A 144,179-nucleotide genomic window follows, 5' to 3' on the forward strand; every position below is an offset into this window, starting at 1 on the left:
TATCAATCAGTTTGTTCCTTCATAAGTCCAGAAATTGTCACACAGATGGATTGTTCTGTTCACCTGTCAAGTAACCACCAGGGGGCAAACACATAATGCAGACTGTATGCAATCCATTCTGCATGTAGCCTCAAATCACCTAAATTCTGCACAACTTCTTAAGTCATCACCTGAGAAATAATCCTAACCTTGGCCTTCATTATGAATAGGTCACAAATAGTTGCACTGATATCAGGGTCCTTATCTCTGATTCTGGTCAGTATCCACAAATCTAAATCAATGGGGAATAACCATTTAGACTTACATTACTTGGCATTTTCAACATGTTTCCCCAATCCAGGAGACAAATTAACTGGAATTTAATGTCATCTGGGAATAAGAGATAAATGTCCGGTGGAATGGGGGGTGTATTGGGAGGGCCATTTGTTGGGCGGTGGGAGCAAACACTAGTCTCTCTGAAGGGAGCCTCATCTGCTCTTCCTGTGGTACTGGAGGGGGTGGGCATAGTAGTTCTGCACCTTTGGCCAACGTCCCTGACCAGTGGTGTAACATAAAATAATGGGGTCCTCTTCAGAATGTGATGAGGGGCTACTGAGACTCCCATACACAGGTGTAGTTGACCACCCACTATACCAGCTTAAGCGGGGTTGCTACAGGAGCAGATTACATTTTTTTATGGCCCTTCTTAAATTATATCTTAGGCTTGCAGGTCAACACAACTCAGAAGGAAAAATGGTGATAAAGAGAAAAAAACCATATCATAATAGCCAAAAAAATAACATAGAGGCAAGTGAATTGAGTCAGTGAAAAGGAAAGAAAGTAAAATGCAAACAGTGAACAAAGGAAGCGAAAAGAAACATGAAGGAAAGAGGGTACAAATGGACACAAAAAATAAGGAAAAAAAAAGTAAAAAAAGAAAAAGGAAGCAACGAGGCAGACATCTAAAATGAGGGGTGGAAAGAATAAAAGGAAGAAGCAACGAAATAACTCAGAAAGAATGAAAGGAGAGAAAGAAGGAAAACAGTCAAATATATTGTTATAAAAAAGAAATTTGAGACAAAATGATGGCCTACTGACAGAAAGAAGAGAAAGAATAATTAATTAATGGAATTAATTCAAAAAAAGATGCAAAGAAGTTGTGACGGAATAACATGAGCATAATCAGAATAACGAAATATGATGAAGGCAAGCTAGAAAAAGCTGACATGGAATGAGAGAAAAATAGAAGGAAAGAAAGATAGAAAGAAAGAATGAAATACACATAAAAACAAAGAAAGGATGATGTAAAGAAGCAAGGAAAGAATTATAAAAGGGAAGAAAGAAGATAGAAATAAATGAAAGCTAAATAAAAGTAAATGTGTAGTATTTGGCTAAGCTTACGTATTTAAAATCTTTCTGTATGATTCGTAGTTTTGCACCAACTTCTGCAAATTTTCCCAAGGAGTACAATTTCCCCCCGTCCTGTCTCCTGCCAGAGGAACCCCTGTACACAGGTAAGCAGGTCCACCAACAGGGGAGGGGAGTGAGGGGTGGTGTCTGTGTGTGTGTGGGGGTGTGTGTGTATGCTTGTATGTGTGTTTATTCGGGTGTGTGTTGCATGTTGGATGCGAGTGTGCATGTATGAAGGTGTGAGTGTGTGTATGTTATGTTTTGTGAATGCCTGTGTGCGTGCATGTTTGAAAGTGTGTGCGGGTGTGTGTGAGTGGAAGTATGCATGCATGGATATTTGTGGGAATGTGTGTGTGTGTGTATGTGTGTTTGTGTGTGAAGGGGGTGTGAGTGTAGGGTGTGGGGGAGACATTGGAGAGGCAGGGGGCATGGGGGTAACTGGAGAGGGAGTGGGGGAGACCCCTATCAGTGAAAGGGAAGGAGTTCCCTGTCACTGATGGTGCCTAAAGCCATGGTTTTCGTGGCTTCCTTACCGCCACGAAAACCAGGGCGGTAGGCGGGGTCATAATACCACGGGTGGAACAGTGATGGCTGCCGGGCTGGAGATAGATATCTCCAGCCTGGCGGCTGTCACTGCCAAGGCGGTCGGAGTGGTACATTGGTGGGTTGGCTTCAGCCAACCCGCCAATGTCATAATATGGCAGTACGTACCACCAGCCTGTTGGCGGTACTTACCGTCATATTTCCACCAACCGACAGGGTCATAATGACCCCATCATTGTTCTCTGGCTAAATACCCCCAACAAAGGATGGGCGCACCCTGAAGGGTTGGAGGCCCTCTTATGCCTCAAGGGCTGCAGATGCTAGCATCACACCTCTGACCTTGATCCTCTTCTTCTGCAATTTCTATTAGATGAGGATCAGCACCTGGCAAAACTGGGTTCTGGTTTCCAGCACACGGTACTCCCAGGCGTGGGAATACTGGGCACTTGTTAATGACTGGAGCATTACCCAAACCAGAGATTGGGGGTGATTCTACCTTCGGCGGGCGGCGGAGGCCGCCCCCCAAAGTTCCCCCACCAAAATACCGCTCCGCGGTCGAAAGATCGCTGAGGGTATTTTGGGATTTGCCCTGGGCTGGCGGGCGGCCGCCAAAAGGCCGCCCGCCAGCCCAGGGCAAATCAACCTTCCCACGAGGACGCCGGCTCAGAATTGAGCCGGCGTAGTGGGAAGGTGCGACGGGTGCAGTGGCACCCGTCGCGTATTTCAGTGTCTGCATAGCAGACACTGAAATACTTTGTGGGGCCCTCTTACGGGGGCCCCTGCAGTGCCCATGCCATTGGCATGGGCACTGAAGGGGCCCCCAGGGGCCCCGCGGCACCCCCTACCGCCATCCTGTTCCTGGCGGGAGACCCGCCAGGAACAGGATGACGGTAGGGGGTGTCAGAATCCCCATTGCAGCGGAGAGCGCTCCGCCGCCATGGAGGATTCTGCAGGGCAGCGGGAAACCGGCGGGAGACCGCCGGTTTCCCGCATCTGACCGCGGCCCAACCGCCGCGGTCAGAATGCCCTGCGGGGCACCGCCGGTCTGTCGGCGGTGCTCCCGCCGACCCTGGCCCCGATGAGGATTGTAGGACCTTTATATGTTTTTGGTACTATATTATTATATTTTAAATGAATGTGATGGCTAAATCGCTTTAATTTACCATAAGTACCACTGAATGCATCTGGAAATATTTCCGGACTCCCATTACTAACGCTTTGCAGTCAGAAAGTCTGTTCCTCACTATTAGGTTCCAATCTTACTCCTAAATTATCTTGATTTAATGCTTAGCACCAGGGAGTTTCTTATGTCAATGAATTCAACTCTCTGAATTAAATGCGTTCACCTCTCTAAATTCAACTCCCGATGACCCAACATGGCAATAGACAGTCCAGTATGTCCATTGAGATGAATATTGTTAGGAATCAATCTTCCCCCTTTACTTTCCTTGAACACACCTTCCCATAACCTTTTGAATCAACAGTAGATGGGGATCCTTAATCTGAAACCATCACAATCTTCACCCCATTGAAATTCACATCAGAACCTGACACATTTTTCACCCCTACATTTAATGACAAATTCCCACCATCACTGTCCTCAGGTAAATATCCATCTATCATTTTTTCCATGCTACACTTTTCATACACTTCTCCTCCTCGCAGTGCTGTGCAATATGTGCTGACTTTTTACACATATGACATGGTATCTTGCTCGCAGACAGTGGCGGCTCACTAAGCGCAGAAGGGTCGGGGCGCGGGGTGGGGGAAAAAAAAAATAATTAATAGAAAAAGGAAAATAAACGTACCTTTGCCGCTGCGCGCCACTCCGCTTCTCTGCTTCATCGCTGGTTGCAAACAGGCACGGGCTCCCAGCATTCCCTGTGCCAAACCTGACGCTGCTCAGAGCAGCATCAGGATTGGCTGAGAGCCCCCAGCCAGGGTACTCCCAGGCAGACTGGGAGCCTGTGCAGGCACTCTCCAGCCCAGCAACTGTGTTGCTGGGCTGGAGAAAGCCCAGTGCACATGTATGTTTGGCCAGCCCAAGACAGCCGGCCAACCCTACATTCACAGTGAGGGGGAGTGCTGTGCACTCCTCCTCACTATTCGTCACCCCCGTGGCCCCGCCCCTTTTAATGAAAAACAATAATAAACGTGGTTTATCATTGTTTTTCAGTAAAAGGTTTGCAGCTACTGCTGATGGCGGGGGCAATGCTACTCCACCCAGATGGAGGAGCCGCCCCTGCTCGCAGAATGTCTTTGAACATTCACCACATGACCGACACTTGTACACCATTAACTGAATAACATGTCCTCCAACTTCTCCATACTTCTTGTTGCTCCTTCTATTTTCTTGTTACTCTTTTGATATATTCTCTTGGCAATAGAATCATTATCTATTCCTCCCTTCAACGCTTTAACGTACCTTGCTAAAATTCTCATCTGGGAACCATAGCAATGACTTCTTGTACTGAACATTCAATAACACCCATATTTTTTCTTTAAATCATTTGTCATTCGATTGCATCCGAACTGATCTCATATAAGTTCATCCTGCATAGCACCAAATGTCATAGACATCTGCCACACATTTATCAGTACAAGGGAGTAGCCAGAAAACTAAAATACCCCCACTTTGAACTAAAGCTCTTTTGCCACCAAACAAGTGAAATAATCATTCTGACCCTCCCAGAAGAGTTTGCTTGTCTCTTCCATCCAAGCATCTATCCATTTATCTTTTAATATTTTCATCTACCAGCTGATATTCACCATTTCACTTTTACATTGTGGCATCTATTCAATTTTTCATCCATCATTCAGTCTGTCACCATTCCGTCCGTCCACCCATCATAACTAAACTTATCAATCAGTCTTCAAACCTATCCATCAGTCCTATCCATCCATCCACCGTTTCACTCAGTGATCAATACTCTCACTTGTCCCGCTCCATCATCCACCTATTCGTCCACCCATGCATCCTTTCATTCATCTCTCCATCCATCCTTTTGCTCACCCCTCCACCCTTTCACTCTATCTATGTATCCTTTCACTCCATTCAGCCATCCTGTGTTTCACTCATTCACCCACATTTTGGCCCATCCATCCACTCATTCATCCATTCATTTAAACTTTCATGAATTCATTTTTAATCACTCATCCATCATCCTCATCACCCTTTTACTCATCGATCCGCTCACTCTTTCATCGAAACCATTCATCTACCCTCCCTTTCACTCATCCAGCCTTACATCATCTATCCTTTTGCTCATCCCTCCACTCACACCTTCACTCCATTCATCCACCCAGCCTTTCAGTCCATGCATTCATTCCATCCATCCACCAATGCATCCATCCACTACACTTTTACTTACCCATCCTTTCACTCACCCATCCATCCATCCTTTCATCCATCCATTCAACCTTTCACTCATCCATCCATCCTTACATTCATCCTTTCACTCATTCATTCATGCATCTATCCATCCACCCTTTCACTCACTCACCCTCTCATCCTTTCACGGCTTTTTGTTGGTCAAGCTGCAGCCACAAGAGGTCTATCAACAGCCCCACCCCTGTGGTGGCTGCTAAAGCAGGGGGTTGACAATGCCCATGTACTGGTACCACCCTCCACATGAAATACTTACGCCTGTCGTTCACTTACACTTTTGTAGTAACACGCATTTGTATTACGTTCAGCACTACAAATGGCCAACAACTGGTACTGCAACACTCTCCCAAAGAAAATCATGCAGGCAGGGACTAAAATTAAAACCCCATTAGTTAAAAATATAAATAAATATAATTTAGTGTTACAAAATATATAAAAATAGTACATATATCTTATTTAGTTATAACATATTAAAATGTTAAATTAAATAATAAATATGTATTAGTTTTATATTCATATTTCATAATTAAATAATCCATATTTAATATTTTTATATGCCTAGGCTCAGCACTCAACCCATTTACCTGTGACCAGTCCTCTGACCAGTCAAGGCCCTTCTGGACCCCACTCCATTTGCCTAGGGCTCCAGCCTTGCCCTTTTCTTCAGCTCCCTTTTCTCCTCTCTCTCTCTCCCATTCCTAGCCTCTGCCAAGCTCTTTTTCCTGCCGTCTGCTCCTTCTCTTCCATGTGACCTTGTGTAACTACTTATTATCTCTCACCTCTTTTCACTCATCCACTCTTGCTTTTGCCCCTACCGAGGATACCTGTTGTGTGTGAGACAGAGATACCCAGGGCATCCATAAATTAATGCCAAAACACCAACGTTAGTGGCGCCATGTCATAGTTGGACTCTTCCTCTAGGCAAGACTGCTAGTTTAGGGATGACAGCACTTTTGTTTGTAGGCGACTTGGACAATCCTACAACAAGTTGCAACTGTTGGCCCAACCCTCCCGGCTCACAAGCAGTACATCACCAAAAACCCAAATAGTAAAAAGTGATTTGTGGTAGCCTTTACACATGGACTCAAGAGTGCAACATCTCAGGGGAGTCGTGGGTCAAAGGAGATTACTCTTTTCTCACATGAGCAACAAGTCTCATTTACACACAGGCAATGAAGGAGATACAGTAACATTTTCAATAGATTTTATTAACAAGACTGCAATCTACTGTAAAATGCATGAGCTGCAATGATAAGGATAATGAACAATGCAAGAAGTAGAATTGTAAAAACGAGAGTCATTAAAATAAAGACACCCACCATCTTGCAACAACATGAGATGTGAAATAGGCCCTAATACCCTAGCATGATGAACCTAATCTCTACCCTAAAGAGAGCTAAGTGTGTTAAACCTAATCTGTCAGTACCATGACTATTAGAAGAGCCCCCCAACCCTCATTACCTTGGGATGAGGTCTCTTGTTCAGACTCTGTAGGGACATGAAGGGTGGGTCTGCATCAAGGTGGCGTGTAGCATAGATAGCGTAGATGGTATCTGGTAGGAATCCCTCTGATAATCTTGTCTGCATGAGATGTATCTATACAGATCTTGTAGGACACCTGATGAAGGAATGTTCTCAAACAATATATAAGAAGGCGTGCTTGGGGCGGCAATTACATAACCAATTCCCTCCAAAAGTACATTGTGCTACTGTCACCCGTAAGTGGGAAAGGGACATGATGTGAATACCCACGTCAATCACTTGACTTTGAAGCTGATAATGACGCCTTCACAGAGTGGCACTGATAATATGAAATCAAAAACATCTTCCCAACCATAAACATAGCAGCCATCTTGGAAGAAATGATTAAATAAATGAGCTAAAAGTAGGTTGAAGGTCACTTGGTGAGAGGGGCACAGGCCTGCAAGCCAGAAGGCTAAGCTTAACTCCTGATTCCCATTAAAACTAAATAGGATCCACTACAACTCTTTCCGTTCTTTCACTCTTCCTTCATCCGCTCCTTGCTCCCAGTTTAATCTGACCCTTATGAGCCTCTCCGCATTCTTTCACTCTTGTCTTCATCCACTCTTTGCTCCCATTTGTCTCTGCCCCTTCTGAGCCTCTCTATATTATTTCACTCCTCCCCTCATCTGCTCTTTGCTCCTGTTTTTCTCTGCCCTGCCAATCGTCTTTTCACTCTTGCCTTTCTCTGCTTTTTTACCTTTCAGGGCCTCTTCTCTCTCACCACTTTTTGTGTGTGTTCTGTCCATCTCTTAGCTTTGTGTTTTATTTCTGCTTGGGCCTCTCTCTCTCTCCAGCTCAGGCCTTCTTGTTGAGCTCCTTGCAGCTCCCCTTCTCCCATGCAGTTTCTTGCCTCCTGCCTACCCCGCTCATTACCTACTCCTCTAGTGTCACCTTTCACCTCTTTTTTTCCTGCACTTAGCAGCCCTGTCAACTGCCCCTCTGCATTCCTCCCCCCTCACAGGGGTTACATTATGATGGCTGCTGCACTTCTGCACTGTGGGCATGCACAGCAGGTGCATGCAGTACTTGCACACAGCAGACGTGCCAAAGGTAGGCACATCTGCATCTGTCCACACGTGGACCACACCAAGCACCAGGAACCCTGGTCTAATCACCCCCAGTGGTACTTTGCACTGCTCTTTAGATCTCTCAACGCGGGTCAGGGATCACTCAACTGCTGCCACGCCACACCGCACACCATGGTAGGCGCCTTCACCTCCACCCACTGCCGGTTCTTCTGCAGCCACCCACCTACTCACACCATTCGAGCAATAGCAATTCCAACAAAACCTTCAGCAGACGCCACATGCTGCAGCAAAATTGCTATTGAACACACAAACGTTCATCAAACAGGCTACCGAAGTATGAACAGAGACACACTGGACCTCCTCTTTGTCACAGAAACCTGGCTCAACCCCAAATCAGCTCCTGACATCACCATGGTGATCCCAGTTGGCTACAAGATTGCTCAACAGGACCACCTCCAGAAGCCAGGAGGTGGACTGGCAATCACCTACAAGGAATCCATCAAATGCTAAACATCCACGAAAAACACTACCACATTCATGGAACAGCTGTACTTCAAGCTGCAAATCTCAGCAAACTTCACCCACAATGTAACCCTTGCCTCCTGATCAATAGCACTACAAACCTCCTTCACCAACCTCATAGCCTACATTCTCCTTGGTGACCTCAACTTCCACCTGGAAGACAGCACTGACCCTTGCTCCATAGCTCTCCTTAAGAGACTGGGGAATGCCAGACTCACCCAGATCATGTCAGGACCAACACACATCACAGGACACACTCAGCAGCCCAGCTTCACCACCAGCGATAGAATCAAACACAACTCCACCTCGCTGTTCGTATGGACAGACCCTCCATCATACACTTCCAAATCAACATGCCACAAGTCAACACTCACACCAGTACCAGCCTACCAAGCTGCAGCTGAGTCGAAATATCAGAGGCAGACTTGCTGCGTGCCCTTAGCACTAGTCAGCGTAGCCCCACAGACAACCTTCACAAGGACATCACCAACTTGAACAACTGGATTAAGAATTGCACGGGCATCCTCACACCCATTAAACATATCAAGCAAACAAGATCAGACAAACAGGCTAGCTGGCACACACAGGACCTCCAAGACATAAAACAATACTGCAAAGAGAAAGGAAATGGAGAGCCATGTATGAACCCATTGACAGAAACATCAACAGAGTATACTCTGACCCTATCACCGGCAACTGAGAGACATCAAGAATAAAGCACTAGCTGAACACATTACGAGAAGCTCCAACAGCTGCAAGGAGATCTTCTTGATTGTCAAGCAGTTCACCTCATCAGCAGCTGCCATCCCCATCACTCCCTCCCAAGAACTCTGCCATGATCTGTCAAATGTCTTCCACAGCAAAATCACAAACATCTACAGCAACCTCAGACACCAACCTGACTTTAATAAGCTCATCGCCGATTCACCCACTGCCAACCAAGACGGCCACCTAACTGAATGAACAACCCTCACCGGAGGTGACACAGTGACAATCATCTGGACCATCCACTCAGGGGCCCCAACAGATCTATGCTCACACCACATATATAACCTGAGATCACTACAAATCAGTGCCACCCTTACCCACATCATCATCACTTCCATCACCTTCACCATACTTCTGGATGGCTGGAAACATGCACAAGTCAACTCCCTCCTCAATAAACCATCAGCAGACCAGAACTAACTCAGCAACTTCTGGCCCATATCCCAGCTCCCCTACTTAGCCAAAGTCATTGAAAAGGCCATGAACACACAACGCTCAACCCACCTCAAGCTTTCAGAAAGATCCACATCACCGAAACAGCACTCATTACGACCACCAATTACATCCATGCCATCCTGGGCCAAGGAGAAATAGCTGCCATCCTTCTTCACTGACTCGCCACAGATTTCAACACTATTTCCCACAAAACTCTCATCAGGAGACTCTACAAGATTGGAATAGAAGGATCCATGCTCAACGGGATCTGCTCTCTCCTCATGGGAAGAACCTTAAGGCTCAGACTGACAACCTTTACATCAGAGACCAAGAACCTGATCTGCAGAGCCCCCCACGGATCGCCCCACCCTGTTCAGCATCTACATGGCACTGCTCAACAACATCTTTCACTCCCAAGTCATCCCCATCATCTCCTACGCTGACGTCACCCAACTCATCTTCTCTCTGATGGACAAGAAAGCCCCCACTTGAATCAACTTCAATAACAGCATGACCATGGTAGCAGACTGGATGAGGATCAACTGCTTGAAGCTCAATTCAGACAAGACGGAAGTGCTGGTCTTCACAAACAGGACATCCCCATGGGGCTCCACCTGGTGGCCGTTGGAGCTAGGACTAACTCCAACTGACCATGCAAGAAACCTGGGGATCATCTTAGGCAACACGTTCAAAATAATGGCATAAGTCAATGCAGTGAGCTCCTCCTGCTTCCCCATTCTTCTCATGCTACAAAAGATAAGATCTTCAACTAGCTGCCACAGCACACCAGAAGGACTGTCACACAGGCATTTTTCACTAGGACGCTTGACTACAGCAACACTCTCTACAAAGGAATCTCTACACAATTCCTACACAGACTTCAGACCATTCAGAACACTACCACAAAACAAAACTCACACCCAACATTCAAGGCAGCACCCACATCACACCTCAAGGAGGTCTGCAGGCTCCCCATTCACAAGTGCAGCCAATTCAAAATCCTTGTGTACACATACAAAGCCTTACACATCACTGGACCCGCATTCTTAAACAGCTGCATTCACATTCACCATCCCACCAGACACCTGTGCTCTGCCTCATTCTCACTTGCACACATTCCTTGCAAACACAAAACCAGACCAGAAGGTTGCTCATTCTCCTAAATCACACCCAAGATCTCAAATAACCTCCCTCAACACATCAAAGCCTCCTCTTCACTTCTTGAGTTCTGCAAGAGTCTGAAGACCTGGCTCTTCTAATAACACCACTGGAGCACTCCCCCCATACCTGATAAAGTGCTTGGGTACCCTGATGGGTGATTAATGAGCTATGCCAATTAACATAACATATATTTTTAACAATATTTAAATTTTTTGTATTTGTAACTATTTTAAATGATTTAACTCAAGTAAACATTGCTTCATACGAGATTTTATTTTAAGTCCACTTTTCGGTTATTTTCCCAGAGAGGATGTTACAGTACTACAAAAGTGCAGTTTATGAATAAACAAATGTAGTAACCTTCCTCATAAGTGTAAACTTGCTCAAAAGTGTAAGCTACCTTTGTAAACCAAGCCCAAGCTATGTCCTTCTTTTCGATGGAAACATCTAAAGCTTGCACTTTCATGTATAACTCTTGCACAAGACCCTATGTCATTAACCTCCACATTGCATCGGACATTATGTAAAGACATGCGCCGGCCAAGTTCAACATCCCAGCAGGGGAGCTCTTGATGCAAGTAGAAGAATGCCATTACTGCAACACAGTGGTTCCCTTGACCATATGGAGCAGCTGCCGCTGCTGTGCCAACTCTTAGTACGAAAGCGAGACAAGGATAGAGCAGTTAATAAGGCAGTTGTGTCATGTATTCAACATAGAAGTAATCAGCACAGCAAGGGCTGAAGACCGCCATTAAGTGCTGAAGACCATCATTAAGTCCCTTCCTTTGTTGCAAACAACCCTCAGTTGACAAGCTTAGAAAATGGGGAAGAGATTATGTAACCTAAGTCAGAGTGTGGCATAAGGTCAGGGCCATTTCAGATGTTCTTTCTGCCTGTTCTCTGACTTCCACTGATGTAGGTAATCCTTTTATCCACCATCTTTTAGCTTTCTTTTACATATTCTCATGTATTAGAATTGTGTCATTTATGTCCAACAGTGACACTTGTATAACATAATCATGTTTCAAGTAGGCAGACTGACTGGCTCATTCTGAGTTTGAACTGACTTACTTTTGATTGCTGAGGGTTGTGGGTTGGCACTGCTCTGCAGACAAGGTTGCTCTTCGGTCCTTTGCTTCCAAGCTCTTACTCTGCGTTTCCTACTAGGGTATATTGTGGAGATGGTTGTGGTTAGGTATGGTCACAGGAGCCCCTTCTAAAAATATAAAGTTGTGCATTGTCCCCTGTGCATAACTAAATATTGGTGTGTGTTCCCTTGATCCCTTTCTGTAAAATTATAAGTGGTTGTGCACATATTAAATGCAGATACAGCAATGATTGACCTATGGTGTTATTTTTCTTTAAGGACGTGGGGGAGCTACTCCAGGACGCGGGGCAGTTCAAGGGGAATTTTTCTTTAAGGACTTGGAGCAGCTACTCCAGCTAAAAACAAGAGAAATCTCCTCACAGGCTTTAACATATCACAATATTTTTCAAACAAAAATAATCTTCAAAAGATGCATTTAGCAATAACATGCAGTGCTCAGTACACAAATGCTCATCGGTTGTAACAAAAAAAATTTACCTTTACAAATCTTGCTGTACATTATTTGGCCCACAATTCTGGCTCAGAAAAGCAATGTCTGTGATACGAGGCTTTATGTAAGAGGCACCTTTAAAAATAACTAACTTTCAAAGGATGTGGCATAACGGCCAGAGCCACCGACTTTGGAAATGGGGAATGTACAAAAGCATTTTTGCCATAGGAAACATCCCAATTTTCAGAATCAGGCCACAAATGACCACAAAAAAGCTTTCCATATTTACAGAGCACAAACTGCAATTGGGTAACATGTCGCTAAATCACTATTTGTGTTTAGCCCCTCGGTATGGGGAAGGGGTGTGTTTCGGGTGTCCCCTCCAAATATTGAATTGCAGTGCTATGTATGAATCTTTTGCGACCAAATTACAGGCGCAAAACATTCTTTATTTTACCGACACATCAAGGGTGGTGGTAATCATTTGCAAATGTGAAACAGTGCCGCTGGCCCTGTTTCCCATTCTGAATGTTGAAGTAAATACTTTTTGAGAGAGGCTCACTGCCCACCCTTGAAAAATTAAATGTAAAAGTTTCATTTTATTTTTTTGAAACACATCCCATTTTCCTTCAAGGAAAATGGGCACATTAAAAAAAAAAAAAAACTTTGCTTTATTAAAAAGCAATCAGAGACATGGTGGTCTGCTGATCCCAGCAAGACACCATCCCTGTGATGGCTGCAATGCATAACGAGCTGCAAATTGCGACCTACCTCATTAATATTAAGTAGGCAGGTCTATTGCAACCCGATTAGGAATCACAGTTTCCATCTTGTACAATTTCGTCCATTAGGAATTGTGATTTTCTAATTGTGAGTCCCAAAGAGGCGTAATTAGGAAATCACAATCCCTCAATTCTGTACATATGGCCCCAAGTTCGAGTCTCAGCATCAGCTCACCATCCTGTGATTCTGGGCAAATCAAAAAAATCTCCCAGTGTTGAAAAAGAAATGTACTTGTGTAATGTAACAGGCGCTAATGTAAAGCACTCCAATATCTCTGCGTGGAGTTCGCACTATACAAAAGTAAACAAAAAAATCTCAGTGCAGGACTACTAATGTTTAAACTTTTGTCATGTTTGAGAATCAAAAGCACGTTCTACATATCTATTACATTTTCTGAGCGTTTTCGTTCGCAGACTGTTTTTCATTTTGTGAACTCCTGTTAACTTTTAAAACAGGAGATACAAGAGAGCACTGCATGTCAGGAACAGCGGTCTGCATCTATAGGAGAGTGGCACACAAACAAATGAATGGATTGCAATTTCATTGATTTCACACACACAAGAAAAAAATTTTTTTATTGTGCTTTCACTGCTGTCACTTACTGTCATCTTCAGATGTAATTTCCTGTTTCAGTGGTTGGAGGTACTTCAGGGAGGGAGGACAAGGAATTTAAGGAAAATGCGGATAAAAAATACAAGTGAGAAAAATTGAACATTTTTAGGCCCAGATTTACAAGAATTTGGTGCATCAGTACTGATGTGCCAGCTTTGTTGCCCCTTCCTCCGCCCCCTAATGACACCATGGGTGCGTCGTAGTTACAATACATGCACCACGACGCGTGTTAGGCCAATAGTGTCAACATTTTTTACACTAGTGTGGTGGTTTGTGCCACTAGCGTCAAAAATGTTGACATTAGTGGAGCAAAGTGCAAGGAGTTCCATAGGGGTTGCACTTTGTAAAATGGTGCAACGATTTTTGCCACGTTGTGTCACATTAGTGGAAAAAAAAAGACGCTAATGTGGCATAAAGAGGCATTAGGGCCTTGTCAATCTGGCCCATAATTGGAAAATTCGCCATGTATATTTTCAATAATTAGGAGACATGTATGGGTCAACTTTAATTTGTATGTCTCATTATCACTCTCTCAACTTTCTTTTTCAGAATCTCAGAAGTCATATCTCCCACTAAAGCAAGTGCTTGTGTATTTGCTGACAGGACGAATTGTGTATTTTATTAAGGCCTTAGTTTAGAGCATGCTTGTATGTATCTCCATTATGGTTAGTGCCTCCATGAGAATACACTCTTGTCTGCAGGTGGTGAAGCAGTGAAAATAATCAGTGAATGATAGGATAACTGTCTGCATAATAAGATGCACAGCATCATTCATTTTTGAGTTTTCAGTCAACGTTATAATCATGGTTTATGGTTCTTTTCATACAAAAAAAGTCCCTAAACCCAATTCATACGTTAACTGTTCCGAAAACATATTGCAGTTTTTTTATCACTATGATAAAGAGTACACAGTACACATATCAGTTGTATACCCATAATAAAAACATCAAAGCAATGACGACCTAAAATTAGTATGCATATGATTATCCCAAACAATGGAAAATTAGGGAAACAAAATAATCCATCCGAATCAAGTTTAAGTTACCAGCAATATAATTTTAGAGCTGTCCACCACTGAATGGGACTGAAACTTCCATTAATAGTATTGCCCACAACATACAATGCTAATCAGAGCGCAGCCAGATACAGTAACGCAACATTGTGTATTTTCCATTGTACTTTTTGAACAAAACATCCTTATTAACGTCTTAGCTGCTGAAGTTGTTCCATCCCTAATGTTAGGCCTGTTTTTGATGTGTGGTGCACTTCACGCTTAGGCCTTCATAACTTTTTATGACAAAAGGTATCAATGCCAAACTGTGCATCCTTTTTTCCCTACATTTTGAAACTTGTAAAGGTACCCAGGATTCTCAAGGAGGGAACTGAGAAAATAGCCAAACTATAGCAATTTTCGAGCGGCTTTACAAAGACTTCATACAAAACAGGGCAGCATGTGAACTTGCATGGCTGTGTTGCGTGAGTGGGATAGAGCAGATTGTGCCATATCTTCATATAAATGGTGCAGCTTTGCTCCTTCCTTGCACTGGTACACTTTTGGCTGCCTAGCGCCAGCACAGGCACCTTGTGGTCATAACGCATGGGTGCCTGCATTATGGTCAGCATAGTTTTTGTGCAGGAAGAGTTGCCTTCCTGCACACAACTATTATAGGAGGCTTTTTCCTCTGTCTATGTGTACTAAAATCATGCATTTTCCTCATATTTGTGTGAGGAAAGGTTCAAGAATCTGAGGGAGTCAACAAAATTCCTACCAAATGGAGTTTCCATGCTCCAGATAAAAAGAGTACCTTAATTGTGTGACTGAGCCTGGTGCTCACAACACATAAGGTCCCAAAATGAGATGTGGAGACATCACATTTTTTGTCAAGAAAAATGTACCTTTTAGTTGATGTGCTTAGCTGTGGAATTTGGGCCCGGGCTAGGCTGCCACCCATGGAATTCAAACCCAGACTTTTATGAAAAACTAAAAGCTACATGTACGTAGTATTTTGCACATTGCAAATAGCGAATCGGGCTGTTTGCGACGTGCAAAATGCACTTTGGCATTTACAAACCCATTTTTGCGATTTGGTAAACTATTTACTGAATCACAAAAAGTGAGTGCGAGTCGCAAATTGGAAGGGGTGTTCCCTTCCTAATTGCAAGTCACAGTCCCATGTATGATTGTTTTGTGACCGCGAATGCGGTCGCAAAACAATCGCAGTTAGCACCACAGGAAGGGCTCCACATGGGACCCCTTCCCCTTTGTGAATGGCAGCAAAAACATTTTTTTAGAGCAGGTAGTGGTCCTACTGAAAAAATCAAACGAAAACGTTTCATTTTTTGTTTTTGAAATGCATCTCGTTCTCCTTTAAGTAAAACGGGCTGCATTTAGAAAAAAATAACTGCTTTATTTAAAAGCAGTCACAGACATGGTGGTCTGCTGTCTCCAGCAGGCCACCATCCCTGTGAGGGCGGCCATTCCCAAGGGCATCGCAAATTGCGACCTACCTCATGAATATTCATGAGGTGGGCATTTGCAACCCCATTGCAAATCGCAAATAGTGTTATTGACACTGTGCAACATAAGGTTTTGCGACTCGCAAATTGTGAGTCGCAAAATGCCCAGGGAAGTCAAGAGTGTTGTGGCATGAAAGGATTTCACCACATTTTCTTAGCCACAATACCCTGCAGATCTCAAACTTTATCTAAATTAATGACTTTGGGCCTGATTACAACTTTGGAGGAGGTGTTAATCCGTCCCAAATGTGACGAGTTCCATAGGATATAATGGACTCGTAATACGGCTGGTGGTATATCCGTCACTTTACCGTCACTATTGAGACGGATTAACACCTCCTCCAAAGTTGTAATCAGGCCCTTTATCTTATAGTTGTGTGAAAGGAAATTCTGAAATGTGTGGGGTCCACAAAGTACCTACCACCTAGAATTTAATCTATCCTCCAGTTAAACATGGTAACTTACTTTTGTGGCATGGCAAACTGGCCACACCAAAAAAATACCCTAAATTGCAACATGGCAACATTAAATTTTTATCATGAAAAAGTACCTTTATTATAGTGTTGCATTCTTGGATGATGCTGGTGCTACCTGATCTACTTTGAGAACAGTAGAAGTCCCAAACCTAACACTCTTGGGAAAAACAATCCAAGTTGTTGGTGTAGAGAACAAACAATTGACTGCTCAAGAATCTGTCCCTGTTAAAGTGAAAATAGGATCTTTTGAGGATAAACATAAGTTTATCATATATGATTGTAGTCTAGTGAATCTCTTGGGAATGCATTTATTACAAAACGTAATTGTGTTATCTTTTGCACTCCAGCAGGAATAGAAGTGCAAACCAATGATGAGCATGCTGCCTTTAAGCTGCTGAAAAATTAACCGTGTTGCATGATGCTGACATTGCTAAAACATGATGATTTACCCCTCAGGTTTGAGAGACACTGTTAAACATGATGTTTGGGATTTTATGGGAAGCATATCGGATTGATAAAAGGTGTAGACTCCGTCCGGATTTCTGTTAAGCCTAATGCTGAATTCCTCAGAATCCCAGAATGTAATTTGACACCAGGAATGATTGCTGGGATAACTCCTGTGATTGAATCCATAATATAGCAGGGAATTCTAAAGCAGCTAAGGGGAAGTCCTTGTAACTCCCCCATTACGGGTCTTCAGAAATCAAGTGGCAAATATAGGACTGTACAGGACCTGAGGAAAATAAATAATGTTGTTGTTCCTTGTTGCCCCGTGGTACAGAATCCAGATGTAACACTGTTCCGGAGTCCATGTGAGGGTGAGTGGTTCACCATCAATGGTTTGTGTCAGGTCTTCTTTTCGATACCGTTGCATGAGGACATTCAGTTCCTTTTTGCATTCTGGTTCGGAAACAGGGTCTTAACGTGGTATCATGTCCAACAAGGGTATAGTGAATATCAATCTATTTGTAATCAGATTTTAAAGAAAAATGTGGAATCTTTAGTCATGCCTTGCAGCTCAGTCTTGATCCAATACATCGACAACTTAATGGTGGCGTTGGATACCCAAGAAGCTTGTAAACAAGACACTATCACATTGCTAAACCATCTGGCTGAGAATGGACATAAGGTGTCACTAGGAAAGTTGCAATATTGTCAAGAAGCAGTAAAATATCGCGGACACCACATTTAAAAGGAAGTGATGAAAGTGTCTCAAGAGAGAATTTCAGCCATACTGAAAATGAGTCAGCCAAACACACTGTTTAAAACAACCAAGTTCTAGAGATTCTTAATCATTACTGAAAGGGATTAATGCTGACTCTGAAAGTCACCAGAGGGTGGGTTGAGAGAGCCTAACCTGGCTGTGCCATTTCACCTCTTAAAACATGAAAGGAAATAGTGTTTTTTACCACTTAACAAAAGAAATGCTTAATTTAAAAGTGGTGCACTCTAAAATACAGTATATGAGCCAAGTGCACAGATGAATGTAATGTTTCATGTATGCCATATTTTACCATTGTTTGAAAGAATGTTTGTGTTATGATGTTTTAGAAATGTTCATCTTTATTGTCATTATACATTTGACATAAGAGATGTATAGAAGTTATTGGCTGTTTGAATGTGCAGTTGCCAGGATCCGAGATCGAGTTAATAGGGAGCTCATTGTTTGAGGTGATAAGAAAAGCTCGGTGAAATGTTCATTGAGGATGTGAAGAGTAGCTTCAGCTGGAAGCTCCAATTCCAATGTGTGAGGATGTACCAAGGTCGACGCTAAACCCCTCAGAAGGCCTAAGTGCCAATTAGCAAATTATAATATGTGGCTATGGGCCTCATTATGACCCTGGTGGATGGCGGTCTGACTGCCAAATTATGACTGCAGCAGTAGCGCCGCAGTCGGACCGCCAGCACCACCACTTTTCGTCTACATGGCGGTGTGGCGGTGCTGGCGGTCCTAATGTGCCAGGGCAGTGCTGCAAGCAGCGCCGCCCTGGGGATTATGACCCCCTTTTCCACCAACAATTTCATGGCACTAACCCTGCCATGAAAAGGCTGCCAGAGACGAGGTGCAGGGTACCCCAGGGGTGCCCCTGCACTGCCCATGCACTTGGCATGGGCAGTGCAGGGACACCCCTGGCCAGCCGCGTCGCAATGTTCACTGTCTACTTTGCGGACAGTAAAGGTTGCGATGGGTGCTGCTGCACCCTTTGCACTACAGCATTTCTGCCTGCTCTATTATGAGACAGAGACAATGCTGTAGGCCATTTCCCCCTTGGCCAGCGGGCGGAAACTGTGTTTTACGCCTGCTGACCCTGCGGGAAACTCATAATGGGCCCGGCTGGAAGGTAGCCACACTAGCGGTCACCTACCCATCGAGACTTCAGAGGACGGGCTTTTACATCTGTCAAAGTCATAATGAGCCCCTATGTTTTTGAACTAGGAAAGGTATGTGCCTATGAGATCATCCTTGGAAGAAACAAGATTTAAGTGTGGTTTAGTCAGAGGTAAGTTTCAGATTCCTTCAGTCCTTAGCTGAGAGCGGACCTTACTTAGATACCTTTCTTGAACTCTAATGTCTATGTGGCTTACCTCTCTTGATGGAAACTTATCCAGAAGTTCTATCCTGTTGACTACTTTCCTGAACCCATAGGATATTAGCATTGTTAGAATTTTAGATCAAACGGTTGGGCAGGAAAACTTGGATTCGAATTCCATGCATCAATAGTTTTTTCTCAATTTCTGCATTATTGCTATTGCATTTTAGTGGTCTTTTACATGTTAGGTCCATTTCATATTGTGACGCTTTAATTCGACTTTGGTTATTCTGTACATTTATACTATGATTTTGAGACTCATATATTTAAGTTTGACTTTGAGTCTAAATAATGCCCTTTGAAGTATGAGTGGTCTCTGAAATTGAATGTTTAACTGTTGATTTACACTGTAATTAACTGGAATATTTTGATGCACGGTCTCCTCACCCTTGGGGACAGAGAAGAAAAATTCATTGGACCCCAAAAGTTAAAATTAGGGTCCAGTCCTGGATCACTAGGGTCACCCCTAGTTCCTAGGATTAATCACTGAAGTTGTTCCACCCTTTTAGTTACGTTGATAGTAGCATTTAAAGCAATGCCAGTCCCAATTTACAAACATTCTTGTACTTTTTTAAAACTATTTGTGTTCACGAAAATCTGATCACCTAATACCTGCTCGTCATTTATGTATTTAAAGTCAAATGTGATTGCTAAAGGCTGACACACCACACATTGGGGGTCATTACGTCCTCAGAGGTCTTTTGAAAAGACTGCCGAGGCCGCGGGAGACAGAATACTGTGGCGGTATTCCTGTCTCCCTATTATGACATTTCCGCTGGCCCAGCGGAAATGTCACATCAACATTGCAGCCGGCTCGTAATAGAGCCGGCGGCAATGCTGATGTGCAGCGGGTGCAGTAGCACCCGTCGCGCATTTCACTGCCCGAAATTCGGGCAGAGAAATGCGCGACGGGGCTATGCCTGGGGGCCCCTGCACTGCCCATGCCAAGTGCATGGGCAGTGCAGGGGCCCCCAGGGGCACCCCAAGTCCCCTTACCGCCGGACTTTCAATGGCGGAGTGTCCCGCCACGGACAGGCCGACGGTCGGGGACTCATAATCCCCAGGGCAGCGGTGCTTGCACCGCTGCCCTGGGGATTATGACCGCCAGGCGGAATCCTGGCGGGAAAATGGAGGGGCCAGCGGTATGGCGGTGGCAATTCCGCCACGGTCATAATTGCTGGCGGAACACCGCCAGCCTGTTGGCGGTGTTACCGCCAACATACCGCCGGCCGCCAGGGTCGTAATGACCCCCATTATCTGCATTGGTTTAATTTCTCCCTGCTTCCTGGAATATAACCTGTACCTCTCTATAACTGTATTTACTTTTTCCCCATCAGGTAACTCCATTTTTCTCACTATATATTTGTAAGCAGGGTTTTTTAGGGCTGATAAATGTTTGGACTCCTTTAGAACGGCCCCCAAAACATTGTTTGAGAAGGAAAAGCTGCCTATCAGGCATTCAGTCATTGTCTTCCAAGACATCCACATATGCTAGAAATACATTATAATAAAAAATCAGTCCATCAGTGATTGCCCTCGATTTTACATGAATGAGGGAGGAAGAAAAATGCTGGACATAGTTTGCAAAACAATTAACTAAAATAAAAGAAAAACTTGCCACTGTCCAGAACATGCCGCCTCTAAAAGTCAACAACTTCACCAATAAATACAAGATAATGAGTACAAGGAGGACTATCAAAAAATCTAGAATTCCAGTTTTGAGTAGTCAAGTCAAGTCACAGTATTGTATTGTTCCATATCCATTATTTTTCATTTTCTTAAATAATACGTTTTATGGGAACACTAACAAATAAACATGTAAGAATGAGCACAGGAACTGATTTCTAAAACCACATCTCATAGTGCTTTCATCTCACTAGGCCAATATTTGTGTGGCAGGCTATCTGCTAGCAGGAGCAAAGGCCCACCAATCTCATAACTGAAGAAAAAACAGCTTCAGTACCTGTGGCTGGCAACCTCCAGCAGCAAGCCGGAAGCACAGCCTGAGGTAGTACTTTGCACCACGAGAAATAAAATGGCAGTTAGAGCAATACGTCATCACAAGTATCTTGTGACATCAAGCACTCGTTCCTAATTACGCACAAACCTGATGATGTGTCACCTGACTAACTCTGCTCTTAAGTGGTGTGGGAGCCTTTGCAGACCAAAATAGCAGGGATCACACTTTTACCATAACCAGAGTCAATTCCAGTTTGCTGACTGATAGACAAGAGTTTATCTTCCTCAGTCCTGCTCAGAAGGAAGCATGCTATGAAGTTCACATCTTACTCTGCTTCAAATGTCAGGTTCCACTAACCACTCATCTCAAGGGAAAATAATCCAACATAGTGAGAACTTCCAGGTATTTAATGAAAAATAGTAGGTTCATGCAACAAGATTCTTCCCAGATCTCAACTTGCAACAACATCTGCTCATCCCAACTTCGTCATATCTAAAGCCATGATGTGCCACGCCATGCTCCCGGACATCACCTTTGCAAGATCATTCAGCCCTTCTAATTTGTTTTACTTTTTTTGTTTATCAGTGTAGTGCAAGCATATCTTGTTTGTAAAGAAAGTTGTATCTCTGGGTCTCCATATGTTCGATTAATGTGGGATGTAGCTTCCTGTCCCCAACAGGACGGGACCTAGAGTGCTTTCAATTGTGCTGTTGACATAGGAATGCGCAAACCGTTCTAAGTATTGGTAGTGCAATTACTCATTGTACATAGCAGTCACAGCAATATCAAGGAAAATGCAAAAACAACAAGTGATGGACGGAATGCTGAACATTGTCAAACATTCACCCCCAGTCACAGATCTGGGTTTAATCCATCGTTTTTTTGCTGCCCATGCCATTCCAGTTTGGACCCAGCCATATGCAAATGAGTCTTGACCCTGTTCCCCATGGGAACAGTCCAGGAAGACCTGCTAGGCCAGGTCTTCCCTGGACTGGAAACAAGCATCCTGGGACCAGTTTCGGGGTTTCACCCCTCATCAGCCAGGCTAGCTTGAATCCAGTGGCATGGAAAGCACGGGACCGACGTCTGGGCATACCCTTCCCACTTAGGGCGACAAAGCAAAAACAACAAGTGATGGACGGAATGCTGAACATTGTCAAACATTCACCCCCAGTCACAGATCTGGGTTTAATCCATCGTTTTTTTGCTGCCCATGCCATTCCAGTTTGGACCCAGCCATATGCAAATCAGTCTTGACCCTGTTCCCCATGGGAACAGTCCAGCCCGAACTGCTAGGCCAGGTCTTCCCTCGACTGGAAACAAGCATCCTGGGACCGGTTTCGGGGTTTCACCCCTCATCAGCCAGGCTAGCTTGAATCCAGTGGCATGGGAAGCACGGGACCCACGTCTGGGCATACCCTTCCCACTTAGGGCGACAAAGCAAAAACAACAAGTGATGGACGGAATGCTGAACTTTGTCAAACATTCACCCCCAGTCACAGATCTGGGTTTAATCCATCGTTTTTTTGCTGCCCATGCCATTCCAGTTTGGATCCAGCCATATGCAAATCAGTCTTGACCCTGTTCCCCATGGGAACAGTCCAGCCCGAACTGCTAGGCCAGGTCTTCCCTGGACTGGAAACAAGCATCCTGGGACCGGTTTCGGGGTTTCACCCCTCATCAGCCATGGCTAGCTTGAATCCAGTGGCATGGGAAGCACGGGACCCACGTCTGGGCATACCCTTCCCACTTAGGGCGACGAAGCAAAAACAACAAGTGATGGACGGAATGCTGAACATTGTCAAACATTCACCCCCAGTCACAGATCTGGGTTTAATCCATTGTTTTTTTGCTGCCCATGCCATTCCAGTTTGGACCCAGCCATATGCAAATCAGTCTTGACCCTGTTCCCCATGGGAACAGTCCAGCCCGAACTGCTAGGCCAGGTCTTCCCTGGACTGGAAACAAGCATCCTGGGACCGGTTTCGGGGTTTCACCTCTCATCAGCCAGGCTAGCTTGAATCCAGTGGCATGGGAAGCACGGGACCCACGTCTGGAAAAACAACAAGTGATGGACGGAATGCTGAACATTGTCAAACATTCACCCCCAATCACAGATATGGGTTTAATCCATCGTTTTTTTGCTGCCCATGCCATTCCAGTTTGGACCCAGCCATATGCAAATCAGTTTTGACCCTGTTCCCCATGGGAACAGTCCAGCCCGAACTGCTAGGCCAGGTCTTCCCTGGACTGGAAACAAGCATCCTGGGACCGGTTTCGGGGTTTCACCCCTCATCAGCCATGGCTAGCCTGAATCCAGTGGCATGGGAAGCACGGGACCCACGTCTGGGCATACCCTTCCCACTTAGGGCGACGAAGCAAAAACAACAAGTGATGGACGGAATGCTGAACATTGTCAAACATTCACCCCCAGTCACAGATCTGGGTTTAATCCATTGTTTTTTTGCTGCCCATGCCATTCCAGTTTGGACCCAGCCATATGCAAATCAGTCTTGACCCTGTTCCCCATGGGAACAGTCCAGCCCGAACTGCTAGGCCAGGTCTTCCCTGGACTGGAAACAAGCATCCTGGGACCGGTTTCGGGGTTTCACCTCTCATCAGCCAGGCTAGCTTGAATCCAGTGGCATGGGAAGCACGGGACCCACGTCTGGAAAAACAACAAGTGATGGACGGAATGCTGAACATTGTCAAACATTCACCCCCAATCACAGATCTGGGTTTAATCCATCATTTTTTTGCTGCCCATGCCATTCCAGTTTGGACCCAGCCATATGCAAATCAGTCTTGACCCTGTTCCCCATGGGAACAGTCCAGCCGAACTGCTAGGCCAAGTCTTCCCTGGACTGGAAACAAGCATCCTGGGACCGGTTTCGGGGTTTCACCCCTCATCAGCCAGGCTAGCTTGAATCCAGTGGCATGGGAAGCACGGGACCCACGTCTTGGCATACCCTTCCCACTTAGGGCGACAAAGCAAAAACAACAAGTGATGGACGGAATGCTGAACTTTGTCAAACATTCACCCCCAGTCACAGATCTGGGTTTAATCCATCGTTTTTTTGCTGCCCATGTCCTTCCAGTTTGGACCCAGTCATATGCAAATCAGTGCAATCACTTGTTGTTTTTGCTTTGTCGCCCTAAGTGGGAAGGGTATACCCAGACGTGGGTCCCGTGCTTCCCATGCCACTGGATTCAAGCTAGCCTGGCTGATGAGGGGTGAAACCCCGAAACCGGTCCCAGGATGCTTGTTTGCGGTCCAGTGAGGACCTGGCTTGGCAGTTCGGGCTGGACTGTTCCCATGAGGAACAGGGTCAAGACTGATTTGCATATGGCTGGGTCCAAACTGGGGTGGCATGGTGAGCAAAAAAACGATGGATTAAACCCAGATCTGTGACTGGGGGTGAGTGTCTGACAATGTTCAGCATTCCGTCCATCACTTGTTGTTTTTGCTTTGTCGCCCTAAGTGGGAAGGGTATACCCAGACGTGGGTCCCGTGCTTCCCATGCCACTGGATTCAAGCTAGCCTGGCTGATGAGGGGTGAAACCCCGAAACCGGTCCCAGGATGCTTGTTTGCGGTCCAGTGAGGACCTGGCTTGGCAGTTCGGGCTGGACTGTTCCCATGAGGAACAGGGTCAAGACTGATTTGCATATGGCTGGGTCCAAACTGGGGTGGCATGGTGAGCAAAAAAAATGATGGATTAAACCCAGATCTCTGACTGGGGGTGAGTGTCTGACAATGTTCAGCATTCCGTCCATCACTTGTTGTTTTTGCTTTGTTGCCCTAAGTGGGAAGGGTATACCCAGACGTGGGTCCCGTGCTTCCCATGCCACTGGATTCAAGTTAGCCTGGCTGATGAGGGGTGAAACCCCGAAACCGGTCCCAGGATGCTTGTTTGCGGTCCAGTGAGGACCTGGCTTGGCAGTTCGGGCTGGACTGTTCCCATGAGGAACAGGGTCAAGACTGATTTGCATATGGCTGGGTCCAAACTGGGGTGGCATGGTGAGCAAAAAAACGATGGATTAAACCCAGATCTGTGACTGGGGGTGAGTGTCTGACAATGTTCAGCATTCTGTCCATCACTTGTTGTTTTTGCTTTGTCGCCCTAAGTGGGAAGGGTATACCCAGACGTGGGTCCCGTGCTTCCCATGCCACTGGATTCAAGCTAGCCTGGCTGATGAGGGGTGAAACCCCGAAACCGGTCCCAGGATGCTTGTTTGCGGTCCAGTGAGGACCTGGCTTGGCAGTTCGGGCTGGACTGTTCCCATGAGGAACAGGGTCAAGACTGATTTGCATATGGCTGGGTCCAAACTGGGGTGGCATGGTGAGCAAAAAAACGATGGATTAAACCCAGATCTGTGACTGGGGGTGAGTGTCTGACAATGTTCAGCATTCCGTCCATCACTTGTTGTTTTTGCTTTGTCGCCCTAAGTGGGAAGGGTATACCCAGACGTGGGTCCCGTGCTTCCCATGCCACTGGATTCAAGCTAGCCTGGCTGATGAGGGGTGAAACCCCGAAACCGGTCCCAGGATGCTTGTTTGCGGTACAGTGAGGACCTGGCTTGGCAGTTCGGGCTGGTCTGTTCCCATGAGGAACAGGGTCAAGACTGATTTGCATATGGCTGGGTCCAAACTGGGGTGGCATGGTGAGCAAAAAAACGATGGATTAAACCCAGATCTGTGACTGGGGGTGAGTGTCTGACAATGTTCAGCATTCTGTCCATCACTTGTTGTTTTTTGCTTTGTCGCCATAAGTGGGAAGGGTATACCCAGACGTGGGTCCCGTGCTTCCCATGCCACTGGATTCAAGCTAGCCTGGCTGATGAGGGGTGAAACCCCGAAACCGGTCCCAGGATGCTTGTTTGCGGTCCAGTGAGGACCTGGCTTGGCAGTTCGGGCTGGACTGTTCCCATGAGGAACAGGGTCAAGACTGATTTGCATATGGCTGGGTCCAAACTGGGGTGGCATGGTGAGCAAAAAAACGATGGATTAAACCCAGATCTGTGACTGGGGGTGAGTGTCTGACAATGTTCAGCATTCCGTCCATCACTTGTTGTTTTTGCCATATCAAGGAAAATGCCTCCATCTGGTGTTCTATCAGATGAGAACAGTGTACGAACACACTTCCTCTCCCACATACACCGGAAGAGTGTACCAAACGCTTTTTTAATCACAAGTTTCACTATATAGGTGTCGGCTATACTCACAATAATGGTCAAAATAAAAAAGGGATGTGCATTGGGAGGATTAAAACCACCCTGACCTTTTAGACTGTAGTCATGGATCACATCACTACCAACAACCACTCAGATACCCCTAGTGGCTCTAAAATATCTGAGACACAGGGTATGAAAATTAAGGGTTCATCTGAACTCCATCATGTTTTTTCTCATGTCTGGTTCCTGAGCTGCCCAGTTTCAATGTCCTATACCATCCCTAACTCAAGACACACCCACCAGCTCCTGGAAAATGGAAATGTCTTAGAATAACCATTCATGTGTCTGGCACACTTGAGGGGAAACTCTTTAAGTCCTTCTCTTGGGAGGACATGGGGAATGACATGCCTCTACAGGTTCGCCATAGGGCATCTGAGCTATTGCCTTGCAGGTAGCCAGGACTGAGAACAGCACCCGACCACAGCTACAAGGGCAGGACTGACTTGATGCCTGATCCTGCTCCCACTACTAGTTGCCAGAATGGTGACTTGCATGTCTGGCCCAAATACTGTTCTTCTGCGGTCATTAGTTCCAAGTTACGTACCAGGTCTGACCACTCTATCAATATGAATCATTCAGGTGATCAATATACCCCAAAGATCACCACCTCATGGCACAGGATGTTTTGTGCCCAAGTATTCCATTCTAGGGGACCAGCTCAACTCCAGCTCCACCCTACTTGGGTTCATTTCAGCCAACAGTTGGGGTGCACCCTCTGAGATGAAGTACTCTTACATCTACAGTCATTCTCTGAATTCAGCTTCCAGGCTATTGATTCACGGAGAATATTCTGTTTTAAGCAGACCTTAGCCACATCCATCAGCTCACCTAATTATTCTCTCACATCAGCTATCTGACAAAACAAGTCCTGCCCACTCACATTGCATGTCCACTATAATGTTGATAGAAAATACCTAAAGCATGCAGCACAATACCTAAGATAATGACCGTGCACACAGTTCATATTAACATTCCTGGCAATAACATAGTGAGTGTTGACTGGCCACCGTCTTTACCGTCTCACTCTTTAACAATAAATAGAACACTTGACAGAGAGCACTGACACCGCAACACAGTGCCCTGGAAGTAAGACGTTAGCAGTGGAATACACTTGTTTTGCTGGGTAGCTAACACAGGCAGATGCAGTATGTAATGTATAAAAAGTAAATACATGTAAAGTTACCGTTTTTTGTTTTTCTTAGAAGCCATTCACTGGTGCTGCCGAAAGCCACGGTTGTTGAAAGCTGGGATTGCCCAGTATCAGGGCTGCCGAATCTTAATTTTACCTCTAGTAGTTTTCCTTCACCATTCTGTTTTTTTTAATAACTTTAGGTTAGAGGTTCTTCTAAATCCTTGTTTTGTCCCTTTGTCAAAACTTTCAGGTCTTTTTCTGTTACCTTCTGTCTCCCATTTATGCCTTTCTATCTCTTGATCTGGGCCAAAGTCTGAAGATGCAGAAGTCCGGGTCTCCACAGATTAGTGCTGGGGCCCCTGACCTGCAAACTCCGGCACAAATTAGGCAGTGGCCACCTGAGATGTTTCTCACTATTTGGCAGCTTGGGAAAACATTGGTACATTCCTTTTTTATTATTGATCAAAAGTTGGGAATGCATGTGAGTCCACCTGCCTTGTGCATCACAATATGTTCTATTAGAAAGAGTGCAGTAATTGCTGCATTACCTCCAAATGACCTTCGAGGATTTCAGGAGGAGGATGGAAAACAATAATTCAATTAAAAAGGTTTTTAGTTTCAATCCTTCGGCCTGTATGCAAGGTTGTGAGTCTCAATTTGTAATTAGGCCTAGAAGACACTATCTTTTTATGTATTCCAAACTATGGCCCTGATTCTAAGCTTGGCGGGCGGCAGTAGCTGCCCGCCAAGCGGGAACCGCCAGAAGACCGTACCGCGGTCAAAAGACCGCGGCGGTCATTCTGGGTTTCCCACTGGGCTGGCGGGCGACCGCCGAAAGTCCGCCCGCCAGCCCAGCGGGAAACACCCTTCCCACGAGGAAGCCGGCTCAGAATGGAGCCGGCGGAGTGGGAAGGTGCGACGGGTGCAGTTGCACCAGTTGCGAATTTCAGTGTCTGCAAAGCAGACACTGAAATTCTTTGTGGGGCCCTCTTACGGGGGCCCCTGCAGTGCCCATGCCATTGGCATGGGCACTGCAGGGGCCCCCAGGGGCCCCATGACACCCCATACCGCCATCCTGTTCCTGGCGGGCAAACCGCCAGGAACAGGATGGCGGTATGGGGTGTCAGAATCCCCATGGCGGCGCACCAAGCTGCGCCGCCATGGCGGATTCCCATGGGCAGCAGAAAGTCGGCGGTACACCGCCGGCTTTCCGCTTCTGGCCGCGGCTGTACCGCCGTGGTCAGAATGCCCGGCGGAGCACCGCCAGCCTGTTGGCGGTGCTACCGCCAACCTCCGCCCTGGCGGTATTTACCGCCAGGGTCAGAATGACCCCCTATGGCTTTTTCAGTTTTTTCATCGAAAAATATATATAGATATGCCTGCAGAAAGTGATTACATTTTATTATTTGAACGTTTTGCATGCTAGCTGGGTTCCAGAAGTGGGAGAAAGCAGAAAGCATATGACAAAGGTTTCCTAAATGGGACAGATGTAAACAAAGATTTGCTTGCTGGTTCCCTTTGTAACGTTTTTAAAAATGTCAAAACTTATAAATGGGAAAAAGCCTCAAACAACGTATGCTGCATCTTGATGCTAGAGTGTGCAGGGAACTAATGGCCTGATTTGGAAATTGAGTAGGGGAGGGTGAAAAATTCCGCTCTGCCTGTAGAGTTTGTGGAGTTTTACCCACTCCACTTTCCACTTGGAGCACGGAGTTCTGGCAAAACTCCACCAGCTGCTGCACGGCGGAGTTTTTTCTCAGATGTGGCATGCCAATTTTAAGTTGGTGAGCATGAGTGAAAATCTGAGTCCCCTGCGTGATTTTCAGGTGCAAGAATTCCTCCTGGTGCGATTTCTCAACATGGGAGGTCATGGAAGGTCGTGGCCATTTTCACTGAGATAGCTGCCGCTCAAGTGGAAAATCTACTTGAGCAGTAGAAAGAATCCGCTCTCTCTGGCACGCCACGAGGTACCATTTGCACTGATTTTATAGTGCTTAACAAGCTCCCAGTGCTAAAAATCACAGCAAGCAGCACAAAGTGCCCGAATTTTGCCTGCTAGTGGAACTCCATGGAATCTCACTGAGCTTTTATGTAACTCCACAGAAGTTCACGGAGCAAAACTCTGCGAGTTCTGGCCACCACCAAAATTAGAGAGTGAGTTACTCCATCACAAATATGATGGATATCCCATTTACCTTATTACAAGTGCATCATATCCTATCACATTTGTAGTAAGGTGAGCAGGATATTCATTAAATTTCTGAAGGAGTAATCCATCGCCAAAACTTCATATCAAGCCATAAATATTTTGTGTAGGGTCAAAAAACTGAAATCACCTCAGTTTAATATTGGATTACTTATTTTCAAATAATATTTTCAAACTAATATTGGACTGTCCTTACCAAATGTGGTGAATATTCACAAAATCACAAAGGTGTGGGCATTCACAAACAGTTTCAATGGAAATTCCTTACTAATCTGGACCACTAAACTTACACCTGAAGATCCAGAAGTAATTATGTTTTGAGATTAATAGCCTTATTTTATGCTTTTGGGTTAGAAATAAATTAGAAATGTGGATTTTTTTTTTTTTGTTTTCTCATGCAAAATGATTTTCAGTGAAATGTCTTTGCTTCCCATATGCTTTGATAAAAACTGGAGATTTCCGTGCGCTTCCTCACTCTTATGACTCCAGTTATGTCTTGCTTATCGGGATGTAAGTAGAAAAGTATAAAGTAGTGTGTGAAAGTGCCCAAAACTCCCACGGATGTCATATAAAAGCAGAGCAAGAAAAACATTATTAAAAAAAAAAAAATGCTCGTGTGAAGTTAAAAAGTAAAAAAATATTTTTGTGTATTTTACAGATACCCTTATTTCCAGAATGCTAATACTACGTAGTAATAAGATTAAGTAATACAGGCATTTGTATGACATTATGTTGACTGCAAAAATATTGTGAAGGAAACAAAGGGTGTCATTACGAGGCTGGAAATCTTGAGACAGCCAGCCTCATGGTGATGGTCCGACCGACACACTCCAGGTAGACCGGACAGCATTTTACACGCCTTTTGGTTAGATCACCTGGGGACCGCCATCACCCCTGGGAACAAGGATTCTGACGGGCTGATGGCGGTCGGACTCATGATCAGCCACAGAGGCGCTGAACTCAGTGCTGTTGTGCGGATCATGACCTCTGTTTCTGCAAGTCTTTCCATGGCAGCGACCTCACCATGAATTGGCTGGCGTAAACATAAAGCTGGGGCCACAGGGGTGCCCTTGCACAGCCTAGGACATGGGCAGTGCAGGGGCCTGACTGCCCAGCACCCTCACAATGCGCACTGTCTTCTCTGCAGACAGTGATCATTCTGAGGGTGCTGGCGTGCTACATGTGCTGTTGCACTAAAGTATTGGCCTCAGCTCCCCTAAGAGAGCCAAGACCAATACCGTAGCACTGTTCCCACTGGTCAGCCTGAGGGAACGTCGTAGTACAATGTTCCTGCTGGTCAGCCTGGTGGAAATCTTGTAATACAAAGGGAGGGGATGCCGCTGGCATGAAAGCAGTGTCCTCCCTTCAGCTTTAGCAATCCAGTGGTGGGACCGCCATAGTCATAATGAGCCCCAAACTATTGCAAAAATATCGAAAACCCAATATTGACTTTCAACACGTCCCATACAAAATACAAAGTACAAAAACAAATGTACTAGTGATAAAAATATAGAAAATCAAACAATATCAAATACATAACTATAGAAAACAAATATATATATATATATATATATATATATATATATATAATATATATATATATACATATATATCTATATATGTGTGTGTGTGTGCATATATATATATATACATATATATATACATATACACCTTACTGGCAGTTGCCAGTAGGTATTTTTTATAGTTTGTTTTGTTTTGCTAATAACTTTGACCCAGTTTGACAAATCTTCACGAAATTTTCAAAAGTAGTTTGCCATGCACTTTAGCTGCTCTCTGGAAAGTTTTGTCAAGTGGGAGATGAAATTAAAAAAATGGGGGTCCCAAAACACGTTTTACCCATGCCATTTTCCATTGGGATTTTAGCCATGAATTGAGCCTGAACCAGGGAACTAATTTGCACCAAATTTGGCAGAAAGCTAAATCTTGGTCCAGAAGGAGTGCTTTTCGTAATATGGTGTAAACCTGTTCATTGGTATTGGAGTAAATAAAGGAAATTAAAATTTTGGATAGCTATGGAAGAAGATCCTACGTGGATCTGCGAGTCCCAGCAGGGATTCGCAGGTACCCACGGATACCCAGCAGAATCGAGTGAAAAGCAAGGCCCTGATTGGCTGACTGCAACCTGAAAGGATAGCCATCACTGCGCAAAATTTACAGTCGCGCTATCCATGCATTGCGCCACTTTGTAACCCTTTGCACTACATTATGCATGTGCCATGCATAATGTATGCAAAGGCGGCGTTCCCCCATTAGGAGGGTCGCAAAAATAGCACAAAGAAATCTAGGAGATTCCTTTGTGTCATTTTTTTCAGCACTTTTAACACCTGCTCAGAGCAGGCGTTAAAAGTAGGCACACCAAGAACCTCCTCCCTTCCTAGACAGTTTGACGCAAGGTACTACTGCCAGGGATGATTGAAGGGAAGGAAGAAGCAATAGGGGCAATAGGGGGTGAGAGGGAAAAGTCGACACAAAAAAGAGCAATGGAAGCTGGCAGCATTAAGCATACAAAAGAAACTGTTGGGGAAAATGGGGGCATAACCAAGACTGACACCGAATTGTGTGGGAAAGGCCACTTTTATTGAAGACATGTGCCCTTAACATTATAATCTGGCCTTTGCTTTACAAAACTAACCGCCTCACTACACATGCGCTTCAACTACACCACTCCTCCAACCCCTACTGTACCCTCCCCCTCCCAACAACAGTATTGCAATCCTGTCCTCTTATTTTTCTTGTTGAATAAGCCCTTTCAAGATGCTTTTACTCTGCAACTATAACAACTCTAATTTCCTGCTGAACATTGTAACAACGTGTCTCGACCCTGCGAAGTGCAGTCACCCCTCTCCTTTCACACCTAGGCTGCAGCTTTCAAGCCTAAAACTGTGCAAACCATGCCAACAGGCCATGCCCCTGCCACCTAGAAATGGGCCAATAATGGACTCTTTCTGCCCCTCTCTGCCATTCTTAACGCATCCTAAAATTATCCTGCAACACTTCTTTGATATGCCATAAATAAAGTTCATTACCCATGAATGACAAATGGACATCGTCCCCTCGAAAGAAAACATCATCCTTCAATTTCAAATCTGAGTGTTCCACATAAGTAACACCTCTCTCCCCACAGAAATTCCTCATCTCCCTATTAATCTTCTTTCTTGCCCTTTCAGTAGCTCCCGGTCGCCTCGCACCCCTCCGTGCCATCCGTGGAACAAATGCAGTCCAAACTACATGGCATCCAGCCCATTGCCTCTGGATCTCCTTTAAGTCTCTTTTCATATTTTTTTAAACCTGCAACCCTTTTGCTACAACTAATTCATTCTCCCCCAAGTGGAGTATCAAAACATCTGGACCTTGTCCTTGACCCACTAACTTATTCAACAATGGGAGTAACTCTGGCCACTTCATACCCCCTTTCTGTGCCACTTAAATTAAAATTCTGATGGACTAAGCCCCAAATTCAGACCCTGACTGCCCCGGTGATCTTGCAGACATGCCCATTTTATGAATGAATGCCCCACGAGCCAAATCGCCAACACCTCATTCACTGGACCAGCTACTGAACCTGCATAAGAGCAAACACAAGAGACTCAAGACACTTGATTAAACTTGGTGTTGATCAACGTGCATGTTATCTTCTGAAAGCCTAGGAGCGCCACCTTCCCAACTTCATGATCTGTTCCTTATCCCATCCTTTACTGGCTGCCTCAGTTGCCATGCCTATTCTAAAAGAGTGAGTACCGAACTCTGGAGGAATGAGTCCTATAGCTAAAGCCGATTTTCTTAACACTGACAGCAGTTGAAATGCCGTTACTGGACGCTTATCCTTCTGTAAAAAGACTAACCAAGCAATAGAACCCCTTCTTGCATGCAACTCCCTTCTCCATGTTACTGGGCATATGCTCCCATCTGGGTAAGACGTCAACTGAACCATGATTCCTCTACCTCTTTGGTCGGACTTTGACTTCCTAACCCAAATGGAGACAGAGTCCTCCTTCACTTGCACATCAGACCACCCTATCCCTGCCTGTGACCTCCCCCCTAACATCTCAGACTCCCTAAAAGTCCCAAAAAACATCCACCCCATCAGCGTGCTGAAAAGCAACGTTTCGGTCTCATCTAAGCAAATTTCTGACATTTTGAGAACCAAAGCCCTCAACACTGGAATCGTCACCGGCCTTCTGGCATTCCTACTCATGCCCCATCTCACTGGCCCAATCTTCCAACATTCTTTTTCCAAGCTCACCAGCCGTAGGAGTATAACCCCACAATAACTTGCCCGTAAATGCAATGCCTGCTAATTTGCCAGAAATAGTAACTCTGGATTGCCCTTTTTGAATCAGCCCTAGGATAAACTGCACCACACCCTCCATTTTCTCCCACTGATCCTGCCGTCCACAGGCCCCACTTTGCTCAAACTCCTTCCAGGCTTGCAATATGCTTGGCGCGTTGATATTGCTAATGAATTCAAAGCCAGTTGAAGCATCCTTTTTCTCCCAGAGTCCATAATTCTGAAGGCATCTGCACTCTCCTGATTTCTGCATCCATGACCAGACCAAGGAACCTCTCCAACTGTGACCCAGACAAAGCATCCGCAATGTCATTGTCCACTCCAGGAATATGTCTTGCTCTGAAAGCAACATCATGCCTTAGACGAAGCAGCACAAAAGCGCACAGCAATTTTACAACCTGAGCATCCCTTGCAGATTGACGGTTGACAACATGTACCACCGCCATGTTGTCCACCCTGAACAGAACTCTCTTGTGTGCCAACACTGCTACCACCAAGGCGAACAACTCCTAAAAAAGCAATACTTCTCTCTCTATGTTTCCATGCTTACGGCCACCCATCTGTGCACCACATACCCTGCTAGTAAACTCCAAAACCAGTGCCCCCTGCTGCATCTGAAAATAATTGGGCATCTCATTCCACTTCGCTCCATCGTCGCCGGGGAACACCATTGAACTCTTCCAAAAATTTCAATTTCCTTAAGTCTTCCTTCACTCCTGCTGATAAGCAAACATGGTGATGAGGCAGCCGGTTTCCTGACAAGGACAACCCCAACCGCCTACAAAAAAACTTTTCCGGCTCTGACTACCTTGCACGCAAAATTCAAGTGACCCAAAAGCATTTGTATCTCCCTCGCTGTCACTTTCTCTTTATTCATTATGTGAAGTAACAATTGCGCCATTGCAATATTCTTGTCTGATTGGAGTCGTGCTTCCATGCTCATAGAACCTATTTCAATGCCAAGAAAGGATAATGATGTCACAGGCCCCACTGTCTTCTCTGGGGCCAAAGGCGCCCCTAGCTCTCTCATAAGCTCCTGATAATCCTCCAACATCTCCCTACACTGGTTTGACTCTGGCTTCCCTACCAAGAAAAAGTCATCTAAGCAGTGTGTTTTACCATTATGCCCTGTGCTCTGCTGAAACACCCATTGCAAAAATGTGCTGAAGCATTCAAAGTGCACACAATATGGAACAATCCATTGGCAATGCTTTATCAACATACCAGCACTCTTCAAACTGTATTCCCAACAGTTCAAAATCATCAGGGTGTACCGGCAGAAGCCTAAAAGCTGACTTAATGTCGCTCTAGGCCAACATAGCCCCCTGTCCGACTTGCTCCACCAAATCAAATGCTACATCCACTGACGCATATGACACAGATACTTGTTCTTCAGGAATGAAATCATTGACGAAGCTCCTTCCGGCCATGATAGATGTTGAATGAAATGGAATTGACCTGCTTCTTTTTTAGGAACAACCCCAATGGGAGAAATAATCAAGTTTTGCATCGGCCAATCAATAAAAGGGCCTGCCATGTGACCTTCCAAAATCTCCTTCTTTAACTTTTCCCTTACCACTTGTTTGTTTGCTGCTACTGATTTCAGATTCTCCACCCATCTACGCTCCCTCTGACCCTTGTAACCCAACTGGAAACCCCATGTGAAACCTTCCCATAGTGTATGAGCATCCTCTTACCTGTGATATTTCTGCAACCAAAATTCCAACTTCTCTAATTTAACTTGAGTAGGAGCTTTTACCCCTAGAGCCATGAGCACCTTGTCCTCCTCTTGTTGTGTTCGCATGGAACTGTTGTGATCCTCCACTGCCCTGCGACACTTGCCACTGCCCTCCTGAGCTCCCAGCTTGTTGTCCCCCCCCAACAGCTAACCAAGGCATGCTTTCCCCCCATCTGGAACATTTTGCAGACAACTGCAATATTCTCTTGTACATAACCCTATATTGAAGTCCCAGCATGCTCCCATTTGTCCACTATCAAGACCACTGGCTGCCCCAAAGGGATGATAAGATATAGGAACACCACTATCTGTAAACACCGTCCTCCCAAATTGAGCCGGGCCCATAGGGTGCTGCCAAAGGTCCGCGTCAAATTCTCCTCATTGAATTTCAGGATCCAATGCCATACGGGCCCGGAATTCCTCATCATATTGGACCCAGTCATAACCGCTGTAGTTCAATTGTGCTTTCCCTAATCACATCCATATATTTAAGAAGTGCTACTGAATGCTCGGGTTACTTCTCACAGTACACACCAGCGAAGATCAAAAAGGTTACAGTCAAATTTTCAATTGTTACAGGTACCCTGGGGCGTTTAGCCAATTCAATTTCCTCTTCCTTTGAGCCTTCCTTTGCTCGTAATTCTCTATGTAATAATTTTAACATCTCAATATATTCCTCTTTCCATATCTTTTCTTTTGTAGTGATCATTAAGTGGGCTCCCAATGGTTTAGAAGTTCCCATATACAGGAGTTTTTTAACTTTAACTTCTTTGCTCTCCAAACCTTCCTTCTTATTCGTGCCCAAGACTGTGCCTACCTGTTTCTCTTCTACACCCACCTCAATCCCTATCTTTTTTGTATGGAATGCCCACCCATGTCTTTTACACTAACTGGGTCCCCTTCCAACTCCAAACTCCTCTCTGTACATTCTGCCATGTCCGTCATATATTCCCCTTTCCACAAGCACGTCTCACTGCTACCTGTTTTAGTGGTTTCCACTGCCACAGACACCATTGCTTTTTTCTTCTGTGCTTGCTTACCTGGTGCCAAGGTCAGTGGCCACTCATGGCTCTTCTGCATTGACAGCTCTTCCCTTTTTCGAGCACCCCGCCAAACACTCTGACCCCCTGAACTTGACCCCTGTAAAATATGAATAACAGGATCATCCGTTCCCCCCCACCCTCACTTTCTGGCTCTTTTCCTTCTGCCACTATTCAGCTTCACTTTTCTTAGCCCCATATTCCTCCCGCACATCCCCCTCTTACAGACTTACCTCATCAAAATCAAGCACGGTGTGTCCACCAAAAACCTGCGTGGCACATCGGACGGCCCTGCTTGTTCCTCGGCGTGAGTATATGGTTCTGCTGGTGTATGTTGTGAACCCACTCTCCCACCAAGCCACCCTTCCTGTGGAATGTTGATGCCTTGAGATGTCGGCAGGTGCACCAGACCTGCCATCACAAGGCACCCTTACTACCTCACTGTTAACTACGCCGGGTGACCTTTCCAATCCCTTGTAGTTCCAGCCGGCCACCCAGGGCTCAGCCTTCTCTTCTCCTTGAGGGTCTTGAGCCACCCGAGGCTCCCTCAAACTCTGAATCATGCCTGCCACTCCCTGCTGCGAAAAAGAAAAAGACAAAGGTCCCGGTGTGCTGACCTTGTCTTTATCGAAAACATCTATGCTGTCGCTCCTTACCTCTGTCAGCTCTCCTCCCCACTCTGTCTCATCATTGTAAAACATACCACTGCTTGGCGCCCTTGGCCCTGCAACTCCTACCTTCATTGATTTCCCAACAGCCTCCTTAATCCCACTACCTCTTGAATATACTTTATTGGGGGGCCTACTGTGCCATTCATACTCATACTTGCTCCATTCCAAAAGGGCAGCTAACAGCACCGATGCCGGGCCCTCCTCCCTTTTAAAGCTATGTTCACCATAAACCTTGCCTTTCTCCCTCTCAACTATATCTCTGTCCACGTCAATGGTCTGCACAGCCTGCATCTCCTAATCCCACATTGCAGCGCCTTGAGGCTCCATCTCCCTGTGCTCTCCTTGCCTCTCAAAACTTGAAACCCTTTCCAACTGTGTTCTACATAAATCATGATGGCCTAAAATATCCTCATCACCTACTTCCTTATTTTTCTCTGTCCGCATTTTTTCTTATTATCTTTCAAACCTTCGACCAGAAACTGTCCCACCCTCTCCCCCTTAAATCCCTACCCACTCCCAGCCCTCGGCCTTTGACAGCACCGGCCTGAGCGTTGAGCGAGGCCCCGCCCCGTCACTTCTAACACTCAACACTCCCAGTCGACAAGGGCGGCACGCTGTCCTCGCGCCTGTCACCCTTCGCAGCTTGCAGAGAGCCACTCCTCATGAAGAGGTCTCCCGGCGCAAGCTGTGTTGTTTTTTGCCCGCTCCCCCCTACTGAGGCTGCTTGCCTCTCGATCTCACCTCCACTTCCCTGTCTGCATCTCTACGTGTCGGCGAGCAGACTACCACAGCCGCCGCCACAACGGCTTCTGCTCTTCTCGCCGGTCGCGGATGAGGACGCACAGCCGGTGCCAGCAAATCCAGCCTGCCTGCCTCCTCGAGAAAGGCCAAAGCCTGCTGAACTAGCTTCTCTGACATGCTCAGGAAGCCTTCCCTCTAATAAATAAATAATATAACCAAAGCGTTCTTCCACCTAACTTTGCTCACACAATTAAATTCAAATTATTACATTTAGTGCTACTGGGAATGGCCACCCACGGTGTCGCCTTAACCCAAAATGGAGCCAGATCCCATAAAATGGCTCTATAAATAGACAGTGACATAGTAGCCCAAAAGAAGCCCAAAACATAGCCTGAGCAGTCGTGGACTGCTCCATTGCCCCAATAATTCCAATAATTCCAGGGGGATGTGTCCCCCCGGTCGGCTACCGCCCAAAGCCTCATTGTAGTAGGTGAATGCCCATCAAGTCATAGTCAGTAAAACTAGACTGCACACAACGGGAAGACGGTCACTGATAGGGACGCCTTTCAGGATGGGAACATGAGATACCACAGCATCAACAGAGATGAGATCACTAGTTCACTGAGGACACAAAACGTAAACACACTTTTAAAAGTTGGCAACAACAACATTACTGTTTGAGCCGGACTTGTATTTTTATATGCATGTGCTAGCCAAAGATGCTGCATTTTCGGTGCGACTACCAAGGTCCCTGGACAATTATTCCTGATTCTGTTTACAATAATAATTTCTTCCATCCAGTCAAGTCGTTTTCTTTGGGGGGGGTTTCTGTCTGAGCACCTCCAAGCAACTGTGGTGAGATAAGAACAAGATTTACAGGCCTGTTTATTACAGAAAATCATTTTGTGGAAGAATAACTGCAAACATGACCGTCCCATGGGGAGGAACGAACTCGAGCTGCACAGCCTAAAGCAAATAAAGCCTGTAAATAGAAAACCAGAAAATGTGAGTTACACACTACAAAGCTAATGGCAAGGACCGGGCAGAATGCATTCCCAGGTCAACTTTCTGAAACTTGCCAAGAAGTCTTTAGCCTCTGGTTGGCTTTGGCCTAAAAAAAGAGAAGAAACTAAATGAAAGGGGATTTATGAAAGGAGGCAGCAGAAAATTAAAGGACATGCCTACTAGTCCCGGAGCTGAAGTGAACACTTTTTCAGGTGGATATGAACATATCATAAGACAAAATGCAGCCGCTCACAGGACAATAAAAGCAATGGGTGCAGTGGAATGGTGTTTGCCCCATGCTAAAGGCTTTCATGGACATTGTTAGGATTTTTTCTTAAGCTAAGAAAAAATCCAATCAGCATCTGCTTATTGTTGTGGAACCAACTCACGCGTGTGTTCCAACAAGGAACCATGCTTCAAGGAAACAAGGGTAACTGGTTATGTCAAGTGGACTCCAGGTAGAGTATGAACAAGAAAAAACAGTGGTTTACTGAAAAATATTACACACATACCTATGCCATCATAGTATCCAAAACAAGCACTGATCAAAAACACATATAAAGATTATTTTAATGCTGAGATTCCATAAGAAACATAGTACACTACTCAAGAGATGAGAATATTGTTTAGGAAAAGTGAAACAAGGTGAAACATGTATTTGTACGGAGCAAGCAAGCACAAGGGGCAGCTACAAGAAACAGGTTGTTGGAGTGTCAATTGCATCTGGTACTGTTATAATGGTAGCTAGTGTTACATTTCTCGCAGATGCTGACACCATTTATACTTATATGTCAATGCAATGTCATCATAAAGAAAAAGTATTGTGCAATGGCTGTGAATAAAGAATAAAACAAATTAAAGAAAAATGTGATCGGGTTTATAGGATACACAAATAGTGTGAAAGTAAGAGCAGTAGTGATGGAATGTACAGCATGGAGTCACTAACTGGCCACAAATTTGAACAGTGGAGCAGACAGGTCCAGGAAGTGAACACAAATGTTAATTTATTATTATGAGGCAAACAAATCACTAAAAACAAAAAAGGAGAGTCTAGTTCTCAAAAACAGAACGTGCACTGGGTGATGGTAAATGAAGCAGGTCAGTGATCACAGATGTATATACTCACATGAAGGACATCAGATGGCTCAATTGTCAGGCTGGGGAAATAGAAATAAATAAGAATAGGTATGCTAGAAGAGTAGCAATGCTGCCTCCCTTAAAATGTTCCAGAGGTAATACTTCAGTGACAGTTTAAACCATTAAAAAGGAGTATGCTAAAAAGTATCAACATTACATTGTCCTAAAAAGTTTCAAAACTCATCTATCATAAGCAATTTTAATGAAGGAGAACCAACAGTGCTGATCATCTCAGTCAGTCTCTAAAGATTAATGAAGGGAGGGAAGCATCTCCACAGTTATATATTTCACTACATTTGCATGAGGTTGGATAGGTCTTGCACGCTCACAATGCAAGCAAGGTCAATAATGTCTTTCACGCATCCAGCAGGTATCTCAGTGCCTATGGTGGCCTAAGGTGGAAACATTCTCAAAAAATGGTTTTGAATCACAAGCATAAAACACTTGAAATAAAATAAAAAAGAAACATTTTGAATTCACAGAATTTGGAATTTGGGCCTCCTGTACAAAGAATGAATTTAGTATAAGTGGTTACATTTTGTGCGCCGTCTTTTAGTGAATGCAGTGGTATTTTGTGAACCAACTTATTTAATAATTGGGGGCTCACAAAATATCGAATCATAGTGGGTTACTGTTCGACCACTCCCATGAATATCAATGAGGTAGACCTTAAATTACACCCACTAGCATTCACCTGTGATATTTATCCTTTGTGGAGACGACCACAGCAGTAAATAACAATTCTTCCCTGAGTTAAAGCTGTGCTATCTTTATGGGATCTTGTGACAGGGACCTTGTGTTTAATAACAATTAGAATATTTGGGTGGTTTATAATTGTGATTTTTTGAGCCTCTTTTAATTCAATTTTAAAATTAAAAAGTCTGTATATCTAATTCATCACTTAATGCAAGTATTAAAGTTATTTTATATTGTTATAATTAAGTAGGGCAATATTGGCTGAATATCTACTTATTGAATTATTTAAGAAATAAATGTGGGACATAGTTATTGACTGTGGCTTTGCTGCCCTTTATACCATTACCTGATAGAGAGAATTTAGTTTTGTCTCTAGTAGTCAATGGGCACTGTATTACCCAAACTTTCCACTCACTACTTGTTGTAGATTATACTTTTTCAAGGCGCACCTGGACTTTTGAAAAATAGAATGGAAGACCATTCCTATGACTGTGTGGCCAACTCTGATATTTGAGCGATGTGTTTCATTCTGTTGGTTTGCATAGAAAAGCACTACAAAGACTATTGTTAGAGAGCTTAACAGTAATGTCTAAATAATTTATTCTGTTGGCATCACATTGATGGGTGAAATTATGATCTTTATGAACAATGTTATACCAAATGATAAAGTCAGCAAGACGTTCTTGATGACGAGATAAAATCTTGAAGACATCATTCAGGTATCTCTTCCAGACAGTAATCTCTGAGAGCAAAAGATTGGGAAAACCCAAAACAGTTTCCATAGTGTCTACAAACGAATTAGGAAAGTTTGGGCAAAATTGATCCAAAAAAAGTCCACTTACTTTGTACGAAGTAATGTCCAGCAAAACGAAAGTAATTCAATATGAGGGCAATCTGATGGAGGGAGACAATGAATAATGCTGATACAGTTATGAGTAATGGGCTTGTGCTTAAAACTCACTCTATACATTTAGGCCCATATTTATACTTTTTGACGCTAAACTGCGCTAACGCAGTTTAGCGTCAAAAAATTTAGCGCCGTCTAACGCCATTCTGAAGCGCCATGCGGGCGCCGTATTTATGGAATGGCATGAGCCGGCGCTAGCAGACCGGCGCTGCCTGGTGTGCGTGGAAAAAAAACACGTAGACCAGGCTGCGCCGGCGTAGGGGGAAAATGGCGTTAGGGCGTCTTAAAATGGGGCAAGTCAGGTTGAGGCAAAAAAATCGCCTCAACCCGATTTGCGCCATTTTTTTCAACGCCCAGACGCCATTTAAATGACTCCTGTCTTAGTAAAGACAGGAGTCATGCCCCCTTGCCCAATGGCCATGCCCAGGGGACTTATGTCCCCTGGGCATGGTCATTGGGCATAGTGGCATGTAGGGGGGCACAAATAAGGCCCCCCTATGCCACCAAAAAAAATTAAAAATATAAAAAATAATACTTACCTGAACTTACCTGAATGTCCCTGGGGTGGGCCCCTCCATCCTTGGGTGTCCTCCTGGGGTGGGCAGGGGTGGCAGGGGGGGTCCCTGGGGGCAGGGGAGGGCACCTGTGGGCTCATTTTGAGCCCACAGGCCCCTTAACGCCTACCCTGACCCAGGCGTTAAATAGTGGCGCAAATGCGGGGTTTTTTGACCCGCCAACTCCCGGGCGTGATTTTTGCCCGGGAGTATAAATACGACGCATTTGCGTCGCTGTCATTTTTTTAGACGGGAACGCCTTCCTTGCATCTCATTAACGCAAGGAAGGCGTTCACGCAAAAAAATGACGCTATTTGCCCATACTTTGGCGCTAGACGCGTCTAACGCCAAAGTATAAATATGGCGTTAGTTTTGCGCCGAATTTGCGTCAAAAAAACGACGCTAATTCGGCGCAAACGGAGTATAAATACGGGCCTTAATGTCATCTTCTTCAGAAATATTGAGCAATCAACCCATCAGTGGATTTGTGTATCATTGCTTATCACCACAGGGGGTATCAAGGTGCTCTGGGATGTTGCTGTGCGTCAGTGGCTACTCCTCAAAGCGCCAAGGCTTGAGCTTTTTCCTGAAGTCGAGGAGAGTGAATGATGTTCAAAGGTGGGGGGGGTGTTAAAGATATAGGCGTGGTAGGAGAAGGGGCAACCTCCCCCTTCTCAGGACATTAGGGAGAGGAGAGTTGTGTAATAAAGTTCCCTGGTTGGCTGGTGGAATGCGTGTGCGGTTGAGTAGCTTGGGCCTGATGTTGTGGAGGGCATTGTATTCGATGGTGAGTCCCTTGAATTTGCACCTCTTGTGCACTGGCAGCCAGTGTAGATCTCTGAGGTGGGGAGATGATGGGGCCCCTCTGAGGATGTCTAGGACAAGTCTTGCTGCTGTCTTGCGCATGGTCTGGAGGCGGTGAAGGAGCTGGGTGGGGAGTCCGATGTAGAGGGCGCTTCCATAGTCTAGTCTGCTGGTGATGATGGATTAGATGACCATCTTTCTGGTTTCGATGGGGATCCATTTGAAAATCTTCTGTAGCATGTAGGTGTTATGGAAACTGGAGGAGGACACTGTGTTTATCCACTGTTTGAAAGTGAGTTTGCTGTCAATGATCATGCCAAGGTTGCGTGCCTGGTCCATAGGGGTTGAGGGTTGTCAGAGCGTGGATGGCCATCAGAAGTCGTGCCAGGGGGAGGGGTTGCTTCCGAAAATTATCACCTCCATTTTGTCCGTGTTCAGTTTCAAACATTTGGATCTCATCTAATGATGCTTACATCATTCATGTAAAGGTATTTAATATACATAGTCACCTATAGCTAATTAGGTTTTCAATTATAACGATAACATGGGAGCAGTCGCTAACATAGTTCTTGTGAGGGTTACAAAATAACAAGTAAAGAAGTCAATATACTTTCTTATGGATTCCTGTACAGAGTCATAACATGAACACATCAGTCTTCCTGGGGCTTTTTTGTGTGAACATTCGGTAAGGTGAATAAATCCAGGGTTTTTGGAGTGTTATGATTATGATAAAAAAAAGTCTTGATCACTCCGGAAACTTTCCTCTTTGGCTGCAAACTTTACTGTTAAATCTCTTGCTGTCTCGCTAAACAAGGATTTTGAATGTGCTTAGTATAATGTGTAGTGTTAGCAAGTTGGGATGAATCGTAGCCTGGTAGTCACAGGTATTTTGAATGACTTTTCCATCACCCCTATGAGACGACTGAATCACAAATTTGTCATTTGATTGTGGAATACTAAGGACATGTCTCTCGCCAAACCTAATGTTACATGGGACAAGCAACCGTTGCGAACATAAATTAGTTAGTTCTTTCAAAATTAGATAATTAAAGTTGCGCACTTCAACAAGGATTAATGAGTTTAGTGGACGAAGCCTTTGGCTTGCACCAATAGATTCATGGTTGTACATAATTAGAAATTATATAGTTCGTGGTTTAGAGCTTAGAGGACAAGAACTCCATCACAAATGTGATGGATAAACTTTCTGCATTATAATAATATCCAAATGACTCTCATAATAAAGTGAACAGGTTACCTGTCACATTTGCGATGGAGTACCCATCTGCCAAACTATAAATCAGTCCCATAGTTTTTATACTTTCTACATAGTCCTGAGTATGACATATGTCATCAAATGAACAGTGCACCATAAAGAAGGACTCTGCCACAAATTAATTAAATGAACTAGTATTACACAATTGATTTTGCAGACTACATTACCCGGGGAAACCCAAACATATTTGTTATGTCCCGACTTCAGAAATTTAGGACAACTGTTCCTTTGTGAGAAGTTCAGATTTATGTTTGCCCATTTGAGAAATTCAACAACATAATGAGCAAATTGGGAAAGCTGCAATAAAGTATTGATGCAGGATTCACACCAATACATGGCTATAAATATGTTGAAAATAACAGGTAGCTGTATGGGGGCACATAGAGACCACACAGATGCATGTGCTCAAACAACCTAATGCTGATTTACTGAAAATGCTGTGCCTGGAGGTGGCAAACATCCAGGCAATGAAAAGGTTAAGGTGATCTTTTCTGTTACTCACTTAAGTTTGATGACAGCAGTACTGCCAAGCCAGGCCTACAAAATTCAAATTGTACTCCAATTAATATTTCCAAGGAGTAAACATACATTGTCACCACATCAATGAAAACAATCTTATGGACGCTGTAAACCTTGCTTAGCTTCTCTGTGTGCTTTCCTCCTTTTACACTGAAACAAGAAGTCTATGCTTACTGTTTTCCTCTTAACTAGCAGAGAAATTGTGATGTCCACAGAGCCTCTCTGCAAATGATCACCTTCCAGTAGATGGTTATTCTTTGGGAAAAACTTCCAGCAGGTCCACGAGAGAGCTTTCTTGTCCTGCGTCGTTTCTCTGTTCCAGCACCATTTCTGTATTCTTGGTTCTTAATCCCATTCAGAAGCTATGTCATAAGCACTTCTGAACCAAGTTTGGTACTGGTAGGTTGCAGAACCTATTTTATTCTTTTTAATTTTGGTTCATTTGACATATATTATCTTTGCTGAAGCCTATTACCCTTGCATGTTATTTCATCACATTTTTGAAGTTTAATTGCACACATAAATGATGTGAAGACTCAGACGGAATAGTTCAAAGAGGCTGTCATACGTGCATGTAAATGTAGCATATGTACGTAATAGACGGTGGAGGAATATGCTCATATCTCTGTCCGCAGAGATCCGAACAATTGATTAAGACAGGATATAGCATCCACAGAACAACGTCATCAGATTTCTCTGAGGATAGTGAGGCATACATGATAGAAGGATACAAGGAGGATATAATGACACTATCATTATCACTGCGCAAGAAGATTAGAGCCTAGCTACTAGTTCCTCTGACCATGTTAACAGCAGTGTGTCCTTGATGAGGCTGCTCATGACCAGCAAACCGGTCCTCGTGTTATTCAGTGTATAATTTTGGGTAAATATTTAATCTTTTGTAGCTGTTCTGCAATATTACTCTGCCAAAGATTTAGTTAAGCATTGTAATAATATGTGTGGTTTTGATGGGGGTTGCGTTTAATCATATAGTGGGTGTAGAATGAAACTTACAACACGGAGACCTTTTTTGGTCGTGGTGCTGAATTAGCAGTTTTTCCAACAGTCTATATATTGGAAACACTACATTTCATATCTAGGCTCTACTATTTGGCCAAGTAATAACGTCCTAGACTATTGGTGGTTCCTCAAATGGGAAGCTAGGCCAAGCCAAAGTTCTGCCAGAACAAACAGCCTTCTACACTGTATGCTGATTGTACCTGCAAGAGGTGATCCTGATCTAGTCGAAATCAATCATAGGAGCTACTCAGAATATATAATCAATGAAGGGAAGGAAAAAGAATTACACCCAAGTGCACTAACTCCCTACTCACTCACCTAACGTCACACAAGATTACCAGTGGCAATGGGAAACTTTCAAGGTCTCTTGTGTCTATATTCATAAGAGTCTTAAAAGTTCATAACCCGTCTCTTTTCAAGAAAACTGAACCCTCTCCCACCCAAGAGTGAAATTCTGCATTATAGGCCGCAATGTAAAATCCTCTGAAGGTACAGAAATCTCCTAGAGAAAGCAGAGACTTCTGCCATCCCTGATGGTGGGCCATCTGCCAACCAATAAATCAAGTCCTTTATTTTGACTACGAGCAGGTAAACATAAAAGTAAAACAGGGAATATTAGACCTGTGAGTCTGGTCAACTTGTTTCAACCCCCATTCAGTCCCAGGAAGGGTTTGGGATTTTTAAAGGACGCGGTTCCTTTCAGCAAACCGTACCTAACTAGGGAATAGATGGAGTCTATAAAGGAACTTTGGATCTAGATCAAATGTATTAAGGGCCTTATTTATACTTTTTGGTGCAAAACTGCACTAAGGCAGTTTTGCCCCAAAAAGTTTTGCACCGGCTTGCACCATTTTTTAGCACCAGCTGGGCACCATATTTATGGAATGGTGCAAGCCGGTGCAAAGGGTAGGCTAGCTTAAAAAAAAATGACGTTAGGCAGTTTTGAGTCAAAAGAAATGATTCTGACCAGATTAGCATCATTTTTTGACGCTAGGGGGCATATTTATACTCTGTTTGCACTGAATTAGCGTCATTTTATTTTACTCTAATTCAGTGCAAAACTAACTCCATATTTATACTTTGGTGCTAGACCCGTCTAGCGCCAAATTGATGGAGTTAAAGTCATTTTTTGGAAGTGGAAACCTACCTTGCGTTAATGAGATGCAAGGTAGGAGTTCCCGTGCAAAAAAAGAACTCTATGGCCTTAACACCATATTTATACTCCCATGTAAAAATGGTGCAAGGGAGGGAGGAGGGGTAAAAAAATGAGGCAAAGCTTGCTTTGCCCCATTTTTTAAGACTTGGGTCAGGGCAGGCGTTAGGGGACCTGTGGCCCTATTTCCATGGTGGAACACCATGGAATAAGCCCAGAGGTGCCCTCCCTAGGCCCTAGGGGCATCCCCACCCACACTAGGGGGACTGCGAGGATGGGGGACCCCATCCCAGGTAAGTACAGGTAAGTGCATTTTATTTTTGAAAGTGCCATAGGGGGCCCTGAAATGGGCCCCCATACATGGCACAGGGTGCAATGGCCATGCCCAGGGGACCCCTGTCCTCTGTGCTGGCCATTGGGGTGGTGGGCATGTGGCTGGTAGGTTTAGCACCATAAAATGACGCTAATCTGGTTAGAGTCATTTTTTTTTACTCTAACCTGCCTAAAGCCATTTTTTGGTGCTAAACCCTCTTCTTCTATACTGCCAGCCCCACCCGACTAAAGTCATTTTTTTAAACTCTAGCCTACCCTTTGCACCGGCTTGCACCATTCCATAAATATGGTGCCCGGCTGGTGCACAGAAATGATGCAAGCCGGTGCTAAACTTTTTGGTGCAAAACTGAGTTAGTGCAGTTTTGCAGCAAAAAGTATAAATAAGGGCCAATATTTTGTAAGTTTGCGCCACTTTTGCGTCATAAAATGATGTTAATGCGGTGCAAAAAAATGTTTAAATCAGGGCCTTGATGCTAGATGGGTCTAGCACCAAAGTATAAATATGGAGTTAGATTTGCACTGAGTTAGAGTAAAACAAATGACGCTAATTCGGTGCAAACAGAGTATAAATATGCCGCAGAGTATAAATATGCCCCTAAATATGGCGTTAAGGCCATAGAGTCATTTTTTGCACGGGAACGCCTACCTTGCATCTCATTAAGGCAAAGTAGGTCTCCACTTTCAAAAAATGACTTTAACTCCATAAATTTGGTGCTAGAGGGGTCTAGCACCAAAGTATAAATATGGAGTTAGTTTTACACCGAATTAGAGTAAAAAAAAATGACACTAATTCGGTGCAAACAGAGTATAAATATGCCCCTAAGTTCTTTACGTGTTTTAAATAAACACATTTCATGAATAATAAAAAAACAAGTTACTGGGAACATTCCCTCTCAAATCAGGTAAGGTGGGATGTTCACCTTCGGACTACATTTGTTATTTTGGCACTGACCAACAAACAGGTGTGTGTAAGAAGTCAAAGATGTACTGTGTCTGACAGGGCCTTCAGACAAAGATTAAGTAGTCACCAAGAATCACAGTGCAAGGCTTCTTGAAGAAGGCAGGTGATTACAGTTGCTGAGTTGTTACATCATAATAAGTATTAATCTACAAAGGTTTGAGGCTTTACCGTAAGTGACTTGACAAAGGGTTAAGAAGGTCAGATGAGGTGCAAGATCTCGCTGTGGTTGCAGGATGATTCATCTACTGCTGTCATGGTGTAAATACATTCCTGATATGGATTATTTCCTTTTCTAGATTCTTCAAAGTTGAGAAAACATTCTACTTTGATTTTGATGGTTTTACAGACAGAAGGGGAATTTTAGACTGCACTTATTTTGCTTTGCACTGCTCTAACCAATAGTTTCACCATGGAAAGGCAAGCACAGCAGAGCATTGATGGGGCTTCTCTGTGTGCCCACTGCTATTCATTCTGACAGTGGACCCCCTGCTTAAGTATATCAAGTCTAATCAGGACATTAGGGAGAATAATTTTGAAGGAGCACTATACAGAATGCAGCGTTTCATAGATGATGCTATGATGTCTTTATTATCTCTTGATTAGAGATGTTTTAAGGCATGGGCAAAATGGGCAATTGTCCAGGACCACTGCCTTTCAAGGTGCCCCTTGGGAAATTAAGCATTCTCTTTATCTATCTTATCTATGTCTATTTCTGTATCCCATGATATTTTCGCTCTGCCTACCTCTACCTCTGATTTTCTCTCTCTTTGTCCACTGGCATGTCAGGAATTTTGAAGGCTTTTCAAAGACATATTTCAGTGATTTTTGTGTGAATCCACATTCACGAAACTTTGCTTGACCTCATGCAGACCTCAATTAGCAAAGAAAGTATGAATTAAAGGCCCTAAAATATGTCTTGCCCGGGCCAGAAAAATTCTTAAGACATCACTGCTCGCGATCCCTAGGTAGTGGTAGTACTGGAGAGGTAGATATGTTTAATGGGTCATCTCGGTTCAGAAGTATTCATGGCAAGTTGAAGCTGTTAAATCTGATTTCGAAGACAGAGAGTCAGATGCCAGTGACCAAAGAGTCACCAGTTAGAAGGTAAATTCCAAAGTTAGACAATATGGGGTCAACATCACACCTACATAATGAATATTACATAGGCTCAACTTACCCTCACTGACACTCCCACTTAGAAAAGGTTTATCCCTTTGGGAACACATCAACATTTTTTGGCTGCTACGACTGGCTACATGAATAATGAATGATGTACCAACGATCCTCAACCTCTTCTAGGTACTTCTACTAGAGATACTGAACAAATGGCTGTAGAAGACTCAGCAGCAGTGTAACAATTTCATAATGAATGAGAGGACAGCAAAGCTTTCTGGTTGTTTTCTCATGTCAAGGGTGGAAATTGTGGGACCTTGAAGGGCACACTTTAAAGTATTCATATATAACTTCTCACCTCTCAGTGTTTGAATCATCATTGACACAGTCCAATTAAGATTGGGCACTTATGATCAAATACTTGCGGGTTAGCTAATCTGGCACCTGGCTAGCTATAGGGGATAGGCCATAGACACAGTTTATCTGTAAAATATGCAGTCCCCTAATCTAAAAATGACTTATAGAGTTCCTTCTGTTCTATCTCTCAAAAAGACCTTTCCCCAGTTGTGAAAGCCCATACATCACACTCTTCATTATACTATATCTTTAGAACCTGAGAATTTGAATGAAATGGAAGTCAGGAGGGTGCAGGATGCTGTTAGATTCTTCGGGGGAAGAAGTTAGTCATTTGAATCTTGCAAAAGGAACTTGCCCTTCAAATGCTGACAACTTGCAAATGAGGCTGTGGATCATGGCACCAAATAATAAAGAGGCTGAAACTAGGTACATCACAGTCTTTGAAAATATTTTTAAGACAAGTCTCTTCAAGTGCCTTGTATCTGCTGGATACAGGTCATTGTGAATGTGAGCACTTTAATAATTAGAGGATAAGATACCCAGGGCAACGTTATCTGTGCACCACAGTGGGACACTTTATAAATTGATGAACAATTGGTACACAGTCGAGAGTAAGCTCAAGAACATGTACTTAAATACTGATGAATTTTAGTGGCAATATTGAGACAACAAAAGGGATCTGGCAGTGGTGTAATGCAAAATGATGCCCCCCGTCCTGCAGAATGTGAAGAGGGGTGCCATCATCTCCCATATCTCTCAGTTGTCCATTGGTTTTGGACTAAATGGGGGGCCCTTAAAGGACTGACGTGCCATTGACGGGTTGACTCCGCCCCCACCTGCTGCATAGGTGCTGGAAGGGCAGGCATTATTCCCGCCCGGAACAGGTGTATGTTTTGTGTTCTTACTATAGATTTGGATGGATTTCAAGAGCCACACCAAAGAGGTATTGTTCAAATCCCATATGATCATGCTACTTTATTGACTACTTTACTTTATTTCTGGGGTAGGTGACTAGAGACTTGCTATCTTACATACATTTAGCTGCTAAATTATGGATAGTGCTCAATGGAAAAATGGGGATGCCCCTCGATGGGTATGTTTGTACACAGGATTTATAGTGTACTGATCATGGAATTTTAGATACCTTGTAGTGTGAATGATAAGCTTGGAAGGACTCTGCATGATTTAAATGATCACTTGGTTAAAACAATTTTGGAGCAGTGGTGCCTTTGAGGGGATTGATACTTTACTGGGGAGACTGAAAACTTGTTTGAAGTACTCTGCTGTGAGATCTGTTGTACATATGAACAAACATTCAGGCGTGGTAAAGCTAAATGAGGCCCACTTAGTGCCTCCATTTTAAAACACACATTTAAACTTAGCATTCATTTTTGATGGTGACCTTTTTACGTGGCTTTTCACTCATGTGAGAATGTGCTGAGAAATCTCTGTATATGCAGCTTGTTTCTTGTGAGGTTCCTGCCATTATGTTTGTACACTCTGTCCAAGGCTAAGCACACAGAATATAATGCAATAAGTATTCTGATGTTCATGAACACAACTGCACACTTGCAGACATATCATTGCATCGTGCATGCACCTCTGATACAGTATGACACAGGCAGTGCTTGTATTTTAAAAAACTGCCTCTGTGCTACATTATGCAGTGGAGCTCTTCAACTAGAATAATTCTGGAGCGTGGCGCACCATGCCAAGTTGCAGGTTGGTTGAATCCGACCTCTACCCTGCACAGGCAAACAGCCTGCACTACAACAGACTGCCTTCTTGGCTTTCTGGTACATCTTACCTAGGAATGCGGTGGTTCGGGCTATCCCAATTCAGCTGTAGTAGTCCCACACTGCTAGATAGTGTAGGTAGTAAGAGATAGGAGTGTAAAAAGATAATAACGTTAGCATGGTTGAATGTTTATCTTTTTTACCATTTTTGTAATGTTGGTTACCATGCTTTGTCTCGCCTAATAATCACAACTCATATTTTTTATGCAAGAATAAGCTTGTTGCAATACATGTTCTAAAAAGACATTCCTGCATCTTTTCTTGTGTCTTTTTGGGAGTCTGAGTATTTATGTTCAAGGTTACAAAAACCATCTGGTACCCTGATGTGTTTAGGAGTTCAGATGGGACACTGTGAGCTAGCTAGGAACCGTCCAACATTTCCTGATGATATACATGGACTGAGTCCCTATGTTGGCGATAGTAGATGGGTTTCCTTGTTCGTTCATTCGGGGTTTGCAGTAGGATGACCAGTCATTGACTAGGATGGCGCAAAACTACTTAGTAAACTATGCTTTGTGTCTTCATCTTATTTCTATGATACTGGGCACATGTTTTGTATTATTCTCCTGAAATTGTAATAAAATGTCACCAAAAATGTCACACCCACGTAACGTGCAATTACATTTTGAAAAACCTTATGATAGCACATGTTTTCAGCCTCTTGACACCGCATAGTCTGAACGCAAGTAGATTCACTTGATACATATAATGCAAAGCAAACCTGCAATACTGCTACACTGATCCATGAGCAGATATTTATTTTCTAACCAAGGCACTAAGTACAGAAATGTATGAAGCCAAACAGTAAAGCTACAGATGCATCCTTGACATTTAATCTACTTCATAATACTCATAATTATATCATGTTCTTAATAATCAATGCATTCAGAACATCCATTTTATTTATATTCTTCACAGCAATCTTAGTTGTTCCATGCTTTTTAATTCAGGAAGAGCAGTCCGCCACAACCATTAAATCATAGGGACATTACAACAGATTTGAGCTGTAACAAGGGATGGGGAGAGGGGTCTCTTCGCCATGAGCCCAGCTTTACAGGGCTCGCAGCCCTGTCACAAAATATTTTTAAATAATAAAATAAAGCAAACCTTGCTGGTTAATTTCTAGTGAATCAGCTAACAGTGACCAGGGCACTAGGTGGTGATAGTTGTAGGAGCTACCCAGAAAATAAATATTGGCCCTCATTACAACACTGGCGGTAAATGCTGCTTAGCACAGTGCAGAAGACCGCCAACACACCGCCGCGGACGCGGAATTCCGCCACAGCTATTACGACCCACAGCTCAGAATCCGCAAAAATCTAGACACCCACACAAGTCCGCCACACCAAAGGTCAGTGATAAACTGGCGATAACAAAACCTCAACCGTCACGCCAACAGGAATACGCCCACACTATCACGACCCACGAATCCACTTGGTGGTCTTTCAACCGCGGTATTCTATTGGCGGTACACACCGCCGCGCTCAAAATACACACACTCTTACAAAACACAACCACATTGGACAAATCTAAATACACACACCTGATACACATACACACACCACTCCCACACACCCAACACAATATAAAACACACACCCACATTACCCACAAACCCTTACAACCAAAAACGTTGAATACACCCAGAGAGACAGCAAAGCAAAGGCAACTCCAGCACACAGAGGCACACAACACCATCACACATACACATCCATGCACAAAACAACCCACACCCCTAAACATCACCCCACACATCACAACACACACCACCTCACACATCACCCACACCACCCCATGGCACTGCAAAGACACCCCAAGTTTTTCTGAGGAGGAGCTCAGGGTCATGGTGGAGGAAATCATCCATGTAGAGCCACAGCTATTCGGATCACAGGTGCAGCACACCACCATAGCTAGGAAGATGGCGCAGAATCATGGACAGAGTCAACGCAGTGGGACAGCACCCAAGAACATGGGATGACATCAGGAAGAGGTGGAACGACCTACGAGGGAAGGTGCATTCTGTGGTCTCAAGACACCACATTGCGGTTCAGAGGACTGGGGAGGACCCCACCTCCTCCCCCACGACTAACAATATGGGAGGAGCAGGTCTTGGCTATACTGCATCCTGAGGGCCTCGCAGGAGTAGCTGGAGGAATGGACTCTGGTAAGTTAAATCTTTAACTACTTCATCCCTCACCCTACATGCATGCTATCACATACCCCCACCCTCACCCTCACCCCCATCACTCCAACTCCTCACATATGTCCCACTATCACAAACCACACATCCCAACACCAAGCCCTGCATGCAACAACAAAGCATGGACACCCATCACCAATGCATGTCCACTACACATACCCACACAGACCCCTAAACAATTATCACAAAAGGTCCTAGACAAGAATATAACCACTGGGGTACAGGGTCACCCACCCATTGCACACCATGACACACACAGATACAATAATCATGCCTTTACACCCCTGCAGGACTCCTACCCAACGTCACCGGACAGGAGGTTCCAGACATGTCCACTCCCCCCACAGAAGAGGCCCACAGTGATGACAGCAGCTCTGTCCAACTGGATCTAGATGACCAGCCCGGCCCAACTGGGACCTCGGGACAGTCGGTTCCCCTCACACAGTCACAGGCCACCACATAGCCTCCCACCTCAGGAAACACCAGCACAGCACCCACCCAGCGGGCCCATACCTCTGTCCCCAGGACACGTCAAGCAGCAGTGTGTCCACCACTACAGGGAACCCAGGCTAACCCACCACCCCAAGAACAGCAGGGAACTGGGGGCAGTGGTGGTGGACACACGGTTCAGGGGACAGAGGCCCAGGAAAACCGGGGAACTGGGAGGGCTGCTGTGCGACAGGGGGAGGAGAGGCCCAGGGATCCCACTCTCCACGAGGCCCTCTCCAACATCATGGGAGCCTACCATCATACCCAGGAGACGATGGCAACGGTACTAGCCAAGTTTCAGGAGCCCCAGTGGCTGCAGGAGGAACAGTATTTGGGGTTCAGGGAGGATCTCAAATCCATCAACACCACCCTGGGCACCATTGTAGGGGTGCTGAAGGACCTCAGGAACACCAGGAGGGACACTGTGGCACAACAAGGGGCCCCTGACACTAGCCTGGACGATGAACTGCCCACCACCTCCGCCGGCTCTAGTGGACCACGACACCAGCACCCCACCCCCTGCAGATGGAGAACCACCCCGCTAGCGGTCCCTGAGATCCAGGACAAAGACAGAGAACAATGCCAAGACCCCAGCCAAGTAATGAGACCACCCTGAATGTCATCCTTCTGTCCCACTTTGTCACCCTGTCCATCCTTAAACTGCCCTAACTCCACTTCCTATGCCCCTTTGGACAATGCACCTGTGAGACTAAAAGACTGGACTCTGCCATGGACATTCCTCCACCATCACCCCTGACCATTTAACAACCCCCTCCACTATTCAGCACTTAAATAAACACCCTTAAATCACAAAACATTCTGGAGTCAGTCTGTGCTTTCACACTTGTGTATTTGCAATAATTGAGGGAAATAGCAATGTCCATTGTATTGTCAACATACCTATGTCACACAGCTCTAGTCCATGAGGTAACATAGCAGAGGTCACACAGTGGGACCCACATCTATGAAATGGAAAGGCAAAGTGACAGGTCAGGGTCCATACACTGTGAGAAAGTGACAGACAGATGAGAGGTAGAACAATTTTATCAGATGTAGGAGGCAGTGATGTCTTCTTACCTGTGTCTCACTGGAAGTATTGTTTCTGTTGCCTATGTCCTCTTCTTCTGCCTCCTCTTCTTCACTGTCCACGGGCTCCACAGCTGCCACAACACCTCCTTCAGGACCATCCTCCTGAAAAAAAAGGCACCTGTCGTCGCAAAGCAAAGTTGTGCAGCATACAGTAGGCCACGATGATCTGGCACACCTTCTTTGGTGAGTAGTAGAGGGAACCACCTGTCATATAGAGGCATCGGAACCTGGCCTTCAGGAGGCCGAAGGTCCTCTCTATAACCCTCCTAGTTCACCCATGTGCCTCATTATAGCGTTCCTCTGCCCTTGTCCTGGGATTCCTCACTGGGGTCAGTAGCCATGACAGGTTGGGGTATCCAGAGTCACCTGCAAATGTCGAGGTACAACTATTAGACACACACTAACCCTTAGGGACAACCCCAGACCCAGACAACTATTCACACTGTATAGGGTCCATGTCCTCACCTAATAGTCACACACGATGCCTCTGGAGTTGCCCCATCACATAAGGGATGCTTCTATTCCTCAGAATGTAAGCGTCATGCACTGATCCAGGAAACTTGGAGTTCACATGGGAGATGTACTGGTCGGCCAAACACACCATCTGCACATTCATAGAATGGTAACTCTTCCGGTTTCTGTACACCTGTTCACTCCTGCGGGGGGGACCAAGGCCACATGTGTCCCTTCAATGGCACCTATGATGTTGGGGATATGTCCCAGGGCATAGAAGTCACCTTTCACTGTAGGCAAATCCTCCACCTGAGGGAACACGATGTAGCTGCGCATGTGTTTCAGCAGGGCAGACAACACTCTGGACAACACGTTAGAGAACATTGGCTGGGACATCCCTGATGCAATGGCCACTGTAGTTTGAAAAGACCCACTTGCCAGGAAATGGAGTACTGACAGGACCTGCACTAGAGTGGGGATTCTTGTGGGATGGCGGATAGCTGACATCAGGTCTGGCTCCAACTGGGCACACAGTTCCTTGATTGTGGCACGATCAAGTCTGTAGGTGACAATTACATGTCGCTCTTCCATTGTCAACAGGTCCACCAGCGGTCTGAACACCGGAGGATGCCGCCATCTCCTCACCTGCCCCAGCGGACGTGCTCTATGTGCTCTATGGACCACCATTTTCTGTCTGTTCACTCACTTGATACCTGATCTTCGACAGGAGGGGACCTACACTGCAAGTGCTGCTGTGACCTCAGTCTGGAAGCGACAATGGCTCAAGTGTCTGGGGAAAGGGCCCCTGCTTTCACATTGGAGGAGTTGGAGAAACTAGTGGATGGGGTCCTCCCCCAGTATACGCTACTCTACGGTCCTCCAGACAAACAGGTGAGTACACTGTGAGTATGCTGTATGGGCAATGCCAGTTTGGAGTGGTGTGGATGGGAGATAGTGGGAGGAATGAGGCGTGCATGATACGGTGAGTGTATGTGCGTCAGGGCAAGGGTGGGAACGTGGGCCAATGACTGTGATGGTCCGGACGGTTAATGTTGTACCTTTTCCCCTGTGCTATTCCTGTAGGTCAGCGCCCACCAGAAGAAGGATATGTGGCGGCCCATCGTCAAGGACATCCGGGCCCTGGGGGTCCACCACAGACAATGCACCCACTGCCGTAAAAGATGGGAGGACATTCGCCGCAGGAGCAAGAAGGCGGAGGAGGCCCAGCTGGGGATGGCCTCCCAACATGGGAGGGGTGCCCGTCGCACCATGACCTCCCTGATGTTCCGGATCCTGGCGGTGGCGTATCCGGAGTTGGATGGGCGCTTGAGGGCATCACAGCAGCCACAAGGGGGTGAGTACACTCACATCCATCTGATTCAGCGCGCATTGGAGGTGTCTGGGTGGAGGAGGTGGGCTGTGGGTTCCCCTAGGCTAGGGCGAGCCTTGTAGGCAAGGAACCTTTCTGAGGCAGGCTCAGTGGCACCCCATCCCCACCAATGGTAAGAGCCATCTACACCTAGTCAGGCTCCTGTGACTTCCATGTGCGCAGCAATCGGGCATAGGCCTTGTACCCCATGTCCCTGTGATCAATTAGGGAACTCAAAGTGCCTGGGGTAGTGCAGAGGGCTGCTGTGTCTGTAGTGTCCGCCAACGGTAGTGGTATTGCATGCACTGAACATGTCTTTCTACTTTCTTTCTCCCCCTCTTTGTGCTCTCCCTGTTCTTGTGTGCATTAGCATCATAAGGCGGAGGAGCTGTGCCACCGGAGCAGGAGGGAGCTGCATCCCACATGGCCACGGAGGGCGAGGCTACGGACTCAGAATTCACCAGTGGGACAGAAGGCGAGGGGAGGTCCACGGCGGGGACAGGAGCTGAGACCAGCGACACCGACTCCTTCTCTGATGGGAGCTCCCTTGTAGTGCTGGGCCCCTCTGTGCCCACCGCATCTACAGTTACAGCCGCCACCCCCATTACCAGCACCGCCCTCCCATCAGCCCCTCAGCATGTGCCCCGTGGCCGCTCACCCAGGAGGGTGGGCATATCCTTCGCCCCAGGCACCTCAGGCCATGCCCCCGTCAGCCCTGCTGCCCTCAGTGAGGAGGCCATTGACTTCCTCAGATCCCTCACTGTTGGGCAGTCTACCATTCTGAATGCCATCCAGGGTGTAGAGAGGCAGTTGCAATAGACAAATGCATACCTGGAGGGCATTCATTCTGGCCAGGCAGCCCAACAGCGAGCATTTCAAACTCTGGCCTCAGCACTGATGGCAGCCATTGTCCCTGTGTCCAACCTCCCCCCTCCAACTTCCTCCACCCAGACCCAATCCCCTGTACCTCAGCCTATCCCAAGCACACCATCAGACCAGCATGCACACACCTCAACACACAAGGGTAGCTCTGGCAAACATAAGCACCACACATCCCACAGGCACTCACACAAGCATCATACCCATGCACACATACCAACATCCACTGCCTCCACTTTGTCCCCCTCCTCCACGTCTCCCTCCTCCCTCCCTGTCACATCTCCACTCACACCTGCATGCACTACATCTTCAGCCACTACCTCTATCACCAGCACGCCCATCACCACACACCGCTCACGTGCACTCACCACCCCCACTACCATTCACACATTCCCTGTCTCCTCTCCCAGTGTGTCTGTGAACCCTCCTCCCAAAGTACACAAACGCAGTCACACACCCACCCAACGGCCATCCACCTCACGACAGCCTCCAGCCCATGCACCTTTACCCAAAGTCAGCAAACGAACACCTCCTACAACCACTACCTCTTCCTCCACTCCCAAACCCCCTCCATCTACCCGTTCCAGTGTGTCTAAAAAACTTTTCCTGTCAAACCTTGACCTCTTCCCTTCACCTCCCCCACCCCTTCTGTCCCCTAGGGCCCACCTTTCCAGGTCCAAACCGAGCACCTCAGCCACCACATCACCCGGAACAGTTGTGCCAGCAGTAACCGGCTTCTGGAGTGCACCAAGCAGCAGGGCAGACAGTGTCCCAAGGAGCGAGGCCAAGGACATTCCCCCACCTCCAAAACAAAAGAAGTTGCCCACATCCCGGAGGGAAAAGGCCAAAACACCTGCCACCAAGGTCTCAGGCAGGACAACAGTTAGGAGTGGCAAGACAGCTGCGCCACCATCTAAGGTGGGGAAGGGCCAGAGAAAGAAAAGCAAGTCGCCGCCAACCTGCACGGCGGACAAGACTGCACCGGCACCGCCACATGCACCGCCGCCATGGGCACCGCCGCCAGCACCCTTCACTGTGCCCTTCGCCCGCACCTCAGACACTGTGCCCTTCAGCAGCAGCAAGCTCAGTGAGGCCGCCACCAGCACCGCCGCTCAGGACACCACTGCCAGTAGCAAGCTCTGTGAGGCCGCACCAGCACTGACGCTCAGGACGCTGCCGCCAGCAGCAAGCTCAGTGAGCACCCCACCAGCACCGCTGCTCAGGACACCGCCTCCAGCAGCAAGCTCTGTGAGCCCCCCACCAGCACCGCCGCTCAGGACACCACCGCCAGCAGCAAGCTCTGTGAGCCCCCCACCAGCACCGCTGCTCAGGACACCGCTGCCAGCAGCAAGCCCAGTAAGCCCCCCACCAGCACCACCGCTCAGGACACCACCGCCAGCAGCAAGCTCAGTGAGGCCGCCACCAGCACCACTGCCCAATGACAGCCGCAAGCACCACTGCTACTGAGCCCGCCGCCAGCACCGCCAGCGGCCACGCCACATCCTGGGCCAGTGGCACCACCGCAGACATGGCTGCCATCCCCAGTGGTCATTCGTACAAGTCTGGGGTCAGTTCCAGGGGCCTGGACAGCTTGCATGTTGCCCCACCGTCAGTGGAGTGTCACATCCACTACCTCAGTCCTTGGCAGGATGAAGCACTCTGGGCACATAGCCCCCTCCAGAACCAGTGGAGAAAGGCATCCACTACCTCAGTACTTGGCAGGATGAAGCACTCTGGGCACAAAGCCCCCTCCAGAACCAGTGGAGAAAGGCATCCACTACCTCAGTCCTTGGCAGGATGAAGCACTTTGGGCACAAAGCCCCCTCCAGAACCAGTGGAGACTGCTATCCACTTGAGAGACTGTGGCTTTGCACTCCCCAGGATAAAGCAGTGGGCAAACCACTCACTGGAGAGACTTGTGAGACTGTGGCTTTGCACTCCCCAGGATAAAGCAGTGGGCAACCCACCCACTGAAAAGACTTGAGAGACTGTGGCTTTTCACTCCCCAGGATGAAGCAGTGGGCAACCCATCCACTGAAAAGTCTTGAGAGACTGTGGCTTTGCACTCCCCAGGATAAAGCAGTGGGCAAACCACCCACTGGAGAGACTTGAGAGACTGTGGCCTTGCACTCCCCAGGATACATCAATGGGCATGGAGCCCCCTCGTGCACTCATCCGGCTGAGGTGCCCCCCCTCCCCTTCCCCCTGAGGTGCCTGTTTTATTTCGATCTGATGCCCCTGCAGTGTTCTCTCCGTTTGGATCGGGTATCTTGTGTGGGCCTCGCCCAGGCATTTTGGGCCCTGTGGTCCACGGACTATGTAGGTGCAGTACATGGACTTGAATTCTTGGTGTACATATTTGTTAATAGTGTATGTATATTTTTGAGTAATGGATTTTTCATGATTACAATCGTTCAAATCATTTCCTTTTGCCCTTGCATTCTTCCAGGGGGGAGCTATGGGGGGAATGTAACGTTTCAGCATGTATTGGGGTGTGTGTTGTGTGTGAGGGTGGGGGTGGGGGTGTTGCGTGTGTGTGTCACTCTCTTTTCCATCCCCCCTCCCCTGTGTTGTAGGTGCAGTGCTCACCGTGGTTGTCGCCGCCATCGGTCGTGCTCCTGGTAGAGGAGCAGGAAGACTATCGCAGGGAGAATTTGGAGTTCCGGCTCCATGGCGTCCTGGTTCCTTGTGGGGTGTGTAGAGGTGATAGTTTTACCTTCCAAGTCCTGTTTCCGCCGTGTTTTTGTTCGCGTTTAATCCGCCCCGGAAAAGGTGGTGGATTGGTCTCTCATAATGGTGTGGGCGGTACATTGTCTTCCGCCTGTCTGTTGGCGGTGACCGCCATGCTGTTTGTTTCTACCGTCGTGGCGGTCGGAGTGTTAAAGTGACTGTCTATGTTGGCGGTTTCCGCCACGGTCATAATTAAAAACGTTTTACCGTCAGCCTGTTGGCGGTCTTACCGCCGCTTTAACACCGACCGCCATGGTTGTAATGAGGGCCATTGTCTTTTCCGTTGGAGAATTTCTTTTTTTATACTTGGAACGAACAGTGTGCCCTTATGTTAAGTGTTTAACCCTTTTTTTATTACTTTAGTGCTGTTCGACGAATCTACACAAAACCTTTGGAAAAATAATGGCAAAGAAAAAGGGCGGGAGCACAAAAACAACATTTACTGCTTCAATTCTACAGAAATATTTGCTCTTTAAAACAATAAAAATAGCAGAACAGAATTAAAAAAAATTGTCATTAAGGTAGAACTTTAAACAAAGCTGGATAGTTTGGTGTAATCCATTCAGTAGTTTTCAAGAACTTAGGGCCCGATTTACAAAGGTAAACTTAGGGCCTCTTTTACAAGGCCGTGGCACCACTGGAGCATCACTTTTTGGGACGCTCCGGTGGTGCTGTGCAGTGCACCATATCTACAAGGTGGCTTTGTGGATATGGGCCGACCAGACGCAGTTTTCTGTGTCTAAGGGGTGTGCAATGGGTGTTGCTGTGGGCATACTCACACAACACCCATTGATTTTTTTACACTGCCTCAGCTTTATGAGAAACCGTAAACCAGAGCGAGCACCAAAATCAAACACCTCCACAGGGGAGGCCTTAGAGTGGTTTAACAAGAAGAAATACTTATATTTCTCCTCATTTTTTTGCTCTTTCTATGTGTGCTTCATATTGAATTGGGCCCCTAACATTTAAAAGGTGCTCAGGTGAGGCAAGAAGAGGTTACATTGAAGAGCTCTCTTGATTGTTAATTTGCTGATCCTCCTCATATTTTCATTTCTACTGAAGACTCTCAAATCCAATGAAAAAGATAAAGGCATACCATTGGTCTAGGGAGAACTTAATACCATCCTGCATTGTGCAAACATGAATCCAGCTTGGAATTCACAAATACTCTGCATTTTGATTGGCTGCCCATCATAGAAATATTTCTGTTGTAGCTACCATTCCCCAACATGATGCACTGAGCACTATGTTGGGAGAAAAAAAAAGTAAAAGAGCATAAGAGCGCTGGCTGAGTATATCCTGACCTGCATGCCCTTGTCAGAGGCCCCAAAAGGATCCCCTTGTGAATAAATATGTATTAAAAATATTTTTTATCACAGCATTCACAGGACCTTAAAATCCAGGGAGAGTCCAGGAATTGTGAATCCAACATTGGATCTGCAAAACGGGTAAAAATAAGTGGTGGAAGAAAATATTCTGTGCTCTACTGCTGAGCTTGGTCAAAGGCCCCAAATATACATTCTCATACATGGCAGAGTACACTGCAGTCTATGCCACTCCATTGTATGGCACTTCACTGTACTCCACTCCACTGTATGCAACTCCACTGTACTCATCTCTACTGTAAGCCGCTCCACTATAATTACTCCACTCTACGACACTTCACTCTATGCTATTACACTGTACCGCACTCCACTCGACATCACTCCACTATATGCTATTCCACTATATGTCACTGGACTCTACGCCACTACACTCAATATTATTCCACTCAACACCACAACACTCTATGCCACTCCACTGTATGCTATTAAACTGTTCACTACTACAGACTACACTCTAAAGCACTTTATGATATTCCACTCTACACCACTCCACTCTACGCCACTCCCTTGTATGCAACTCCACTGTTTGCTATTCTACGCCAATGTACGGCACTCCACGTTTTTCCAGTCTATGATGTTCCTCTGTATGCCACTCCACGGTACCTCACTCCATTCTATTCCACTCCAGAGTGTGCTTTTTCTACTGTAGGACACTCCATGCCCCTCCACTCTACGTTATTTCACTATACGCCACTTCACTGTACTTCACTCAACTCAATGCCTCTCCACTTCGCCGCACTTCACTGTATGCCACTGCACTCTACGCTATTTCACACTATGCCACTTCGCAGTATGGCACTACACTGTACACCACTCTACTTTATGCTAATACACTGTACGCCACTCCACTCTACCATTCCACTTTGTGCCACTCCACTCTACACTACCTCACTAAACGAACTCTAGTGTACGCTATTCCACACTTCACAGTCCACTTTATGCTATTCCACTGTATGGCACTCCACTCTACCATGCTACACTCTATGCCATTCAACTCCACACCACTCCCCTGTATGCTATCCCAATGTACACCACTACACTCTACGGAACTCCAATCTACACTATAATTGCACAAAGAAATGATGTGCAGCCTCAGAAGGAATAGTTCAAAGATGGTGTAGTCATCTGTGCATGTAAATGGAGCATATATACGTGATAGACGGTGCAGGAATATGTTCATATCTCTGTCTGCAGAGTTCCGAACAATTGATAAAGACAGGATATAGCATCCACAGAATAACATGTCATCAGATTTCTCTAAGGACAGTGAGGCATACATCATAGAAGGATACAAAGAGGATATAATGATGCTATCATCATCACTGCGCGTGAAGGTTAGAGCCTAGCTACTAGTTCCTCTGACCATGCTAACAGCAGTCTGTCCTTGATGAGGCTGCTCATGACCAGTAAACCGGTCCTCATTTCATTCAGTGTGTAATTTTGAATATACATCCAATGGTTTGTAGCTGTTCTGCAATGTTACTCTGCCAGAGATGTAGTTAAGCATTGCAGTCATATATTTGGTTTTGATGGGGTTTTTGATTGATCATATAGTGGGTGTAGAATGAAAGTGACAATAGGGAGACCATTCTTGGTTGTGGTGTTGCATTAGCAGTTGTTCCAACACTCTACGTATAGGAAACAGGGCATTTCATATCTAAGCTTTACTATTTAGTCTAGTAATAACGTCCTGAACTAATGGTGCTTCCTCAACTGGGAAGCTAGGACAGGCCAAAAGTTCTGCCAGAACAAACAGCTTTCTACACGTATGCTCAATGTGTTTTCAGAGGTGATCCTGATCTAGTTGAAGTCAATCAGAGGAGCTTCTCAGAATATGTACTCAACAAAGGGAAGGAAGAAGAATTACATCCAAGTGCACAAACTCCCTACTGACTCACCTAAGATCACCAAGATTACCAGTGTGAATGGGAAACTGTTATGGTCTCTTGTGTCTATATTCATAAGAGTGGTAAGAGTCCATAATATGTCTCTTTTAAAGGAAGCTGAGCCCTCTCCCACCCAAGTGTGAAATTCTGCATCATAGGCCCACTCCACGCATGTGTCAAGTGGTGGAGAAATGTGTGGACTAAACCTTACTAGCATGGGAGTACTTGTGGTGATATGTACTACTCTGCCTGTATTACTGAGGTGGGAAACTGCAAGGGACCCACATTGACAATGCAGAAGTAGCGTTAAAACTACCTTATGGTCGGCCAATGGGTTTGGGCCCAATCAAGAGTTTGGCTGTCTCACACATGGTCCAACAGCTTTGTTTTTAGTAGGACTAACTGTCACATTACCAATGGCAGTGCTCTGTTGGTTCTCTTGGCTCTGTTGGCTTTGCTGCTGCAAACCCTACGTAAATTGTCACTGGTGTAGATAGTTCAAACCATCCTCCCTGTTAATAGTGGACAGACTGATGTATTTTTTTTTCTGTTCAGGCCCACAAAGGAAACTTCTCAGGGAGGTTGAGAGTTTAGCTTTAAAAAATAAAAATGTTTGATGAGCAGTAGCATGAAACATGGCGGCTGCTTTTCAATTTTTTAGTGCCTTTGGAGGAACAGCCACAATGTAAGATCCTCTGAAGGTACAGAAATCTCCTAGAGCAAGCAGAGACTTCTTCCATCCCTGATGGTGGGTCTGTGTAAGAAGTCAAGGATGTACAGTGTCTGACAGGGCCTTAAAACAGATTAAGCAGTCACCAAGAACCACAGAGCAAGGCTCCTGGAAGAAGACAGGTGATCCCCATTGCTGAGTTGTTACATCATAATGAATATTCATCTAATAAAGTTTAAGGCTGTACTGTAAGTGCCTTGACACGGGGTTAAGAGGGTCAGGTGAGGTACAAAATCTCACTGCTGGTGCAGGATGATCCATCTGCTGCTGTCATAGGGTAAATACATTCCTCATCTGGATTATTTCCTTTTCTAGATTCTACAAAGTTGAGAAAACATTTTACTTTGATTTGGAGTGTCTTACAGGCAGAAGGGGAATGTTAGACTGCACTTATTTTGCTTTGCACTGCTCTGATCAATAGTTTCACCCTGGAAAGGGCAAGCACGGTAAAGCATTGATGATGCTGCCCTGTGTGCTCACTGCTGTTCACTCTGACAGTGGAACCCCCTGGCTAAGAAGAAAAGGTCCAATCAGGACATTAGTGAGAATAATTTTGTAGGAGCAGAATATAAAATGCAGCTTTGCGTAGACAGTGCTATGATGTCTTTATCAACTCCTGATTAGAGATGTTTTAAGGCTTCGGCAAAGTGGGCAATTGTCCAGGGCTACTGCCTTCAAGGGGCCCTTTGGGACAGTAAACATTCTCTTTGTCTAGCTAATCTTTGTCTATTCCCATATCCCAGGATCTCTTCTCTCTGCCTACCTCTACCTCCAAGTCTCTCTCTCTTTGTCCACTGGCATCTTGGGGAATTTGGAGGCTTTTCAGAGACATATTTCAACAATTTTGTGTGAACCCACATTTATGAAAGTTTGTTTTACCTCATGCAGGCTTCAACTAGAAAATAAATTATGAATAGGGGGCTCTAAAATATGTCTTGCTCCGGGCCACAAAATTCTTAAGACAGCACTGCTCCAGATGCCTAGGTAGTGGACGTATTGGAGAGATAGATATGTTTCATGGGTCATCTCGGTTCAGAATTATTCATGGTAAGTTGAAGCTGTTCAACCTGATTTCAAAAACAGAGGGTCAGATTCCAGTGACCTAAGAGTCACCAGTCAGATGGGCAATTTCAAGGTTAGACAATATGGGGTCAACATCACACCTACACAATAAATATTACATGGGCTCAACTTATCCTCACTGACGTTCCCACTTAGAAAAGGTTTATCCTGTTTGGAACACATCTACATTTTTTGGCTGCTACGAGTGGCTACATGAATAATGAATGTCTTACCAAGGATACTCAACCTCTTTTAGGTACTTCTACTAGAGATACTGAACAAATGGATGTAGAAGACTCAGCAGCAATGTAACAATGTCATAATGAATGAGAGTAGACGTCTTCTGGTTGTTTCCTCATGTCAAGGGTGGAGATGGTGGGACTTTGAATGACACACTTTAAAGTACTATTAAATAACTTCTTGCCTCCCAATGTTTGATTCGTCATTTTCACAGTCCGATTAATATTGGTCACAGATGATCAGATGCTTGAGGGTTAACTGTTCTGGCACCTGGTTAGCCATGGGGATAAGATATAGACACTTTCTATAAGTAAGATATGCAGGTCCCTAATCTACAAATGAGTTAGAGTAGCTTCTCTACTATCACTCAAATAGACCTTCCCACAATTGTAAAAGCCCATACATCACACTCCCCATTTTACTATATCTACGGAACCTGAGAATTTTAATGAAATAGAATTCAGGAGGGTGTAGGATGCTGTTAGGTTCTTTGGGGGAGTAGTAAATCATTTAAAACTTGAAAAAGGAACTTGCCCTTCAAATGTTGACCAACTTACAAATGAGGCAGTGGATCATGCCATGGTCTGAAATTCAACATTGTCTATGACTGCACTTGGGGTCGTTTGTGTTCCACTTGTTCATGCCACTGCTGGTGCCGGTGCCGTACTTGGAGGGGGAGGTGCAGGAGCTGCTGCTTGTGGGCCTGGAGCAGATGAGGTTGAGGGACCTGCAACAGTGGCTGTCATCCTTTGGGGGACTGTGGTCTGAGCTGTAGTGGTGGTGGTGGCTGTTGTGGGCAAGGCTCATGGCGATAACGGCGTGCCATATAGTGGAACCCAGCCTCCACATCTAGTATGTGGTGGTAACGCATTGCCCGCCTCTGGAATTCCCTGATCTCTTGGGCATTCATGTTGACAGCTGTAAAAATGGAGAACGCCAAACATTTGTGACATCATTGTGTGATACATCTAGAGATGATAATCTAACACTTCCCTCAAAAATAGCACATACAGTCCAAATCACGGTACAGTTCATAGAATGTACCTGAGTAATGACAGGCCAACGCAGCCTACACATCTACTATCTAACACCACAACAATGCACAACAAGGTATGTACCTAATTAAATGATCTGTGCATCATTGTACTGTTATTAGTCACATAACAAATGCTGCAAGTATTCCAATGACTATGTTCTAGATGACAATCAAGGCCCACAAGACCTGAGATTTGTAAATGGAATTGCCTGGAAGGTATGCAGTTGCTAATCATGAGGGGGCATCCTAGGTTAGAACAAATGAACGTTTGAATTACATGTCTGTCTTCAACACTGGGATCCTCACACCTAGGTACACATATTTCCTAACCCTAACCCTGTGCCTCAGAGGGGGTGGACATGCAACACATACTTTCAAACATCAAGGACAGCCAGAAAGCTTTGGACAGCTGTCCATGGGTTTAGTCAGTCCACCACAGGTAAGGAGGGCTGCCAACTAGGATTGACTCAAACATTGGACAATCACATCCACGTTTATGTTTCTAATTATGGACAATTGTCAACATCATTAGATCTCACCGATACCTTTCCAAAAACAAGCACATTGATGCAAGCACCCATCTGGGCTTCACCTGCATGCACGCCTATGACATTTCACTCAAGTGCCACATAAACGGAGCAAAACATGTTGAGCTAAATGCTGCTAGGAAGTCAAACATACAGTCCTACATGTTCATTAGTTAAAAGAGATGCTCAAGTCTGTGGGTAAGACTTCAGCATCACTGGTCTGTGTGAATCAGGGTATGACTTGCTGACTCATTGGCATACATGTAGCAAAAAATTACCCTGTTCACCTGCCCATGCCTATAGTGCAGCACTCGACTCTCAATATATGACTCTCTGCCAAAGAATGTCCAACTCAAACATGGAACAAAATGTCAACCTCCAGTCAAGTCACATATCAGATCATGCGCCAGTATATCATACCTTGCAAGGGTCCAACACACAGGAGTCAATCACACAACACAGGGCAAACATATCAATACTTACTGGATACGTCTGGGTCCGCAAATCAAGCCACTTCACCAATTGTATAGGGGGCAAGTCCACCTGTAAAACATGGAAGGGTGAAATGTGCTCAATGTCTGCTCCCTGTACAAAACGTGGATCAACGAATTACTCTGTGTGACATTTTATATGATAGAGCAGCACATCAGGCATGTAGACACCCCAACAGACATACTACTGCAAACATGCATTGACACTGTCACTCCATAGAGTGATAGGCACACATATTCACACATGCACTGGCCCTAACAAACATGTGGTGCCAAACATGATTACTCAATGTTGTGCTTAATTATTTCTAGAGGGTACTCCATTTCATCATTTGTTATTATGACAGACATGCAAAGCCACATTCCTGGTGCACTGCAATACAAGTGGCTCAGGTATTGTGGCTTGTGCATCAAGGGACTATGAGTTACTGTGTGATACTCATGTGGGTTGAGTTTGTTTCTGGAATTATTGTGCTTTCAATGGTCCATTATATGTGTGCCTGCGTTGTATGTGGGTTACATATGCCACATCGGCAGTGTACCCAGAGCTGTATTTTCCCCCTATGACACCATGCTGGCAGGGATCCTGTGTGTTACTTGATGACCTGATGACAATGTTACGCTAAACATGGATTGGCCATTTATCTAAATCAAAACAACAAAAATAATATATGCTGACAGTGTCTAATTTGATCATCCATGACAGAGTGCATGGGAACAGGTGTAGTCATTGCACCTGAAATGTGTTCCTCTGGGCCCTGTGTACCTATATCAGGTATTGTAGATCACAGTTTGCCACATTCATTAGCTTACATTTGCCAAGTTGGGTGATCTGTGGTTATACAACCGAACTGACACTGTCCGCTAACTGAAACATGGTTTAAACAAATGTCCTACTTTTGCAATCTTGATGACGTAGGTCTCTATTTGTAAGCACCCCCCACCTGGACAGCAGTTCGAGGCCCTACTCCACCCGCAGGCCCCTGAGCCTGCGCCTCATCCCTGGTGCTTAGTGGTAGGCTTCTCCAATCTCCAATACTGTGTAAGTGCTTTCTTGTGACTTTTCTTTATTCCTTGCATCTGCATTTTTATGGCTTTTCATTTTAGTATCTGTGTTTGAATTGTATTTCGCGCCGTTGTTTCAGCATTCTTTTTTTCTCTGTGCAACGCGCTCTTTTGACCCCCTGCCCCTGCACTTTGACTCACCTCGCTCTCCCTCCCCCCGCCCGTTTCTCTCAGCGCTCCAGCTCCCTGCCGCTGCCTCCCCTGCGGCCCCACCCCCCGCACACACCCATTGGCCCCCTCCCTCCTTCCAGCTGCCACACCCTCCCATCCCACCCTCTTAGTGGCGGCCGCTGTGCGGAGTCTTGTGTGACTCCCTGACCTAGTTTTGGCCAGGAGTCCACTCGGCTCCACCAGCCTTCCCCATGCTCCTTACCCCCCAACTGCCGCCTGGACAGCAGTTCGAGGCCCTTCTCCACCTGCAGGCCCCTGTGCCTGCACCTCATCCCTGGTGCCTAGTGATCGGCTTCTCCTATCTCCAATATCGTGTAAGTGCTTTTTTGTGACTTTTCTTTATTCCTTCCGTCTGCGTTTTTATGGCTTTGTATTTTAGTATCTGTGTTTGAATTGTATTCTGCGCCGTTGTTTCAGCCTTCTTTGTTTTCTCCGTGCACCGTGCTCTTTTGTCCCCCTGCCCCAGTGCTTTCACTCGCCTTGCTCTCCCTCCCCCCACCCGTTTCTCTCAGCCCTCCAGTTCCCTGCCGCTGCCTCCCCTGCGGCCCCACTCCCTGCACACACCCATTGGCCCCCTCTCTCCTCCCAGCTGCCACACCCTCCCACCCCACCCTCTTAATGGCAGCCACTGTGCAGAGTCTCATGTGACTCCCTGACCTAGTTTTGGCCAGGAGTCCACTCGGCTCCACCAGCCTGCCCCCGAGCTCTTGACCCCCCAACTACAATCTGGACAGCAGTTCGAGGCCCTCCTCCACCAAAAGGCCCCTGCACCTGCGCCTCATCCCTTGTGCCTAGTGGTAGGCTTCTCCAATATCGTGTAAGTGCTTTCTTGTGACTTTTCTTTATTCCTTGCGTCTGCGTTTTTATGGCTTTGTATTTTAGTATCTGTGTTTAAATTGTATTCTGCGCTGTTGTTTCAGCCTTCTTTGTTTTCTCTGTGCCCGCGCTCTTTTGACCCCCTGCCCCGCGCTTTCACTCGCCTCGCTAGCCCTCCCCGCTCGTTTCTCTCAGCCCTTCAGCTCCCTACCGCTGCCTCCCCTGTGGCCCGCCCCTCGCACACACCCATTGGCCCCCTCCCTCCTCCCAGCTGCCACACTCTACCACCCCACCCTCTTAATGGCGGCCGCTGCGCGGAGTCTCGTGTGACTCCCTGACATAGTTTTGGCCAGGAGTCCACTCGGCTTTACCAGCCTGCCCCCATGCTCCTGACCCCTCCAACTGCCACCTTGACAGCAGTTCGAGGCCTTCCTCCACCAGAAGGCCCGTGCGCCTGCGCCTCATCCCTGATGCCTATTGGTAGGCTTCTCCAATCTCCAGTATCGTGTAAGTGCTTTCTTGTGACTGTTCTTTCTTCCTTGCGTCTGCATTTTTATGGCTTTGTATTTTGGTATCTGTGTTTGAATTGTATTCCGCGCCGTTGTTTCAGCCTTCTTTGTTTACTCTGTGCCCTGCGCTCTTTTGACCCCCTGCCCCTGTGCTTTCACTCGCCTCGCTCTCCCTCCCCACCCGTTTCTCTCAGCCCTCCAGCTCCCTGCCGCTGCCTCCCATGTGGCCTGCCCCACACACCCATTGGCCCCCTCCCTCCTCCCAGTTGCCACACCCTCACCCCACCCTCTTAATGGTGGCCGCTGCGTGGAGTCTCGTGTGACTCCCTGACCTAGTTTTGGCCAGGAGTCCACTCGGCTCCACCAGCCTGCCCCCGTGCTCCTGACCCCCAACTGCCGTCTGGACAGCAGTTTGAGGCCCTCCTCCACCTGCAGGCCCCTGTGCCTCATCCCTGGTGCCTAGTGGTAGGCTTCTCCAATCTCCAATATCGTGTAAGTGCTTTTTTGTGACTTTTCTTTATTCCTTGCGTCTGCATTTTTATGGCTTTGTATTTTAGTATCTGTGTTTGAATTGTATTCCGCGCCGTTGTTTCAGCCTTCTTTGTTTTCTCTGTGCCCTGTGCTCTTTTAACCCCCTGCCCCTGCGCTTTCACTCGCTTTGCTCTCCCTCCCCCCACCCGTTTCTCTCAGCCCTCCAGCTCCCTGACACTGCCTACCCTGTGGTCCCACCCCCGCACACACCCATTGGTCCCCAACCTCCTCCCAGCGGCCACACCCTCCCACCCCACTCCACCCTCTTAATGGCGGCTGCTGCGTGGACGCACGTGCGCCAGAGGCAAGCCCGTCTGCGCCCGTACGCACCTGGACCGCACCCAGCGCAAGTCCCCCTGGTCCCCCCAGACAACTCTACTCTCACCCTCCACTCACTCAACCCAGGCCCCCACCCCACATGCCCCCTTTCCAGCCCCACACACACAGCCCATTCACCTGCTACACCTGTCATTTCTCCTGCTCCACACCCCTCACACCACACACCAACGATAGTGACCCCCCCAACAAACAAAACACCCCCAACGCAACATACACTTGCTCTGCCCCCACCTCCACGAACCAGCCCCACCGCACACCACCCCACAACCAGAACACACCCTGCAACAACACCACCACACACCAACGCCACCCACCACATCCACCTCAACTGCCTGCTCCTCAACACCCGCTCCCTTCACAAACATGCCGTAGAACTCTGGGATCTCATCACATCACACTCACCTGACATCGTCTTCCTCACAGAAACCTGGACCAGCCCATCCTCAGAACCCAACATAGCCACTGCCACCCCATGGGATACAAACTCCAACACAAAGACTGCCTTAACAAGCCAGGAGGTGGCATCGCCATCCTACACAAAGACACCATTAAAGTCACCACCACCTCCCAAGACACTATCGACAGCACAGAACACATGCACTTCCTAATCCAAATTAACAACAACTCCACCTTCAGAGGCACACTAATCTACAGACCACCTGGACCACACCCCGCCTTCTGCGACACCATCACCGACACCATCAGCTCGCACGCCCTCACCTCCACAGACTACATCCTCCTCGGTGACTTCAACTTTCACTTGGAGAACCATCAAGAGCACAACTCCACCTCCCTCATAGACAACCTCACCAACCTTGGACTCAAACAACTGGTCACTGCACCCACCCACTCTGCAGGAAACACGCTCGACACAATTTTCACCTCAAGCCAACACATAACCTAAACACACACCACCGAACTCCACTGGACCGACCACCACTGCATCCACTTCTCCTTCACCAAACCTCCCACACACCACCGACAACACACCACTCCCTACCGCATGTGGGACATGATCCCCACAGAACGCCTCAACTCCCAACTGGCTCACAACCCCCCCTCCACACCAATGACCCCAACATAGGAGCGCACAACCTCTCTAAATGGATCACTACCTGCGCAGACACACTAGCCCCCCTCAGAAAACACACCACCACCCGTAACATCAAGAACGCTCCCTGGTTCACCCCGAACTCCACCCCCACTACCGACCCCCCCACCACTCTTACCATGTGGGCCCCTACCACACACGAAGAAACCGAAAAAGCAATGAATTCCATCCACTCCGGATCCCCCTATGGCCCATTTCCACATCTCATCTACAACAAAGCCAGCCCAACCATCGCACCCATACGCCGCGACATAATCTACTCCTCCTTTGACTCCGCCACCTACCCAGACCCCTGGAAACATGCAGAAATCACTGCTCTCCTAAAAAAAACCAAAGCTGACCCGGAAGTTCTCTCCAACCACCGCCCCATCTCCCTCCTCCCTTTCCCCGCAAAAGTCGCAGAGAAACTAGTCAACGCCCGCCTATCCCACTTTCTCAAGGAAAATGACACTCTCGACCCCTCACAATCCGGATTCCGCAAGAACCACAGCACGGAGACCGCCCTCATTGCATGCACTGACGACATCAGGACCAGAGTCGACAAAGGCGAGACCGTCGCACTCATCTTCCTAGACCTCTCCGCAGCCTTTGACACTGTCTGTCACCGCACCCTCTGCACACGCCTCCACAACACAGGAATTCGCCACAAAGCCTTAGATTGGCTCACCTCCTTCCTCACCGACCGGACCCAAAAAGTCCGCCTCCCACCCTTCCACTCCACCGCTACCAAAATCATCTGCAGAGTCCCCCAAGGGTCTTCCCTCAGCCCCACACTCTTCAACATTTACAGGATCCCACTTGCCAACATTCTCCGACCACACGGAATCACCATCCTCTCCTACGCAGATGACACCCAACTCATCCTCTCCCTCACCCGCAACCCCACCACCCCCAAAACCAACCTACACGCCGCTCTCCTCAACACCGCCCACTGGATGACAACAAACCACCTCAAGCTTAACTCCGACAAAACCGAAATCATCATCTTTGGCCCCAACAAAACCATATGGGATGATTCCTGGTGGCCCACCAACCTAGGCCCCGCACCCACCCCTGCAAACCACATACGCAACCTCGGCATCATCCTGGACCCCTCCCTCTCCATGACTCAGCAAGTCAATGCAATCACCTCCTCCTGCTTCCGCACACTCCACATACTGAAAAAATCTTTCAAATGGATTCCCTCCGAGACCAGGAAGACAGTAACCCATGCACTCATCAGCAGCAGGCTAAACTACGGTAACGCCCTCTACGCCGGCACCACACTTAAACTCAGACGCAAACTCCATAGAATCCAAAACACGGCCACACGCCTCATCCTGGACCTCCCCCGCCACGAACATATCTCTCCACTCCTCAAAACCCTTCACTGGCTCCCCATAGACAAGCGAATCACTTTTAAGATCCTCATCCATGTACACAAATACCTCCACAACACCGGCCCATCCTACCTCAACGAAAGAGTGAACTTCCACACTCCCACCCGCAACCTCCGTTCAGCCGACCTCGCACTGGCTACAGTTCCCCGCATCCAACGAACCACCACTGGAGGCAGGGCATTCTCTTACCTCGCTCCCAAAACCTGGAACTCCCTACCCACAAACCTCCGCAAAATCAAATACCTCCTGCTCTTTAGAAAGGGCCTCAAGACCTGGCTGTTCGAACAGTATCCCTCCACCCCCCTACACCTCCCTTTTTCTCAAGAGCCTTGAGACCCTCACGGGTGAGTAGCGCACTCTATAAATTCTTTTGATTGATTGATTGATCGATGTATTATGGGTGTGAGCGTAATTTTTTAACGCATATGTGTCATATTTTGATGCATATGCGTCTTTTGGATGCTTTTGCGTAAAAAAATCTGTCTATCACTGTGTATGTGTCATTTTTCTTTTTTTAACATACATGAAGGCTATAACTATACAAAGATAGGATGTTATGACCGGCTGTGTGTGTTCTAGTGTTTGGGCACATGTGGCAGACCACACTACTGTGGACCATAATACTCATGTTGTTGTGCCAGATTAACTCTCTTAACTGACGCAACAGCAACACAAACCTTTGGAATAAAATTTATATTTCCTAGTTTGAGCAGGTGTTGCATCGATAGAGGATAGCAAGGCTACGCAATTAAAAAAATGCACTCATGGCCTGAGTGTTTATGTCTGTGAGTTGGCAATTTCAATTGTTGTTGTGCCTCTGTGTGAACGTCACAAGAAGTGTTTTGCATAATGTGCTTGTATGAATGTGTTGTAATTGTGGACAACCACCAGATGCTATTCATTGAGGTACATCAGTCATGATATGTGTTTGTTATATCTGTTGCATCTTATGCTGTGTGAACTTCCCAGACTTTGGGAACAAAAGATCTCCCATGTCAAACTATACACAGGATAGATAGAGGACGGTTGATAATGGCAATGTCAGAAATGTAACCCATCACATGTAATGAAATGTTGGATACCACTTAATGGTCACTTGTGTGTATATTACCCATGAGTCAGGAATTTGAACATGCTACGTAGGTACAGTTCTTGTGACACAGAGGGGGTCATTCTAACTCTGGCGGGCGGCGCAGGCCGCCCGCCAGAGTTCCCCCCTCCGAAATACCGCACCGCAGTCAGTAGACCGCGGAGGGTATTCTAAGTTTTTCCCTGGGCTGGTGGGCGGTTGCCAAAAGACCGCCCGCCAGCCCAGGGAAAAACTCCCTTCCCACGAGGATGCCGGCTCGTAATCGAGCCGGCGGAGTGGGAAGGTGCGACGGGTGCTGTTGCACCCGTCGCGTATTTCAGTGAAATACTTGTAGGGGCCCTCTTACGGGGGCCCCTGCAGTACCCATGCCAATGGCATGGGCACTGCAGGGGCCCCCAGGGCCCCGCGACCCCCCCTACCGCCATCCGGTTCCCGGCGGGCGGACCGCCGGGAACTGGATGGCGGTAGGGGGGGTCGGAATCCCCTCGGCGGCGCAGCTAGCTGCGCCGCCTTGGAGGATTCCAAAGGGCGGCGGTACACTGGCGGGAGACCGCCAGTGTTGCCGGTCCGACCGCGGCTTTACCGCCGCGGTCGGAATGCCCTTGGGAGCACCGCCGGCCTGTCGGCGGTGCTCCCGCCGACCCTGGCCCCGGCGGTCTTAGACCGCCGGGGTCAGAATGACCCCCAGAGTCTCAAATCCAATCCAAAAATGTTTTTGTACACCACAGTTTGACTTATGTCAATGACCTATGTTTCTCCTGTGGCTCTGGATGACCAGCAGACCATGCTGCATGTGTTCACATATTTCCAGTGGTTCATTGCAAAAAGGTGTCCAGTTCAAGTGTGTGGCCATGTGTACCCTGTGTCGGTATTTGCCTCCATGTTGTCATAGTTACGTGCAGGTCTAGTTATGAGTGCCTGGAGCCAATCCCTCAATTAACAGAGTATCCTTCAAAGCAGATTTGACCTAAAGCCAAAGATCAACTAACGACACACATGGTGATAGCCCAGCTATGGCACTGCAGAACTTTCATAAGGCCGACGAAAGGGCAACCTTGGTGTGCTCAAAAACTTGATGGATGAGTAATAGGTAACAGGCAGCTTTCATCACAACATGTGTACACAGGGTGGTCATGAAAATTCCCACTGCAACAGGGAACATCAGTGCCTCAGTGCCAATTAATCTCACAGCTAGTCACCACGCAAGCACCATCAAAAGGTGGCGGCAGAAGTGATTCTGTGTGTGGACCGTCAGGGTACAAACATGTTTTGTTCTCACATACACATTGGCAAGCCTTGTTTGTTGTGATGGAGGCACCATACCGAATCCATGCATACAGCCATAGCACACTGTCACTGTTTGGCAAAAATAATTACAGGCAATGCCAGACAAGGGATGGGGCCTGGATTAGGCCATTTGAATACATGTCCCAGAACTGATTACGATGAGTAACATGATTAAAATATCCTATCTTTTTGAGGATTCATTGTAGACCTACCACACACAATAACCCATTAGGCAGGAGAGGGCAGGGATAGCAACTATGAGACAAATGTAGCCACAGGGAACCTCTATGGTTAACGCAAAGACTGGAACCAGTCTGGCTAACAGGATGCAGGCTCTGTCAGGAACAAACATTACCAAGGCAAATACACAGTGAGCAGACTCTGACTGGGAAAAGCTGGTACAACACTGTGGGAACTAAAACAGTTTGTGCTGTGGTCTGCAACGTTACACAATCCCCCAAGGGCTGTGGTACACAAATGATTTGTACGCCAATGCACAACAAGGAAATTCTGAAAATGGCAGCTTCTAAGCAGGTCCAGGCAGCAGCAAGGGCAGGTTCAAATGGCTGGTCTGCATGGTAATGCTCACAGGTGTGTGCAGCTTCAGTCTCTCACAAGTTGTGGAGTTGAGAATCAAGTTCAAAGGGCCAAGTGGACCTTTCACACGGGAAGCAATGGACAGCTGATTACAGGTCTTGTGCATTATTTGACCTGAAGTCCATGCAGACTGAGGAACTATGACTATGGCATGCCATCCTGAAGTGGGAAACACACAGGAGTCAGAATGGGAGTCTGGGTGTGTGTAGCTGAAGAATCTCAGGGTACAGATAGCCCCTTTACAGCCCCCCTAGAGAAGTGTGGGGAGAGACTTAAAACATGTCAGTGGCAGGACTTATTCCCTGGGATGGACTGCGCAGGGCATGTTTTGTGAGCAGTGCTTGTCATACTTGGGGCACTCGTGCTATCCATTTTCAGCTTAGGTGGACCTTTTGTCACACATGCTCCTTGCAGAGATAGCTGATGTCACACTTACTGCTCTCAAGGGTCTGGTCATACATTCCTGTTACAAAGGCAATAGGACATCCTCTGCCTCATGTATGAGACACTTTTTGCCTTATGATTGATGGTATCTTAGTTGCGTATAATGTCCTGCAATAGACCATGTTGGCAACATGGATGTGTCTCATATCTGTGGTCCTCTGATATTGCCCTTCACATGCGAATTATACAGGATATATGTCATTTACACTGTGTGTGATGTTGGCTGTACATTCACACCCATCAAATGTGATGTGGCCTTTTCAGTATCCTAATCTGTATTTCTGCAATGCTTCAGGAGGCTAAACTATGATTATGATTCCTAGGGATCGTGTTATGCAAAAAAAATTACCCAGAGCATGATTGAGTGATGAAGGTAGGTGTTTAATGACATATGATAACAAAGTGGTGATGGTGACTATAGTTAAAAGACATTTTGCACGATGTGTTTTCTGCGATGCAATCCTGCAGCAGTGTTTGGATGTTCCCCCCCATTTTCACGGACAGCATCCTCCTCTTGCTCCTCTTCAGGCATTTGTGGGTCTGATTCATAGAGGGCATGTTCCTCCTTACACAAATGTTGTGCAGGATGGCACAGGTCAAAATTATCTTGCAAACCATTTCAGGTGAATATAGGAGGCTGCCTCCGGTGATGTCCAGGCAACCTGAATCTGGACTTCAGGATGCCAAAAGTCCTCTCAACTATGGTGTGTGTCCTACGATGTGTGTCATTACAGGCACGCTCTGCTGCTGTACTTTGGTTGGCAAATGGGGTCATGATCCATGGCTTGATCCCGTAACCCTGATCAGCTGAAAGAGAAAATGAGGGGAAAAATTTGATTGTTGGTTGCACCTTGATTATCACTTTGCATGGCAGTTGTTATCTTGTATCGTCTGTAACTCATCTGTGTTTGTGGAATTGTGTGGGATCCTAGGCTTCTAAGATGTTCTTTCTGCATTGGATAGTTTAACTATCAAAACTGATTGATTGACCTGATATCAGCTGTATATTTCTAAACTTGCAGTTCAGTGTGTATCTCCCATGCATTATGTCATGTGAAAGAAGTGTCCATGTGCCTTCACTGGAGGTGACATGATACTTCCACACACACAATCGATTCCACTGTGGTGGTAACACGGTTGCACTATATGGGCTGAACATCCCATCCAATTCGACATATGTAATTGCAAGTGAAATGCAACAGTGAGGCCCTATGATTTGGCTAGGTGACAATGTACAACACATCTCCATAAGTTGGCAGCACTGAAGTGTTCACAACTGACAATGCCCAATTATCCCATGTGTGGCAAGTTCTATGCAAACCTATTTTTGTGCCCTCACCAAGTTGCCTCATGTGCAAACATGTACCTACACTACTGAATTTGCTCCAGGAAAGCTGGCTAACTTGGTTGTGGCGGTTAAGGGTTTAGTGTCAGAAGGTCCATGTGCCTGTACATCTGTTATGTATATGGGGAATTGTCTCAATCGGTATGTGTAGCAGTGTGCACTTTGCATTAGTGTCACATCCATATGTTTTCATAGCACAGTCCACTTCCTTATTGCTATCAGGCAATGTCACCCCAGGAGTGATGTGAGATGTTGGTACTGCCTCAATGATTCCATGTCACCTTCATTAGAGTCAGCATCATCATGCTGTGTGTCTCATGGTGTTTGACTTGCATCAAAACACATTAAACACCCCTTACACAGTACGTATTGCTTGGAAGGGTGTGTGATTGAGTGTTATTGATGTGATACTAGAAGATTCATCTTCCAAGTTGTACTGCCAGTTAAGGTCATGTCATTGTCACTGTGTGGTTTTAAATTGGTCCCTTGTGGCTCTGGAGTGTGCATCTGTTGTTATTTGCATCTGTCATTTGTCCATAGGTGTGTATCCCTTTGGGTCAGGATATCAAACATGACTACCAGTTTCACAACCTCAGTGTCTTCCTGGCCACGTGTCAATGTAGTGGTGTATGTGTTGTGTGTCCTACAGGGTTGCTGTGCTGTGTGTATATAACTAGGTTTCTGTACTTACCAACAAGTAGGTCATTGCCATATCATTCATCCTGGAAGTGCTGATTGATGGTGCTGTGGCGGAAGATGAATGAATCATGTACACTCTCAGGATACTTTTCCACGATGTTGGTGATCCATCCACAGTGATCCACAATGGCCTGCACATTGATGGAGTGTGTGTGCTTCCTGTTGCAGTATAGATGCTCCGTTGCAGCAGGTGGCACAATCCGTACATGTGTGCCGTCAATGGCACCAAGCACGTGCAGGAAGTGTCAATATCAGGACAGTGCACACTCTACGGGCGACTAAAATGCAAAAACCCAGTCTTTATGCAAAGGCATAATTTATGCATTTTGTTTATATGCAGTTTGTTAACCTTTTGCATTGCAGATTTTAACCTTGAAAACCACTATTAATGATGTTTGTAATAACTGTTCATTTGCAAGTTATTGCTGCAGGCTTACCGAGTGGGTCTGTGGGCTGGGCTTGACTCTATATAAGGGAGTCAACCCAGCTCCACGTGCTCACTATTCAGTGGTCCCGGTGCAGAGGAGCAGCAACTTCCTGAGCTCCAGTTCCGGAGGCCTACAATGATATTTCCAGGCCTGCGTTCATTATATTGATGATCCTTTAGCAGGGAGGTAAGGCAGAGGTCGGGCTGGGGCCCCGACCCCCGTTTTCAAAGACATTCGAGTTTTTGGGTCTAGTTGTGAAACTCCTTGTGTGCGTGATTGTGTTTTCAGGACATTTACATATTCTTGTTTGAATCGACAAGGTGCGCAATTCATTTCCTGCCATTTAATTTTGACATTCAGATTGGCAACAGTGTGCGCAATCATTTCATGATATTTGCATTGTGTATTTCAAATCGGCAAGGTGCATGATTCATTTCCTGGCATTTAACTTTGACATTCAGATCGGCAACAGTGTGCGCGATCATTTCATGATATTTGCATTGTGTATTTCGAATCGGCAAGGTGCGCGATTCATTTCCTAGCATTTAACTTTGACATTCAGATCGGCAACAGTGTGCGCGATCATTTCATGATATTTGCATTGTGTATTTCGAATCAGCAAGGTGTGCGATTAATTTTCTGGCTTTTAACTTTGACATTCAGATCGGCAACAGTGTGCTCGATCATTTCATGATATTTGCATTGTGTATTTCGAATCGGCAAGGTGCGCAATTCATTTCCTAGCATTTAACTTTGACGTTCAGATCGGCAACAGTGTGCGCGATCATTTCATGATATTTGCATTGTGTATTTCAAATCGGCAAGGTGCGCGATTCATTTCCTGACATAAAAACTCCTGACAGTCAGATCGGCAGTGTGCGCAATCATTTCATGACATTAGCATTGTGAAACTTCGAATCAGCAGCAAGGTGCGCGATTCTTTTCTGGCAGTAAACTCTCGATTTTCAGATCGGCTGTGCGTGCAATCTTTTCATGGCATTGAATACTTTGGTGTGCAGTGTTTGTTGAGGTGCACAGATTTATCCTGAGCTTTTGGTTTTCTCGAAATGCCTATTTCAAAATGCAACATTCTTTGTGCTAATTAAGCTCCTAGTACATTTCCTGTTGTTTTTTCATGGAATGTTCAGATAGCCTTTGTCCTCCTCTAAAAATGCAATGTTTATTCTGAAACCATTTTGAAGAAGGTTCTTGTATTCTAGACAATATGGCCCTCATTCTGACCTTGGCGGTCTTTTCGCGAGACCGCCGAGTTACCGCCGCGGTGAAGACCGCCGACCGCGGCGGTATGCCGCTGTGCGCATTCCGACCGCTGGGAGCGTTCCGCCTGGAAACCGCCAGCAGCCACACTGGCGGTCGGCGGAAAAGTGGAGACTGGTCAACCTCCACCGCCACGCCAGCAGAACACCGCCCACAGAATTACGACCCACATATCTGTGTGGCAGTCTTCTGTTGGCGGTGTTCTGTTGGCGGTCACCTCCCCATGGCTCCCGTCGCCTCCCGGAGGACCAACGCACAAGGTAAGTTGACCATCCGTGAGGGGAGGGGGAGGGGGGTGTTGTGTGATGTGGGCGTGCATGGGGGTGTGCGTGTGAGTGTGTAGAGGGGGTGTGTGAGTGCGTGTATGCGGGCGGGGGGTGCTGCTGTGTCTATGGGTAATGTGTGCTGTTCGGCAGGTGCGCATGTCTGAATGTATGTGTGCGGGTATGTGTCCCCGTTGTGTATGTGTGTGTAGGGGGTGTGTATATGTGCATGTTGGGGGTGTGTGCATGTCGGGGTGCATGTATGTGCATGTCGGGGTGGGGGTGGGGAGGGGGTTCGTACCACCTCTGGGGGGTGGCAGGGGGGTGGAGGGTGTGGGGGGAGGACTCGGGTGGGTAGTGGGGGGTGGGGGAGACCCCTATCAGTGCCAGGGAAGGAATTCCCTGGCCCCGATAGTGCTTACCGCCATGGTTCGCATGGCGGTTCCCGACCGCCAGAAACCGCGGCGGTAGGCAGGGTCATGATACCGTTGGCGGTCTTGGGACGACCGCCGGGCCGGAGTGCGCAAACTCCAGCCCGGCGGTCATGACCGCCGTGGCGGTCGGAGTGGGGAAGTGGCTGTCGATCGCGGCGGTGACCGCCGCGGTCAGAATGCCATTTTTCTGACCGCCGGTCTGTTCGCGGTCCGACCGCCGCCTCTCCGCCGACCGCCAAGGTCAGAATGAGGGCCTATATGACATTTCCTAAAAAGATCAAAGGAAATATTGTATTAACCCATTATTGATTTTTCCAGGTACCTAGATTTCTTGAGGCCTAGTTATAGTCATTTCCTAAGTTATCCATGATTACAGTATAAGAATTCTTAGAATCATAGTCTATTGAAAGTCAATGTGATTATATCTTGACATTGTGTTGTTTAACCTCTTGCTTCCTACAAGTATCCTTCCCAGCTGTTCCCTACCTAGTCCCCTTGTCCCCCACTTGGACTCTCTCAGGCTCTGTGGTACATCTATTGGAGTTTTGGAGCTGTCTAGTGGTGGACATGTTGGGAACGTGCGCAGGCCCCGAGGATCTGGTCTCCCTGACAGGAAGCCATTGATTTGATAGAACCCCAGTTTGTTCTCCTGCTGCTTCTGCTGTGTGTTGGGGAAGCTGATGTGGCGGGGTGTGAGGGAGATGATGGCGTCAAGTACCTTAGGAAGGGAGGCAGAGAATGAGGGCTGTGAGATCCCGGCAACCAGGGCACCAGTGGTTTGAAAAGAGCCACTTGCCAACATGTGCAGGACAGCTAGCATCTTGGTCTCTGGTGGAATGATGTGGGGTGCCTGCAAGCTGGGTGCCAACTGTGGCTCAATGTGGCGCAGCAGCTGCTGTATGGCTTGCCAGTTTAGTCTGTACCTCTGGATGATGTCATGTTCCCTGAGGCCCTGAAGGGTTGTCCTGGCCCTGAATATCCTCTCCTGCCTTCTGCATTGCCTTTGGGGTCCGTGTTGGTGTGGTGGAAGCTGCTGCTATTGCTCCTGTGCTCTGCGTCTTTGTGCATGCTGGATGAATAGCACCTCCATGTCTTCCTTTTTGAGCTCTGATGTTGCTTCTGTGAGTTTTCCTTAAGTACTGGTGTGTTTGCCCCATTTTAATGCCTGCCCTGACCCAGGTGTTAAATTTTGGAGTAAATCAGGATTTGTGCCATTTTCCGGCTCCGCCTCCCAGCCATACAGCATTTTTGCGCCGTTGGATAAATATGGCGCACATGTGTTTAAGTCATTTTTTAGACGGGAATGCATACCTTGCATCTCATTGATGCAAGGTGGTTTCACGCATCCAGAAAATGATGCACACTGGGATATTTTGACGTTCGACTGGTCTAGCGTCAAAGTAGAAATATGGTGTTAGCTTTGCGCCAAATTTGCGTCAAAATGAATTACGCTAATCCAGCACAAAGAAAGTATAAATATGGGCCTTAGTTTTTCCTTGCTTTTTAATTTAGGAAGAGCAGTTCGCCAAAACCATTAAATCATAAGGACATTACAAACAATTTGGGCTGTAACAAGGGAGGGGAGAGGGATCTTTTTGCCAAGAGTCCAGCTTTTCAGAGCCTGCAGTCCTATCATAAAATATTTTTACATAATAAAATAAAGCAAACCTGGCTGGTGAATTTCTAGTAAACCAGCTAACAGTGGCTGCACCACTAGGTAGTGATAGGTTGTGGGGCTACCCAGACAATAAAAATTGTCCTTTTCTTTGAAGAACATTTTTTTATACTTGGAACGAGGAGTGTGGCCCTATGTTAAGTGTTTTTACCCTTTTTTGTTTTCTTGATTATGCTAGCGCTGTTTGACGAATCTACACAAAGCCTTTGGAGACATAAATGCAAAGAAAAACAACATTTACTACTTTAATTCTACAGAAATCTTTGCCCCATAAAGCAGCGAAAACATCTGAACAGAATTTCAAAAATTTGGCATTAAGTTAGAACTTTAAGCAGGGTTGAATGGTTTGGTGTAATCCATTCAGTAGTTTTCAAGAGCTTAGGACCCGATTTACAAAGGTAAACTTAGGGCCTCATTTACAAGGATTTGCATTTCCTGGCTTAACGCAGCCTTGTAGACATAGGCCACCCCAACTCAGTTTTCTGGGGCTAAGGGGCATGCAACAGGTGTTGCTCTAAGCATACCCACACTACACCTATTGCTTTTTGACACTGCCTCAGCTTTACGAGAAATCATTAACCTGAGGCAGTGCCAAAAACTAAAGCCTCCCCAGGGGAGGCATTAGAGTGGTGCAATGAGGAGAAATACTTTTATTTCTCCTTTTTTTGCTCTTTCTATGTGTGCTGCATTCTGTAGCACACATAGAAGGAGCAAATCACCATTAAAGATTGGTCTGTGCAGGAAGGTGTCCCTTCCTGCACAAAAACAATCGTCCCCACAACGCAGTCATCCTTGCACCAAGGGGCAAGTGTACTATCTTCATGTCCGCACTCCGGGCAAATTTCTGTCCCAAGTGCAGGTATAAAGATAGTACCAGTAAATGCCCTTTGTGAATTCCTAAAGTTGTAAACTTTGAATTTTGGACTCAATTTAGACCAAAAGTCTAGGTTTACATTTGTGTATCGGGTCCCTAATGTTTAAAAGGTGCTCCAGTGAGGCAAGAAGTGGCTACATTGTAGAGCTTTCTTGATCGTTAATTTGCTGTGCATATTTGCAATTCTACTGAAGACCCTCCAATCAACATAAACAGTCTAGGGAGTGTTTAAAACCATCCTGCATTGCACAAACATGAATCCAGTCTGGAATTAGCAAATCCTCTGAATTTTGACTGGTTGGCTAAAATAGAAATATATCTGTTGCAGCTACCATTCACAACAAGATGCACTTAGCACCATGTTGGGAGAAAACAAAAGTAAAAGAAAGAGCATAAGAGTGCAGGCTGAGTTTAACCTGACCCACAGGCCCTTTTTAGAGGCCCAAAAAGCACCCCCTTGTCAATACATATATATTAAAAACATATTTTTTATCACAGTTTTCACATGGTCTTAAAACCCAGGGAGAGTTCAGGATTTGTGAATCCAACATTGGATCTGCAAATACAGTAAAAATAAGTGGTGAAGTAAAATATTCTGTGCTTTACTGCTGACCTTGGTCAAAGGCCACAAATCAACGTTCTCATGCCACTCCACTGTATGCCACTTCACTGTATGCCACTCCACTGTATACAGCTCCACTATAATCCACTCCACTGTATGCCACTTCACTATAGTTACTCCTCTCTATGACACTTCACACTATGCTATTACACTGTACCACACTCCACTCTACATCCCCCCACTTTATGCTATTACACTATATGGCACTCCACTCTGTATCACTGCATTGTACACTACTACACTCAACGTTTTTCCCCTCAACACCACTTCACTGTATGCTACTCCACTGCAAGGCACTCCATTCCACTGCACTTCACTCTATGCCACTACACTCTACGCTATTCCACTCAAAGCCACAACAATCTATGCCACTTCACTGTATGCTAGTCCATTGTTTACTACTGTAGATTACACTCTAAAGCACTTTATGGTATTCCACTCCACACCACTCCACTCTGCACCACTCCAACTGCTGGACGGAATTACACCAAATTTGGTAGGAAGGTAGCTCTTGGTCCAGAAACAGTGCTTTCTGTTATTTGTTGTAAATTTGTTCACTAGTTTTCGAAATATTAAAAGAAAAAAAAAATCTATATCTGGAGGTGCAAATCCACTTACAGCGTATTCACGAACCCCTAAGTCAAAGAAACGCTCTCATTGGCTGGCCGCAACCTGATCTGAATGCTGCAGCCCCATTGTCTATAATGGGGAATAGTCTTTGGGGCTCAAATTAGGTGCTTAAAAATGTGTAAGGTGGCATTAGGGGTCAGGGTGGAGGTAACCTGGACCCATGGGTGAAATAGAAAACTGTTTGTGTCATATGTTATGCGTTTAAAAAATGGGAAGGATTTATTTATTTTCATGACATGGATATTTGCAGATCCTTTGTGATGCTTAGTGCCATACCATGTAGCAACACAATGAATTTGTGAATATCACCAAAAACGAACAAAAAATTGATATAGACACACTCAACAACACACTCAGACACTCATGAGACACATAGACTCATGCACCCACTCTGAGACCCACTCAAACACTCATGCGCCCACTCAAACACCCTCACATGTATTCATGCACACACTTTTAGACCCACTCAGACCCTCATGCACACACTCACTCACCTACTCAGACACTCATGCCCCACTCAGAGAACCATTCAGACACTCATTTACCCACTCATACTTGCACAAGTACTCGTGCACACACTCACAGACCGACTCAAACACTCATGCACACACTCAGACACCTACTCAGACACTTATGCACCCACTTAGAGACCCAATCAGACACTCATGCACCCACTCTCAAAGACACACAGGTACTCATGCACACACTCATAGACCAACTCAGACACTCATGCACACTCACACACCTACTGAGACAGTCATGCATCCTCTCATAGACCCACTCAGACACTCATAAACCCACTCATAGTCCCACTCAAAAAGTCAGGCAGACACTCATAGACCCACTCAGACATTCATGCACCCACCCAGAGACCCACTCAGGCACACGTGCACCCACTGACACACTCACACAGGTACTCATGCACACACTCATAGACCACTATGACATTCATGCACCCACTCACACACCCATCTTGGTGCTCATGCACCCACTCAGATACCAACTCAGACACTCATGCACCCACTCACACACCAACACAGGTATTCATCACACACTCAGATACCCATTCATACACCCACTAAGAGACCCACTCAGGCACTCATGCACACACTCATAGACCCACTCAGAAACTCATGCACACACTCAGATCACCACACAGACCCTCATGCACCCACTCATAAACCTAATCTTAAACTCATGCACCCACTCATACACCTACTCAGACACTCATGCATCCATTTAGAGACCCACTCAGACACTCAGGCACCCACTGACATACACACAGGTAGTCATGCACACTCACATATCTCCACACAATCATGCACACACTGACACACCCACTCAGACCCACTCAGACACTCATGCACACACTAATAGTTCCACTCAGACACTCATGCACCCACTCATAGACCCACTCAGGTATTGCCCTCATAGTCCCACTCAGGCACTCATGCACCCACCCAGAGACCCACTCAGACACTCATGCACACACTCACACATCTGCACAGGTACTCATGCACACACTGATAGATCCACTCAGACCCTCATGCACACACTCCTAAACCCACTCAGACACTCATGCACTGATTCAGAGACCTATTCAGACCATTGTGCACCTACTCAGGGAGCCACTCAAATACTTGTGCAGCCACTCACACACTAACACCATTACTCATGCACACACTCTTAGACCCGCTCAGAGAGAAACACACACACTCATAGACCCACAGACTCATGCATCCTTTTACAGACCCACTCAGAGACTCAAGCAGCCACTCACACTCCACTGAGGTACTCATGCACCCACTCAGGCACTCATGCACCCACTCACAGACCTACTCAGACACTCATGCACCCACTCACAGACCCACTCAGTCACTCATGTACCCACTCACAGAGGCACTCAGACATCCACTTATTTTAATGCACTCATTGTGGTGTACAGAATTATTTAAGCACTTGTAAATTTTACATGTGGTGGAGTGCATCGAATGAGTGGTTTTGTTTTGCTTATTTGCGGTGGATTTGCTCATTTTTAAAAGGTATAAAAAAGAAATGAATGAAGTAGTGTTTGGGAAACAAGATGGCTCTGACAAGAGCCTTTGTGTTTATTGTGTAGTGGATGATAACTACACATAATATAGGATTCAGAGTTTCAAGTTGTTGAGAAACACCCTGTCACCTTTGTCTGTGAATCTTCTATAAATTATATCTGTGTCAAAGCGCAGGATGTTATTGTAGATAGAGCCCATGTTATGGTCAATGAGAAATGCTGAAACTATTATATTAACATGTTTCCTGGCTTTGCCTATCTTTGGGCAGAATTTGGTTGACCATTTCCATTTCTACCTTTGACATATGTTGGAGAATATCAAGGTAGTGTGAGGAAAAACTGCCATTAGTTGTGCAAAGGTATCTTTCATTAGGATTTCCAGACCTACACCACTAAGTGTGTCCGGGTCATTAACACCACAGTGCACAATCATGGTTGGCGATCTAATCCTTTTTTACCAAAGGCAGCAATTGATGCTACTTTAAACCTTCCTAGCAGCGCTGCCCTGGGGATTACGAGTTCCCATCCGCCAGCCTTTCCATGGTGGTTTACGCTGCAATGGAAAGGCTGGCAGAATGGGGGCATCAGGGGGCCCCTGGTGGCCCCTGCTCTGCCCATGCACTTGGCATGGTGGTTTACCCTGCATTGGAAAGGCTGGCAGAATGGGGGAGTCTGGGGGCCCCTGTGGGCCCCTGCACTGCCCATGCACTTGACATGGGCAGTCCAAGGACCCCCATGCACAGCCCATCGCGCATTCCACTGCCCGAATTACAGGCAGTGGAATGCGCGACAGGTGCTGCTGCACCCATCGCACCGCCACATTTCAGCCGGCCCAATTACGAGCTGGCTGCAATGTTACGGCCCTGTTACCCGCTGGCCCGGTGGGCGAACACTGTTTCGGCCTGCCATCTCAGCGGGAAACTCAAAATATGGCCACCTGGATTTAGCCCACAACGGCGGTATGGTGGAGTGATGAGCTTGGCGGGTGGCCACCGCCGCCCGCCAAACTCATAATGAGGCCCTGAGTGTTTTCCTAATGAGGAATTGTATTTAAAGTGTAATATAGCTATAAAGTTAAGAAAAAGCAAGGTATGTTTTTGGACTGTCGTAAATACTTGTAAATTTGTTGTGAAGTTACATGGGGGCCAAGCTGAAGGTCACAAAGAATTAGCAAATAATGACAAATAGCATTTCATTTGAAGTTCTTCATAGAAGTGACAAAAGGGTTAAAAAACAATAGCAATTCGCAAGTGCAGTACAGAAAGATAAAAATGTGGAAGGCATCTTTTGATTCGCTGCCTTTAGCAATATCAGAGAGTGCAAAGTTGGAACAGTTGCCATTAATGGTTGATCTGTGAGAGTGGTATACCATCCTTATGCTGATTTTTTACATTTTCTGAAAGATTTTAAATTACCTTACAAGAGTAGAAAAATAAATAGTTGGACCAACGAACTCAATGTACAGGTATTTCAATTAGATTAAATTATTAAAAAATGCTATTTAAAAAGTATATGTACATATCAGGTTTACAGCAATTTCTGAGAAGTATTGGGATCTGTGAATTTTTGTGTGTCTTATAATATATTTCCCAAGTATATGTGTGATGTGCATATGTAAAAAAAAAATTTTTGTTTAAATCTTGTCAGTTGTAGACTCCTTTATTCCACTGCAAATCAATACTACAAGTCCCAGAATTCACAGCGGAGATAGCAGGGTGCAATAGTATTTCACTTGTTTGTGACTCTCATAGAGATATGTGTGCTGAGCTTATGTACAGAAGGATTTTTGTTTATATGTTGGCTCTTTTAGACTCCGTATTTCATTGTGAATGAATACTACAAATCCCGGAATTTATAGTAAAAATTGTAGATTTCAACACTACATCAGGTATTTACATGTAAGTTCTCAGCTGTGTACTAGATACCTTTAGTCACAGTCCCATCACAGTGTAGGTAAACACAGAAGTTGTGCTTTAAGCATGGGAGAGGCCTACTACTGCTTAATCTGTGTGTGGTTTTGTACATCGGCTGGGCTTGGCACTAGAAAACCTGCTTGGCAACTGTTAAACTATCCTTTTACTGCATAAAACTCACCACTCACCTAGACTCTAGGTAGCTCATAAACCGTCGTGCTGTGTGATTAGAAGATGAGACATATCCTTTCAGGTTTCACACACACAGATCTGCACCGGCATAACCCCTATGCCCAGTTATATACACAGAACACCACTTATATTGCACCTCATGTAACTACTTATGAGAGGATAGAAGCTCTCAGACAAGCAGACAGATACTGAAAGAGACACTCAATCATTCATCTACACATGCAAACAGCAGCTCTGCATAGTGCAGTATCAGAACCAGTTGCAAACTGATACAGTCATTCACATATCTGGGCAACTGCTGAGTCAACCTAGTTTTCCATCCAGGGAGCTAGTGATATAAGCATGGGTCAGGATTAGAACTCCTGAGCCCGAGTGTGTAGTTTTATGTCAGCTCAATTTTGCAGGAGAACACCTCTTGACAAGTCTTAAACTAAATATTTACAGCAGAAAAGTAACCACTCACCTAAGCTGTAGGTAGCCCATGGACCATGGTGCTATGTGCTTAAAAGTTGAGAGATGTCCTTGAGAGTTTCAGTGACAACATCTTCACTGACAGACTCCTATACCCAGTTATATATAAGGGGCCGTATTTATACTTTTTGGCGCACAACTGCGCCAACGCAGTTGTGCGTCAAAATATTTAACGCCGGCTAACGCCATTCCAAAGCACCATGCGGGCGCCTCATTTATGGAATGACGTTAGCCGGCGGAGCTGCCTGGTGTGCGTCAAAAAAAATGACTTACACCAGGCAGCGCCGGCGTAGGGGAAAATGGAGCTTGGGCGCCAAAAAATGGGGCAAGTCAGGCTGAGGCAAAATGTTAGCCTCAACCCGATTAGCGCCATTTTTTTTTACTCCCAACCCCCATTCAAATGACTCCTGTCTTAGCAAAGACAGGAGTCATGCCCCCTTGCCCAATGGCCATGCCCAGGGGACTTATGTCCCCTGGGCATGGTCATTGGGCATAGTGGCATGTAGGGGGGCACAAATCAGGCCCCCCTATGCCACAAAAAAAAAAAAAAAAAAATACTTACCTGAACTTACCTTAAGTTTCCTGGGATGGGTCCCTCCATCCTTGGGCGTCCTCCTGGGGTGGGCAAGGGTGGCAGGGGGTGTCCCTGGGGGCATGGGAGGGCACCTCTGGGCTCCTTCCGAGCCCACAGGTCCCTTAACGCCTGCCCTGACCAGGCGTTAAAAAATGACGCTAAAGCGGCTGGACGTAATTTTTTTTGACCCGTCCACTCCCGGGCGTCATTTTTGCCCGGGAGTGTAAATACGGCGCACATGCCTTGGAGTCATTTTTTAGACGGGAACGCCTACCTTGCATATCATTAACGCAAGGAAGGTGTCCACGCTAAAAAATGACGCAAACTCCAGGATCTTTGGCGCTAGACGGGTCTAACGCCAAAGTATAAATATGGAGTTAGTTTTGCGTCGGATTTACGTAAAAAAAAACGACGCAAATCTGGCGCAAACAGAGTATAAATATGCCCCAAAGAGTCTCAGTCATACTCCACATCAAATACCTACTTAGGAGAAGATAGAAGCACTCAGACATGTAGTCAGACACTGAAAGTGGTACTCATACATTAATGCACACATCCAAACAGCAGCTGTGTATTGTGCACTATTTCAGTTGCTAACTGATACACTCATCCACATATGTAGGCAACATAGTCTCCCATCCAGAGAAGCAGTGCTTTAAACATTGGTCAGGTCTACTACTGCTGTGCCTGAGCGTGTAATTTTATATATCAGCTTGACTTGGCAGTTGAAAACCTGCTTGACAAGTCTTAAACTGACTGACCTCTTACTACAGCAATTTGACCCCTCAGTTAGGTTGGAGGTAGGCTGTGGAACAAGATCCTTTCTGATTTCAAGATGAGAAATGTCTTTGACAGTTTCACTGACTTAGATGTGCACTGGTACACCCCTCTACCTAGTTACATATGCGGTGTTCCACTCATACCTCAAATCATGTACTCATCTTTAAAAGGATAGAAACACTCAGACATGCAGTCAGATACTGAAAGAACAGCCACTCATATATTCATGCATATGCATCCAAACAGCAGATGTATATGCTACAGTGTCTGAACCAGTTGATAACTGATACAGTCATTCAGATATGTAGTCAAGTACTGGCACAACAAAGTCTCCCTTTCAGAGAAATAATCCGTTAAACAGGCGCTAGGCCTACTACTGCTGACCCTGAGTGTGTTCCTTTTAAATGTCAGCTTGACTTGCTACTAGACAGCCTGCTTGACAACTGTTAATCTGTCCCTTTACTACAGAAAGCTGACCCCTCAGCTAGGCTGTAGATATGCCATGGAGCATGGTCCTTTCTGTTTAAATGATGAGAAATGTCTTTGACAGTTTCACTGACTTATATGTGCACTGGCACACCCCATCCCCAGTTAAATATGCGGTGTCCTACTCATACTGCAACAAATGTACCTACCTATAAAAGGATAGAAGCACTCAGACATGCAGTCAGATACTGAAACATCCACTTATACATCCATGCACCATCCAAGCAGAAGCTGTGTATACCAGTTGATAACTGGGAAAGTCACTCAGATATGTAGTAAAGTACTGGCACAACATAGTCTCCCATCCAGAAAAGTAGTCCTTTAAACATGGCTGAGGCATACTACTACTGACCCTGAGTTTGTTCCTTTTAAACTTCAGCATGATTTGGCACTCAAAAACCTGCTTAACAACTGTTAAACTGTCCCTTTACTACAGAAAACCGAACCCTCATCTAGGCTATAGGTAGACCACAGAGCATGGTGCATTCTGTTTAAAAGGTGAGAAATGTCTTTGAAGTTTCATTGACTCAGATGTGCACTGGCAGACCACTATGCCCAGTTACATATGTGATGGCCTACTCATACTGCAATTCATGTACATACCTATAAGAGGATAGATGCACTCAGACACACAGTCAGACACTGAATGAGCCACTCATACATTCATTCACACATACAAACAGCTGCAGTGCATAGTGCAGTATCAGAACTAGTTGCTAAGTGATATACTCACTTACAGATGTAGGAAACTTCTGAGACAATCTAGTCTTCTATCCAGAGTGGTAGACCTTTCACCATGGCTCAGGCCTACTACTGCTGACCCTGACTGTGTTCATTTTAAACATCACCTCACCTTGGCAGTACAAGACCTTGTTGACAAGTGTTAAACTGTCCTTTTATTACACAAAACTGACCCTGCAGGTAAGCTTGAGGTAGGCCATGAAGAAAGGTCAGTTCTGATTAAAAGGTAAAAAATGTCCATGAGAGTTTCAGTGACTTAACATCTGCACTGGCAAACCCCCTATGCCCAGTTATAAATGCAGAGTCTCACTCATACTCCACATCAAATACCTACTTATAGGAGAATACAAGCACTCAGACATCCAGTCAGCCACTGAAAGAGACACTTATACATTCATGCACACATCCAAACAGCAGCTATGCATAGTACAGTATCATAACCAGTTGTTTATTGATACACTCATCCACATAGGTAGGCAACTGCTGAGACGAGCTAGTCTCCCATCCAGAGAAGTTGTGCTGTAAACATAAGTAAAGCTTACTACTATTAAGTCTGAGTGTGTGGTTTTATACGTCAGCTTGACTTGATAGTAGAAAACCTGCTTGACATATCTTAAACTGACTGTTTCCTGCAGAAACGTTAACCCTCCCCTAGGCTGTAGGTACATGATGGACCATGGTACTCTGTGATTAGAAAGCAACTGCTGAGACAATCTAGTCTCCCATCCAGATAAGTAGTCCTTTCAGCATGGGTTGGGCCAACTACTGCTGAGGCTCAGTGTGTAATTTTAAACATCAGCTCGAATTGGCACTAGAAAATCTTCTTGACAATTGTTAAACTGTACATTTATAATATAAGTAAGGTAAATGCAATCATTTGTTTTCTGTTTGCAGATATCTACTAATACCTAAAAGAAGAAAAGAAGAATGTCCACAAACAGTCAAAGAAGAAAAAACAGAAGAAAGCTTATCATCTCCTTACAACTGAGAAATAAAGGGGGCAAAGTATAGACAAGGTCATGAAAGAAAAAAAGAGCTGCTGGTAAGGAAACAAACACATTTTTTATGTTGTGTGTTGAAAACTGCAAAGTGAGCATAACAAAGTAAAGAAAAATTAAAGTTTTAACCCCTTGCTCGCCATGGACGTAATGGTTACGTCCATGGCTGCGCATGTGAGGCGCCATGGACATAACCATTACGTCCATTTAACAGCCTTCGGGGGAAGTGCTAGCTCTCTCCCGAGGGCCGCCGTCCCACCCGCACCAGGTCAGGGCTGGAAGGGGAATCGCTTCCCCTTCCACCCCCGCTCCCCTCCACCCCTCATGACGTCAGCGCGCGATCAAGCGCTGACATCATGAAAGGGTGCAAAGACGCATTGGAAGCCATTTGCTTCCAGCGCGTCTTTGGGAAAGGAGGTAAGTTTTACCTCCGGGCGGGGGAGGATCCCTCAGAAAGAGGCATTGAGGGAAAGGAAAGGGTTTTCCTTTCCCTCGATGTCTCTTGGACCATTCCTGTAACCCGATCGCGATGCAAAGTGTTTTTGTAGGCCCTAAACCATGAAGACACCAGGATTTATTTTTTGTGTTGGGGGGGCGCCCCCTTGGGCAAGGGTCGCCCCCAACCGGCAAAAAGTACTATTGGGGGCAGATCAGCCTATTTTTTTTTAGGGGCAGAATCCACTTAGCGCTAGGGATCATGTGTGTGCTTTGTGTGGGGGATGGCCCCTTGGGCAAGGGGTGACCCACCAAAGGGGGCAATAAAATCTATGCCATTTCTGCCCCCCAGGGGGCAGATTGGCCTATTTTTTTTAAGGCCCTTCGGCCCCCGGGGGGGGGGAGGGGGCGGCAGAAACCATGAAGACGTCAGGGATTTTTTCTTTTTTCTTTCATTTTGTTTTTTGTGTGTTAGGGCGCCCCCTTGGGCAAGGGCCGTCCCCAAGGGGCAAAAAGCACTATTGGGCAGTTCTGCCCCCCTTGGGGGCAGATCGGCCAATTTTTTATTTTTTTCAGGCCCATCTGCCCCCAAGGGAATCCACTTTGCGCCAGGGATCATGTGTGTTTTGTGTGGGGGGTTGGCCCCTTAGTCAAGGGTATCCCCCCAAAGGGGGCAATATATTCTATGGCATTTCTGCCCCCCTTGGCCTATTTTTTTAGAGGCCCATCTGCCCCCAAGCAGAGAACACTAGACACGAGGGAAAATGTAAAAATGGTTGGTGGCGGGGTGTTTGTCAACTGGCGAAGTATTTGCATTTATGATAATAACAGTTTATTTATTTTTTTGTTCTAGTTCAAAGCTTTTGCTTCCTCTGCTGTGGCTTGTTGCAGTTTTGGCAGTGGTTGTCCTGCGGTATACGAAGTTGCATGTTTTAGGTAAGTAAATAAATTTACTCCAAAGGAGTATTGTTGCCATGCATGAATGACATGTTTGTAGGTGGTGTACTGAATGCAGGATTGTGTGTGAAATTGTCCTTAGATTTATGCACAATGATTATTGTGTTGTCTTATGTCTAATTTGCTTTTTTTCTCTTTTTAGTGGGATATCATTGGTGATTGCTGTGGCTGTGCAGAGTAGTTGCTGGTGAGTCAAGCTTTTTCAGGCAAATGAGCGGTATAGTTTTTGAGTTTATAACTCTTAGTGATAAAGCTACACTTAGGGGGTTATTCTAACTTTGGAGGAGTGTTAATCCGTCCCAAAAGTGACGGTAAAGTGACGGATATACCACCAGCCGTATTACGAGTTCCATAGGATATAATGGACTCGTAATACGGCTGGTGGTAAATCCGTCACTTTTCCGTCACTTTTGGGACAGATTAACACCTCTTCCAAAGTTAGAATAACCCCCTTTGTATGTTACTTATTTACACAGTGCTGATTGTAGGTGGTGCATTTGTCCAGTTAAATTTTGTAGGAAGGATCATGGCTAGCCGTAGGATGACTGCTCAGCAGGTTGTTGGTGTGCTTTTTAAGTCGTCTTCTGACCATGATTATGAGACTGACTCTGCATCTGAGGCAGAGGAGGAAGTGCAAGATTCTGGAAGTGAATTTTCTGTCAGAGAGGAATCATCTGATGATGAAGCCACTCTCAGTGCTGATATGGGCCTGTTTTAGAGGAAGACACTGATGTGCCAATGGTGCAGGAACCAGCGGCTGAAAGGCTTCCCATTGGAAGACCTGACACGTGGGTTGCACCAAACATGGAGCAGCCACAGTTGCCTGCATTTACTGGTTTTCCAAGGTGTCGAGTTAATATGGAAAACGTTTTGCCCGTCAACGTTTTTGAGTTGTTTATGGACAATATATTGTTGAAAGAGATTGTTGAGCAGAGCAAAATTTGAGGGACAACGCTGCCAGACTTAGGCCACACTCTAGAGCTAGCCGGTGGATTCCCACAAATCTGGAAGAGTTGAAAAAGTTCTTGGGTTTAACTTTTTTGATGGGGCTGATAAGGAAGCCATCACTGTCTTCATATTGATCTACCAGTCCCTTGATGGCAACTGCTATATTTCCTGCCATCATGAGTCGTAACCGGTATGAGCTTCTTCTTCGGATGTTGCATTTTGTAGATAATGCTTTAGCCTTGCCACAAGATCACCCTGATTCTGACCGTCTTTTTAAGATTAGACCTGTCCTTGATCATTTGGTAGATCAGTTTTCAGAGAGCTACGTTCCAGGCAAAGAAATATCTGTGGATGAGTCTTTGGTCCTGTTCAAGGGTCGTTTGGTTTTTAGGCAGTACATTCCTAGCAAGAGGGCCCGGTATGGAATTAAGATGTATATGCTGTCTGAAAGTAGTACAGGATGTATTTATAATGTCCGGGTCTACACTGGTAGGGATTCCAATATTGACCCCCCTGGTTGTCCTCCCACTTTTGGAGTTAGTGAGAAAATTGTGTGAGAACTTGGTAGACGACTGTTTAATAAAGGTGACCATTTGTAGGTAGATAACTTCTACACTGGAGACAAGTTGATCAAGGAGTTGTTCAGAGTGGACACTCTTGCTTGTGGCACAATCCGCCCTAATCGTAAAGGCTATCCAAGAGAGCTTGGCTGTAAAAAACTTGAGAAGGGACATTGCAGTGCCTTTCGGAATGATGAGCTGCTAGCTCTGAAATTTGTAGACAGGAGGGATGTGTACATGCTACCTCCCCTCCATGATGAGAGTACTTCACCTGTGGCTGTTTAGAGTCAAGTTGCTGAAGTGCGCAAACCTGTGTGCATTTTAAATCATAATAAGCACATGGGTGGTGTTGATAGAATTGATCAGAGGTTGGAACCTTACACTGCTGCTCGTAAGTCTTATGTTTGGTATAAGAAATTAGTGGTTCATCTGTTCCACTTGGCAACTTTTAATGCTTTTGTTGGGTTCAAGGATAGTTCACCAGAGTCAAGGATGACATTTGTGAAATTTCAGGAGTCTATCATAGCGAGCATTATTGTGCTGGAACAGGCAAGAGTTCCTAGAGAAGCAGTGGTGGAGGATGTGGCTAGATTGAAAGATCGTCACTTTGCTGAGCACATTCCTCCCACGGCCCAAAAAATCTTTCCTCTAAGAGATGTAGAGTCTGTGCTCGAAGAGTTATCAGAAAGGAGACTAGGATGTACTGCCCTGATTATCCTTCAAAGCCTGTGCTATGTGTGGGTGGCTGTTTCAGGAGCTACCACACACAGAAGAATTATTGGGAAATTCCGTGAGCGTAAACTGCTGTTTTATATTTTTATATGTTCAGTTTCATGGTTGGCATTACTGTCATGTATTCAGTTAGAGCTTTTGTGTTTGTAGTTTTGTACTTATTTATAATTAGTGGTTTCTTTGTTGTTTAAAAACAAAACAAAAAAGTGATGCCGGTGTGCGTGGGGTGGTGCTTGGCTGGCGGTGTGCGTGGGGTGGTGCGTGTTGTGGCGCTTGCCTGGCAGTGTGAGTGGGGTAGTGCTTGGCTGGCGGTGTGAGTGGGGTGGTGCTTGGCTGGCGGTGTGCGTGGGGTGGCGCTTGGCTGGCGGTGCCAGTCAAACGCCAATCCACACACTCATAAGCTGGTGTGATTGCTGTATCAGGCGCTGTCCGTCGATGGGCTGGGCCCGTGGCTGGCGGCATGAAAGGTCTTGTGCGTGTCATGTATGGAAGGTGTGTTAATGGACTGTAAAGCAGTTGGTGCCTTGTCGTGGCTTTACAGTTCACAAGCTGTGAGTCATTGGTTCCGTTTTTTTGGCCTTTCAGTTATTAACAGTGCATTTCATTTTTTTGAAATCTCTTGTTAATAAAATTTGATCCACTGAACCATCACTCACCCTTGTGCCAAATCCAACCAGTATGTGTGGTAAAAATGACAAAACCTGCTCCGCTGTAATCAGGCGTCGCAGCACACCTGTGACACGCTAGGTGTCTCGGGTAGTACCCCGATGGTGAAGCATGCCGCAAACTTGGTTGGTGGGTGAAGGTCTTTTTAACATAACCAAAGTGCGTTTCTTTTCACAATTTTAGTGTTGGAACAACAAATAAGTAGGTGGACACATCAAATTGATCTATTGCAAAACTACCTGTGTTTGGGGGAGCACCTAAGTTTTTGGTCCCAGGTGCGGCCTTCATCTATGGAAACCTACCAAACCCAGACATGTTATAAAAATAGACACCCCAAGGAGTCCAAGGAGGTGTGGCTTGCCTGGATCCCCTAACATTTTCTTACCCAGACTCCTCTGCAAACCTCAATATTTGCTTAAAAAGCATATTTTCCTCACTTTTCTTTGTAGGATCACCGCTGCAGCACAAATTTCCTACCACCCAGAGTTCCCCTCAGTCTTCCAAGTAAAATGATACCTCACTTGTGTGGGTCCCCAAAGTAGAGTCAGCCTAAAATATGTATAAAAGAAAAATATGGAATGTGTACACGTTCAAGTTGCTGTGCTATCCCCTCAATCTCTACAGGTTTTTGGCATTTTTCTGTTGCAGGCTCCTGGCCCACCCACACAAGCGAGGTATCATTTTTATTGGCAGACTTGGGGGAACGCTGGGTGGAAGGACATTTGTGGCTCCTTTCGGATTCCAGAACTTTCTGTCACCGAAATGAGAGGAAAAACATTTTTTTTTACCAAATTTTGAGGTTTGCAAAGTATTGTGGGTAACAGAACCTGGTCAAAGCCCCACAAGTCACCCTATTTGGATTCCCCTAGGTGTCTAGTTTTCAAAAATGTGCAGGTTTGCTAGGTTTCCCTAGGTGCTGGCTGAGCTAGAGGCCAAAATCTACAACTAGGCACTTCGCAAAGAACATGTCAGATTTCAATGTAAAAATGTGATGTGCCCATTTTGTGTTTCCTGTCGCGAGCAGCAGGCCTAACCTCACAAGTGAGGTACCATTTCTATGGGGAGACTTGGGGGAACACAGAATAGCAAAACAAGTGTTATTGTCCCTTGTCTTTCTCTACATTTTTTCCTCCCAAATGTAAGACAGTGTGTAAAAAAGATGTCTATTTGAGAAATGCCCTGTAATTCACATGCTATAAAAGGCACCCCAGAATTCAGAGATGTGCAAATAACCAGTGCTTCTCAACACCTTATCTTGTTTCCATTTTGGAAATACAAAGGTTTTCTTGATACCTATTTTTCACTTTTTATATTTCAGCAAATTAATTGCTGTATACCGATTATAGAATGAAAACCCATTGCAAGGTGCACCTCATTTATTGGCTCTTGGTACGTAGGGTTCTTGATGAACCTACAAGCCCTATATATCCCCGTAACCAGAAGAGTCCAGCAGATGTAACAGTATATTGCTTTAAACAATCTGATATCGCAGAAAAAAGTTACAGAGGAAAATGTGGAGAAAAATTGCTGTTTTTCTCCTCAATTTCAATATTCTTTTATTTCAGCTGTTAGTTTCTGTAGGAAACACTTGTAGGATCTACACAATGACCCCTTGCTGAATTCAGAATTTTGTCTACTTTTCATAAATGTTTAGCTTTCTGGGATCCAGCATTGGTTTCTCACCCATTTTTGTAACTAACTGGAAGGAGCCTGAAAGCACAAAAAATAGTAAAAATGGGGTATATCCCAGTAAAATGTCAAAATTGTGTTGAAATATGGGGTTTTCTAATTCAGGTCTGCCTGTTCCTGAAAGCTGGGAAGATAGTGGATTTACCACCACAAACCCTTTGTTGATGCAACTTTTTTCCAATTTTTTTGAAAAAAATTTAATTTTCGCTGTATTTTGGCTAATTTCTTGGTCTCCTTCGGGGCAACCCACAAAGTCTGGGTACCTATAGAATCTCTAGGACGTTGGGAAAAAAGGACATAAATTTGGCATGGGTAGCTTATGTGGAGAAAAAATTATGAGGGCCTAAGCGCGAACTATCTTAAACAGCCAAAGAATGGCTTGCCACCTGAGGGGGGAAAGGCCTGGCAGCGAAGGGGTTGAATCAGCTAAGAAAGGACATAAAGTACATGACATTAGGAGTAAAAAAGGAACAATACAGAAGATTATTTAACAAGAAGACAGAAACAGTTTAAGGAGATTAGAATTAGAATGTTTCACAGTAGAGTAATTCAGAATCTTATTAAAACTATGAAACTGTAGAAAAGGAGAAAATAAGCAATCAAGCAAAAGGAACGTGTTGAGGTTGTAGCTGATAAGGCCTTTGCCCTGAAGAGGAAGCTATTTATATAGATTTTGAGCAGAATGAGAACACTGGATAAAATACTGTTGTCTATGAGTAAAAAAGACAAGGAAAAAGACTTGTGAATAGAAGTAACTTCTGCAAATGTTTCTGTGGAGAATGGAAGCATACTTCCAGTACTGAGCCTTTCTTTAATGAAGAAAGCTACATGTAACAGAACACATTCGTTTATGCAGTTGAAACATCTGGACAATGCTATGTAATGAAAGATGGTACTCCCATTCCAAAAGAGGAGATGTCAACTAGGAATGTTGAAGAAGTGATAGCTGAAGTGTTAGAGGGAAAGCGTAGACAGGAGCTGTGTATAAATGGAACTGTGGCAGTATTTGCAGTATACGGCAGGAATCAATTGATATATTGAAAACTTTTCTTCAAACATTTCCTTGCAAAACTTTGAAAAAGAAACTAGGTATGTTGTGAGGATTAAATCCATGCAAAGTAAGGAGCTACACAGATTTATAACAGCATTCACTAGCATGTATATCAAAGAAAGTGTGCGAAAGCACATTTCATCATTTCAGAAGGTTAGCTGTACATCACTTGAGAATGCAAACTTTCATTAGGTGGCTTTACTATGTCAAAACACCTGCCCTGTCCTTATGAGAAATTAATAGAGTTCTTTTGCATGGTACAGTAAAAGAGTTTGAAAAAGTTTGTGAGGATGTTCAGTTTTGTCTCTTTGGTCCTGAACTAGAGTGTAGGGAAAATGAGGAGTTGTCGATGCAGGTGTATAGGAACAGGACACAAGTATTACTGTTGATAACTTTATAGAAGTAATTGGGACATTTAACACAGTTTCTTCTTAGAAACCAAACTGTGTTTGTATATGTTGTTGACACACTCACCACAAAAGTCAAACTTGTAAAGTAATTTTGTACTCAAAAACTGAAGAAGAAAACAGAGTTAAGTGGTGAGATTTTGCTGCTTATCTTTTTGTAGCGGACCAGTTTGATTTGGCCACAAAGCAAATTATATGTAAATACTTCTATGAAAAGTTAGAAGATAATCAAATGCCAGCTAGAGCAGTAAAGTTAGAAATAGTTCCAATCCTGAAAGAACTTCATGGTTTAAATGTTTATGTATCAATTCTCAAACAATCTATACATCATTTCCAAGCTATAGTTCGTATGGAACCGAAAACAGGTAAATTACCTCCAACAGAGCTACAGAAAGGTCTTAAGGGTAGAGTTGTGTACTTGCGATTAGATTTCAAAAAGAATATTGAAACTATAGGGGACATGCACTTATTTTAGTAAATGGTGTCCCTACAAAGAACAAAAAGACATGGCAATAATTAGTGAATGTTAATAAGGTAAAAAAGCAATGCTATCTTTGGTGCAAAATAACATTTGTTATAAAGAATGCTGATGTTCTTCAAGATATAACACTTATAGAAAATGAGACATTACCTTCAAGAGGTTCAGATTGAAAAGGAGGATCGATCAAGATCAGAAGAAACTTAAGAACACTACAGCATCCCTCCTCTTCATTCTAAAGAAGTTATTGTTGAGGCATTTGATCTTTTTCAAATGAAGCAAGTAAAAGGAGCTCCTATGAGTGTGTGGGAGAAATGTTTATAGAGTCCCAGTTTTCCACAACTGTTTCCCACTGGAGAAGGTGGCATTTATGATGGTCACCCTATACATATACCAGCAGCTGAATACGGCTCAACAAGAATATATTCTTAAGATCTTTAATGTTGCCAGTGTATTTCATACCTTTCATCTTCTGTTTGAAAGTGACTTGTCTGGTTTTGCATATGCTGTAAACCATATACTGAAGATGGAAGTAAATCTTTAAAGCATTTCTGCATAGGAATGCATTGAAAAAGGTACTGAAATGGATGAAAAGTTGGAGTGCAGCTTGATTAATTTGATGACGTGCCAATGAGGAACCAATAAGTATTGGTTTCATTGTCACTTTGAGCTAAAATGTATGTTAAGAAACCTAGGTGCACCTCCTTGGTTCCTGACACTCAGTTGCAATGAGTATGCGTTGGATGATCTGCTTGATGTTTTGAGTGAAGCAAACTCTAATATCAAAGACATTGAACTAATGACAGCAGGAGATATCTGTTCCTTGGATCCCACTAATGTTTGCAGATACTTTACTCATCAATTTCAAGCTTTGATTTCTTTCATCTGCAACAAGACAAACCCTCCTCTTGGTGAAGTAACTTGCTTATTTTGGCATAAAGAGTACCACTCAAGAGGTGCTCCTCATACTCACATGCTGTTATGGAATAAAGATGCACCTACATTTGGAACAGACTTTCCTGTCTTTCATTCAACAGTATATCACATGTGCCATTTCAAAAGATACTGCTGAAAAGGTTTGAGACAACAGGTTTTGTGCTTTCAAAATCACAGATGTGGAAAGTACTGCTGACGAAAATATAGAACCAAAGGTAAAATTTATACAAGATGCCATTTTGGATTCCCGTGAATTTCACAAGGGAGAATAGACAGATTCCTATCTACAGTCAGACATAAATTGACAAAGAAGTCACTGAAAAATTCTTACAACCTGAAAAAAACAGAGGCTTTGAAGTACATTTATGAGTACAATCCAGTCATTTTAAAGATGTGGAATATAAACATGGACATATAGTTTGTCGGAGATAATTCTATTGCTGTTGCATGTAACATCACTTCAGATATCACAAAATCTGAGAAGATGGAAATGTGAGAAGAGATTCTGCAGAAAAGAATCTTACTAAGAAATTGTACAGTTTTAGCTTGAAAGTGCTTTGCCACAGGTAAACTGGATCTTATGAGTATGAAGCTGGGATGAGCTCCTCTAGTTTATTCTCAGAGTCAAAGTGGAACGTTTGGGTAAGTTTAGGGCTTGCAAGCACACAAAATATAGTCTTAAAGTCTTTTCCGGATAATCAAGATCTAGCAGAAGTTGATCCAGTAAGTAGAGACATTGTAAAAACAAATATGTTGGGCACATACTACCCAAGAAGGATCCAACATTTAGAAAACATGTGCCTGTATGAAGTACTTCAGTACTAAAGGTATTGAAATAACGTAACATAAAGCATAGAAGAAGGGAGATATGTAGTTGTTGGATGTGAAGGTTGTTTAGTGAGACATAGTGAGACACTACAAAGGAAATCTAATTAACCACAAAAAATGTAGGGGCATTTTTAAGAGCCTCTAGCACCTCCTTTGTGCCAAATTAGTGTCATTTTTTAATGCTAATGGGGCCCAACGAGGCAAAATTGCCCCGGCAAATTTACAAAGTGATGCAATGCATGCATTGTGCCACTTTGTAACCCTTAGCACTACATTATACCTACACCAGGCATAATGTATTCAAAGGGGACATTCCCCCATTGGGGGGGCGAAATAATGGTGCAAAGAAATTCTAAGGATTTCTTTGTGTCATTTTTTCAGCACTTTTAACACTAGCTCAGAGGAGGCGATAAAAGGAGGGACACCATTGTTGACAATGAGCCTCAATGGGCTTAGCAGGACTAGTGTAAAAAATCTAGACGCTAGTTCCCTAGCTACCACCATGGTGCACTATATCTTAGAAACAATGCACACATGGTGGCGTTAGGGGGGAGCTTAGGGGAACAAGAAAAGTGGCGCTGTACTGTTTGCAGCTGTTCAAGCCATGGCATAATAAATCCGAATCGCTTAGAGACTTGTACTTCTACGAAGACTCTTTCAACGCTGTGAAACACAGTATTGAGTTTTAAGTCTTTCCTCACTATTTGCAAATGTTGAAAGATAAAATTGAACAGGAAGAGACAAATACTGCTGAGATGGCAAAGGAGAGTTCACAAAGCAGCCAAAGTTCTGGGCCACTATGTCAAAATCCTCTTGGAGTACCAGTTTGTCAAAATGAAGCATCCAGAGCTGTGAATGAGATGGAGACTGCAATGCAGCAAGCAAGAGAGGACAGATTTTTGCATGAAAAAAAATGTTCATGCTCTTCGTTTAAACCACTACTACTATACATTAGTGGTCAAGCTGCCACCACGAAACGTTTCCTAATTAAAGTCCTCATTGCTTATCTACAGAAGACTGCAGATTCAAAATTATCATGTGTAGCAACAGCTCCAACAGGATTAGCTGCTCACAACATTAAAAGAATTACTTTGCATAGGCTACTTATGCTTCCTGTTGAACAAGATAAGAAACTGAAATACCAGACATTTTCTGGTGAAGCTTGTGACAAAGTTTCCAAGTTTTGAAGAAACTGAAGCTTTTAATTATCAATGAGGTGAGCATGGAGTCAAACCCAATGCCTTCCTTCAAACACTTATGAATGCAGCAAATATTAAGAAAAGAGAATGGTGTGCTCTTTGGAGGGAGGTATTTCATTGTCTTCAGTGACCTACTCCAACTAACTCCTGTGAAAGGGCAACCTGTTTTCAACACACATCTTCACAATGAAGCAAGACATTCTTTGTGCAGTATTGGCAATGTAAATATTTCCAATACAAGGAACTAGTGAAGAATATGCATCAAGCATCTGATATAGAATATGGAAATATTCTGAAGGACATCAGAGTAGGAGTTTTGACAAAGGATGGTAAACATGATTTACAAAGTTGCCTTATCAACAAATTATTTTCATCAGCCAGAAGCACAATTGATGTACAAATTCTTTCAAGAAGAATAGTCTGTACTGTTTCATGCTTACACTTCAAGAGTGTTCCAATGTCAATGATCAGTTATTAAAACTGGAAAAAGAAGGTATTTTGGAAATCACAGCTATTGATAAAAATGTAACATCAAGAAGTCACTGCACTACTAACAAAAAATCTACCGGCAAAATTGGATTTTTTGGAGAAGTCTGTATCAAAGACTGCAGGATTAGAAAAGTGTTTATGCGTGTGCAAAAACTGTTGAGTAATTCTGCAACATAAGTTAAGTGTTGAAGAAGGGTTAATAAATGGTGCAATGGGTAAAGTTAGTGATTTCATTAATTTTCCAAATAGAGATGAGGCTGAATATTTGACTGTAATATTTGATGGTGTGAATCAGATTGGCCGATGTGTTGTATGGGTATTGTTTGTAAAAGATCTATATGTCCGGCAACATCAGTTTCTATTCTCTCTAGCATGTTCTGTCACTATCCATAAATCACAATGTTTAAGTGCAGATACAGCTTTTATTAATATTGGAAGTACAGTAATCATAGAAGGTATGTCATATGTTGCATTATAGCGTGTTAAAACGTTGACTAGTTTGTTTTTACTTGATTTTGATGATAAGAAGGTTAGTGCTAGTGTCAGGTGTGAATGAGAGTAAAATCGGTTGAGAGGTCTATATGCTCCTCATTTAGGTCAATACCAAATTTATGAAAAATGCATGATCTGTCTAAAGCGGAACCTTACAAAAGAGTCAAATGATGTTGAAGACAATAAAAAAAAAATAACAATCTAGAAAGTGTTAAGAAGAGGAAATTGGAAAATAAGGGAGATATTGTAGGTTAACAACTGGAAAACAGTTCAGGTGTCGACTGCTATGCAAATGTTGTTCTTAATGTACTCTTTTATTTACCACATGTTTTAAATAGAATTCAACAAAAAGCAGATAAGAGATTGTGTTCTGCACTGTATAATTTGTTACGACATTTACTGAGTAAAAAGCCAGTAATATATTCTGTTTAACCTATTCAAGACTTTATAGATACATGTATTGGATCAGTAGTATTTACTCTCAACACTCATCAAGGTGCACAATAATGTATAATGGTCATCTTGGGAGTGTTAGAAGATAAGTAAGTAAATATTGATTAGTTATTTGGACTGAGATACAAATTGCTCCATCAGTGTGAAGATTGCTCTTTTACATCCTGTACTCAAATAAATTCTGAGATATTTCTGTACTTAACACTACCGGATTCCAAAACTGTGTCTTTTGACAGATTGTTTAAAAAATGCAAATCAAAACATGACTTGTTCAAATTGTAGATCAGATGTTATGTCTACTTTGCATCTACAAAGAACAGGAAAATACCTTATACTGATGTTACAATGATGCAAAGCAGATAGATCTAAATTGGAAATCAAAATTACAAACTTCAAAGCTGGACAAATCTCAATTTCTGGAAAAACTTGCAGAACTGTAGCTATCATTTTTCAAGAAGGAGTTAATATAACATGTGGACACTATTCTGCCTTTTTAAAGACTGTAACTGGATGGACAGAATGCAATTACAGCAGCCTTATATTCAAAGTGAAAACACTGTTCAAACTACAAAGGCCTTGCCTTCTGTTTCATCATCCAAAATTCTAACATCTATTTATGAGAAACAAAGTAACACGCAGTATTTCTTCTGCTGAAGTTTTGAATGATTTAGAGATAATTTTGCCTATCAGGGGTGATGTCCTTTAAAACTTCTGCAAAACTTTTAGAAACCCTGTATCATCTGCAAAGAAGTTATGTAACATCCGGACACTACTTACAATTAAGAACAGATTATATTACATCTTATCTTTTCTTTTTTAATCAAAATCTAAAGAGGATTTCTAATAAAAAATCGAACCGTTCACTTCTGGGACTTCTAATAGAATAAATTCATACATCTTACAATCTATCGGGGTGATGTCTTCTTAACGGATTTAAATATTGAAATTGACTTACTCCTGCAGCAAAACAACAGAGGAACCACTAAACTGGAAAAACACATCAGAAACTACAAACCAGTACAAACAACTATTTTATACAAATATAAATAGTAATAAAGTTACTGAAGTTAAACATGTCATTAGCTATCCAAGTCGTTTTTAGAAAGTAAAAATAAATTAGCATAATATGATAAAAAGACCTTAACAATCCAACAGATGTTAAAAGAACAGCTAAAAAGTAACAAACGAAGGCCCATATTTATACTTTTTTAGCGCTGCATTTTCGCCACTTTTTGACGGAAAAGCAGCGCAAACTTACAAAATACAATTATATTTTGTAAGTTTGTGCCGTTTTTGCGTCAAAAAAGGACACAAATGCAGCACCAAAAAAGTATAAATATGGGCCTATGAATCATAACTATAACACTAACATGCTCTACTCCTTGTTAAAGGATTACCATATTCTAAGACATCATGCAGCCTACCAAGGGTGATGTTTTTCATCTACTGCTACCATTCATACATATTAATTGCATTATAACACTGTTCGTATAGAAAAATACTTATATTAAGCTTATATCTATTACACTAATTAATAAGTGTAAGTACAACAGATAGAAAATTATTTGTAGTGAGTGTGACACATAGTAATGTTAATTTAAAATAACATATTATTCACTTACTGTTTTTTTTTTTTGTACAGTCTATATGATAGTTTTTTCCCCGACTGTTCAGTGATGGGTAAATATACAACACTTTATTTATTGTGTAAAAAGTATGGAAGATGAGAAGAGTGAAGAAGGGGAAATGAGATGCTTAGATAATATGTCTAATTGCTATATGTTGATATACATTTCTTGTATTTTATTAGTGACAATGTTTTTTCATTTCAGATCAGGAAACTTGAATAACCAAATGTAGAATATAAAACTTTATTTTTCCTTCTTACACAGGTTAATGGACCTATTTATTGTGGTACTGTATGTAACTAATTAGAACATTTGCCATTCGTAAACAATCTGTAAATATTCCCAACTAACCATTGGTAATTAGACTGATACACTAATGAAAACACTGATATAACCACATGCATACTTGTAAATACACTAACTTACCAAGGGATGCATTTATCTATACACAGATACATCCAAGCACATACTGACATGTACACCCACACACACAGGCACACACTTATGCATAGCAACACAAAAAGATGATGGAAGCAGTACTTAAACTTTTCAAACACTTACCCCTAATCATAGATCTGGGATTATCCATCGTTCTTTTGCTCACCATGCCACGTTAGCTTGAACCCAATCATATACAGATCAGCCTTGACCCTGTTCCCCATGCAAACAGTCCAGCCTGGACTGCCAGGCCAGGACCTCCCTGGACCGGAAACAAGCATCTTGGGACTGGTCTCAGGGTATCACCCTTCATCAAACAGACTAGCTTGAATCCACTGGCACAGTGAGCCTGAGACCCACGTCTGGGCATACCCTTCCCACTTAGGGCAACTTTAGCAACACAAAAGGATGATGGAGGAGTGCTGAAACTTTTCAAACACACACACCCAGTCACAGGTCTGGGTTTAATCCATCATTCTTTTGCTCACAATCCACCCCAGTTTGGACCCAGTCATATGCAAATCAGAATTTTAGAACGTGTATATATGATTTTATAACTTTGTAGAAATCACAGCAAGTTATCAAAATGCATTTGCATTTTGATGCGCTGGGGACTGCCAGCTCCCCAGGGCTTTATTTATAATGAATGAGGAGGGCCGTGTGCCCCCCTATAGCCCCAGGGACCACCACCTCCCCGGGCCTTGAATCATAGACTCTCTGCAGTCCCAGGGACAGCCACTTTCCCTGGGCTTTCATCAAATACAATGCAGGGGGGCTGTGTGCCCTCCCCGCAGCTCTGGGGCCGCCACATCCCCAGAGCTTTAATCAAATATAATGCAGGGGTTGCGTTGCCACCATGCATCTCCGGGAACCACCACCTCCCCAGGGCTATTTTACATTGAAGGTGGGGCTGGGCAGTGCCCCTCAGGGAGCCATAGATGGCTCAGGTGACTGCCACACCCCCAGGGCTAGCTTCTGCTATGTCCCCGGGTGCCCACCCCTTGCACATAACTTTTTGCTCTGACTTGGCTGGAGCTTTGACAGCTCCTACCAAGTCAGAGTAAACACATCACTTCCTGCGAGTGAGAGCTGTAAAACAAAAACATCTCTCACTTGCAGAAAGTGACATTTTCATCTGTTTCCTGGCATCAACATATGCATACAGGGAAACAGATGAAAACATTGCTCCCGCAAGCAGGGAGCTGCTATTTAAAGCAGCTCCCTGCTTGTGGGAGCAATGTTGGCTTCTACTAGATGTCGGAAGCTGGCAAGGACCATGGTGGCCTTGAGGCTCCCCCCACAGTACTGTCACTCTCCCTCTCTCTCTTCCATCCCATGATGGTTACTATCACTACACAGAATGTGCACATCAGGTCTAGAAGGACACAAGAATAACCCAAATTCTGTCTCTTATAGATTCTGATATTGTATGTCTTGAATGTGTGACACACTCAGCACACAGAGAAGGGGACATAACGTACCTTGAAAATATATTCTTTGTACAACATAGGTTGCAGGTTCTTTATGGACTTCACGGACTGACTTTCATCTCGTCTTTTCTTGATTTCTAGAAGGAGAAAGGTGCGAGGACAGCCAGTTGACCAGAGTAACAACCCAGTGACCCTACCAGGCTATTTCGTCCTCTCTTCCCAGGGTCAGTTTTGACTTTGACTGTGTTGGTGCTCTTTGGCCTATGGGAAGTTGGGAACTTACTTCTTGGTCTGTGTCACTCATCTGAAAATATCCAGGTGAGAGCCTGATAGAACGTTAAGTTTTTGCCTGAGTGAAATGGAGGCACATGATATTTCTTCGACTGATTTGGCAATTTGCTACAAGAAACAAAAACCTTGGATGCTTTGAATGGGGCAGCTACTGTGGGTCCCAGTACTCAGAGTGTAGATCGGGGGGGAGTTTCCAGAAGAAACATTTACAAATGTAGCTGTTGCTGGTGCTACTCCGGGCGCTTCTGGCCTTTAATTCACAGAACTACTCCTTCCACTATTCCTTTTGCTCCTCCCAAAAGCTTCATGGGGGACCCTATGAAATTTGCTACCTTTATAAACCAATGTCAATTACACTTTATTTGTAAGCTGGCTTGTTTTCCTAACGAACAATCAATCGTAGCGTTTGTATTGTCATTTTTGGGAGGCACAGTAGCCACTTGGTCCATTCCGCTAGTTGATCGAAATGATCCTTTTCTGTATAATTAATTATATGTTGTTCAAAGCAGGTTTGAAATGGTTATTTGATTGTCATACCTTTATGCAATCATTGGATACAGAGTTGCTTAATCTACAACAGGTAAGTTTGGACTCTATGACATGTACAACCATTTTAACCATTTGTAGCTGAAGCAGGCTGGCCAGAAAACAAGAGGAATTCCTTATTTTAATGGGGACTTTGTGACAAATTGAAAGATCTAGTGGCTCAGGTGGTCGATCCTCATGAAAACTGTAGTTAACTAAAATCTAGAGGTAAAATTAGACCATAGTCTTACTGAGCACCAGCGTGATAGAGGGAGGCTTGATACTAGGCTTGTGTTATACAAGGAGAAAAAGAGCATTCCTGAAAAGGCAGACGAGCCTGAACCTAAGAAGATTGGGAGGTTGAGGGGGCCAATAAGCGAGGAAGAGAGACAAAGATGTAAGGTATTAAGGTTATGTTTACACTGTGGTAATAAGGGACACTTTCTACGTGACTGTCCTCTGAACCCCAAGGAAAGAGGAGAGTTGGGAAACTAGGAAACCTGGAACAAAGAGAGGCAAGTGTTTCAGTTTTCAGCATTACCTAACCTCAAACTCAGACTTCTTCCATCCTTCAGTGTGTATATATATATATATATATATTTTTTTTTTTTTACCTTGTGGCAGTCACCACTAGTTAGTAATAGTTAGGACCTAGTTTCCATAGGAAGAGCATTTTTTGTTTTACCTATCACCTTGGCACCGCTTGACAAATCATCACAAACTTTTCATAACATATACTTTGCTTAGTTCAGCTTCTGTCTTAAAAGTTTCAGCGTGATTCGTCAAGTGGAGGCTGATAAAAAAGCGGGGGCCCCAAAACACATTTTCCCTATTCAGCCTGAACTAATGAACGGAATTACACCAAATCTGGCACAAAGCTAGATTCTGTTCCGCAGATTACACTTTTGTGGTTTGGTGTGAATCCGTTTAGTAGTTTTGAAGTAATTTTTAGGGCAAAAAATATAGATATATAGGGATGCTGACCCTCCGCAGATTCAACTGTCCCCGTGATGATATCCGATTGGCTGCCAACACTTCATCAAGGAAGTGTTGGCAGCCATCTTGAGACTCAGCTTCAGCTGAGTCCCAGAAAAAACAATAAAAAAAGAAAAGGGGCCAGGGTAGGGTCACACTGTAGCCCTGATGCTGGTGTCCCTGAGGGACCCTGCCAGAGTTAAAAAGCATTTTTTAACAAAATAATTTGGAAAAATCTATGGATGGATCTGCGGCTTTTTTGGAGATTATAAAAAACGCGGTCTCCCATGCTTTTTTTTTTTTTTGCCCCTGGATGGGCAAGGTCACGGGGGCATATTGAGTTAATGTAGGAGGGGGCGCAAGGAGTCCCGTCTTTGGGGTTTAATAAACCCCAGGGACCCCCACCTCCCTGGTCGATTGAGTTAATGTGTGCGGGGGCTGCATGCCCTCATGCCCTGGGGACCAACCCCCCAACGCAAAATGTTTTTTAAGGTGAGGGAGGTCCTATGGCCTCCCCTACAGCCCCAGGGGCCACCACCTCCCGGAGGGAATATACAAATATGAGCGGGGTGCTACGCCTCGGGACCACCATCATCTGGGGCAAAGATGTTTTAAGTAAGTGGGGGGGGTGATGGCTTCTCCCACAGCCCATGGACCACCACTCCCCCAGGGCAAATATTTAAAAAAACAAAAGGGGTTCTCTTTGGGACACACAAGCTCCAGGGACCACCACCTCCCCAGAGCTATGTCTTCATTAGAGGGGGCTGCGCTACCCCACTTTTGGAGTCAGGAGATGGCCCTGGGGACTGCCATACCCCATGGCTGGCTCCTGCTATGTCCTGAGGTGCCCACCCCCAGGACAATGCTGTTTGCTGTGGCTTGGCCTCCCTTTTTCTTATTTTTTTTAACTTTTTTTTCTGGAACAGGGATGAAGCTGAGTCCCAACATGGCTCCCAACACTTCCTGGTTGAAGTGTTGTCAGCCAATCCGATATCAGCATGAGATTGGGAGAGTTTGCAGAGCCTTTGCATCCCTCTACTTACAAATTTGGATTTTCTTTAATATCTGTAAACTACTGAATGGATTTACACCAAATAACAAAAAGGGCTCTTTCTGGACCAAGAGTTACCTTTCTGCCACATTTGGTGTAATTGCGTCCAGTGGTTCGGAATCTATCACTGTGCAAAATCCTTATGGGAATTAGAATGGGAAATGCTCCTTTTTACACCCGCCCTCCTCTCAGCCCTCGCTTGAGGGACCACCTTGAAACTCTCCATACAGCAGCTCACATGACTGTTTAATTTTTTGGGAAGATTTCATGAAGATCCGTCAAGCACGACAAAGATATAGGCAAGTAAAAAACTGCTTCTTCTATAGAAACTAGGTCCGAACTGTAACTACCTAGTGGTGACTGCCACTATGTGTGTATATATATATATTTATTTATATATATATATATATATATATATATTCACTGGCAAAATTATAGTTAGGTTCTGAATTTACTCATACAACACCATACAAATTCAGTAGTTATTGTTAGAGTTATTTTAAGTAACTATAACTCACACCCTAAGGTAACTAAACCTCGCACCCCTGTTTCTTTTTTTTTCTTTTTTTCTTGGACTCGACAGAAGCCAAGTCCCAAGGTGGCTTCCAACAATTCCTAGTTGGAGTTGGCAGACAATCAGATCTCAGCACGAAATCAGGAGTATTCATGAAGCCTTCACACCTCTAGATATCTATATTTCTTTTTCTTTAAATATCTCAAAAACTCTTAACTGAGTGTCTGAGTGGGGCTATGAGTGGGTGTGAGTGTCTGTTTGAGAGTGGGTGTGTGAGTGCCTGTGTGGGTTTGTGATTGGGTTTGTGATTGTCTGAGTGGGTCTGTGAGTGGGCATGTGAGTGTCTGAGTCTGTGAGTGGATGTTTGAGTGTCTGAGTGGGTCTTTCAGTGTTTCAGTGGGTGTGAGAGTCTCTGAGTGGGTCTGTGAGTGGGTGGGTGAGTGTCTGAGTGGGTCTGTGAAGGGGCACATTAGCACCTGTCTGGGTCTTTGAGTGGGCATGTGAGTGTCTGAGTGGGTCGGTGAGTTGGAATATGAGTGTCTGAGTGGGTCTGTGAGTGTGTGTCTGGGTGGGTATGTGGGTGGGTGTGTGAGTGTCTGAGTGCGTCTTTCAGTGTGTGTGTGTCTAAGTGGGTTTGTGAGTGTCTGAGAAGAGTAGAGTGGAGTGGCGCAGAATGGAACAGAATATAGTGGAGTGGCTACCGTGGCGTGGCATATAGATGTATGTCAAATTTAGTAGCAATATAGATTATCAAGTGCAAAGCAGTGCAAAGCAGTGCAAAACAGCGAATTGTGCTGCCTTGAGTTTCTTCAAATTTGTCAAACAACGCAGGGTGGTAGGTCTAAAACTTGCTAAAAATAAATGCCCCCTGGGCCCACCCCCCATGGAGCACATGGGGGGGCACTAACTTTTATCAAGCTTTGGGCCCGCCACCGATGGGGCATGCAGCGAATGTGAAGGTCTGGGCGCACCGCCCATGGGGCATGCAGTGGCCTGCCTGCCACTGAGTATGCAGTGGGCCTATAGGGACATGTCATTTTATCATGTTTCGGGCCTGCCCCTTGGGGGTCACAGAGGGCCCAGGGGCCATTTATATTTAATAAAGGTGTGGGCCCGCTGCCCGTGGGGCATGCAGTGGGCCATGAGAAGCATTTATTTACAGGTTTTGGACCCATAGGGCATGCAGCGAGCCCAGGGGGGCATTCATTTTTAACAAGTTTAGGGCCTGCCACCCATGGGTCACATGGTTGGTCCAAGTGGGCATGTAATTTATCACATTTCGGGACCACCACCCATGGTAGACATGGCAGGACTGAAACTTGATGAAAATAAATGCCCCCTGGGCCCACTCCATGGTGGCTTTTGGCCCACTGCCCATGAGGCATTTGGCAGGACTGAAACTTTATTAAAATTAAATGATCCCCTGGGCTCGCTTCCCACGGTCACCCAGGGGGCCATTAAGTTTTATCAAGTTTGGGCTGGGTGCTCACGGGCCCACATTGGGCTCAAGGGGCATGTTTTTAATAAAGGTCTGGGCCCACTGGAGGCATTAATTTGCAAGTTTCGGCTCCACCGCCCATGGTCACATGGCGGGTCCAGGGTCTAGTTATCTATTTATTTTTTGTAAAGCTTAGGGCCTGTCACTAATGGGACATGCACAGACCCAGGGGAGCATTAAATAACAACTCGTTTTGGGCCCGCCGTCTATAGGACATGTGGTTGGCCTGACACTTGATGAAAATAAATGCCCTCCGGGGCCTGCCACGTGCCCAACAGGTGGTAGGCCCAAAAACTAGATGAAAATAAATGTCCTTCTGGACCTGCCTCCCACAGGGCACCTGGGGGGCATTCATTTTTATTAAGTTTTGGGACACCTGCCCACAGGCATGTGGCAGGCCCACTGGGGGCATTCATTTACAAGTTTTGGGCCAATGGGCATGTGGCAGGCCCAGGGGCCATTTATTTTTTGTACAGCTTAGGACCAGCTGCTAATGGGAGATGTGGCAATCTCAGTGGGGTATTAATTTTTAACAGGTTTTAGGCCTGCTGCCCACGGGACAAGTGGCGGTCCGAAGTGGCATGTCATTTTATGTGCATGTGACAGACCTGAAACTTGAAAAATTAAATGGCCCCCTTGGACCACTACATGCCACATGAGTGGCGGGCCCAAAACTTGATGAAAATATATCACCACCTGAGCCTGCAGCCCATGGGGCACTTAGGGGGCATTCATTTTTGTCAAGTTTTGGGGCACTCCCCCAACGGGCACATGGCGTGCCAGGGGCCATTTATTTTTTAGAAAGGGCTGAGCCTGCTGCCCATGGGCCACGTGGTGGGCACATGGGGCATTATTTTACAAGTTTTGGGCCGGTCACTCATGGGGCATGTGACAGGCCCAGAGGGCATTTATTTTTTGCAAAGCTTAGGGCCTGCTGCCCAGGGGCATGCAGGGGGCCTGGGGGGCATTCATTTTTTACAAATTTTGGGTCCGCTGCCCACAGGGCACGCTGTAGGTGCAGGGGGCATTTATTTCTTATAAAGGTCTGCTGCCCATAGTGCACGCGGAGGACCCAGGCATGAGGCTAGCCTAGAATGTGATAAAAAAAAGCCTCCTGGGCCCACCACCTGCCACATGGGTGACGGGCCTGAAATTTGATAAAAAATAAAGTCCTCCTGGTCCTGCCACCCATGGGCCATCGCGCATGCCCAGGAGGGTATTAATTTTAATCAACTTTAGGGTCCACCACCCAGCAGCAGGCCCAGGGAGGTGATATTATAATGCAGGAGCTCTCCACATTAGTGCCAGTGCATGGGTGTGGGGTTCAGTTGTTTCAGAATTCAGTGATAGTGGCAGAGGCTGGTGTTTGGAAATAGGGACGGTGGCATAATAGTGGTCAGTTTGCTGGGGTGGTGGGGCAGGGTAGAGGGCAGTGTTTTGGCAGAAGCAGACAGGGAAGGGTTTCAAGGTAGGTGACAGCATGAAGGGTTGTGGTTTTTAAGGGTAGCATGGTTTAATAGGTAGCAGTGTTGTAGGGTAGAATAAACTGGAAAAGGGCTAGTCTGCTTTAGCTCTTTTTTGTTCTTTCATAGTGTTTCGGAGGAAAGAATCTGCTGGTTCTAGAGTTGTTTGGCTGTCTGATAAGTACATAATATGCTTGCTGCTTCACAGCGCAGGGTAGTCCTGGGTTCTGTATTCTTCTGGGAAGCTAAATAATGCATATGTTAAAGATCAGAACCTGGAGGGCTATATCCATATGTGTGAAGTCCTACTTGCAATGGATGGGAGGAACGTGGGTGCCCCCACACAGTTTCGAACATGTCTATCCTAGACAATCCTTGCAAGTGTGGAGATGGGTCGCTCTGCACAAGACTAGCCCAATGTCAACTCCTGGTTTTGCAGTGGAGTTCTGAGTATTCTAATGTGGTTTTTAAAATGTATTTACAAATTAATACACTCTTTGAGTTTTTTGAGTACATATGATGTATACCATTTGGCCAAAAGTCATTCCAAATAAAAAAAAATATTGTTTTGCTTTTGGGTGGGGTGGTTGGAATTTTCAACCAATGCATTAATGTTTCATTCTTTTTACATCTTGAGTTCTGATGCATCCACGGCATTCTTATTTAAACTGCTTTTCTCTTCTTTTTTTTAAATATTGTTTTCCGATAATTGGAATTGACATGGTTTTGATGTTTTCTTCTCAGTGGACCAATCTTTTTCTGCATTGTTATGTTTGCTCCTAAATGTTTCTCTTTTTTTATTTGTTGCAGTCACCGCCGTTGCATAGTGCCTGGGCTTCAGTGTTTGTTTCTGATTTGTTTAGGGACGTTTGGAACAACTTTTGGATTTTCCCACACAGGTTTACTTGATTGTTTCCCTAACTTTTTTGACTTACTGTACAGCAGTACATCCCTTTAAGCGCTGTTGCATGATCTTATTCTTTCCCCCCCCCTGACTGCAAAAGCCGGGCACATGTGCTCCTATATTTAAACTATGCTTGTACAAATGAGGTTCAATAGGTTTTAGATTTCCCTTTCTTTGCAGGTGGCTCATCCAGTCCATTTTTGTCCTTTCCTAGCATCCATGCAACCTCATTTGAAAAAATGTAAAGTTTTTCATTATGGATTCCTTTCAGATGCCTTTGTCATGTTTTAGCAGTAGGTACTTTAGAGCTGGCTTAGTTGCTTTTTGAAATAAATGTAGTCTTATTTTTTTATGTTGCTCCAACTCACCTTCCTCCCACACTGTCCTCCACATATGACTCAAACTTGCCTGGAGGGGGAAAACAAGCGTGCCTTCTCACTGCAAAGGACTTCTGCCTTCCTGTAAGTATTTATATTCCATGTATGCAACTTTGTTTCAAAAGAGGGTCTGCAATAATTGCATTGGCCATGCAACACCATGAGTGACAAAAGCGTACTGCAATTCACTATTACAGCTAGGCCTTAATTATATTTTGGGCCTTGGTATACTGTGATAACTTTGCAGCATACCACGCTACATGGTGATGACAAGCCAATGGCTGTTTTTAGAATGAAAAGGCAGCCATATTGTTTTTACTATAGTTTGGCTGTGTTCAGTGTTAGGTTCTTAGAAACAGGTAAGTAGTGGGCCCCTACCAATTACCACTTTATTAAAGTGGTAATAGGTAGGGAAATATATTTATATTTGTAATACATTTATGCCAATATACCGCATTTGTTTTACAAAATTCAGTGAAATTCTGCTAAAGTACCATGGTGATAGATGTCACTTAGTTTAGATGCCTTATTACTTAAAACTTACTGTGCATACTTAATTGAAGTACCCATAAAGCATCATCTCTGCACCCTAATTGATAATCCTGCCAAATGTCATTTAAACCCATTCAGCTGTTTTCACGCTATATCAAAGAGAATAGTCTATGGAAAATGCACTGGAGGAAAAATGCGTTTTGAGACCCCCTTTTATCTTTGCACCTTCTTAATGATTCAACACAAAAATTTAAATCATCTCAAAATGTAGAAAATGCTATAGGTCTGGAAATGTTTGTGGTGATTCTTCAAATGGGTGAAAGTTATTAGGTAGGTAATATTAGAGGAATTTATAGTTTTGTGAATATTAGCTATAACTACAGAGAGACACTCAGATTTAATGTGATTTCTTTCTTTTCATCTGATGTATTTTTTTATGTATTTGTTAATTGGTTTACATAATCATGTTACCATAAATCGGTCTTTCAGTTGTTCATGTAGTAAATCTGAGACTTTACATATGCAGCCTAGTTTATTCACTGAGACTATCATTTTTTCCTAATGGCCAATTATCGTGTCCTCCATGTAGTAGTTTGTGTAGCTCACTACTAGGTCACTTTTTAATTTTGTTGCACATGGGTGCATAAGAAAGATGGCTTTTGTTTGGCTTGTTAGACACAGTTTTATTTTGTGAGCCAGAGAGCATGCAAAGAAAACGTATGTAGATTGAGATGTATTCTATTCCTTGTGTGTTTGTTTATAGTTTTCCATTAGCATGATCCAAATCGGCCTTTCACTTGCTCATGTAGTAAATCTGAAACTTTACACAAGCAGTCCTTTCTATTTATGGGTTCCTTGCTACTTTTAGTAGGGTTGTGATACAACATATCATTGAGTTGAAAAACCTTTTAAAATAGCACTTACTAACTCTAGTTATCTGTATTTTTCCACAGAATTGTCTGCGCCCCTAATATGTAATGTTGCCAAATTTCATAAAAATCCACTCTATTCGAAATACAAACGATTGTGGACAATGCACTGGAATTGAAGCCTGTTTGAGGACCCCACTCCTTGTACCTCCTTGACCAAATGCAGCAAAACTGTCAGTCCTCCCAAAATGAAACTGAGGCAGTAGGTTTACAAAGTTGCAGGCAAATTTTCAAATGGGTGCAAAGTTATAAAGGGACAAACCTCTGATAAATCCCTATCTCAGGTCACCTAACTATAACTCAAAGGTGGAAGCCGCCACTCTATAATATAGACATATATATATTTAGATATATACATGTTATATATGTATTGAGATTCATACATCTATCTACATATACATACAGATGTGTGTGTGTGTGTGTGTGCAACCAAATACCAGTGGTGCACCAATGCTTCCATCAAAGAAAGGGTCAAGCACACCAAAGTTTGCACTAAAATGTTTAAGCAATGTTGCTGAGGAACAAAACGGCATCAATGTGTTGCAGCTTTGGAGACTTGATCACAACCTGCCTGCCATTTTCACATCATTTTAATGCACACAAAAAATAAAAGTAAACACAAAAGATGTACTACCCTCATTGCATATTGGTCGTTCTAACCTGCCATGAAATTCATCACCAATCCCAATTGACAATGCTTTTTGATCACAAACAATTTATCATATGTCATCTCATAAATGTAAAGAGTGACATTATTTATTGAAAGTAATTTGCTGCTTGTGAAAAAACTCATTTTTCAGACTCATGTCTCAAAATAAATCACATTCCATACCTACTGATAAACAAATACTGACATGTTATTTAAACAAGTTAGTAATAAGCTATGATGAAAGTGATAAAGTTCATTCATTTGAAATTGCAAACTCTAAATGTACACAATTATGGCCAAGTGGGCTTAGTATAAAAGTCCATTCAGTTCCCACCTTACATCCAATGAATAATACATTTTATAAGGTGTTACTTCATGGCTTGTAGACATTTTCTTCATAGAATCCATGTTATCAACCATCCAAGCAGTTTGTTTTTTTAGCAAAAAATAAATATTAAAAATATTATAACCACTTCACTGCATACCCTTAACATTTAAAAGAAGGCTCCTCAGAGATGCACATACATTTCTCCATCTATATTTATTTCATGGGGTTCAATAGAATCCATTTGTAAAATATTGAGTGATTCCAGTCTACATAGATCTTTCTCTCTTTCCCCTCCCCTAGCCGTCTTAGTCACACTATCTATCAAAAACTTTTCATCATCTTCATGGAATCTTTGGGAAAATGTATATGTGGGTGATAAAGCTTAAGGCTATAATACTTATTGTAATTGTCATTGTATTTATATAATACTTACTATCCATCAAGAGGCACAGAAGTGCTTCTTGGCGAGTAGCAAGCTACTCTGGAACCCATGAAGGGTTAGTGATGAATTAGTATTGAGAAATATGAGATTAATTTCAGTGGTGGATATGTGAGTCTGTTAGTTGACTTGAAAAAAGATAATGGAGGGATAGAGGAGGGAACGGGTTGCACTTAAATAGCACTACCCCAGATGAAGCGTCAAAGCATTTTACTGCTAGTAGCATACTGCTCCGGAACTCAAAAACATAAAAAGGATTACTGGTGAATTAGTATAAGGAAATGTGAAATTAATTTGAGTGGTGGACATGTCAGTCTGTTAGTTGGATTGAAAAGGGTAGTGGACGAATAGAAGAGGGAAGGGATTAGAAAGTGTTTAATTGGACATCATAACAGTAGGAGGAGGTTTGGGATAAGTAAAGGAGATGTGGAGGTGGAGGAGTCAGAGGAGGGGTTTAGCAAGGGTTTTGGGGAGCTCAGAATGGTAAAAGAGGTTTGAGATGATGTAAGGAGGGATAAGGAGGGAATAGTCTAGAAAGTGTTAATTTGGGGCTTATAGTAGTAGAAAGGGGTTGGGATGAGTTAGACAGTGAAGGTAGAGGATATATTGAAGAGGTATAGTGTGTGAAATAGGGTAGTGCATTGGAAAGAGTACTAGAATGAGGTTTGGGATGAGTCAGAGAGTGGCAGAAGAAGACATATTGAGAGAGATATAGAGTGAGATATAGGGAAGTGCATTTGGGATGTTGTATTAGGAATAAGGAAATAAATATAAGGATACATACGTACATGGAAGGTATATATGTATAAGGAAGGTAATATATCTAGATTTAAGTTGAATTTAATAAACTCAGACTTTCAAGTGTTGCTGTACATTAACCTTTTTTTTAATTAGTTCAGTAGTGAAGTAATTGTAGATAGTTGTAATAAAAAATTACTTATTTATGCAGTCACCTATATATAAGTTCAACACAGAATAATAACCATAACCATCAGTAATATGTACATTTTAAGCAGAGCTGATGACTATCTATATGATTATAAACAGAATTATTATACACATTTATACAATGTGTAATTAATGCTGGTATTAGCTGCATGAGGATAGCAATAATGTAACTTTTCAGAATCGTATTCCTCATCCAGCAGGGTAAGAAGACATTTTGATGGGCCTGTGTCTGTAGGTGGTGAGCATGGCGGTTAAGAGTGAATTGGAGAGCTGTGTTGTTTTTGTAGAGTAGCCTTGTTGTGCAGTAGACATGGAGATCCAAAGTTGTGAAGAGTGGCATGTTGTTTAATTTGTTTGCGTCTGTTTATGGTGGAAGGAGTATGGGTTAGGGTTGGTGGTGCAGCATGTGGGTCATGTTGTAATGTTCTAAACTGTCCAATGGATGAAAGGCAGTTAGAAGAGACTTGCTGTGTTGAGCTTTGCAGTAGAGTTGGTGTAGGGTGTGCACTATTTGTGTAGTCAGGAGGGTAGGAGTGGGTGTATGGTTCTAGTTTTTGGTTGAAAGTATTATGAGGTAGTGTGTGAGATTTTGTTGTGCTGGTGTGTGTGTTAGGTTCAGATTTTGAGGAGTAGTGATAGGAGATAATGTATTTGTTTTCTGATAAGTATTTATGTGTAAAGTATTGTTGGCGAGTGCAAGCTAAAAGGTAAAGGGGTAGTGATGTGTTTTGGAAAAGAGTGTATGTGGTGTGTGAGAGGCGATGGACATGAGTTAAGAGTGTTTGTGTTAGATTTGATCGTTGGAAGGGGTAATATGTGTGGTAGAGTGGAATGTAAGGGTTATGTGATTGTGTTTTTTTGGTAAAAAGAGTAAGAGGGTTTTGGTTGAAGAAAAGATGGAAGGCTGAGTCTATGTTTGATAGAGGGTAGCGTAGCGCCTTCGTATGAGTAGGGAGTGTGTGTATGGATAAGCTATAGTTACGTATAGTGTGGATTTGGGTTGTTTTGGTGATGTGTGGATTCCTTAGTAGTATAAGATAGAGGGGTGTTTTGTGTGTGAGTGAAGATGCCACTGTATGGTATTTGGGGTAGAAGGGTGTATAAAGGTGGTTTGTGGGGGATTTTGGTGGTTGTTGAGATGGTGAAATGTGGTTAGTATATGTTTGTAGTAAATGAGAGTGGTGCATTTGCTGTGAGTGTTTTAATATGTTTGTGGATGTGTTTAGGTGGATGCTGGTGAAAGGAAAAAAGGGCAGCCGACCTGGCCCAAGCAGGCTCAAACAAGCAACTCCCCTTGCCTCCTCTGCCCTTAGCTTCCACGCCCGGGCAGAGACACCCTAAGCCCTAACCTTAAATAGCCCTAGGTCAGGTGAGCCCTTCGGCCATAGGGAATCCTAGCCTGAACCCTAACAAATCGCTAGTCCTAGGCCCAGTAGGAGACCAAGCCCTTATCAACAACCACAGCCCGAGCCCTAGCAGCCAATCTAACCCCTAAACCGAAGCTATAAGACCAATAGGAACACTAGCCCGAAGAACCAATCAGAACACAAGACCTATCAGCCAATCACAACACTAACCCTAAGTCCTAAATCCAAAATAAACCCTAGCCTCAGGAACCAATCACAGTCCCAGACCTATCAGCCAGTTAGAAAACCTATTCCTAAGCCCAATAGAAACAACTGATACAGGAACCAATCAGGGCACAGATCTAATATCCAATAGCACCTTATATAAGGGGCATGTGAGCTCAAGCATAGGCTGATGGCCAAGGGGCAGTGCGCTATTCCTCAATATTCGAGCATGCTCACAGGAAGTGACATTCCGTAAAATTTTGAAAACATGGCTATTTAGAGTTTGAAGTATCTGATGTTATGTTTCTTGCGATCAAGTTGTCAGCATAAAGCGCTACGAGGCCTTCGGGCAGAAAATGCGCTATATAAAATCCTTTAACATAACAACATAACATAACAAAATCACCTTGGATACAGAGAGGCTCAATCCACACTTTGCTAGTCCTGGTTCAGCCTGCAGGTAGGCCCAAATCTGACCCACTGAAGCACTGCTTATCACTTCAACAAATCCCTTTTCAACTTATCAGTGGAATGAGTAAGGTCTATGGTATATAGTTTGGCCCATTCAGATGTGGATTACAATTGCTGTTTATAGTCAGAGAAGGCCCTGATCCTTTTCATCACTGAAGCAGACTCCTTCTGTGTCTGGAGCCATTGACACCATATGCTTGTTAGAGAGCAAGTTATTTATTAAAATTTTGAAGTATTAAAGTACTAATTAAAAAGAGTAAAGTGTGTATTAAAAGTTTGTTTTGAAATTAATGTGTGTTTAACCCCCTGGGTGCCCTGGACGAGCACATGGCTCCCGTGTGCCTGGGATGAGATCACCTCGTCCTGCACCCAGGCCACGGGGCCCCCCACCCACACCCCCCGGTCGGGGATGGAAGGGGAATCCCTTCCACCCCCCTCGGCAATCTGATGACGTCAGCACGCTCACAGCGCGCCGATGTCATCAAGTGTTGCAGAGGACGCGCTGGAAGCCATTTTGCTTCCAGCGCGTCGAGGGAAAGGAGCTCAAACAGGTGAGTCCTTTCCTTTTTTGGGGCATTGGAGGGAATCCCCACTAGACACCAGGGATTTTTTGGCATATTTATTTTTGGGAGCGACCCCTTGGGCAAGGGTCGCTCCCATGGGGGATATTTCGCCCCCCCCCTGGGGGCAGATCGGCCGTTTTTTCTGCCGATCTGCCCCCGGGGGGGGTCGAAAGCCACTAGACACCAGGGATTTCGTTTGCACTAGGATTTTTTGGGGAGCAACCCCTTGGGCAAGGGTCGCTCCCATTGGGGGCATAAATAATCCTTTTTCGGCCCCCCTGGGGGCAGATCAGCTGTTTTTTTGGCCGATCTGCCCCCCCTGGGGGTCGAAAGCCACTAGACACCAGGGATTTCATTTTCAGTAGGATTTTTGGGGAGCGACCCCTTGGGCAAGGGTCGCTCCCCTTGGGGGCATAAATAATCCTTTTTTGCCCCCCCCGGGGGGCAGATCAGCAGTTTGTTCGGCTGATATGCCCCCAGGGGGGTCGAAAGCCACTAGACGCCAGGGATTTTATTTTCACTAGGATTTTTGGGGGAGCGACCCCTTGGGCAAGGGTCGCTCCCCTTCGGGACATAAATAATCCTTTTTCAACCCCCCCTGGGGGCAGATCGGCCTTTTTTTTGGTCCCATCTGCCCCCAAGAGGGCAGAAGCCACCAAGACATGAGGGGAATTGTATTTATTTTTTGCTCCCCTTAGTTTTTTTTGTGCTGGGGGCCCCCTATTCGCCCCCTTTGGCAAGGGTGCCCCCCACCAAACAGCGTACAGAGCTGTTGGCCATTTCAGCCCCCTTGGGGGCAGATCGGCAATTATTTTAGGCCCATCTAAGCCACTTAGGCACCAGGGACAGTTTCTAAGTTCTTGGTGGCGGGGTGTTTGTCAACTGGCGAAGTATTTGTATTTGTGATTATAACAGTTTATTTCTTCTTTTTGTTCTAGTTCAAAGCTTTTGCTTCCTTTGCTGTGGATCCTTGCGGTTTTGGCAGTAGTAGTCCTGCGGTTTGCATAGTTGCATGTTTTAGGTAAGTGAAAGCAATGTACTCCAAAGGAGTATTGTTGACATGCATGAATGACATGTTTGTAGGTGGTGTACAAAATGTAGTATTGTGTTAGAAATTGTCCTTAGATTTGGGCACAATGATATTTATTTTGTCATATGTCTAATTTTCTTTTTTCTTTTTCCTTTTTAGTGGGATATCATTGGTGATTGCTGTGTCTGTGCAGAGTAGTTGCTGGTGAGTAGCTTTTTCAGGCAAGTGAGTGGTATAGTTTTTTAGTACATAACTCTTTGTGATTAAGCTACACTTTGTTTATTACTTATTTTAGTGCTGGTGGTTGTTGGCAATCCATTTGTTGTTAGTGAGGATCATGGCTAGCCGCAGAGTGACCGCTCAGTAGGTTGTTGGCATGCTTTTTGAGTCGTTTTCAGACCATTATGAGACTGACTCTGCTTTTGAGGCAGAGGAGGAAGTGAGAGATTCTGGCAGTGAGTTTTCTGTCCGAGAGGATTCTTCTGATGAGGAAGCCACTCTTAGTGCAGATGAAGGGCCTGTTTTAGAGGAGGACATTGATGTGCCAAGAGTGCAGCAGCCTGGGGTTGAAGGGTTTCCCATTAGGAGACGTGACACCTGGATTGCCCCAAACATGGAGCAGCCGCAGTTACCTGCATTTACTGGTCTCCCAGGGTGTGGTCAATACGGAAAACCTTTTGCCTGTAAATTTCTTTCACTTGTTTATGGACAATGTATTTTTGGAAGAGATTGTGGAGCAGACTAATGTGTATGCGGAGCAATATTTGAGGGACAACGCTGCCAGACTTAGGCCTCAGTCTAGAGCTACTCAGTGGGTTCCCACATATCTTGAAGAGATGAAAAAAGTTTTTAGGTTTGACTTTTTTGATGAGGTTGATAAGGAAGCCGTCACTGGCTTCTTATTGGTCTACTAGTCCCTTGATGGCAACGGCTATATTTCCTGCAACTATGACTCGTAATCGCTATTTGCTTCTTCTTTGTATGCTGCATTTTGTAGACAATGCTTTAGCATTGCCACGAGATCACCCTAATTGTGACCGTCTTTTTCAAATTAGGCCTGTCCTTGCTCATTTTGCAGATCGTTTTTCAGAGGTCTATGTTCCAGGCAAAGAGATAAGTGTGGACGAGTCTTCGGTCCTTTTCAAGGGGCGTTTAGTTTTTAAGCAGTACGGGCCAGATGTACGAAATTCCAAGTTTGCGAGTCGCAAACCCGGATGCAGGAGGGTGTCCCTGACACCATCTGCGAATCATAAGGGGGTCGCAAAGACCCACCTCATTAATATTGCAATTTGCGACCCCCTTGCGATTCGCAGCACTCACAGGGATGGTGGCCTGCTGGAGACAGCAGGCCACCATGTCTGTGACTGCTTTTAAATAAAGCAGTTTTTTTTTTTGTATTGCAGCCCGTTTTCCCATGGGGAACCCTTCCCTTTTGCTAATGGGTTAGCACCAGTGTGACACTGGTGGTAACTGCGAATTGCTTTGCACCCGCGTTCGCGGTTACAAAGCAATTCTGCATCGCAATGCGAATCGCGAATGGGAAGGGGAACACCCCTTCCTATTTGCGACTCACATTCCCATCCGACTCGCAAAATGGGAATGAGCATCGCAATGTGCTTTTTGCATGTCGCAAACAGCGAAATTAGCTGTTTGCGCCATGCAAAAGGTTTCGTACATATGGCCCTACATTCCTATAAGAGGGCACGGTATGGGATTAAATTGTATATGCTGTCAGAAAGCAGTACAGGATGCATGTATAATTTCCGGGTCTACACTGGTAGGGATTCCAGTATTGACCCTCCTGGTTGTCTGGCCATTTTTGGAGTTAGCAGAAAAATTGTGTGGGAACTTGGTAGACGACTGTTTAACAAAGGTTACCATTTGTACGTAGATAATTTCTACACTGGACTGCAGTTGTTCAAGGAGTTGTTTAGAGTGGACACTGTTGCTTGTAGCACAATCCGTTCTAACCAGAAAGGCTATCCAAGGGAGCTTGTCTGTAAAAAACTTGAGAAGCGACAGTGCAGTGCCTTGAGGAATAATGAGCTGCTAGCTCTGAAATCTTCAGACAGGAGGGATGTGTACATGCTATCTACCATCCATGATGAGAGTACTTCCCCTGTGACTGTTTGGGGCCAGGTTGCGGAAGCGCGCAAACCTCCGTGCATTTTGGACTACAATAGGCACATGGGTGGTGTTGATAGAGTAGATCAGAGGTTGGAACCTTACACTGCTCTGCATAAGTCTTACGTGTGGTATGAAAAGTTGGCCCTACATTTATTTCATCTGGCAACTTTTAATGCCTTTGTGTTCAAGGATTGTTCACCTGAATCAAGGATGACATTTGTTAAATTTGAGGAGTCAGTAATAGAGAGCCTTATTGTGGTGGAACAGGCAAGAGTTCCTAGAGTAGCAGTGGTGGAGGAAGTGGCTAGATTGAAAGATCGCCACTTTCCAGATCACGTTCCTCCCACTCACAAGAAAGACTTACCCACTAAGAAATGTAGAGTATGTGCCCGAAGAGGTATCCGGAGGGAGAGCCGGAAGTACTGCCCCGATTGCCCTTCAAAGCCTGGGCTGTGTGTGCCCGGTTGTTTCAGAAATTACCACACCAAGAAAACTTTTGAGGAAATACCGTGAGCGTAAACTGCCTATTTTATATTTTCGTATGTTCAGTTTCGGGGTTGGCATTACTGTAATGTATTTAGTTAGAGCTGTTGTGTTTGTAGTTTTGTTCTTGTTTTATAATTAGTTAGTGGTTTCTTTGTTGTTTATAAACAGAAAAAAAAGTGATGGCGGTGTGCGTGGGGTGGCGCTTGGCTAGCGGTGTGTGTGGTGGCACTTGGCTGACAGTGTGCTTGGGGTGGCGCTTGGCTGGCAGTGTGCGTGGGGTGGGGCTTAGCTGGCAGTGTGTGTGGGGTGGCGCTTGGCTGGCGGTGTGCTTGGGGTGGTGCTTGGCTGGCAGTGTGCGTGGGGTAGGGCTTGGCTGGCAGTGTGCGTGAGTGGCGCTTGGCTTGCAGTGTGTGTGGGGTGGCGCTTGGCTGGTGGTGTGTGTGGAGTGGCGTTTGGCTGGCGGTGTGCTTGGGGTGGCGCTTTGCTGGCAGTGTGCGTGGGGTGGCACTTGGCTGGCGGTGTGCTTGGGGTGGCGCTTGGCTGGCAGTGTGCGTGGGGTGGTGCTTGGCTGGTGGTGTGTGTGGGGTGGCACTTGGCTGGTGATGTGCATGGGGTGGTACTTGGCTGGCAGTGTGAATGGGGTGGCGCCAAACATCAGTCCACACACTTATCAGCTAGTGTGACTGCTGTATCAGGCTTGTGGGCGTATGTAAGTGATGGGCCCTTAAGTGGCGCTGTCTGTCGATGCGAGTGTTGTAATGTGCTGGGCCCGTGGCTGGCGGCGTGAATGGTCTTGTGCATGTCATGTATGAAAGGTGTGTGAATGGACTGTAAAACGTTGATGCCTTGACGCGGCTTTACAGCTCACGAGCAGTGAGTCATTGGTTCAGATTTTTGGCCTTTCAGTTATTAACAGTGCATTTCACTTTTGTGAAATCTCTTGTTAATAAAATTTGATCTACTGAACCATCACTCACCCTCGTGCCAAATCCAACCAGTATGTGTGGTACAAATGACAAAACCTGCTCCGCTGTAATCAGGCGTTGCAGCACACTTGAGACACGCTAGGTGTCTCAGGTGGGACCCCGAAGATGAAGCATGCCTTCAACGTTTTCATATAACCTAAGTGCGTTTCTTTTCACAATTTTAGTGTTTGGCACATCACAGACGTACGTGGACACATCAAAATGATATATTGCAAAACTACCTGTGTTTAGGGGGGAGGGGGCACCTATGTTTTTGGTCGTGGGTGCGGCCTTCATCTAGGGAAACCTACCAAACCCAGACATTTTTTTAAACTAGACACCCCAAGGAGTCCAGGGAAGTGTGGCTTGCGTGGATCCCCCAACATTTTCTTACCCAGACTTCTCTGTAAACCTCAAAATGTGCTTAAAAGCATATTTTCCTGACTTTTCTTAGTAGGATTACAACTCCAGTACAAAATTCCTACTCCCTAGCGTTCCCCTCGGTCTCCCAAGTAAAATTACACCTCACTTGTGTGGGTCCCCAAATCAGAGTCAGCCTAAAGATGTATAAAAGAAGAATATGTCCTTATCAACTTGCTGTGCTATCCCCTCTATCTCTACAACTTTTTGGCTTTATTCTGTTGCAGGAACCTGGCCCACACACACAAGTGAGGTATCATTTTTATCTGGAGACTTGGGGGAACACTGGGTGGAAGGAAATTTGTGGCTCCTCTCAGATTCCAGAACTCTCTGTCACCGAAATGTGAGGAAAAAGTGTATTTTTAGCCAAATTTTGAGGTTTGCAAAGGATTCTGGGTAACAAAACCTGGTGAGAGCCCCACAAGTCACCTCGTCCTGGATTCCGTAAAGGTCTCTAGTTGTCAAAAATGCACAGGTTTGGTAGGTTTCCCTAGGTTCCGGCTGAACTAGAGGCCAAAATCCACAGGTATGCACTTTGCAAAAATCACCTCTGTTTTCTATATAAAATGTGATGTATCCACGTTGTGTTTTGGAGCATTTCAGGTCACGGGCACTATGCCTACCAACACAAGTGAGGTATCATTTTTATCGGGAGACTTGGGGGAACGCTGGGTGGAAGGAAATTTGTTGCTCCTCTCAGATTCCAGAACTCTCTGTCACCGAAATGTGAGGAAAAAGTGTTTTTTTAGCCAAATTTTGAGGTTTGCAAAGGATTCTGGGTAACAGAACCTGGTGAGGGCCCCACAAGTCACCCCGTCCTGGATTCCCCTAGGTCTCTAGTTTTTAAAAATGCATAGGTTTGGTAGGTTTCCCTAGGTGACGGCTGAGCTAGAGGCTAAAATCCACAGGTAGGCACTTTGCAAAAAACACCTCTGTTTTCTGTAGAAAAATGTGATGTGTCCACGTTGTGTTTTGGAGCATTTCCTGTAGCGGGCACATACCCTACCCACAAAAGTGAGGTACCATTTTTATTTGGAGACTTGGGGGAACGCTGGGTGGAAGGACATTTGTGGCTCCTCTCAGTTTCCAGAACTCTCTGTAACCAAAATGTGAGGAAAAGGTGTGTTTTTTAGCCAAATTTTGAGGTTTGCAAAGGATTCTGGGTAACAGAACCTGGTGAGAGCCCCACAAGTCACCCCGTCTTGGATTCCCCTAGGTCTCTAGTTTTCCAAAATGCACAGGTTTGGTAGGTTTACCTAGGTGCCAGCTGAGCTAGAGGCCAAAATCCACAGGTAGGCACTTTGCAAAATACAGCTCTGTTTTCTGTAGAAAAATGTGATGTGTCCACGTTGTGTTTTGGAGCAATTCCTGTTGCGGCCACTATGCCTACCCACACAAGTGAGATACCATTTTTATCGTGAGACTTGGGGGAACGCTGGGTGGAAGGAAATTTGTGGCTCCTCTCAGATTCCTTAACTCTCTGTCACCAAAATGTGAGGAAAAAGTGTTTTTTTAGCCAAATTTTGAGGTTTGCAAAGGATTCTGGGTAACAGAACCTGGTGAGGGCCCCACAAGTCACCCGTCCTGGATTCCCCTGGGTCTCTAATTTTCAAAAATGCACAGGTTTGGTAGGTTTCCCTAGGTGCCGGCTGAGCTAGAGGCTAAAATCCACAGGTAGGCACTTTGCAAAAAACACCTCTGTTTTCTGTAGAAAAATGTGATGTGTCCACGTTGTGTTTTGGAGCATTTCCTGTCGCAGCCACTATGCCTACCCACACAAGTGAGGTACCATTTTTATCGGGAGATTTGAGGGAACGCTGGGTGGGAGGAAATTTGTGACTCCTCTCAGATTTCAGAACTCTCTGTCACCAAAATGTGAGGAAAAAGTGTTTTTTTGCCAAATTTTGAGGTTTGCAAAGGATTCTGGGTAACAGAACCTGGTGAGAGCCCCACAAGTCACCCCTTCTTGGATTCCCCTAGGTCTCTAGTTTTCCAAAATGCACAGGTCTGATAGGTTTACCTAGGTGCCAGCTGAGCTAGAGGCCAAAATCCACAGGTAGGCACTTTGCAAAATACAGCTCTGTTTTCTGTTGAAAAATGTGATGTGTCCACGTTGTGTTTTGGAGCAATTCCTGTTGCGGCCACTATGCCTACCCACACAAGTGAGGTACCATTTTTATTGCGAGACTTGGGGGAACGCTGGGTGGATGGAAATTTGTGGCTCCTCTCAGATTCCTTAACTCTCTGTCACCAAAATGTGAGGAAAAAGTGTTTTTTTAGCCAAATTTTGAGGTTTGCAAAGGATTCTGGGTAACAGAACCTGGTGATGGCCCCACAAGTCACCCGTCCTGGATTCCCCTGGGTCTCTAATTTTAAAAAATGCACAGGTTTGGTAGGTTTCCCTAGGTGCCGGCTGAGCTAGAGGCCAAAATCCACAGGTAGGCACTTTGCAAAAAACACCTCTGTTTTCTGTAGAAAAATGTGATGTGTCCACATTGTGTTTTGGAGCATTTCCTGTCGCAGCCACTATGCCTACCCACACAAGTGAGGTACCATTTTTATCGGGAGACTTGAGGGAACGCTGGGTGGGAGGAAATTTGTGACTCCTCTCAGATTCCAGAACTCTCTGTCACCAAAATGTGAGGAAAAAGTGTTTTTTTAGCCAAATGTTGAGGTTTGCAAAGGATTCTGGGTAACAGAATCTGGTGAGAGCCCCACAAGTCACCCCGTCCTGGATTCCCCTAGGTCTCTAGTTTTCAAAAATGCACAGGTTTGGTAGGTTTCCCTAGGTGCCGGCTGAGCTAGAGGCCATAATCCACAGGTAGGAACTTTGCAAAAAACACCTTTGTTTTCTGTAGAAAAATGTGATGGGTCCCCGTTGTGTTTTGGAACATTTCCTGTTGCGGGCACTATGCCAACCCACACAAGTGAGGTACCATTTTTATCGGGAGACTTGGGGGAACGCTGGGTGGAAGGAAATTTGTGGCTCCTCACAGAGTCCAGAACTCTCTGTCACCGAAATATGAGGAAAAGGTGTTTTCTTAGCCAAATTTTGAGGTTTGCAAAGGATTCTGGGTAACAGAACCTGGTGAGGGCCCCACAAGTCACCCCGTCCTGGATTCCCCTAGGTCTCTAGTTTTTAAAAATGCATAGGTTTGGTAGGTTTCCCTAGGTGACGGCTGAGCTAGAGGCTAAAATCCACAGGTAGGCACTTTGCAAAAAACACCTCTGTTTTCTGTGGAAAAATGTGATGTGTCCACGTTGTGTTTTGGGGCGTTTCCTGGCGCGGGCACTAGGCCTACCCACAAAAGTGAGATACCATTTTTATCAGGAGACTTGGGGGAACATAGAATAGCAAAACAAGTGTTATTGCCCCTTGTCTTTCTTTACATTTTTGCTCCTTCCAAATATAAGACAGTGTGTGAAAAAGACGTCTATTTGAGAAATGCCCTGTAATTTACATGCTAGTATGGGCACCCCAGAATTCAGAGATGTGCAAATAACCACTTCTCCTTAACACCGTATCTTGTGCCCATTTTGGAAATACAAAGGGTTTCTTGATACCTATTTTGGACTCTTTATATTTCAGCAAATGAATTGCTATATACCTGGTATAGAATGAAAACCCACTGCAAGGTGCAGCTCATTTATTGGCTCTGGGTGCCTAGGGTTCTTGATGAACTTACAAGCCCTATATATCCAGAAGAGTCCAGTGGACGTAACAGTATATTGCTTTAAAAAATCTGACATTGCAGGAAAAAGTTACAGAGTAAAACGTAGAGACAAATTGCTGTTTTTTTCACCTCAATTTCAATATTGTTTTATTTCAGTTGTTATTTTCTGCAGGAAACTCTTGTAGGATCTACACAAATTACACAATGGTGAATTCAGAATATTGTGTACTTTTCAGAAATGTTTAGGTTTCTGGGGTCCAGCATTGGTTTCACACCCATTTCTGTCACTGACTGGAAGGAGGCTAAAAGCACAAAAAATCATAAAAATGGGGTATGTCCCAGTAAATGCCATAATTGTGTTGAAAAATTGGGTTTTCTGATTCAAGTCTTCCTGTTCCTGAAAGATGGGAAGCTGGTGATTTTAGCACCGCAAATCCTTTGTTGATGCCACTTTCAAGGAAAAAAACATATGCCTTCTTCTGCAGCCTTTCTTTTCAATAACAAAAAAAAAAAAAGATTTCACTGTATTTTGGCTAATTTCTTGGCCTCCTTCAGGGGAACCCACAAAGTCTGGGTACCTCTAGAATACTTAGGATGTTGGGGAAAAAAACGACGCAAATTTGGCGTGGGTAGCTTATGTGGACAAAAAGTTATGAGGGCCTAAGCAAGAACTATTCCAAATAGGAAAAAAAAGGCCTGTAACAGGAGGGGGAAAAGGTCTGGCAGCGAAGGGGTTAAAATGTGAAACGTGTAAATGTCAAAAGTGGTGGACACAATAAACACTACATGTTAAGTAAAAAATAATGTTGAATAATGTAGAAATGTTTTATAATTACTGAAATGAACTAACATGAACACTGATGTAATTGAATTAAATGATTATTTGATTTAAACGTGAAATTAAATGTCCTATTAAATATGGGGCTAAACGAAAAGGCCTAAAACTAATTCTACATTTTAAAAGCTTGTGCAATGTTTTTCTGTCTCAGCAATTTCTAGAAGCTCAATGTTCATTGTTCACATATTGCTGACTTTTCATAATATTTCAAATGGTTGTGAAATAGATTTTCAATATCCTTTGTAAATTGCTCACTGTGGAAAAGTTATGTTCATATGTTGTAACTTTTGTCTCTCTTTCTTGTATGAGATAATGTGTACCCAGGAACAATAGCTTTCAGTAGTCATGTATAACCTGCAACAATTGTACTTTACTGCGGAAACTGATGAATGGGAGCAGAGGAGCAGAGGAGATGAGCCAATCTTAGATGGAGAAAATGAAGAAAAGATAACTTCTGAAACCTGGAGTAAATTCAATTAGCTGAACACTAAAAGACCCCATAGTCTGACCAATAGACATTGCTGCTTGCTGATCAATTTACGAGAGGTATAACCAAATGTGCATTTGACTTTCTTGCAAATCTTTATGTTTTCTCTGTTTAGAAAATCCAACTGCTATTTTTGGTTAGAGCCATAAACAGATATTTTCCAAATTAATTTTTTATCTTCTTTTCTTTTTGCATGAAGCCCAACCATGCTTATTGAATCAGAGTGATAGTTAAGGATGAATATACGTCGGAACAATGCATGCTAGAACCACGCATACCTGAACAACGCAGTCGGAACAACGACTGTGTTGTTACCATTAATGCCTTTACCACCAATGCCTTAACAATGATTTTTTTGTTGTAAAGTCATGCCTGGTAAAGGCATGCGTGAAACAGCATGCGACCCACCTGACCCCCCACCCCGCCCCAAAACCTAAAACTACCTGATCCCCCACCCCACCCCTAAAACCTAAACTACCCCAACCCCCGCCCTTAAAACTACCCTGACCCCCACCCCACCCCTGAAACCTAAACTACCCCAACCCCTGAAAGTACCCCGACCCCCCACCCCACCCCTAAAACCTAAAACTACCCAGGCCCCCCTCCCCGTCCTTAAAATTAAAATTACCCTGACCCGCCACCCCACCCCTAAAACTACCGCAACCACCTCCCCCTCCCCTAAAACCTAAACTACCCCAACCCCCTTCCCCTAAAACCTAAACTACCCCAAACCCCTACCCCTGGCCCTAAAACTACCACGACCCCCACCCCGCCCCTAAAATCTAAAACTACTGCGACCCCGCCCTAAAACCTTAACCACCCCGCCCCTAAAACTACCCTGACCCCCCACCCCGCCCCTTAAACCTAAAACTACCCCAACCCCCTACTCTTGCCCCTAAAAACTAAAATTACCCCGACCCCCACCCCTAAAGCTACAGCGACCCCCACCCCTAAAACCTAAAACTACCCCGACCCCCACCCCACCCCTAAATCCTAAACTACCCCAACCCCATACCCCACCCCTAAAACTTCCGCACCCCCAACCCCTTACCCTAAAACCAAAAACTACCCTGACCCCCCACCTCTGCCCCTAAAAACTAAAATGGCCCAGACCCCCACTCTAAAATGACTGTGACCCTCATCTCCACCCTTAAAACCTAAAACTACGCCGAAACCCTCACCCCACCCCTAAAAACTAAAATTACCCTGACCCCCCTACCTGCCCCTAAAACTACAGTGACCACCGCCCCTAAAACCTAAACTATCCCAACCCCCACCCCTAAAACTACGATGACCCCCACCCTGCCCCTAAAACCTAAAACTACCCCGACACCCTCACCCCTAAAAACTTAAATAACCCCAACCCCACACCCCTGAAATGACCGTGACCCCATCGCACCCCTAAAACCCTAAATTACCCCCACACTGCCCCTAAAACTTAAACTACCCCAACCCTCCAACCCCACCCCTAAAACTACCCTGACCCCCAACCCCACCATTAAAACCTAAAATTACCCTGACCTACCACCCCGCCCCAAAAAACTAAAAAGACCCAAACGCCCACCCCTGCCCCTAAAAAACTAAAACTACCCGAACCCCCACCCCAGCCCTTAAAAAACAAAACTACCCCACCCCGCCCCTAAAACTATGCCCCCACCCCTATCCCAGCCCCACTTACCTGACCGAGTCTTCTCCGATCCTGAATCTGTTTTCTTCTGCCTTAACCACGCATGTTCGTTGTTCAGGACATGCGTGGTTAAGGCAGAGAAAAACAGTGTAGTTGTTCACGAAAGCTTTGTTCTGCTTTCGTGGACAACGCACATCGTTGTTCAGCTTCGTTGTTCAGTTTGTTTCCCGTTAATGATGTCATAATCTAAATTTGACTAGTTTATAAATTTGATTGTAAACAATTCATCTGCCATAATTAAATATATTTCGTTTCCATCCTTCATCTATTATTATTGTTATTCTGCTTTGTGATTCTTGAATGTTTAAAGATAAATATTCTGTCTAGGTTAGGATTTTTCCAAAGATTTGTTCAGCCTGTGCTATTCTTATACTTTTATTATTTGGTCATGCATTTCATTTACATTTGCATTGTTAATCTAAAGGGCAATAAATGTTTGAACTTTATTAAATTGGTGCGGTGATTCATGACCATATAGGTCATGGTGCGTATACATTTTTTACTCCAAATTGAAAGTGATGTTTATTGATTTGATATTGTTAATGTTGATTGCTAGAACATTATCACACCCCTATCTGAGTGCAAAGATGTGTGTTGACCTCTAAAGGTAATTGATGGTTACACTATACGTGTCACCTTATAAATAAATTATCAAAAAGAAACATAAGGCTGGACACGCCCCCATGCCTACCACTACTAAAGTTACTGATAATCCTTCCTAGCCTTTGGGGAATTGCTAAACCTAACATGGAGATAGCTGAAGTCACCCTGTGTGCAGAACTAATGGAATTTCTTGAACCCTACTAGAAATTTGAAAGTTACTGCTGTATATATATTTGGCAAACAAATGTCATAGGTATTCAACCCAGTAGTTCAGTTGCCCACTGGAACAGGAATATCTGGTAGATCCAGGATATTATCCCCCAGAGCACTATAAAAATCTATGGACCAGATTTACAAGTCATTAGCACCACCAGAGCGTCACTTTTTGTGACGCTCCAGGTGCGCTAACCACTTCTCCATATTTACAAGGAGGTGTAACGCCACTTTTTGTGGCTTTATGCCTCCTTGTAAATATGGGCTCCTCCAATGCAGTTTTCTACGTCAGAGGGGTGTGCAAGAGGTGCTGCATTGGGCGGTCCAAGCAACACCCATTGCTTTTGATGCTGCCCCATACTTACAAGAATTTGTAAATTTGAGGCAGCACCAAAATCTAACAGCTCCCAACTGTGGTGCAAGGATGTCTGCGTTGGCGCAGGCTACTTAATTTAACACCGGCACACTGGTAAACACAGGGTGCGCCATATTCTTGTAAATACGGTACACAACAGGAGAGGTGGATGTTAGAACTTCCTACCTCATAACCCCACATATACGGTGTGAACTTATGAAATATGAAACTTTGGCGGGTCCATTTAATTTTCCCTCCTTTCTCGATCAATAAAGTGGCTACTAATAAACATCTGTTAGGCATCACCAAGATAACTGTCCGGGTGAACGTGTGTTTTACAGATATATTGATTTGATTTAATTCAGACTGTGGTATAATTTGCAAAATGAACCAGTAAGGAGTTAAGTCGTAGAGAGCATCAGTGGTCAATTATCCATGAATATCTTTTAATAAAAACACGTGTACCCTCATTCTACATGCATCTCCATCTACTTAAGTGTTACAGCCTTTTGGCACATTCGGCAGCTCTGGAGCTGCCATTTCCTAGATGTCATGCCTTTTTTTTTTTAGATATTCCGCACAACTTCACGTTAGTACCTGAAACAGACTACTGACCAAGGAATATGGAACCTGTCCAAAAAAGATGTTCACGTTTTGTAATATCTTTAGAACGATTAGTTCTTGAGGATTGGCACTGCCACCATCCTTATTTGTTCCTATTGTACTATAAGTTAAAAGTGTTCTTCCTTTTGAAGTAATAACCTTGGGTAATAGTCTCGTTTTAAATGTGCACATATTGATTTTGTTGTTTTGTTGCTGGATCAACCTTCACACCATCCCTTATAAGCTATATCTTAATGACTATGCAACTAGGTCACAAAGGCTCGTCAAGGAGGCTTTCAAGGCTCACCATCCCTGACATAGTACCCTGCAACAGGGTCAGACAGAACTTGCACAATCTAACTTTGGTACTGCTAGCTGGAATCCCACACCTTCAAGAATATGAGCAAACAAACTAACTCTCATTTTAATTCCCTTTGGAATTGACTTTTATTTACAAAAATGTAGCTTCCTGAGAATGACCTCAACTTCTTTTGACTCTACAAACAGAATGACCCTGAAAACAAGGACAGAACAAAGGCTATAGATCAGGAATAAAGGCAGGAAAGAAAGAATGATGAACATAAGCAGAGAATAAATTAAAATAGAGTGCCTTAAGATAATGCCCAACATAATTTTGAAAAACGAAAGGACAGACTGACAAACACAAGAAAGGAGTAGAATGGTGAATAAAAATAAAAGAAAGGTACAGAGAACTCAAGAAAAGTATAAAGAACATAGTTGTGGCTCGCAGTGCGTGGAAAGGGCGGGGCGGCATGCAGGGAGTTGTGGGGGGAACAAAAATGAAATTAATAATTAAAAAAATTAACACTTTCCATCGATTGCCGCTGCCGCACCGCTCCATCTGCTCCTCTGCTGCAGGCACAGGCTCCCAGCCTGCCCTGTGGCCAATCCTGACGCTGCTCAGAGCAGCATTAGGATTAACTGGAAACGCCCAGCCAGGGCACTCCCAGGAAGACTGGGAGCTTGTGCAGGCTCTCTCCAGCCCAGCAACCTTGTTGCTGGGCTGGAGAGAGCCTACTGTGCATGTGTGTTTGGCCGGCCTGAGATGGCTGTGTACTCTGCCTAACTGCTCGTCACACCTGTGGCCCTGCCCCTTTACAAGAAAAAATAATAAACACAATTCATTATCATTTTCTTGTAAAGGTTTTGCAGCTCCTGAAAAAACATTGGGAACCAAGTACGAACAGAGAGGCCAATGGAAGAATACAAGAAGTTGAACATACAAGCGTAACTGCTAAAAACAAGAACAGAGACACAAAATTGATACAAATGAAATAAAGGAAAGATACAAAATAACAAATAATAAATAAAAGGGAACACATAGAAAGGTAAAGAGAAAAAATATACAAATGAAGATAGAAAACTGTGACAGATGGGCAATAGAAAATGTGCAAAGAGTAAAATAAGAAAGGGCAAATAAAGTAAATTAAGAATGGGAAACAGGTATTTGAGATGCCCCCATTTAGAGTCATCCTGTTATTCCAAATCCCTCTATCACTCATTTGCCCCTATTTCCTCTCAACTTTCCCTCTTTACTTTTCAGACATTCTCTTTGGCTACGAGGATGCTGATCCTTCTTGGGTTATCCTGCAAATTATTGAGAACATTAAGAAAACCAGACTCCTGTCTGGTTCTTCTTTCTGCTCAAAATGAAGAGTCTCCAGGGTTCATCTGCCACATCTGGGTCATTTTCCCTCACTGGTTTTCTTGTCATCAACGGAAAAGCATAGAGAAGTTCCTAATCACTCGTTTTTTCTTCTCTTACAGGCACATTGCCATGATTCATATGCGTTCTCTTCTTACACATCGGAGGACTTGAGGTAGTTCAAAAGCATGTTGAGTCCTTTTATCTGTCACAGCATCAAAGAATGGTTGTCACAGAACAAGATGCCAGGATAGGATGCAGATTCCTTTAGTTTTTACTTATGACATACTCGGAGGACCAAGGAGCTTGTAGACAATTTTTGGGTTGTCTTTTCAAAGACTGGAAGACTAGGGGAACTGGCTGATTCCTCTGGCTTCTTAATTTAAAAACTCATATTATAGAGCAGAGTGTGAATCCATTTTGTTTCAGTTTATCAACAACAGTGATTCCGTGCTTTGGTCTCTGTCACTATTGTGTTCTCAAATCAAACACCGGCAAGATTTAGAATTCTGTTAGGTTTACCCATCACAAAGCAAAAGAGAAGTCGGGGTTCCAAAACTCTCTTTAAAACAACTAATGTTAGCTAGGTTCTCTCCCTCACATGTGCTGTCATATAAAGAGGCGTTTACAGGTTATGGGTCTTCCAATCTCAAACTAGAAATCTTTAGGAAAATCTGCTTCATCTTAATTTATTACATCATGAGAGGCCTTGGTTTGATACCAGAATATGATTGCCAGAATATTGCCTGACCTTAATAGCATGTCCTAAATATCCTTCCCAAAAACATTGCCACATTTGAGTTAGGAATATAAAATTATATGCCGAACATTATATTGTTTTTGTAAAACACAATATTAAAGTCAAAGAATATGCTATTCTGAGCAAACTTCAGATTACTTCTGTATATGTCTCTGCTCTGTTTTGTATTGTCTTATCTCCACTGTGACCGCTGACATACTAGTGAAGGTGAAGTTCGATATTAATAGTTTTTGGAGGATGAAAAAGGCTTAAAAGGAGGTTGACTACACTGAAGCCAATGCTAAGAGAAAGAAAATCAGTGAAAAGAGGACGACACAGGCCACATGTTAGTGGGTTGGTAGGTTTTCCCTGCATGGCATCCTGGTGCACCATTCCATTTTATGTGACTGAAATAAGATGTACTTCCGAGAGAAAGAGAGAGAGAGAGAAAGAGAGAGAGAGAGAGAATAAATGTATAAATGCATGTTTTGATTGGGCAGAAGTTGTTAGTTTCCACATAAAAGCCTAAGCTTGAACTTTCAGGTGCACATACATGGCATTGTAATGCCATTAAAGTGTCTTATACACCTAGATAATGTATAGTGTTTTTCTCTGGCAGTGGCACTGACTGGAGAAGGGCACTCATTAACTAACATGGGCGTTTAGGTCTAGCTTCACAGTGCAGTTGTTACCTAACTATTTTAACCTACAAAAAATGTTATTATGCAGCTCCTTGTTTCCACACAAATGCATGTCGAGTCGCATGCTATTGTAATGCTTCACATTCATTAACAACATTGCTTTAAAATCAGACATATTGGCATTACCATTGCTTGTTTGTAAGTTTCTTGTGTGACAGATTAACTTTTGTTTTATCTAAAGCGCGTGCACGCTCCCTTTCCAGACAAGGCATCTGAATGACCTGTCCGACAATTCCCAAATAAATATAAGCCGCTTTTTTTAGCTATCTCATTCGCTAATAGGGGCCACTTTCATTTTAGTGGTCGGGCATGTTATCCTTTCAAGAAGACTTTCCATGGATGGGAGGACGGGGGCGTCACTCGCATCTGTGCCGTCGGAAGTGGGAGTTGCACCCTCGTCTGCACGCCTCTCACATTCTCCCGCACGCTATTAGTCTTCGTTTCTCGGAGACTAATGTGCCTGATATTTATGCCATCACGTCTCGGCAAGTGCTGACAAAAAGGACAAATTTCACCATCTGTGACACTGCGGCGGCTCCTTCGGCAGTGCAGGCGGAGAAGGTGATTTAATGGCGTCGTAAATGCAGTTAGCAAGTTGCACATCGTGTTAGCGAGAGCACCATGAATTAAGACGCAGCAGTTCCAAGAACAGGGGGGCACCAGGGACCAGGGACAGGGCGGGACCGAAGAGAGAGGAAGAATCGAAGAATGTACTTGGGGAGTAAAGAGACTGGAAAAGAGCGGGAAACGGGCCAGATGTGGTAACCAGGGGCATAAAAACACAATAGCAGAGAGGAGGCATAAAACACAATAGCAGAGAGGAGGCTTGGGTGACGTGAGGGGCGGGTGACAGGACGTGAGGGAGAAGTGGAACACACCATCGGCAGTCGAAACTGTAAGTCCTTTCTCGGGACCGTGACTTATTTTTCATCATCATATTTTGACCCAGAGCAAGAGGAAAAAAAAAAAAAAAGTGGAAAGAGGAAGAGAAATGAAGGTCAATAGGGACAAAGCTGGAATGAAAGGGAACCAACGGGAGTGAGATAAAGAGACAGGAAGTGTAGTTGAGGAAATAAAAATAGAAGCTGCCCCTGCAGTCACCAGCAATGTCTGCGGGTTCTTAAAAAAACTTTGGACACCTGCACTAATTTTTCACAATCTAAGCACTGATAACTGAGGTGAAATGAGAGGAATGGTACAGCAGAAAGTTGGGGTAAAGTGGTAAAGGGTGGGAGACATATGGCAGTCAGGCTAGTTATTTGGACAGTACAGGCTATCTAAAAGACCACTTATACGGACAACATTGTCAGAGTTATTTAGTGAGGTAGAGAAAGATACATGGATGTATCCAGGACCACAAATTCTGTTACTGGATCTAAAATCTGAAGATATCCCTGTTCGTCAGGTAGCCAAACCTTCCTGTTAAACTAGCTAGTGACAATGTGTAACAACAAAGGGGCTGAACCTCTGAGCCAGGCTTAGACAAGAAGAGCAGGAAAGCATGTCTGATCTGAGTAGGGAGCACTTCTAGGAAAAATCAGAAACATGGACTGAGAGCAGGGGTGATACCTTTTTCAGAGAAAAATCCAGCTCCTTTGTTCAAGTATTCAGATTCTAAGGGGCATATTTATACTCTGTTTGCACCGAATTAGTGTCATTTTTTTTACTCTAATTCGGTGCAAAACCAACTCCATATTTATACTTTGGTGCTAGACCCCTCTAGCACCAAATTTATGGAGTTAAAGTCATTTTTTGAAAGTGGAGACCTACTTTGCCTTAATGAGATGCAAGGTAGGCGTTCCCGTGCAAAAAATGACTCTATGGCCTTAACGCCATATTTAGGAGCATATTTATACTCTGCGGCATATTTATACTCTGTTTGCACCGAATTAGTGTCATTTTTTTAAACTCTAATTCGGTGCAAAACTAACTCCATATTTATACTTTGGTGCTAGACCCATCTAGCACCAAGGCCCTGATTTAAACTTTTTTTGCACCGCATTAACGTCATTTTATGACACAAAAGTGGTGCAAACTTACAAAATATTGGCCCTTATTTATACCTTTTGCTGCAAAACTGCACTATCTCAGTTTTGCACCAAAAAGTTTAGCACCGGCTTGCACCATTTCTGTGTACCAGCCGGGCACCATATTTATGGAATGGTGCAAGCCGGTGCAAAGGGTAGGCTAGAGTAGGGTAGGGGCTGGCAGTATAGAAGAAGAGGGTTTAGCACCAAAAAATGGCTTTAGGCATGTTAGAGTAAAAAAAAATGACTCTAACCAGATTAGCGTCATTTTATGGTGCTAAACCTACCATGCCACATGACTCCTGCCTTACAAAAGGCAGGAGTCATGCCCACCACCCCAGTGGCCAGCACAGAGGACAGGGGTCCCCTGGACATGGCCATTGCACCTGGTGCCATGTATGGGGGCCCATTTCAGGGCCCCCTATGGCACTTTCAAAAATAAAATGCACTTACCTGTACTTACCTGGGATGGGGTCCCCCATCCTCGCAGTCCCTCTAGTGCGGGTGGGGGTGCCCCTAGGGCCTAGGGAGGGCACCTCCGGGCTTATTCCATGGTGTTCCACCATGGAAATAGGGCCACAGGTCCCCTAACACCTGCCCTGACCCAGGTCTTAAAAAATGGGGCAAAGCAAGCTTTGCCCCATTTTTTGACCCCTCCTCCCTCCCTTGCACCATTTTTACATGGGAGTATAAATATGGTGTTAAGGCCATAGAGTCATTTTTTTGCACGGGAACGCCTACCTTGCATCTCATTAAGGCAAGGTAGGTTTCCACTTCCAAAAAATGACTTTAACTCCATAAGTTTGGTGCTAGACGGGTCTAGCACCAAATTATAAATATGGAGTTAGTTTTGCACTGAATTAGAGTAAAAACAAAAAAGGCGCTAATTCAGTGCAAACAGAGTATAAATATGCCCCTTAGCGTCAAAAAATGATGCTAATCTGGTCAGAATCATTTATTTTGACTCAAAACTGCCTAACGTCATTTTTTTTTAAGCTAGCCTACCCTTTGCACCGGCTTGCACCATTCCATAAATATGGTGCCCAGCTGGTGCTAAAAAATGGTGCAAGCTGGTGCAAAACTTTTTGGGGCAAAACTGCCTTAGTGCAGTTTTGCACCAAAAAGTATAAATAAGGCCCTAAGAGTGCCAGAAGCAGGTCTTTGAATACCGTTTTGCACAGAGTCCTCTGTATTATTTTTATAGCATGTCAATTCTGCTCCTACACTAATAATTAATTAGGAGTTGTTTACTAGAGAGATTTTAGATACTTTTGAAGGGATTTCTTGCACCAACTGAGGCAAATCATCTCAGTTCACCATCTCCAGAAAGAAATCCACTTTAACAAGTTCTGTAGTTCAGGTTATAGATTTCCAAATGTTTCCATCACAGACCACAGAATCAAATTGTTTGGAAGTTTAATGTCAGTTGGGTTAGTGTGTCAATTGGAAACATCATGTAAC

The sequence above is a fragment of the Pleurodeles waltl genome, chromosome 6, assembly GCF_031143425.1.
Source record: "Pleurodeles waltl isolate 20211129_DDA chromosome 6, aPleWal1.hap1.20221129, whole genome shotgun sequence".
Lineage (NCBI taxonomy): Eukaryota > Metazoa > Chordata > Amphibia > Caudata > Salamandridae > Pleurodeles > Pleurodeles waltl.